The sequence below is a fragment of the Phalacrocorax carbo genome, chromosome 1 (assembly GCF_963921805.1).
Source record: "Phalacrocorax carbo chromosome 1, bPhaCar2.1, whole genome shotgun sequence".
NCBI lineage: Eukaryota > Metazoa > Chordata > Aves > Suliformes > Phalacrocoracidae > Phalacrocorax > Phalacrocorax carbo.
The window spans coordinates 133693539-133837717 of NC_087513.1; the positions used below are offsets into that span (position 1 = coordinate 133693539).

Below are 144179 nucleotides of genomic sequence, written 5' to 3' on the forward strand. Positions count from 1 at the left end.
AATTGTTGTTTCCAAATCCACACTAAATGTCTGCAGAGGCTCCTCTCCACCCCAGCGATGCTCTTACAGCAGCACCTTTCATCCACCCAACACACGATGGGCTTGAAAATCTTGTTACACACAATACAGGATGCAAAGAGGCGATGATACAGCAGAAGCAAAACTGTTTGATGTTTAAATTGCAGGCATCAAAGCCGTGAGAGGGCCCATGGTCAGCATTAAGGCATTTCTGAAATAAGTGGGACAAGAAGCTGGGTGTAATCAATCTATTCACTGGCCATTATTTGACTATGAGTAAACTTGGCTCGTTCCTCCTCAGGAAGGATAGGAAATGCAGAGAAACAGTAGCTTTAGCTGGTGCTGAAACCTTCACGTTAGAGTATAGAAACCATAGTTAAGAGAACAAATAAATCAAAGCAACTGCAGAATTAAGGTTTTGTGCATACCTGCAACTAAAAAAACCACACACTAAGCATGGTTTTCTTTAGAGCATCATGTATCAAAGCAGGCATCAAAACTTTATTCTTCTGATTTTGTATATAACCCTTAACTCGGTGTATTTTTCTTCTCTTTCCCTACTTTGTCAGGACCACTTACACTGAGAAAAAGTAAACTTTCTGCCCATGTAGTTTTGGATTAAGCATACCTCCCAAGTGTATCTGGAGAGGTTTGTCATAGCTTTGCGAATCCCTGAATTAGCAAAGGAAAATGTTCCCCTATCTGTGCTGTAATGAAAACCAGGCTTTTATGGAATGAAGCAAGTGATTCATTCTTCAAGATAATTTCTACAGAGCGCTGTCTCATTAAAAAAGATAGAGTGACAAACTAATGATAGTTATTTTGGTTGCTCCTCCTCTCGCAATGGTATCTAGATAAAAGTAACAGCTGAAAAGTACATTGCGATTTTAAAAATATATTTAGGCACACTAATAGATGTGGTTTTGCAGTTATATATATACACGCATGGCCTTCATGTATATATAGAGCCAATATTGGGCTAGGCTGAGAAGAAAATGAAGCCATGCACGTCCTCTGATGTTCTATAGGAATTGCTATTTTCTGAAATAATTAACTTCAATATAATACAAAGAAAATATCACAAGAAATTAATTCACTGTTACTTGCCATTTTGTTTAAAAAGCTGGAATGCTGATCTAAAAAACCCTTAATGTTTAAAACAAAGGAAGAAAAAAAATTGAAAATGAGTTGTTTGGGACAAAAATCTAGTGTGGATAACATCATTTAAGGCTAGGCTACTATGCAGTTGTTGTTATAGAGGCCAGCACTTACTGACCAGGCCACGCAATAATTTTTTTTCTAAACTTCTGCCAAATGGAAGCCCAGACCATTATCAGTGTGGTTCTTGACACCGTAATTGTGCCACTAGACTCTAGATAGAGCGCACGGACCAAGGGCCCAACGCGGCTGCTGTTGCTGGGCCGTGCACTGGTAAGTAACCAGACACACTTCGTTCCCTTTTATGTAACAGCTATTTGCAGAGGGAACGTCAACAATATGCGAGTGGCCAAGAGTTCAAGGATGCATCTCACAGTCAGGTGATATGTTCCTGTACAGAGGGTTATTCTTTTAATGCGTGAGGTTAAAATTGACATCCTGCACTTCAAACCTAACTCCACCAAACAAACACTAAGATAACCAAACAGCACAGAGGAAAAAAATACTTTTATGACCCAACTGAAGCGACAAACTAAAGAAATTAAAAGTTTACTGAAACAATTCAGGAAACTGAAAGCTTTGGTTAACTTTTAGAGAACAGCTGTAAATGATCAAATAAAAATGCAGGGGACCATTTTACTGTATTTTTTTTTATTTATTCCAGGATTTTACGATCTTTCCTCTTTCTCCTCCTCCACAGAAATTACTAGATCAAAAAATTCCATGCACATGTTAACTAAGAGCAACTGTACTAGTAAAGTAAGAGTTGAAGAGGATGCTTCGGCATGCAGAATAACCGGAGATCTTGGTATCTCAGAAGAGAGCTGCATCACTCTTCTAAACAGACCCAAGTGGTTCGTGGGCGATCTTTTCCCTGTTACTCAGGGAATTGATTCATTTAGCTGCTTCTAAGAAAACTTGCTAACACTCTTTTTGTGTGTTTGTTTTCTTTTCCTCAATGTTTTAACAACTGCATTTTCTGTTACATTGTCTTCACAGGCTGGTATTATTTAGATCCATTCTCAGTTTCTTTTGGCTTTGTCCTCGAGTTCCTACTGTTGTTGTTTTGCTGGACTCCAGCATCTGCACCATGTCAGTGCTTGGAATGATGTTGTTAAGAAAATGCCAGCATACTTGCTTCGAAAGTATATTATTAAGACACATTTGGGCTACAAAGGCCTAAAAAATTCACCGTGAGCACAATGAGGTCTACCTATGTTCTTCTCGTGTCACAAGTGGAAAGCAGACACCTTCCCTCTTACAAAAAACTCTTAAGAGACTTGTAGCACTAACCTAAATGAAAGGCACCGGATTACTCAAAACTTATTTCAGCTTTCCAGGTTAAAATCAGATATGCAGATTTGAAAATATTAATATGATTTTTGATAAGAGACTTTAAATATCAGAGCCCAAGTCAGATTAAGCCTTGCTACTTTATGGCCTTTAAAAATGCAGATTTAAATAGCTTTTTTTTTCCTGCTTTTTATCAGACTTGGAGGTTTTATATGTAGAAGCCATGATGGAGTTTATAACCATTCTATAGACTATCCTTACATGAAAAGAAAGATGAGGCTTGATGTACAAACCCCATGCAAATAAGCCCATCATATATCTGAAAAGACTAGGAACAATCAGGCTGTTTAAGGAAGTGGACGTTTGGAACAGTGATTTTGAGCTCTGAGTCATCCGGGGAAGACTTGCCACTATCAGAATAGAACTACCCCTCTTTTTAGATGTCACGTCAAACTGTACAGTAGACAGATCCTAATGTCTCCAGCTTAAATCTGTGAGCAGTTGTGTTTGTCAAGAGTAAACACTAAGCTTTCAATAGTCTGATTTTTATGAGCGTAACAGATTTAACTTTTGTGGCCTTTAATTAATCCCAGATAGAAAAAGCTTCGGAAGTGCCTCTTCTTTACCGTGATTTATCTTGCATCTGTTAACTAAAAGTGGAAAGCAGTATAAAAATACAAATCGTGCTTAAGATGATTTGTAGTTGAGAAACTGTATGATAGTAAAGGAGCTGCTTTGCAAAGTCAAATGTATGCAGGTTTAAAACAATTAATTTTCCAAGATGAGAAATACAGGAGGGTTTTCTGTCCAAGTTTCTAACAGAGACAACTTTAAATAGTACTTTCTTACAGTTAACAGCAGTTAAAACTACTTAGCTCTCTTCAATTCCCACGGGATGAATACTGACTGAATAATTACAGCTATAATCTTTCCAGTCTCTTTACAAAAAGTTTTCTGCAGAATTGTGTCATTAAGGCAGAGCTCACTGTATGCAACATGCCTATAATTCAATTGTGCTTAACGGCCCCTACCTACTTCATCTTACACTTTTCCCTTCGTATTTGGAATTTCATGAATGTTTTGTCATCTGTTTCATAAACTTCTCTGACAAACAGAAGATCAATTTTTCATTTATCTACATAAGATACTGACTTAATGGTAGAACTACAGGAAACATCCAGATACCTAAGAATAATAATAATAAAAAAATCTTTTCAAGGAAACTATTTTTAAATTTAAATTCCATGTCTTAAGAACTGTGACGAAGTATATTTTTGAAATCTGTATAAGTGTGAAACGTTTGCCCCTCACTCTCCCCTCCATCCAAACAAATGAGCCAATTTTATACATATCTACAGTGTTTAATAAAGATGTCCAAACCAGCTGAAGTTTTTACATAAATATTTCAGCACTTAAAAAGAAACATTTAATTTGCTCTCACTCAGACAGCAAAATTAAATGGAAACATAAGAGCCTTCTGAAGAAAGAATGCATTAAACCATTTCTCTGTGGGGAAGCACAGTACCTTAATATGATGATTTAATAAACAGTTTAATTCAAGCAGTTAATAACTCTGTTCTTATTTAAATGCTTCAATGTTTGCCAGTTAATCATATCTGATCGATAATTAATCAGTACTGCTTTTGGAGTCTGAATTAGTATTTTTTTATAACAAGATTATTGAAGTTACTGGACAGGGTTTTCTATAAAGTTTTTGGCTACATACATTAAGGAAATTAAATACACATGAAAGCTACTAGGTACAAGTACCTTAAAAATAGTACACATTTACAGATTATACAGGGATCAGAGTGCAAATGTAATGAGTTATTTTCAAAGACTAAGTTACTTACAACATCCATTTTTACATCCCAAACAGAAGGCTATAGACAAACAAATTGAGATTCTTAGATTTAGAAATCTTTGCAGAGCTTCTTGACCACCTAAAAATACCTCAAACTGTTGCTTCCTGTAATAACATTATCACTTCTAATTATGACACATAACCTGTAGTGCCTGTCTTTTTTTTTCCTCTTTTGAAGAATGTAGAAGTTCAGAAACTGCTCATATAAAGAACAGAAATAATGGTTGTATCCCCATATGGAATTATAATGATTTCAGATTCTTTTATGTCTTTTGAAGATCTTTCGTAAGCAAAATATGAAAGCGGAAGTCCATGTCAGTCCTCAGAGAAAGGTTAGGGTTATAGTGACTCTGTGAAAATGCTTAATTTTCTTCTTGCAGCATTTCTTCTATTTCTTTATCCCAGTTTTCATCACGCTTTTCCGATTCCGTTACCACCTCATATTCTTGAAGCTCTTGCTGTAATTCCTTTTCCCAATCAGCAGTTTCTTCTACAAGAGACAAATGATGTGTAGGAATTAAATTGATTAGATAGCATGTTGCTTATTTATATAAAACCAGATGAATCTGCACTGAATCTCTCTTACAGCCCCCAAATTTACCGACAATTCTCCTTAAAAACTAAAGAAACTTGAAGATCAGAAATTTAATCTTCTTGTTGACCACAGATAGGAAATAATTAATATACAAATATTCCTATGTGCATACTATAGTGAAGATATAAAAAGCAAAGACACAGCTTAGTCATAACAAGCATCCTTTTGCAAGCTCATTTCCTACCGTCTTTCAGTCTATTATCAACTGAATCTACCTTTGTACTTTTAGATCTCAAAAAAAAAAGTTGTTCGTAAATTTGTTGAATATACTGTTATGGAAAAAATCAATATCAAATACTGTAAATAATTAAAACAAGAGGCAGGTATTCTCCTCACTGACACTGGTAGCTAGGCAAGCTCATTTAATCAGGGTTAAAGGTAATCATATTTCAGACTTCAGGGCAAAAAATGAGTCAGAAGGCATTCCTGTGTTGTTAATCTGTGTTTTAATTAGCTCTACCTATCATATGCGAGAGTATGGGGGAGGAGATGGGTGTTTGAAGTGTTACATGTTGGTTAGTACTTCAGCCTAGATATGAAGGTACGTAATTCCATAGTCCAAGTCAGTAAGGCCAGCTGAGATTTCTCTGAACCAATTAGACATTAATGACTTATTGAAACACTTTCATCAAAAAGCTGGAAGTAAGGAACCGATGTTACTTTTAAGAATTCCTCAGCTTGGCTATGTATTGGAAAAAATAACAATTTCAGAAAACAAAGATTCAGCAACATCCAAAATGTGTTATAAGATGAATTCTGAAAATTGTATTATGATAAGCATCTATGTGTCTTTCAGTAAATAGTTCACTGATACTAGTTCTTCTGAATTAAGTATAAGCCCTGCTTTATTTCTTCTCATCGTTCTCAAAGCCATTTGTTAAATTTTAACTGTTCCAAATGCTTGTAAATTTTTTCCAGCAGAGGCACCTGCAAGCTCACAGTCTGGCATCACAAGAAGAAAACATAGCCTGACTTCCAAATACTGTACTTCACCTACAAGGATGTCAATTAAAGAAAGAAAAACTCATACACAAGGACCTATGAAAGAGAAGGCAGGGACAGGAGGAGGTAGACAGAAAAAAATGCTCACTGTAACTTTCATAAAAGAGCCACCTATAAATTGTTAGGTCATTTGGATTTAAATTCCTCACTACTAACATTCTGTATAAGAAGTAGTTCGACTGTGGTAAGTTATCATTAATTTCTGCAGTATTTCATTGTGGGTCATGTCATACGCTTTGAAAAAGTCATAAATCTACTTTCCTAAGTTGAATTATCATTTTTTAAAAACATCAACCTATATTAGAATTACTGTATTTAAGACACAGAAGGTAATAGTAGCTTTACCTTCTACTACTGAAGTCTCTTCTCTCTTTTTGTCTAGCACCAGTTGTTCCATTTCTTTTCTTAGGTCTTCCTGATTCAGATTACAGGCATCAAAAGCATCACTCACAAATTCTGATACACCCGGACTTGTGGAAATCTCTTCCTCATCCTGCAGTAAGATAGTTTTGTATAAGTTTATCAAAAAAGGGGAAAAAAGCCTGTCACCAATACATACTTCCACTCATGTGGCTGACTCCCTTTTAGATGGAGTCAGTGAAAAATAAACCAAATGCATTACTCTGACAACTATTTTTCTTTAGAAGTATTTTTGTACAGACAAAAATGTTAGATAGTTATACTGAAAATGATCTGCTTTTCATCCTAGGCTCCTTTTTGTATTTTCTTAACAACTTTAATTCTGGTTTTGTCATCTTCAGAAACAATAATAAACTCGTAAGGAGTTTAGAACAGTGCCTGAAACGAATATTAAATTTTGTCCACAATTCAGTAACAGTTTTCTACACACAAATAAGATTAAGAGAGGATTGTTCTTTGGAAATCCTTCTAGCTTAATCTAGCCCACTGCATATTACTGGCAAGTAAACGTGCAGCTCTGCTTCTGCCAAGAGTGTTCTCTGGCACTGATTTTACAATCCAGAAATGAACAAGGGTCACTCTGTGTCTAAGTTAAAGTTTTTTGCGGTATCAAGCAAAACTCTTCTTGCCATTGCAATAAAATAATGTTGCTATTGCAACACATCATTTAGATTTCCAATACTTAAGCCTGACAGCTGCTGGACAGTTGGACAGACATGGCACACAAATATATTTTTATGAAGGTGTCCTTCGTGTCTAAATACAACGCAAACCTTTACTCCTAACATTTTGGAAATGTCACTCTTCAGAGTAAAAACATGTTTTATTGTAATGTGCAGGATACTAATGCAAGTATTTTTCAGGTAAACGACTGTTTTTTCTACTGAAAATGAGTTTAAAGTGTACGCACTAAAAATTAATATCACAGCAGAACAGCAGGACTGTCAGATATACTATTATGGCTTTATAGCACAACTTACTCAAAAGGATGCATAATTAATTATTAAGCACATACTAAATAGCAGATAAAATATAACAGCAATTTTACCTCTTGAGATTTTATTTGAGGCTTTATTGTAACAGGCGGTGTTTTTGGCCGTACTGTTTCTATCGAGGGGGGGGAAAAAAAAGGTAGATTACATTTAGTATATGAAGATCTAATTTAATCTGCATAGCTATTAAATGTACAAGGAAATACTGTATTTTAAGTTTTAAGGAATCCAGGTGGCTATAGGCTGAATTCAGCCATAGGTGAAGCATTTGCAACAACAAAACAAAAGAGAAACAATTTTCTATTCTTAATTAAGGCAAGTTTAGCAAACCATTTCCTCACGATGACTCCAAAGTTAAATCACAGGAACCCTTCTGCCCCTCAAAATGATCCAAAGAACTATGTAAATAAGATCAGTTTGGAATCTGAAAGAATGGCTTCTATAAAACCCTTACAGATTGTGCCATATGTCACAAGATCTTTAAAGTTAGAAAGGTGTAGATTTGGTCATGAACTCCAGTTACTGCCTACCACATATGGTTCCAATCTCCCCTGGTTGGGTGCTACTTCTGACATCGACATTAGCTAGCTCTTACAGATACCGGACTACATCTATACACGCACCCTTAAATGCATACAAGAAGAGTGCTCTGCAGCCTTACCTTGTTTCACACAGGCAAAGAAAGTCACTGAAAAACATAAGCCCTGGAAGCTGTTCCCAATTTCCTAAGAAAACTCACAGTGCATTCTCTATTTAGTAGCACAGTACTAGGAAGACTACTTTTTTTTTTTGTACAAGCAAGGACAGATCTTTTTTCTTGGCAGGTAAAGGAACACCCCAGCTTTTCCTCTTGTGCAGCGAGCAGGGTAGAAGAGTCACAATAGTAAGCCAGGTGGCTACATGAACAATTAACATACTGGGCAAGTTGTGGTAGCGATGGCATGCTTGCTTAGCAGTTCTATTTGTTTAAACATGCAAAGCAGCCCTGAGCTTGCAGCTCTGCTTACTGTGGTGTGCCCAGGTGGGCCCTTCCTGCTTACTCAGCAGTTTCTGAAAGAGGAATCAGGTTTAATTTTTAAAATTAAGATCAGCTCTAATTAAAATAATTCCTTAATTGGTAGCTATCACTGCTTATACAGCTCATCTACTTGATGCCCACTGCTCTGTCTCATCCTCCCTTTTCCTTCCCCTTCCCAGTCTTCAGAAGATCTGTTATTGCACCCAACACCACAGTCAAAGGGGCTCCAGCACTCCCTGCTCAGGGAGGCTGTAGAACATGGCACGAACTCTTCGCTGTTCAGCACCAAGTGCCCAAAGCACCGTGCAAGAAAGGTGCCTCAAGGTCCATCTGCTGCTGCCCTGCAGAAGCAGAACAGCAGTTCTGCACTGGGCCATGCACCAGTCTGATGTGACTAATGTACCACTAGCACTGTTCTGCATCTACTGGCCTGGCATCGCCTCTTCCACTGCTGATGTGCTCTCAGCCCCTGGGGTAACTTCATTCCCAAGTAAATAGTTATTAATACCTGGAGAAGGACTAGAACCTGGCATTTTGTTCTAGATCTTATGTAGTCTCTACACTAGAATGTGGAATGTCTTCCATTTGTCCCTTCTTTCTTCCTTTCACATCAACCATGCCAATGTAACTTTGTGAAAACAGCAGGTAGGGAGGAGACAGACAGAGATAAAAATGTAAGGCAATTAATTCTATTTTATAGACATAGCTTTAAGAAGAAACTCTGAACATTATGAAGAGTTACCAACAGGCAATTACTCCCAGTTTTAGCCTCCAATTAGGGAATCCAACCTTCAAAAATGTTATTTAAATCAAAAATAACACAGATGATTCAGAGCTTCCCAAATTATGCAATTTTAAAATCAAACAAAACATGTATTTACTACAGTCTGGTAAATGTATCTTTGCCACTATAGAACATACAGTCATTAAGACAGTAAATTTATCTGCATATCCTATACTGGTCTTCTGAATTGCATGAGATCCACAACAGGCCAAAAGACAGTGCCTTTTTTTTTTTTTAAAAATGAAGTCCTGTTTTGTTTTCAGTCACAACGGTAGTTTTACTAGAATAACTCTTTGGGTATTATCCAGCAACTTTGTCTTTGACTGGCAATTTCCAACGGTTTGGATGACTTGAAGATAACGGTTTTGTTGTTCAATAGGGCCAGTCGCCATCTCTCCTGTAGAGTTGACACACTTCAATTAAAAAACCCAGAGTTTGGCAAATGTGAGTACTGAACTGTTAAAAAAAAGGTTATGCTGCCCTAGGAACTTACAGTTTAAGGCTGCCCATTTAACTACATATTTAGCTTGCATACAGGAAACCTTCAGCACGGTAATTAATGACAGAGTAACTTCTATTTTACTAGCCAATCAGCCACAACAGTGTCAGCTTTCTTTTATTCTGAAATTGGGTTACTGAAGCAATGATATACAGAAATGGAAATAAAATAAAAAGCTTTGTGGAAAGGGGAAGCATACTGATAGTAAACAGACTTCACAGAGAATATGCTTATAAACAACAGTGAAGAAAAGATCTTTTGGCAGAATCTTTCTAATCTTTTCAAACACAACCTTTTCCTGTATACAAATGGCTAAATGCCGTGGCAAATGAAAGGATCCAGTACTCAAAGATCTATTGTGAAGCACTACAGAAAACAGAAGTCACTGTGCTTAATAGTCTATAATATAATCCTATCAGTTGGTGAAATAAAAAAAATCCAGAGGAACAGAAAACAAAAAAAAATTAAAAATAATCACAACAATAAAGAAATCCAAGAAAGAAAGAAAATTAGATATATGCATTTAGGTGCCAGTTAGGCACAAGTGTTTATGAAATCGTGACAATCCCAGCGATTTCCTGAGTTGATGGCACCTGCACAGGGTAACAGTAAACACAATTTGCTCATAGAAAATGATAAAAATGGGAGCTGAATATGGTGGAAGCGTAGAAACAGTATGACATGAACAGGTAACTGGGAAACGAGTCTAAATACAGTCTGCACTGAAGGGTAAGGACAAAAGCTTTCTGTTATGATGAGTTAGCATATGACATTTAAGAGTAGTTCTTTTACACAGGGGGAAAAAAAAAGTAAGTCTCAGCTTCCACAAAACTGATCAGTTGTTTCTCCATATAATCACATGTCCTCTATTTGCTCTTCTCTTTCTATGGAAAGAACATGCTTACAATACTACGAAAACAGTAGGAAGATCCACTATCATGTAATTCTCAACTTCATTTTTTAATCTGCACGTATTTTAAATTAAAGGTACAGAAAAAAACAGACAAGTTCTGTTCTCCTAAAGCAGTCCGCTGAGCTATACTGAGCAAAAGAATTACATCATTACAGTAAACACATAAATCATATTGGGCTATTTCTAGACTGCTTTTGTCAATCTTCCCAGGGAGGGAACCCTGGTCCCCACAGCCTGCTGGTGCGTGCTGGAAAGAGTTACTCTCCTCAAAAGCTAGCATGCCCTGGAGGGCACGTGGCCTGTGGTCACTTTGCAGAGGTTTGGCCTAGATCTCTTCTGTGTGCTACATAATATGCTCAAGTGAGGCCATGGGGGTTTTTAAGCTTACAAAGCCTGAAATAGCATGACTAGTGTTTCTATGATTGACAGTATGCTGTTCAACATGGGGCCATGCTGTCATGTTTCACTGTACATAGCCCATTGGGACTGCAGATAACTGTCCTGGAAGTCAGAATTACTGCCTCTAGATTCTAGAAGGACCTGTCCTGTCAGCATTGTTTGGATTTTGACTCAGAGAAAGCTACTTTGTTCATTCTAGATGAGGACCTTGCCTATAACAACACATGTTATGTGTATGTTATGAGAAACAGAATGAGACAAACTGAAAGCAGAGGCACAAGTACACACAAAAAAAACTTGAGGAAACTACTACAGTCCGTTTTGAAAGGGTATCTTCTATGCAAGATGCAAGCCTGGCTCTGTAATTCCCCTTGTAACCTCCCCTCCACCCCAAGGTTCAGCTGCCTGTGTCCAAGGAGCTGAGGCCCAGCTGAGTAACCTTAGCTCAAGGCTGTGCAGAAAATAAACTACTTGTGCAAAAGAGCTGTGAGGAAGTCTGTAAAAAGATAAGAAAGGTGAAATTAGAAACTGAGGTAGGATTAGACAAATAGGATCATTAGCAGCGCAAGGACTCAAAAGGAAAAATACCAATTTGGAAAGATATATCCAAAAAGGGGGGGGAAAGTCATCTTGGCAGTGATAAGTTGGTTGTCAGTCAGGCCATCAGTGTCAACAGGCCATCAGCATTAGTGGATTTTGTGCATCATGACAATTTATTGATGTTGGGATAGAAGAATCTGTTCCAAGGTGCAGCAAAGTCTTTCTCCTTCTGACTAATGCCTACACAGCCTGCTGAGATTCTTCAGGTATCTTACTGGGATGGTGAGTGTACCTAGCTTAAGCTAAGATTTAATGAGCCACTAGTTATCTTTTGTGTCTTAGCCAGTAACTGCTTTATACTGTCAGCTGTGCATATTCCTGCTTGCAGAATTTGTTTGCATGCAAAGATACCCAATGGTTCATAAGAGTGTCAGTAAGAATAATCTGTATAAACTGATCAGTGTAACTGAAGACGCCTATGTTGAAGTGGCTTTTTCATCTCATCGCTGAATCCCAGGTAGCCTCCTGGTCCCCATCTTCCTCTGTTTCTATAATACACTCTGTGCCTTTCCACATCCTGCATGTGTCTCTGCTTCCACCACCAGAGTAATTCTGCCCCTGCATCACAGACCTTTTTGACCTGAAGCCTAAGCAAAAGCCAAGAGCAAGCCATGTGCCAGCTGGCCGGGTTGCCCAGTACCTGTTGTCTTATCAGGTGAACTAAAGCTACCTCCTACTTACTTTGGACAAGACAAAAAAGCACACCAGAGACCACTAGTGGTCTTGAGCCATTGTAAGCCAAGTACAAAATTTAATTCCTTGATATTTTCACTCTTCCGACAAAGTTGGCTGAAATTGGAAAACAGCTTAAAAGCACTAGGAGCTCCCTCTTTCCCCATCTGGACAAACAGAGCAAGTATGATGAGATAAGCTCTGATTTCATAGGAAGTCCAGGATAAAAATTCTACATCACTCGATGTATATAGTCAGTATGCATGACATGAACTTAATGAGATGTGCTAAAAACAAATCCTTTCCATACCTTTCAGTTGACTATCCTCTTCTCTGCCTTTGTTCTCTTCTTTTCCTGCTGCTTGCTGTTGAGCTGCAAGGGCAGTGAGTTGTGCAGACTGTTTAATTAGGGACACCCTATAGAAGTAATTTCTCCAGAACACCTCCTCCTTTATGCTAGAGAGAATGAACAGATTTTGCTTACTACATTTGGAAATATGGTTCCTTTTAACATCTAGCAATGAAATAAAATTAAATATGCAGAGGGAAGGGGTAAGCATAGCTGCCTTCTAAGTAAAAACTTAGAAATTTGTGATATTAACACACTTTTAAAAATCCATCATTGTAGAAGTTCTTGATCTCTTACAAAACAGTTATAATGGACTTAAACATATAAAATAAAAGTAGTAATTTTGAAAAAGCTTAACAGCATGCAGCAATACATAACTTGGGACAATATTATGCTGTTCCATCTCTCTTGCCAAGTTATGTAAACAAAGCCAATAAGCCAAATATGTTCCCCTCACTCACTCTCTAAAACCAACATTCTGTTATTTTCAAACTACATTAATCTATATCTGCCCTAGACCTCAGGTGGAACTGGAACATCTTTGATCTACAGGCAGAAGCCATTCCCAGCGTGCTGGTTTTGGCTGGGATAATGAATTTTCTTCACAGGAGCTAGTACGGGGCCGTGTTTTGGATTTGTGCTGATAACTGTTGATAACGCAGGGATGTTTTCATTACTGCTGAGCAGTGCTTTCACAGAGCCAAGGCCTTTTCTGCTCCTCACCCCACCCCACCAGCAAGTGGGCTGGGGGTGCACAAGGAGCTGGGAAGGGACACAGCCGGGACAGCTGACCCCAACTGACCAAAGGGATATCCCACACCATATGGCATCATGCTCAGCATATAAAGCTGGGGGAAAAAGAAGGAAGGGTGGGGGGTCTTTGGAGTGATGGTGTTTGTCTTCCCAAGTAACTGTTACATATGATGGAGCCCTGCTTTCCTAGAGGTGGCTGAGCACCTGCCTGCTGATGGGAAGCAGTGAAAGAATACCTTGTTTTGCTTTGCCTGTGTGTGTGGCTTTTGCTTTACCTATTAAATTGTCATTATATCAACCCATGGATTTTCTCACTTTTACTGTTCATATCCTCTCCCCCATCCCACCAGTTTGGGAGTGAGCAAGCAGCTGTGTGGTGCTTAGATGCCAGCTGGGCTTAAACAACACCACATAGTTTGCAACAGTGCTATTTCACTATATATCACACCTTTCAGCACATCTGCAGGACATTCAGTAACTAGAAACTGCCTTCTCAGAAACTACCAGCGCCGATAAGCAGGAGGCTATCCCATTTCTTAGGTAACATTTCCCTCTGATAATCCGCGTGCAAGAAAAGACCCAACTTTATCCCAGAGGGAAAAGAAACCAGAAATGGCAAGGCCCGTGGGAAGGCATGTGTGTAGGTCAAGACAGAAAGAAAGAATAGTGTGAAGTTACCTTCCTGCCCATTCAGGGAAACAGTGACTACTGGGACTAAGAATAGAAAAAAACTATTAAGCAATGGGGTAGGGTAGGCAAGGATAGCATGACCAGGGGCTGAAGACAGAGCATCAGAGACAGATCTGATGAAGACCTAGAATATGGGCAGAGCTTTAGGACTGACAACAAAGAACAGCGAGGAAGGGGGTAAATAAAATAAGGAGCTGGGAAGGCTTATAAAAGGAGGAGATTTAAGATAGAAAAGCGCACAAAGAAAGATGTCTTCTTTCCTGTTTCCATTCGCAGACAAGAGACTAATGTTGGGAACTCCTAATTAACAAGAATGTTGACCTATGAAACAAACTTAAGGAGCAGAGTCTGGAACTGAGCAAGGAAGGAGAACAGCACTGGAATAAAGCTGGGATCAGGAAGCCATACTGGAGCAGGCCTTAGCTGCTAGGACAAAGACCTTATGGATCTTTTAGTTAGGTCCACTAGAAGGAAGGCAGTCACAACACAGCTTTTCCCATTGCCTATTCAAACCAGTTTTTTGCTTGCATTGCTGCTGTTTTTGATGCATTTTTTTTTACCATTTCTCCTTGGGGCTTCTGACTATAACAACCTTTTTGGTGTGTCAGTTACACCAACAGGTCTGAACATTTTTGTTGCTGCATTTACCTTTGGGAAAAAGATTGTCAATTAATTTAGCACACTGGACTTGGAAAAATTTAAGGCCTCTCCCATACTTAAGTCATTTAGAACTAATAAGGACCTGTTGTCTACCAGATCTACTTCTGTTCTTTCCTCTAACTGCTAAACCACAATGCACGTGCAATATTCCATGCATTAGCAATCAGCAGATGTAAAATACATACAGAAGTACATAAAGAATTGAAGGAAGTAAAAAGAAAATGCAGTAATTTGCAGATATTTACAGACACATTAAAAGTACAACCATACATAGTTACCAGCAGAAATTACTTACTGTTTGGGAACGAGATCAAACCTCATCCTATTGAGAAGTTCATCTTCTTGTAACATCACCATTGCAACAGGGTACATTTGATCAAAGTCAAAATTAAACTGCACACCTGCTGGAGGATCCCTCAGAAAATTTCGTTTATCCTTTGAAGAACATATTTATAGTCATTAACTGATATCAGAAAAAGGATATCACATTTCACACACAAGACCAGCAAAGCAATCCCACTTCCCACATAATTCTACCATACCAAAGCTGTAAAGCCTTTACAGAAATCAAAAACTTATATTGGGGATCTACTTCAGCTCAAGTTGATACTGAAAGAACTATTTACTCTTGCACATGATCAGTGCAGTGACAGACACATTAAAAGAAGTATATTGAAAATATGTATTTAATAATGGCAGCCAAAATTACTTTGAAAATAAAAGGAAGTTTTAACTTCAACAGAAAAATTTCAAATCTTACAGGAAACTAAATACTTACTGCCGATAAGGCCAGTATTTGTTGTTGAATTGTCTCTTCTTCATTGCTGTCTACCCAGGGAGGCACTGCTGCTTCTGTTATTGAAAGGAGGAAAATAATTGCATGTGTATTAAAGTTTTTTTTTCCTAAAGTAACATAACAGCACAAAAATAAGCACTCTTACATCAGTAAGCCAATTCATTTTTTTTTTTTCCCTAAACTAAGCTCATGGCATAAGAGAGAAACTCTAGGAATGGATCTTTGCTTATCAGAGGTAAAAAACCAGAATTAAATAGTTGCTGATTCCAGTTACTGTAGAACTAAAACTGTGGGGATTTCTTTGCAGTCTGTTCAGTCAAAACTTGGTGCCTCTTAAGTTTAGTTACTGAAGTAGTGCTGTGTAACTGGTTAAGCTGCCTGCAAATAGAAATTTCTAGATTCACTTTAAACACGTAAACTTTGTCTAAAGTAAGTTTTCAAAGTCATTTATTATTGTATTAATTTTCTAACACTCAGAAAACACCAATTCTTCAACAGTGGAGAAAAATAAGTTATAAATTTGTTATAAATTGCAACATTATACACTGAATAAGCATACTCAAGTGAGTTCAGCTGATTTATATATTTATACAGATACTTCCAAGGTAGTTCTGTAGGCTGTACACAGAGAAAAAACTATTGTAGATGTATAGAAATCTATTAATCTCTTCATTGTCAGTACAAATTCAGCCTACAGAGACATTATGATGCCTCTGTAACAGCTAAATAATTCTTGTGCACTTAAAGCTAACAATGCTTATTTGCGTATACGCCTGACATCAGCAAGACCTTTCACCCACATGGATTCACATGTGATGCTAACGCTCCTTTCAGTTAGGCCATCTGTTGCTCCTTCTTTTGTCAATCTAGGTACATATTTTCATGAAACTTGTAGAAATACAGTAACAGATGCCAAAGTTTACTAACAGAGACAAAAAGACAGAAATACAGACCACACGATCACATAATCAGTCTTGCAAGAAGAAACCAGTCTGACATGCTAACTACAGACAGTATGAAAAATTTTATCATGATCCATTTAAAACCAGCTCATTTGCAAGATTAACAACAGAGCCACTAATGATTTAAACTGTCAGAAATTATTACATTCAGGTAACACCTTAAAATAGATACAAGCCAATGATGAAATACAATGTAGAAAAAAATGTGCTTATTTTAAACTCTCAAATAGATTAACTGATGTCAATAGTACATGGGCGGATAACTCAAAGGTTTTAGATCACAGATAATTATAAAGCAAAGGACTTACGGGAAACATTAAAGGCATAATTGCTCTTTTGCTAAGCAAAGCAACTCCTACAGCGAAACTACTTAAATACTATAGTGCAAACCCTAACCACATTTTCATTTTATTATGAAAATGTGACATAATTGCTAAACCTCAAAAGAAAGGTAATCAGCATGCCTGTTTTCAATACACAGGCTTGAGATTCAAAGCAGTAAGAGATCAGCTTTGCTAGCACAGTGTTCTTTGAGTTAATTTCATAGAGCTGAATTTAGTTAAAAAGGCAAATCTAAACCAACTAGATAATGTAACACTAACCTCACTTAAAAATGTCAACATATATTGTGGAATCGGAAGATACGTTCCACCACAATGTGTTTCATTAAACAGAGTTTTGATATATTAGGTTTAGATATAGCTCCGTTATCCAGCTTCTAGCAAGTTTTAACTTATGTAAGGTTACACATTATCAAAAAAAGCGCATATATTACCTGATTTTTTTGTTTGCTGCTCTTGGACAAATTTTTTCTGTTCCTTCTGAAAATCTCCAATAATTGTCTAAAACAAAAATTGGGGAACCACAGTAAAAAAATTAATTCCTGTTGTTTCATGTTCACTCTGAAAGTACTTTCAAATACACTGCAGTATCATATTCTTATATCCCTGCTGACCCTTTTTGTAAGTTGATAAAGGTGTTTCACTTACGTCATACATTCCCCTTTGTTGAAACATTTGATTTTGCCTTTAAAAGTTTAAACTACTGTGTACGTTTTCAAAATTATATTTATAGTTTTATGAAGTTCAGGGGACAAAAAAGGAAAATCCTAGCCGACGATTTGAACATCAGCACACTATGCATATACACTTAGTGCCTTACCATATCAAATACAGACAACATAGGCTAACTGTTTAGAACTATTTAAGCACATTTTTAAAGCATCAAACACTTAAAGATACCTCTGGCCTTACAGTAATTTTCAAGAGTTGCCTAAGAAATATATCCATTGCAATAAATGGGGCTGGGAAAATTAAGTATGATTTTCAGAATGTCTGCCTGGCTGAAATAAAATAATTTCTCCATTTATGTTGTTGACAAATTTTCATCAAAAAGATATGTTCAGACATATCCTGTAATGAATTTAAAATTAAAAAATGGAGACTGTCTCAGAAGTCGGTATGCTATAATCTAGAAGTAACAATGCAAATTATGTTCTGTAGTTGAAAGCAGAGGCAAAACACCATGAAAATAGAAATGAATACTTAAACCACTCACAGAATATAAATTTTAACCAGCGAGATCTATGGCGTAACAATTTGCCAAAAAGCATGCAAATCTTCAAGCTAAATGCTGATAAATTCCTATAAATTTTTTTTCCTTCAACAACCCCGCATTTCAGTTTAAGATTACCATCAGTGAGAGCACTACTATAGTGCCTGTTATACAAATAGATCATTGTGGTTCCTCCTAGTTTTAAGTTATATGAATCTTTGGTATTTATAGAATAAAATCAAAAGCTTTACAATGATATAGCTATAATCTGTTTTTCACCTATGTAAACTTACTAGTCAAACAGGGAATTTGTATTACTCTAAGGCATTCACAGAAAAAAGAAAATGGTATTTCAGGCATAAAATATGCTGTAGGCACCCAGCTACAGTTTCTTAGGAACATTACTATTTGTGTATTAAATTACCAAATAACCTTCTTACTTGATTTTTCCGTTTTGATGGGGATCAAAATTATGTTAGACTCTAATATACTGTAGTAGGAAATACAACTCTGCTATTATATATAAACAATTGTCACTAAAAAGTCAATGAAATCTGGAGACAAGACTCAATCATAACAGAAATTTAGAAGTGTCTTTTGATGATTAATTTGGAAGACAACATGAAAACCAATTATATCAAGAAACTGAATTTCACTGTATTAAAACAAAACAACAAAAACCAAAAGGAAACAGTTTAGTTCCCCTGAAGGGGTGTTTCAGAGACCGGAACAGGAGGAGGGGTCTCGCTGCATCTCCCATGTCTGACACTCCTGGATGCACAGCCCCTCTACAGCTGGGTTGTTTTTGGCCTGTTCTCTTTCACTTCCCTTTCCAAGCTACCTGTGCTAAAAAACACAGAACACCACATCGCACTTATTGCTGCCTTTTTTTTTTCCTTTTTCCTTTCTGCCAAGTTCATTACTTAAAGGACTGGAAGAACAACTGCTGGCAGAAGTTAAGCAACTGGAGTTGGCAGCCAGGAACTAGGACAGCAAGAAGTTAAGTGGCAGGGTCAGCAGGGGGAAAGTACAAGACAATAGTAAGCTGCTTCATTAACTCTCTGGGTCTTATGAAACCATACCTGTATCACTCTAGGGTGTTAGTATACAATATGCACAAAGCAGACCTAATTCTGAATCTTGCTTCAGAGATGCATGGCTATAGCATTTCTCTTTCCACCTAAACAAACTGGGGAAAAAACCACCCAACTCACACATCTCCCAGACATCCCCCAACTGCCTGTCTCTAGTAACATTTCCAACCTTTCCTCCTGTGTCAGCACTTCTTTGTTTGGTCTTTCTCCAGCATATCTACATCCTGAAGGAATGGAACAGAGGTGCAGTACTGAGTAAAGCAGAGTGATCATTTTTTGGTGTGTCTACCCTGAGTAAGGATTTCAGTCACATAATTTACCATGATGGGAGATCTGTGCTCTTGAAATAAGCAATTCCTAAAGCCAGCTTAAAGAAATGTTATCACATGCCAGATTTGCTACATGTTACAACAACAGTAAGCAATCAGATCTTTCAGATCAAGTATCTAGAAATAAAATACCTTATCAATAATGCTGTCGATTTTTCCTTCTTCTACAGACTTCTTTATCGTATGTGCTGTTTCGGCAACGGATTCAGATATCTTTTTTGTAGCAGCAGTGGCAAAATTGAAGAGGTAACCTTTCACAGACAAGAAGAGAAAGCTGAAAACAGATCTCTCCACATCCGGTTCTCTCACTAGATTTTTCTTTCTTTGTAGACATTTGGATACCTACTTGAAATCTTCTTTCAAATTAATTTAACCCAGCTTCTGGCCTACAAAGAACTCCTAGGATCTTATTTATCTTTTTCTGGTTCATATTCTTTAGTGATGATGATCAAACTGTATGTTTCATCACAACTTTCTGTAAATCAAAAGTTCGTGCATGAACCTTGTTCACTAAATCAAACACACCTAATGGTCCTTGAAATATTGCTTTCCAATGAATTTTCTGAAGCAATGTGTCTTTCCTAATTTCATTTATGTATTTAGGAGACGTTAAGCAATAAAGTAACTACCAAACATATTAAAGTAGAATCATACTTTAAGAAAATCAACATGCACCATAAAGTCTCATGAAGTAAGGCAGCAAAGGCATAAAAAATTTTAGGCAAGTAACATGTGAGATACTTTCAAAAACCTTAAAATAGACGTTTGCTTTCAATGTTTGCCCATTTCTGTTTTGCATTGTCTTCCTCTTTTTTTGCTCCACAAGAAACACTATGGCCCTGCTTGCTTATTTTTCTGAGTATGTTCAATGTCAGAACAGCAGTAACAGATATTTTCAAAGACCGGCATTTTTTATATTAGCAGTGCTGAAGTGAAGAAAGGTGGCAGGGAAAAAACTACATCGCATGGAGAGTTGCCTTGTATTGTTTGTTTTTGATTAAGGAGAACAAACTTGCAAGCAGCAAGAAATCTTCAGAAACATTAAATATTAGTTTACTCACAAAGGATTTTAAAACTGGTATTTACTTCTCAGATAACGACATGATGTCACAAGCACTTTATTACATTTGAACAGGTGTATTAGGACTGTAATATCACAGTTACAGTATAAACAATGATACAATGTCAGTAAGCACCACAGTATAATAATAACAACAGTATAATAATTGCAGAGGGATCTAGACAGATTGGAGCATTGGGCAATCATCAATGGGATGAAATTTAACAAGAACAAATGACAGAATCTGCACCTGGGACAGAGTAATGCCAGGCATAAGTATAAACTGGGATAGGAGTGGCTGGAGTCAGGCAGTTAGTCTAAATGACCATTGTAGGTCCTTTCCAACTGAACTGTTCTACTCTAATTCTAGGGTTAGAAGTAGCAATGGTGGATCTAAACTGCACAGTACCTTCCAAAAATCTGTTTCAGGCATTAGAAAGAATGCAAAGCACATGGCATGGCAAGAATATTTTAGTTATTCCAGAAAATAAACTTTGGCTTTTATACAGGGTATTTTCAAAAAACCCCAGCACTTCTGTTTCAAACAAACAAAACCTCACCTTCCTTCTCAAGGTGTCGCAAAAATTCCAGTTTCCTTATAGGTTAGAAATGTAAGAAATAACCCTACCATGCAAAAAAAGTGAACTGTTTTAACACACAGTTGTTAGCCACTGGTAGAATGAGTTACTTTGGAACATTCATGTCACCATTTGGAAAGCTAACTGTTCTCTGTGGTTTATAAAACATTCTCTCTAATGATATCAGCAAATCACAGTGACAAATGCAGAGGTCCAGCCAGCTGACAGAGTTAGAACTGTTATGACTAAAACTTGTTGCTTTAGGGGAGTCAGAAAGACTTCAAGAAGCTCCTAAACAAATTTATGATGACGACATTTGACCTTAGACGAAGCAGATGTACAGAACCATAAAGATAAGGAACTGCAGAGCAAAACACTAAACCAGAACACACTATCCCTCAAGGACAGTATATACGTGATCTCAGAACTGAGTTTGTGCGAAAGCAAAAGTTAACTAGCGGACACAGTGACGAAGAGTACATCCTTCATCCAGAGACCCCTTGCGACCACCCAGAGACACCAACAGGCATAAGCAAAAGAACATTTGTATATGATAATGAGTCTCAAAAAACTAAGGAATATGCAACTAACCCCTTACAGGCATGCACACTAGGAGTGATCCCCTGTGCGTCCAGCGCAGCAATAAAGAATACCTGCTTAATAGTTGTTCAGACTATTGAGTCCTGACTTCAGCTTTTCACAACATCACAGCCCTCAAAGCAAGCTGGTTTTTCATATGTAACTTCCATTTATAAGCCACAGAATAGTGGCAACCAAACTTCCTTCAAGTACTTGCTAGTGTCTTTCATATCTGTTATCAGGCTTTACAACCTATCACATGCTTCATATTGTATAAAAAAAAAGAATATCTTCCTCACTTTAGATATAGACATATATACTGTCCCTCTGATGACAGTAGAGGAAGCAGCAGCCTACTGAACTGTTTCCTCCCTACCAGCTTACATTGGTCATTTTATGTATCCCTGGAAACCTTCTCATATGCAATTGTTTCAGGTCCAAAAGGTGCCCAAACATTTGCTGTCCAGCAACATTTTGGTATTGTTGGGCGAAGTGGTTTTGGCTGGTCCTGGAAGCAGTCTGAAGAACTAAATACTTTCGATATTCTTCTGAACAGAGATACAAAACTTCAGGCTCAGAAAAATAGAATCAGTGGTGGAAAAGCAACACTTCCACCTTCAAATGACCAAGGTCTCCCTCCCTCTTACAGATCTATGCCTGTATTAAGAATATGTATCTAGCAATATTCCTATTATTAGTTCACATTGACAAATTCTCCTAACCTTTATAGTGATGCGATAATGAACAAAAATAATGCATGTAAGGCTTCAGTTTTACCAATAAAATTCTTCACGTGCTAGGGGAGTCTTTCCACACAGCCACCCCGGTGGTTAATCATACAGATGTTTCCAGCTAATCATGTTTAAAACAGTGACATCCAAATCCTTAGAAAAAAGCCTTTCCACCACAATCTTCTCTGGTGTCACAGACAATGAATCTGTGAATCACTAAACCAAATTCTTACTTCCAGAGCAAATTATATCTGTAGCAGTCAACACTTATTCTTCCCCTCAAAATTCAAAGCCTTTTTCCTTCCTGAACAGAGTAACTACCAGATTAGGATCAATTTACAACCAGACAAGCTTTTGCCCAAACTACACAGATAATCTGCTGCAGCTCAGATAGCCCAAGGCAAAGCACAGTAAAGAACCATCTCAGACTCATCTTTCAGATTATGTTGATCCAGCATTTCAGAGCACCAGGAAAAAAACATTTTAGCAATGAGCATGGAGCTGTACTTTGGATTAATTTTACCTGATATTCTACTATAATAAAGTTGAAATCTTACCTATAGCAAATTACAGCCTTGCCTCATTACAGGCGAGTTCAACAACAAAAAAATCAAACCCCATTACTTTCGTATGAAAAAGATCACAGAAATCCCACATCAATTCATTAAGAACATTATTCTATATGTATACATCACTTCTCCCACGGTGAGAACAGAACAGCTACTTAAAGAAATGCTGTTCATTTAGTAACAATTCTTGAAAAGATGATAACCAAAAGGAACATTTGCAGCCTTTTACTCAGTTCATATTTTTTTTAAGTATCCAAGTTTTTTTTGTTTTTTTTTTTTTTTTTTAATCTCCAGTAAGGCAACATCCTTTAACAGTGCACAGAATTTTTAGCAACTTAATCAAATATTCCTCATTGTCAATAGCTGCTATTTAAAAAAGAATCTCAGAAATGCAGAAAAATTAAGATTAAATTAAAGAATTAGGTTGTTTCCAACCTTCCGGCTTTAGCAATTACATAGAATTGTTTCAGAGCTGTAGAAGAGACTGGAGAAGCTACATGCAAAACTACACAGTAGTGACACACGCCATATGCTGCGGTTAACAAACAACATTTAAGAGATGCAAAACAAAGGTATGTGAAAACATAAAAAAGCGTCGGGAAGAATGACTTTTAACACTTCTTCAGTGAGATCATTTTCCATACTAGCTAAACGACCTGAATTACCATTTACATCTGGAAAGATACGATTCAGAGCTGCTTTGTTTTAAGAATATCCTGCTCACCTCAAAATTGTGTTCCCGATTTTGCATCACTACGTAATCTACACTGGAGTTGTAGCTAACTAGATGAAAAGTTCTTTTACATTTACTAAACTGAAAATGAACGCACCTAACGCATTTTAAAACCTATCTTTAACTGTTTAGCTCCACTAAAGCTTTGGTTTGTGTGCCATTGACAAGCACCGGTAACTTCTCCAGCCCCTAAACACGCATTAAACTGGTCTGCCTTCACTTCTCCAGTCACCGGCCTGCTCTCGCCGCACTACGCGACTTTTGCTGCTAAGAACTACTGTTTGTTTTTTTTTTTCCTGAAGCAGACCCACAGCAGCACTCCCCGCGTGAAAATGCCTGGGCAGGGCACACGGCCCCCACAAGCGAAACTATTCTTTTGCTCGGCCCTTCCTTTCACAGGAAGGCCGCCAGCAACGATAAGGCGGGGGGGGAGCCCCACAGCCCTCCGCCGGGCCCAGGGTATGGCGGCAGAGCCGCCGGGGCCGTGGGAGGGCGGGACACTCACTGCCGAGTCCCTTGGCCTGGCTGAGGAGCGCCTCCGAGTCCGCCTGCGGCTCCACCCGCTCCGGGCTCTGCACGGCCGGCTCCGCGCCCGCCGCCGCCGCCTCCTCCTCCTCCTCCTCCGCGGAGCCGCTCCTCTCCTCGGCCGGCAGCAGCTTCTCCTCGCCCGCCCGCTCCAGCCCCAACCAGCTGCCCAGGCCACGCAACATGGCGCGAGACCGGCAGCGGCAACGGCCGCACTCGGCCGTTAACGGGCGCTCCCAGCGCCGAGGGGCAGACTACTCTCTACGCGGAAGCCCAGGCTGCCTGCCTACTTCCGCATACGCCACTTCCGCCTGCCGCGCCGCCGCAGGGGGTGGGGAGTAGGGCGGGTCGGCGCAGCCGGCGCACGAGGTGGGGAGCACGCGGCTGGCGGGAGGCGCGGGCAGGCGCAGGACCCCGTCCCCTTTCCCCCGTCCCGTCTTGTCCCGCGGGACCGCCGCCGGGCCCCCGCTCCGCCCCGCCCCGCCCCGCGTGGGAGGCCCTTGGGGGGCGGCCCCCGGCGCCGTGCCCGTGGGGTTACCGGGCGCACCTCCATCTTCGCCCCTCGGGCTGCCGGTTGGAGTAGCCGCCTTTAAAGGCACAAAAGGCGGCGCGGGGCGGTAAGTCACGGGAGGAGGCAGCCCCGCCGCCCTCGCCCTCCTCCTCCTCCTCCTCCTCCTCCTCCGCTCCTCGGACGGCCCTTCCCGCCCCGCACCTGGGCCGCGCCGTGGCCCCCGGCTGCTGGGGCGGGGCAGGGGGAGCCCCTCGCTGGGCCGGGCTGGGATTGCTTGTCACTGTAGCGCAGCGCGTTTGGGGTCGGGGCGCTCCGAAATCCCTGCTGAAGAGAGCAAGCTCCGGTGGGAGATCCCTGTTCCCCGCTGCTTGTGCCGGTTGCCACTTGCCAGCAAAATGTTTGCTTCCAGGATTCTCTCTTCGCTTTCCCTCCCCTATTTCCTTCTCCTTTTACGAGTGACTTCCCAATCCACCTGGAGTTCCCTGTTCCTATTGCGAGTTAAACGTTCCGTTTCCTTAAGATGCTGGGAGATCTCTGTTCCTGCTAAAATCACAGCGAGCTTTTCATTTTGGTTCCTGTGAGCAAGGTGATAGTGTTTAAGGGTTTTGAAGTGGCACGAGTTCAAGATTTATACCTGTTGAATTAATTTCTCCCTCCCTCCTTTCTTTTTCTGGAAGTAGCTTTGAAAATGGCTTAGATGATTACGAAATGTTAATGTTGATGGCTACATTATTATGATTTATGAAGGAAGAGTCTGAAACAGAGGAGGTAGGCTCCAAATCTGAAAATCTGTGCTATTGAAAAAACGCTATGTGATAAAACTAAATAGTAGGGAAAAGTTAATTCCTGATGATCCTTTTGATCCTCCTGATTTAAGTACTTTTGATGGTTGTGTCCTTCCTTTTGTCTATATTGACAAGGAAATAATAGTTTATTAATTCCTGCTATCAGTCATAAGAGCAGTGATAACAAGCGCTATTACATTCTTATATTCTAGCCCCCTGAAGATCCAGATCTTATTTATGTTACTTCAGTATAGTAAGAGGAAGAGCTACAATGTTTGTCCAGTAACTACTGCTTACTGCCAGCCTTTGAAGAACCATACTGCTCTGATTTATCCCGGCCGCTGTTATATCATGTGCGGTTGCATGTTGTTTTGAACAAATTTGGTACTTAAGTAAGTAAAGATTTTGTTGGCCCTAGAATCTTTGCTGTGTGGGAAGCCATGCTGTCATTGTTCAAAAAGCATTCCAGTGATTCGCCTCCACCACTGCCTGAATGTAATGTGAATGCAGTTACGGATGAAGTGCACACAACATCATCCTGTTTCAGATGGGCTGGAGAAATGGTGGCAAAATCTATGCTTGTGTGAAAAACCAGGTGAAGTGGGAGAATTGCAGGGACCAGGCCAACAGCAGTTGGTCAGAACAGCAGATTACAGCAACAAGAAGGGTGATGAAGAATTTTTAATTGGGATAGTAATTATCAGAATTTTTAGGGGGTGGGAGTGTCTCCTTATCATCTGTTTTAATAGTTCTGGATCCCTTACCATTCACACTCATACACAGTGCAAGGTGGCATAGATATACTGACATCATTTTTCCTGCCCCCCACCCATCTGATGATTTGCCTAGTATGTTATTCGCATCTCTTGGTTCATAGCAGGTCCTTTTTTTTTTTTCAGTTTTAATTATCCAAGCTTCTTATAAATCAGGAGAAGAAGTTTCTGTGTGTGAACAGCCATTGTTGCTTAAACTAGTAGTATCGTAGAGCAGTGTGAAATATGATGTTGTATCTGATCAAGGCTTCAGCACCATAATATCTGTTAACTATCATGTTTACGTCTTCAGGATATAGCGTTTGTGAGTACTCACAGTTGCAGTTCCTTCTTGCGAAGAATCATGTATTTCACAGTCTAGACAGTGAAGCAGAGACTCTGACAAGTTGGCCGTGTTGAAGGCCACATGCCTTAGCTCCCAGAGAATGGCAACCCTGGATGGAGTAGCTGAATTCATGGTGCTAATGTGTGTCATAACATCAAATGTTTCTCTAAATCTGAAAGTTAAAGTTGATACAGATACAACGTTGGTTTTTAGAACTGTGTCAACTCTTACTCTGCATCATAGTCCAGAGATGCTAGGTGATTCTTTTTCTGGTTGTTTCTCACACACCTGGAGGTGCTTCTCACCTGGAGAGGGAGAATGGGTAGGCAGGTGAAGAAAAGACTCCAGGCTTTTGAGCAGTAACATACTGTAGTATAAATATGGACATTTTTTGTTCAGTTTTTATTTTCTGGTCTCATGTTCTACTGCTCTGTAGGATTTTGTAAGACTTCTGGTGCAATACTTGACGCACTGTGAGTTGGAGAAGCGAAAGCTGCTGAAGAATGGAGCAGATGGTATAACGTTTTGATTTTAATAGATATTTGAAGCTACAGTCATGATTTTTGAAGGTAAAGCTACTGGATGGAGAATGTGAGTGTTCTGGCTAAGGTAGCAATGAACAATCTTTGAGCTAACTTCTCAAAACACATGTGAAATGATTAACTTCTTTAATTTAGAAAGAATCCAGGATGCAATTCATCATGCCTAACATGTGGTTCTAAAAGTTAGACGGCTTTTCCTGTCACAGGAGAGGAATAGGCTGGATGAACTGTGCCTCTCTGTGGCACCTCCACAGGGCAACGAATCAAAATGCTATTTGTTTTTCCCCTGACTGTGGAATGTACTTAGGCACTCAGCTTACGCATTGGTGTATAAGCTGGGAGAGATGAATTCTACTCCCAGATTCCAAAATGGTGATTTTGTTTTCTTTTTCTGAAGGTCGTTTCAGCTTAGATTTTTTGCATACTGAGGCTGTGTTCTTCCCCGGCATGAATTTGCACTCATTAGATGTACATCTTTGTCATTTTAGATTTCCAGCTCGAGATCAGCGTGCTTGTGCTGTGTTTCCGATGAAGTACATCCTGGTAACCGGTGGTGTCATCTCAGGCATTGGCAAAGGGATCATTGCGAGCAGCATTGGCACCATACTGAAATCATGTGGTCTGCGTGTCACTGCAATCAAAATTGATCCTTACATAAACATAGATGCTGGAACCTTTTCACCATATGAACATGGTATGAAGAGCTGTGCTGTTCCCTGTTGCATAAGTATTTGTATTCACAATAATGTGGTGGGTGTTTTGGTGTTCGTGGTTTGGTTTTTGTTTTTAATTACATTAGTATGGTGGTTATTAGTCATTCTATAATCTATTTAGCAATGCAAGTTTGTTCCTTACTTTGTTTTTCTCAGGGGCATTGTCAGCCCTAAGTAAAAGGAGGAGAAGCCTGTTTGGTGAATTTACTTTTATGAGTAGATGCTTCCTTCCTATGAAGTATCACTTTGTTGGGAAAATCGCAGCTCTAGGCCTTGTTCAGTCAATGCTATCTTCAGTTCAACTTGATTAAAAAGAAAAAATGGAATAGTACTGTAAAACTTCTTTGAAATTTAACTCCTTGATGGTTACTTGTGAATGCTGTTACCTGCATGTCAGTTGTCAGTGCCTCTAGTGTCTCAGTCTTCCTAAGAGTTAGATTAAGTTCCCATTTTAGACAATGAGGATCTAGTCAAAACCATCAGTGAAGCTGAGAGAGCCAACTAGTGGTATCATTTTAAAGTAGATGCTTGCTTTGGTTGGTTAGTTCTCTAAGCTATGTTGGTTGTATTGACTACATTGCTGACGAGCTACAAGACAATCTGACATGCATTTATAATTTTGAATGTTCCTTCAGCTGTCTTGTTACTTGCACGTTTATTGAAAACAATGGTTTTCAAAGTTCCAAAGTACCTTCAGCCAATAGACACTTCTAATTCTTTTTATTTGGTGGATTTTGTCTGCTTACTTTTAGTCTAGACCAAAATTTTTGGAACTGGAGATAAATGCATTTATCTCCTGAACTGAAAAAAGGCTACTTGGCTTTTTAAGTGGAGGAAGACCACTGCACATCAGACCTCTCTCCAAAAGCTGAATTTAACTAATCCATTAGGCCTGCACTTTCAGAAGCACTTCTGGTGCTACTTAGGCAGTTGACTGGAGAAGTTATGTCTTTACCTTTGGTGGTAAGATTCCTGTGATGACTTGAGATTGTGAGGATGTGTTTCTCCCCTGGAGCAGGTGCAGGGGAGAGGCGATACTGTGCCATGTAATTCCCACATGATTTTTTTCCCCCCTCCACGCCCCACTCTGTTTGCCTAAGAGTTTCTTACTGCTTGTGAAGAAACGGTGGCTTCCTGGGTAGTAGGTAGAAATTCACACAAGCGAGAATGGCAAGGCTCTTCTGTTAACATTTTGGCAGAAATCTGATTGAGTCAAAGGATTTTAATTTGGTGACTTCCAGTTAACTGAAGAAGTTTTTTTTAATAATGTATTTTTTTTTAATTCTTCCAAGGCCTGCTTATGAGAAATGTCACTTCCACTCTGTGTCTGTTGGCTTAAGTGATAATTTAGTACAGAGGAGGTACTCAGTGCCTCACAGGATCAGGCATAAATCTTCCACTCTGCTCTACACACTGCGATGTTTTTGTTAAACTGTTCACTGAAGTGTTGTATCTTGGTGGGATATGTATTTCCATAGTCCATGCTATACCTTCAGGGGGATTGCTTCTTTTTTTTCTCTTGTGCATTAGTCCCATAATTTGTTTAGCTGTTGATTCATTGGGTGGTGGCAAAATATTTTATGGTTTTTCTGAAGAGCTTTCCAGCTTTACCTCAAGATCTAGCAACTTTAATTCCTTCAGAAGTTGATTAGATTCAGAATTTAGAGCCCCTTTAGAGGTCTGAGAAAAGTCTGAACCTGAAGGATATTTTAATTAGATTTTTCAGGGTCAGAAATAACCCCTGCTGTGGACATAGTGAACCAAATATACAAGATGAAACAACTGAATAAGAAACAGTGATCATGTGTGAAGAAGCATTTATGTTCATTATAACTTTAATCCTGATCCAAGCTTTAATCATTCACATCCAAACAACAAGAATTTATAGTGAAACACTTTGAACATGTGTAATAATTCGTACTTATAAAAGCACAGTTTTTGGCTGCCACGTGTAAATGAATGTTTTATTTGTTGATGATTTATGATTTCTAGAGATTGGTTTCCTCCTTTCCTCCAAACAAAGATTGTAGCATGCTGTTGGAATGCTGGTTAAATATTTAAGTCACTTAAATATTTTGGCAATATGACTTAAATTTATTTGCAAAACTATATGTGACTGAGGGATAGGCTTTTGATGTAAAAGTAATGACTGATATTCAGTCAGGCAGAATGAAAACACAGACTGAGTTGCAGCATGTGCTTTAGCGATGTGCCATTGTGGTATGTCATTTTAAAAAAAAAGTCTTCAATTTTAAGATAAGTTTGTAGTATTCCTACTGTCTGTTTAATAATTTCTGATTATTTTACTGCTTTTCTGTCTGTTTTCACTTTCTGTTTTCAGGGGAAGTTTTTGTATTGAATGATGGTGGAGAAGTTGACTTAGATTTGGGAAATTATGAGAGATTTTTGGACATCAATCTCTATAAAGATAACAACATCACCACTGGAAAGATATATCAACATGTCATTAATAAAGAACGACATGGTGATTACTTGGGAAAAACCGTTCAAGGTGATATTTTTAATTCTGTGGGATACCAGTCCATTCAGTCTTTACAAAAGAGTGAACAGCTAGAAGAAGCTGCTCTTTGCTGCATCATCTTATTCCTTTCTCCTTCCCGAGCGATAGGGGTATATTCTTGTAATGTTGGGCTTCTGGGTTCAAGGGAAGGAGGAATAGGAAAAGGAGCTAGTAGTTTCCTTTTGACTTTCTGCTCATTTTGCCCCTTTTGCATGCAAAAACCGCTGTATTGCCCTAAAGTAAGATATGCTTGCCTTCTCTGGCTTTGTCTTGTAGTTGTTCCGCACATCACTGATGCAGTTCAGGAATGGGTAATGAATCAGGCAAAAGTTCCAGTGGATGATGACAGAGAAGAGCCACAAATTTGCGTAATTGAGGCAAGTATGGAACCTTTTCGGATATATATCCCCAGTGAAGACAAAGAACTAGCTTGCTTTCTCTTTGCTACTTACTGTAAAAAGGTTAGACTAAAGTTTTATGGAGAGCAGCAATACAAAGACACATTTTATATTCTTTGGTTTGTTCTGAGGTTGCTAGGCGTGGTCTTGTCCCTACAGCTTCTGTTTACTGGAATGAATCCCTTCTAGAATACTGCTGAAACTGAGCTGCTTAAAAGTGTATTAATTTATAAAATTAAAGCAGCCAGTTACTGTAACGTGAAGTATTTATTCCAAGATACAGACATTTGACTGAAGCTTTATACTCTTAATAGTATTGAGAAAATATATATATATACCTGAAATCTGCTATGGTCAGTAGGAGAGCCTAATAACATTCTACCTTTCCATATGGCTTTAAATGCCGTCTTTTTGCTCGTAGTCATGTTTAAAGGAATATATTTAAACACCGTATAAGTTAGTTTCCCACTTTCTGGTGTTGTTTTGAAGATCTTTGGAGGCAACTTTATTAATCACTTAACCTGCTGATGTTCTGCACAACGGAAATAATGAGTTTTACCCATCCTTAGTAGGACATTGAGACAACTGGAGGAAAGGCAGTCAGTAATTTCTAGTATTACTTTTACAGTGGAAAATACAGAAAAAGGTTATACCTGAGATTTTGACAGAAGAGTATGTCATAGATTTAATTCCAGAAACAACCACCATAATCAGTAGTGTGATTAAACTTTGTGACCCAGGTCACAGAATTGCTCAGTATTTCTTTTGCAGAAGAATCTGTCTTGATTAAAATATACTTATTAGTATAGCTAGATATCTTTTTTGTGATGTGCACAGTAAGTGTCAAACATTTCATTTAAAACAAATGTAAAAATAGTAAATACAGAAGTTGCAGAAGAATATTAATAAGTGATGGGCTTGTCAGTTCTTTAACTTGAAAGTTAATTTTCTGTTTCCTCCATGTATGGGTTTTTTTTGTTATAGCTCCAGCCTGATAAAAATAGTTTTCTTCAGGACTTTAAGGATAATTGTAATGTTTTCCCATGGCAAAATCCTGAAGGAGTTAGACTGAATATGTGCATCACATACAAATGTAGTTGTCAGAAGTTTTTCTGGTACTGCGTGAACAAATATGCAGTTCTGTCAAAAGCCGCTTGGTGGCATGGAAAGATCATTCTAAAAGACAACTACTTCATAAGACTTATGTACTAAACGCTGCTTTGTTCAGTGCTTAGTCTACTATAGCTCTTTGTGTCTTTGAAAGACATCTGATTTCTGTCTTTAAAGATAAGTTTTATCATGGACTTAGTCTTGGGTTTTGGTTTGGTAATAAATATTTAAAGTCTTTTATAATGTGAAATATTATTTCATGTTGTCCATATGGCATTTATTGATGTTGGAAAGCTGTGATAATATTGCTAAAAGTATGTATCTTGCTGGTCACAACTGTTCATTAATCTGTCAGACAGGAAAATAAAGTTTTTCTGTACAGAAACCTTCGCGTCAGCTTAACTAGTGATTACTTTTTCACCACTTTGAAGGCAGGGTGAAAGCGTGTATTATTCAGTAGTACCACGCATCTTCCCATGCGAAGCTTATGTGTTTGGTGTAAAGTGAATGTAACAAAACTGGAAAATTGTTAAATCGTTTTATGTTTCCCACAGGAAACGAAATGAGCAGAGTAGATGATAATTCGGCAAATTTCAAATGTCCTTTTTTTTTTTTTTTTAAAGATTTCAGAAAACTTACTGAGTATGTAAGAGGTAGACTTTTTTTTTTTTCTTCTGTTTTTGTTTTGTGACACTCTGACATATCCAAGCTTTCTTTTTCAGCTGGGTGGAACCATTGGAGATATTGAAGGAATGCCATTTGTTGAAGCATTTAGACAGTTTCAGTTCAAAGCAAAAAGAGAGAACTTCTGTAATATCCATGTTAGTCTAGTACCACAGGTAAGTTTATTAATAAAATAGATTTTACTCTGTATTGGACTTTATTTGTTTACTTTTCCCATTAACCCTTTCGTGCTAGGGGGTTTTAGAGGTGGAAATGTGAAACCAAGCCACGCTGGGGTAAATAAAGGCCTTGATAATTACTTCATTGATACAATAATCTGTTTTAATGTTCTAAGTTACAAATAAAAACCCCTTTTCAATACTGAGTTATCTAGAAGGCTAAATATAGTTGTGCTTTACACTGGAAGCTGCTGGTACGTTATGAATCCAGTAAGAAAGGCACTCAGACTCTCTAAGGTATCACTTAAAATTCTATTTGTTAGAGCTAATACTATAAAGAGAGAACAGTATAAATGACCTTACGTCCCTCTAGATGGTGGGAATCCCGGCTGGTGTAGCACTGAAAGGCCCTGATGTGCAGCATGCTGGGCAGACCACATCCGTAGGAGAGATTCTTCCCTTTTGGTCATTTGAGCTAATAGATAGTTTTCTTAGAAGGAAACAACTGTATAATTTTACTGTCAGACAGAAAGGATGTTCTCAGGAGAACTCCTTGCCTCATCCCCACATAAATGCAAGACCAGGCAGGTGATGTAATTGCGGGTGCTGAGTGGGAGCTGCCTGCAGGCTCCTCTGTTATGACAAGCTGGGTGAGTTTGTCCTGCGGGCAAGGGATTTGTGTGGCACAGGCCTGGGCTTCCTCAGGTGAACCCTCATGTGGATCACTAACTCACTCCTTGATGTACAGTGATCTTCCAGTCAAGACCGCTACAACTTTTGTAGAGGGCTACAAATATTTTTCCATGCAAACTCTAAATTTTACTTCACAAATAGGTTTTATTATTATTTTAAGAGGTAAGTATTCACTGGGGAGATTCTGGTAAGCAAAGGTTGGTAATGATTGCACCTTGTACAGATAAAAAGAGAATTATTAACCACTGCAGCTGTGGATTAGAGGATTGATCAGCAATTGGTAGGGTTAATTCTGTGTATCTGAGAACAGAATTGTTTACTATATCTGATTATTTCCAAGGACACTCATTGAAAGCTTTATGCAATGTTGGACATTCTCCATTTATTAGCAAAATTCAACTTTTTGGAATATTATTCTTCTTCTACCTGAGTGAATTATATTGAAATTTCTTTCTGAAAGAAAAAAATAAACCTGACCTGAATTAGGGCCATGCGGTTTCATCACAAAATTTCTTATATAAGTAATAACAGTGGTACCGTTTCTGTTTCTGGCATATTGTGGCTCTGTTTGGATATGTTTACTTCCTGAAAGTATTATTACTTGCAATGACTTTTCTCTTTTAACCTGTATCTGCTCTGTTAGTAGATGTTAGTTGCTATATGAGCTTTCAAAATATGTCTTTCCAGCCTAATGCCACTGGTGAACAGAAGACAAAACCAACACAGAACAGTGTTCGAGCACTGAGGGGTCTAGGCTTGTCTCCAGACCTGGTGAGTCATTAAATACAGAGTTTTATTTATAGGTCATCCTGAAGTGTCCTTGTATATATAAACTGTGTTCGAGGAATAAGCCTTAGTGTCCCACGAGAGACAAGAATTTTAGAAGTGCAACATATATGCTACAGGAAATCAAATTACTCAAATTCACTCTTAAGTTAACTTAGTTCAACTAACTCCTTGCAATATCTTGGGACTGTAGTTGTGTTCCTCTTCTAAAGGGATCTTTGCAGAAAAATCATTTTGTACTGCTAAAAATAAATAGTTCGCTTTGTGGTAAGACCTAGAATGCTTCTGGCTTCTGACATTGTCTCACAAATTTCTTCTTATGCATGATTAAGAATAAGTAATCCTACCTTTGAAGTACAGCCTTAAAAATATTCCTCTTTGGAAATACAAAATGTAGGTGAATCTTCAAAGTAAGGTTCCTCAGTTTCTTTCATAGACTCAAAGAATTATTTGGGTTGGAAGGGACTTTCAAAGGCCATCCAGTCCAACCCCCCTGCAGTGAACAGGGACATCTTCAACTAGATCAGGTTGCTCAGAGCCCCGTCCAACCTGACTGAATGTTTCTAGGGATGGGGCATCTGCCAACACTCTGGGCAACCCATTCCAGACCACCCTCATTGTAAAAATATTTTTCCTTATATCTAGTATGAATCTACCCTCTTTTTGTTTAAAGCCATTACCCCTTGTCCTGTTGCAACAGACCCTGCTAAAAAGTTTGTCCCCATCTTTCTTATAATCCCCCTTTAAGTACCAAAAGGCCACAATAAGGTCTCCCCACAGCTGCCTTTTCTCCAGGCTCAACAATTCCAACTCTCAGCCTGCCTTCATAAGAGAGGTGCTCCATCCCTCTGAACATTTTTGTGGCCCTCCTCTGGACCCACTCCAACAGCTCCACGTCTTTCTTGTGTTGAGGGCTCCAGAGCTGGATGCAGCACTCCAGGTTGGGTCTCACCAAAGCAGAGCAGAGGGGCAGCATCACCTCCCTCGACTTGCTGGCCACGATGCTTTTGATGCAAGCCGGGACACAGCTGGCTTTCTGGGCTGCAAGTGCACATTGTTGGCTCATGCCCAGCTTTTCATCCACCAGTACCCTTAATTTCCCTCTCTCTAGGGCTGCTCTCAATCCCTTCTGGCACCGCAGAGTGTAGTGAACCTAAAGACAGCAACTTTCACCTCGTGCCAGTTTGCAAATTATATCAAATGCTCAACTCCTTCCATTCTTTCTTGTCATGGTTTAGCCCCAATCAGCAACTGAGCACCACACAGCTACTCGCTCGCTCCCCCCCGGTGGGACGGGAGAGAGAATCAGAAGAGTAAAAGTGAGGCAACTCATGGCTTGAGATAAAGACAGTTTAAGTAAAGCAAAAGCTGCACGTGCAAGCAAAGCAAAACAAGGAATTGACTCACTCTTCCCATCAGCAGGCAGGTGCTCGGCCATCTCCAGGAAAGCAGGGCTCCACCACGAATAACGATTACTTAGGAAGACAAACACCATCACTCCAAAGACCCCCCACCCTTCCTTCTTCTTTCCCCAGCTTTACATGCTGAGCATGACGCCATATGGTGTGGGATATCCTTTGCCCAGTTTGGGTCAGCTGTCCCAGCTGTGTCCCCTCCCAGCTCCTTGTGCACCTGGCAGAGCATGGGAAGCTGGAAAAGTCCTTGACTAGTGTAGGCACTCCTTAGCAACAGCTAACACAACTCCATATTATCACCACTGTTTCTAGCACAAATCCAGAACATAGCTCCATACCAGCTACTGAAGAAAATTAACTCTATCCCAGCTGAAACCAGGGCAGTGCTCTAGTAATGCGTATGTGCTTATTCCCTGGATAGTGTTTGCCTCCCTGGCACTTTTCCTTGGGAGCAGAGTAGAGACATAAGTAGATTGCAGCTCCCTGTTGTGATACCTTGTCTGTCATTGGAAATGTTAATCTGCTTGGGCAAGTGTTGATAGCACTGAAGCCAGGACAGCACAGCTTCAAATGCCAGTACAACCCCAGTTCAAACCCATGCTCCTATCCTCCTGACCTGCAGCTGGTGCAGCTGAACACACACTCCGTTTTGGGAACAGAAAAGGACAATTTTGCTCTTTTGTGTGAGGCTGCTTGTTAAGTCAAAGGATATTTTCTGTACTTGATTCTGGAAGTTGTTGAGCACTTTCCATTCCCATATAGTCCACTGGGAGAAAAAGCCTTCTAGCCCTTCTCAGAAATGAGGGAGTAGTGAGAATAGTCACTGCTTCTGTGTAGTATTTATATCCTCAAAAAGGAACAATGATTCTTAAAAAGATAGTCCCACAACTAAATTTTGTGTTGCGCTTCTACTTTTTTGAACTCTTGCATTTTACATTTATCAAAAAGCATTTTCATAAATACAAAACTAATGGCTTTATAAATAGGATATGTGAAAGATGTGTTAGGTAGCTTCAAATTGTTGTGACATGGTAACTGTAATCTTGTGGAGGGAAAGACTTTTATTAATGCAGAGCTGCTCTATATTCCAAGCTTCAGGGCCTAAATTTCAAAATCCCTCTCGAGGTGCTAATTGCATATGGAAAGTTACATGTGATTTTTGAAGGCCTTTAAGATAATTGCCAGTGTCTGACTTCCCACCCCCCAAATTGATTTTTAAAAGCCTGTTAAGTGTGTGTAATAAAAGGAAAACAGGCTAATCTGGTCCCTTTCTCACATCCTGAGTTTTTGCCTGGGGCAGTTCTGGGACTGTCAGAAGCCTGGTACTTTTTCTTTTCTTTTCTTTTTTAAACTGCTGCCGTCGACCACTAAAGCATAGAGAGGTTACACTCTGAGGAAAGCCTCTTGGCACTGATGTAAAGTTGCTTGGGCACTGCTTCAAGAAAATCTTTAAATAGTTGCTCTCTTGGGCAGGGGCCCAAGGCCAAGACATCACATGGGGAAGCTCCTAGAAGAGCACTCAGGAGGGCTTCCTTTATAAGCTGTGCTGCCAGTCTGCCTGAGCTGAGCTTGGCTAGACCTGCTTAATACCTGCTGCCTTGCTGTCTGGTCCCAGGCTTCCCCAAGGTGGCATGCGGGGCCAGTCTCAGCTGTGCATGTACGGGAACCTTTGTTCTCTGTGAGATGTTCTAAGCGCGTAATGAATACACTGTATCTGCAGATTTAATGGGCTTTTGAAAATGAAAATGGCATTTTGAAAACTGATTATATGCTTGTCAGTGCTGCCCTGTTCAATTGAATTGTTCCTCATCTTCTTTGTATTATGTTTCTTTGAGAGGCATCTCCTCCACTGTTACTGTAGGTTTGTATTTTCATGCTGATTCTGATGGTTTTGATTTCTGTGACTCAGTTAACTTTAAATTTGTCTCAGCAAGATGGATGATATATTTCAAAGTGGATCTAATTGTGTGCTCATCCTATCAAGGTTTATGAATTACGCCTTCAAACAGTACCCAATTTTTAAGTTGTGCTTAATTGAATAGAATGTACAAATTGTTTCATAATTCTTTTTTGATTATTAGAATGTGCACTAATTTTTCTTTATACTTGACATTGTTTTTTCTGTTTCTAGAATTTCTTGGAAGGGTAGGGGAAGTTAATTGGACTTCATCAATATCTGTGTAGCTAAGCTGCATTCAAGCAAGGTGATCAAAGATCAGCTATGAGTTTCTGAACAAAGAAGGGCTTAATGCATTAAGTAGTTGAATTTGCTAGAAAGATGGGGAAAATAATGACTTAATCTTTTAACAGGATCCTGCTACTTTCTGTTATACTTCAAGTATTCAAAACAACTTAAGGTAGTCGACTAAGTAATCAATAGGCACATTGAGAGAGCAGTTCTGCATTTTGAGTTAGTTGCCTGAAGCTATATAATGCAAAAAAAAAGCCCTCACAGTGAACACCAAAATACATGCCTGTTTTCTTTGTTGGTAAAAATTGTTAGTATTTTCTAAAATTCCCAAGTTTTACATGCATCAGCAAAATGATAGCAGAATAATTGCATCAGGAAAAAACCCACAAAATTATGAAACAGTTTTCTTATCTTCAGCCTCCTTTTTATTATGATATGCAAATTAAGAATTACAAAAAGGTGCTGAAGTATTGAAATAGTAGAAAACATGCATATAAGCTAAGTATTATTGATCTAAAGTTAGCTGATAAGATCATAATATTTCTTTTGATTCATTATATTATTCGTACGTAGAGAGCTGTAAGACTTTAGGTGAGGGGTATTACAACAGTAGCTACAAGGAGAAATGAGGAAGCAGTATTACAGAGAATGCCAAAGAAAGATTAATAAAAGTGGGTCAGTATGGGCAGGTGACTGATTTGCTTCTACCTTGCTAGCAGGTATTTGTGAGCTATGATATATTCTAGAACTCCAAAAGAGGGGAAGAGATTAAAAAATGCACATTTGTTTGTGCTATGCTTGCAAGGGAGGTTAATTTCTTCATGAACAGTATTGAGGATCTTTTATTGGTTTGCCTAGTAATTATTTAAGATTTTTTGCTTCTGACAGATTGTCTGCAGAAGTGCAAAACCTATAGAAATGGCAGTGAAGGAAAAGATTTCCATGTTTTGCCACGTGGAGCCTGAACAGGTCAGTACTGAAATATTTTGTTCATCATTACTTAAACATGTGGCAAAGCATACCAATATTTCTGTGCATTTCTGGTTTCAACTTCAGACTGTTCCATTAATATGTAATTGTTTTTTAAAATTTTTATCTTGCTGTCATGTACACTATAACACTTTAAAAATATTGGGAGTTTATATGTTAGATTTTTTGTCAAACAGTCATTAACAATTTAAGAGCATGTTGTGTAAAAAGTTAATAAAAGGAATAGATTTTTGAGTGCATGGTTAATTGCTATATGTAGTGAAAACTGTGCACTTCCAAGCTATGGTTGGTTATTGCCCATAAATCATCTTAGGTGGTTATAGTAATGGATGAACAAAGTGTGGTTAAAGCTAGGGGTTTTGCTTATGTCCATACATCATCATAGCCATGTGAACACTCTTACTGTGATAATATGTGATAGGCTATTCATGCCCTTTAACATGCTTAGAACATGTACTGTGTAGTTGTGTCCTTTTATAATTCATGTATGATTTTGGCCATAACAATTTCTGTAGTTGATTCTATTCAAATATCAGTTTTGATAAATCAAAGGCTCTTTAATATTTTTTCAAATGAGAACGTGTTACCCTTCAGTGTAAGGGATCACATTAAAGGGATAGTAGATGCCAACAGTTATGCTGTATTTCAGATATGTACCAGTGTTGATCTCTCTCTCTGCAGGTATGTAGGTAAAAACTTTTATATTAAGATTCCAGATGAGGACACAGAGGGCAGTGTGGCCATTACCTCGTCATCTTGCTTTCATCTTACTCTCTGTGGAATGGTTTCTCAACAATAGATGTATATTATTATTATATGTATATTGTTAGTTACAGATAATAGCTATTTATAGCATGATTTTATAATATATAATAAATATAATTATACATTATTCCACATATAATGTGGAAAATTCTCAATAACTCAACACCCTTGAGCTAGCTTCTGGAAAATCCTTCAGAAACGCCTTTGTGGTTCCTCTCCAGCCAGAGAGGGACAAGTGGAAGTTTTATCAAACAAAAACGGTGTGTGCTTTTCTGACAGTATCGGTCCACGTGCAAGCATGTGCATACTCAGATTCTAACTGCAGTTATTATGCCGGTCTAATTGGACCGAGGGTCCCATGTGTAACTGAACCTTCTCTAAGAGCTCCCTGGCTGGGGCGGGAGCTGTCTTCATGGCACTCTTATTTTTTATTTTTTTTTAAAGTTCTGCCTATTAGGGTAGAAGCTCAATAGTTGTACCAGACACAGCTTTCATGAGAAGCTGAGTATATGATCCCAGACTGAGTGCTGTGCTGTTCTTGTGCTGTTCCGGCTAGCTCAGATGTCTAGCCACAGCGCTGCATTGTGTAATACCAGTGTGTCCCTGGTGGTTAGACTCAGTGGACTGAACTGGGATGCTGCCAGGCACCATACTGTGTTGCAGCCTTATTATTTTTTTTTATCTCCTTTTCGTAAGTGTATTCTTCAGAATTCTGCAAAGCTGTTCTTAAGTCCCCTGTGTGTCTTAAAATTAATGAATTTCTGGATTTCAGAAGACACTGGCCACAAGTCTATATACTCTCTAGAATCATCCTAGATTTCTTGTGTACTGAAGGATTAGATGCATCATCAGCCTTCTTCCTGGAGCTACGTGCAACGCCAGTAGAGAAGATGCTACAGTTTATTTGGTGTCTAGAACAGTGGTTTACAATCTCAAGGGGATCAATCTCTTCAGCCCACCTTCCCCATGTATTTGCTGTTGTTGAATCACAGATTAGATGAGGTTGGAAGGGAGGTTATCTGGTCCAACCCCCCTGCTCAAGCAGGGTGACCTGGAGCCAGTCTTGTGTAAGCCATGTGCAATGAACCTAACTGCCAGCAGCTTGGATGCAATTTATAAATGTGTTGTTAACTCAGTGGTCCATGAATGAACTATACTTGTTAATTAATAACATAGCCTAATTCACTAACAAAATTATTTCAGGAAACTTTATTGCAACCTATTTGGGTCTGTTTTGTTAAGTTCCATATGTGTTCTTTCTTTCCCAGTTAATATTCTTCAAGTTTGTGAGAGAGGGAGAAAGGTGTTAGCAAGCATGATTGCTTGTGGGGCCAGATGTTTGTATTCAAACGGATGCATTGATAAGCTTGACAAGCTATTTTTGTATGATGGTGTGATGAAAAAGTGAAACACATTTTTACCATTTGGGTAGCTTTTTCCTCATAGATTTTGTGGAACCTTAAATATTGGCTGTGCTGCCCTGCTCATTCAAAAGAAAAGTATTTAAAAATTAGAATGTACATAGAATGCAAAATGCATGTGGTATACAAAAAATAGAATGTATGTTTCCTATGAAAAATTTTTAGGTAAGTCTTTCATGTTATGCTTTTTTTTTGTTAGGTGATATTTATCCATGATGTTTCTTCCACTTACCGAGTACCAATCCTATTGGAAGAGCAAGGCATCATTAAGTATTTTAAACAGAGGTTAAATTTACCTATTGATGACCAGCCAAGTGATCTTCTAATGAAATGGAAGAAAATGGCTGACAGGTATTCGAACTCCTGCTGCTTTTACTAGAAGTGTTTTGATTCACGTTAGTCTTTTAACTGCTGTGAAGTCACCAAACTGGGCTGGATCAGTAGCATGCTGCTGCTGAATACTTGTGAGTGGTCTGGGTTTAAAAACATTGTCAGTATTGAGATTTTAGGAGATGTTTCGTGAAGTTAAAGAAAAAGCAAATACTGTTAAAATGATTTCATTGTAGAAATCGGTGTAATAACTGAAAAATTTGTTTTTGTCAGATATGAAAGGTTGCTGAAGGTGTGTTCCATAGCTCTCGTTGGCAAGTACACAAAACTAAGTGATTGCTATGCATCTGTTTTCAAGGCTCTGGAACACTCTGCGCTGGCAATTAATCACAAACTGGATTTAATGGTGAGGATATTTCTGGATTTTGCTTTCAGGAACTACTAGTTCCCATCATTTGAGGCAGTTTTAATTCATGTGGAAATTAGAAAATGAATCATGCAGATAAATACATACTGGTCAAGCATCTTATGTTTTTAAAGAAGTGTTTACAGATCTAATTATTTTATTGGAGCTAAACTTATCTGAAAGGAATGCTGCAAGTACTCAAAACAGGATCTGATGAAAAAGCAGACTTTACCTGCAAATTGTGTTTTCTATCAAGGGTAGGTTTCACTTGTTCTCATGAGACTGCTTATCATGTTAATGAGATTAGCTTAAAGACAGGAGAAAATAGGTAAACTGGAAAGCAGTTTAGTTTCTTTCTAAAATCCAGTGCCAGAAGCTGTTGCTCTTCATTTCAGTTATTATTCTGAGAGCTGTGCATTTTTTCTTCAGCGGGATTCTAATGATATTGTAATTGATCCATAAACTTAGTTTCTCCAAGACAGTAGTTCTTAGAATGAAGGACTATTTAGGGATCTAATTTGTCTCATTTTAGTGAGAATAGAAAGTTGAACTACACGGGGAAAAACTGTTATTGGGTTTCTCGCTGGTGGAACTATCAGTTTCCATTGCTGAATTTTGTTGCTAGGGTTGGCAAGTCTGGGGCAGAGAAGCAGTGTGGAAGTGTGTATTATCACTTAATGGGTGCAGGGACGTTTTAGCAACTTGAAGTAGCAAAGCAGTAATAAATGGTTGCAGCATATCAGCAACACATGCCGCTTTAGAGTGATTCATTAAATGATATAAGATAGATTGATCAAAGTGGGCGGTTGCAGGCTGTGTGGCACTCAGTAGGTTTTGGTCTCTTGCCTGTGATCGAGGCAAGTTCACGTGTTTGTGCACTTTGGTAACTGCTGAAAATTGCTGACCCCTGTGACCTTTGATCCATTACTTTTTCATTATATAAAAAATAGAAGATATTAGAGTGAAAATTTCAGTGTGTCAAAAGCTATGCATGGGTAGCTTAGGTAATGCTTGTGCAAGGCTGTTTCCTCTCAGCTCTAGAAAGTTTCTCATTGGAACTAACCACTTTTTGATGAGGAAGGTAATTAATATCCAGGATGGTTTACCAGGTCGCTAAAGGCAGCAGGGGAAAGATACAGCCACCATTCTGTTGTCTCGGTCCATCTACCCCAGCAAGAAGCAATGGGAGCACCCAGAACAACCAGGGGTGCATATGTACTTCTTTAATGAAGCACAGAGTAATGATTACATGGGAGTCTTGTTTACAGTGATATTTCTAACATCATTTGGGAGAAGATGATAAGTTCCCTAAACCATGAAGACCGAGTATTGAAGAATTAATTTCTCATATCAGAAACCTGGTAACATACTTCTGTTTGCTTGAGAACACAGATTTCCAGGAATGTATCAGCTCAGGTGTTTCCTTCTCAGTGACTTGATAGAGAAGGGGACTAGCCCTGTACCAAAATAACCAATTATATTTTGTACCCTCCCATGACTGCTTGGTTCTGATGGACTGTTGATCAGATGGTGAAGTAGTTGCAGCAGCTTGTGATGATATATAATGTACTTTTCACTGTGGCTTACACTGTTGTGGGCTCCGAGATTACCCTGTTGTTTTCTCACAGTATCATCCTACCGCTTGTCAGGCACATCAGTCAGCTGCAAATCCTTCATCTTTTGCTTCTCATTGTTGATGTCATCCCAGAAACTTCTCAAGTAGGGGAGGCATGCAGAGATGCACAAACAAAAGCAAATCTAAACTATTTTTTTCTGTAGGACTTCTTTACTGAGAGAAGTGGGTTGATTAATTCTCTAGGGAGGGGGAAGAGGCCCTTCCTATCAAGAGAAAAGGAGAAAACCCAGAAACTGCTTATCTCAGTGTCCTACTCTTGTCTTCTGTAAGGTATGCTGAATGTTGAATAGCACAGAGACAGAGAACTGGTTGCTACCAATTTTGTAAAACAGCTAGGGAACAACTAAAGAAAACAATATAACTTCATGTTTAATAAGAGGAAATATTTTTCTACATATCAAGGAACTTACGCGTAGTGTTCACTGTTAAAACGTATGTCTGAAGTTATAAGGACTAAGCAGAATTCAAGTAAACTTTGTGTTTATGTGACTAGGAAGCCAATTGATAGGTATCATGGAAAATAAAATAACCAAACCAAATCAAAAAACAAAAAAACAACCAGAAAAACCCCAAACAAAACCACCCCCCCCAAAAAAAAAAAAAACAACAACCAAAACCCAACCAACAAACAAACCAAAAGAAACCACCAGAAACTCAGCTTAGGGAAGAAATCGCTTATGAGCTTATGTCTTAAGGCTTATTCTGTCCCCTTTCCCTCCAAGGGAAACCCTTGAAGGGAAAGGGGAGGAGGTATCATGGAGGGAAAAAATAAAATAAATGTATTTGTAGGAAACAGGTAAGCTTTCCTCCATGATAAGTTTTCTTCCATGATATACATACACATTTAGTTGGGAAGTACTCAGACCAGTTGGACATACACAAGTCTATGGGACCAGACAAAACGGGTCTCAGAGGGCTGAGGGGGCTGGTGTTGTTGTGAGGCCACTCTCCCATCAGCTTTGAAGTGTTACGGCAGTCGGGGGAAGTAACTGATGACTAGAAAAGGGCAAATGTCGCACCAATCTTCAAAAAAGGCAAAAGGCAGATCTGGTGAAATGACAGGTAGTGAGCCTCACCTCTTTCCCTGGGAAGATTATGGAGCAAATACTCCAAAGAGTTGTTTCTGTGTGCCTGAGAAACAAAAAAGTGCAAACAGCCAGAATTAATCCATGGAGATTTTCAGATCTTGACTGGAAAAGGCCCTGCTATAATGGCCCTGCTATAATTTGACCTGCTTTGAGCAGGGGGTTGGTCTAGAGACTTCCCAAGGCCCTTTCCGACCTACGCGATTCTGTCACTCTAAATAGCGTGTTATATGGGCAGCTGCACAGTGGGAAACTTGTATGATATGAAAAATAACTTCACTTACAGCAAAGAAGTGAAAGGCGCCACGTCTTCAAACGTGCGGTTAGCTTTGTATGCAGCTAGTCTTAAGTTAGGTGGAGCTTTTCCATTAACAAGCATGTGAATCGATGATTGCTGGAGCTCCAGTGCGGTGCTGAACTGTTAACAGACAAGGGCTCCTCCTGTACTTACCTGCATGTGCTAACCTCCTTTTTAGTGTTTTTGTCCAAAGGCTCTCCATATAATCCTGTGCTCTGAAGGAAATGCTTAATATTGTATGTGGCATCCAGCTCATAACCTAGCATCCACGTATCTGAACGATGAAATGCTGGTGCTGCTTGAAGTGCTAAATATGCTGGCTCAATGTGTTTGGCAAGGAAGCCACAATTAACTTCAGTAGTAATTAGTTTCTCTTTCCAACCTCCCAGCACGATAAAGTGTCCTTTTAGTTTATCCTGTAGTATCCGACTAGTATAGAATAACAACATTTATAAATAGTTATTTTTCTGTTGTATTTTTGATGCCTTCTGGAGTGTGGAAAATGTAGAAAATGTTTGCTAGAAGGCAATCCTATCTGGAAAGCTTTCAGCAATCTTCTTGTCAGTTTCATTTCTCCGCACACAAATGAGTTTTGTCATTTCAGATCATCTCCTGTTTATGGGGGATGGCCTCTACAGCAGGACGCTATTAGTTATGTTATTCTGAGAAAGAGACTGACAAAACCAAGAATCAAACTCTGATCTTTTGTGTCCCCAGTGCAGTGCGGTACAGTACATAGCTGTCTCATTCATTTGCTCTGTTGATACCTCAGGAGCCATGCTTACTGATGGCAGTAGAGATTCTAATGCAGTATTTCTAGTAGGACACACATAATGAATCTGCCTCCCTCTCTGCAGTTGATGCATTCAGGTCAGTCCCCCAGGAATGCCTTTCTCACAGGCTGGAAAATGCAGGTTTATCCAGTCTGTGATAAGGTTAGATCAACTGTTGCACCCAAAAGCCGGGAAAGTGAACACCCTGGCCACATCTCCTTTGGATGTCATGATAAGGGCAGCACCACCCCTTCACTGGTGCCCTGATTTCCATAGGAAGAAAATCTGGGTACACAGCTATGGAGCATTCTACCAAGTCTGCTTACCTGGGGGACTGGAGGCAGGCAGAGCTTTGGAGCTACATGCAAAGAAAAGGGCGTGGATTACTGGAACTAGAGCAAATACTGGCTCTTCAATGAAGCTGTTACAGGGTTATTGGGAAACTCACTTGAAATTCTTAATAGGTTTGTCTTAGTATTTTTTAAAAGTTGGTTATGTAGTGTGTGGTGTTCTTTTTGTGTAAGAAATCACTATTTCATTACATATTTTTCTTTTTCAGTACATAGATTCAACGGAACTTGAACGTTCTACTGAAGTGGAGAACTCTGTGAAATACCACCAGGCATGGCATAAACTGTGCAAAGCAGAGTAAGTGGCATTGGGTATTCTGTATCCCAAATGCAGACCATGTTATGTCATGTGATGAAAAATGCTTCAGTAAATAATTTCTCAGTCCATCCAAACTTCCATTACTTACATAAATGGGTAGATGTGACAAGCTTCAGATGTAGCAAATTATAGTATCAACCTATATCTTCAAACTCTGCTTTAATCTTTTTAGACAAGTTGCGGTTGTTTGGTTGGGGTTGGTTGGTTTTTGGTGTTTTTTTTTTGTTTGTTTGTTTGTTTGTTTGGGGTTTTTTTTTGATAGCTAGACTTTCTTTACAGTGCAGGTCAGTTGTAAAAGTTTTTTTCTTTGTCAACATGCATCGTACTGAAAGGTAGTTAGATAAAAGCTGGTGACACTGCAAATGTCTCTGTAAGGAATCATTGCCAGGACTTCAATTCGTAATTGTAAAGGGATGTTGTTTGTTGTCAAAATGCATTAATTTCTTCAGCATTACTTAGCAAATGTAAAATTTTGGTGTTAAGTGAATATGTAGCTAGTTTGTTTAAGCAATACGTATTTAAGCAGTAGGAATTTCACTGTGAAGCATGAAGTTTGTCAGATGAGAATTGGGGTGGGTAGATGAGACAGATCTCCAAATTTAGAGTTAAATTCTGTGTATTCTGAATGGTTATATAAAACATGCCTTTCCTGCGTTGTGCTTCATTTGTTATAACCTCAAAAGCCTTCAATTTGTATGGACTTCCATAGATGGCTTGATTCTACATGTTGATTGCTTTATATATGGTTGTCATTACAGTGGAATTCTGGTCCCAGGAGGGTTTGGAATTAGGGGAACAGAAGGCAAACTCCAAGCCATCTCCTGGGCAAGAACAAAGAAAAAACCTTTTCTTGGTAAGATCATTAGAGTCAGAAATTATTGTGTTTTGGAGGTGTACAGCAAGCTAATCAATAGCAAGCTAATTGATTTGATTAAAAAAATCCCAAACAAACCAACCCCAAAACCCTAAAACAACAAACACACACTAGGGAAGGATCCTGTCTTAGGGAAGTACGTGTGCTGTTGTGAATACATGCCTTGTAAATAATGCCCAGGGTCACAGTCATGTAATATATCTGCTGTATAACGACGGAAGAAAAAGACTACCCCTAGTCCAAAGGTTTTATTTGCTATATTCACATTTTATGTGGCGAGTCTTTGCTTCTCACTGCAGTTAAATCCCCATCATTATAGATATTAATCACGGTACAGAAAACATAGGTGCCTTTGGATACATTTGCTATCTTGAATAATTTTTGTTGATTTACTGATATATTTTTATTATGATAAAGTCTAAAGATGCAATCTGGCCTATAAGCTAAGTGCTGTTTGTGTAAGTGCCTCTGAGGCTTTGGTTCCTACTCCATATATCTTATGATTTTATAATTGACTACTATGACTAGTTGCTGAAGCAAAATTTGAATCTGGATATACACAGGCTTTCAGCTTCTGTTTGTCCTTATTTTTTTTCATTGGTAAAATAGATGGGAGGAAAAACTATTTTTGAAAGCGCTTAAAGCACATAATTATGCCACATGTATTTGCAGTGTGCTGAGTTTGAAGAGCAGCCATTTTTTGTTTAGCTTTTTGGTAAGTCTGCGTTTATAAACTGGGTACCAAGATTTCTAAGCAGTCAAGTTTAAGACAGAACAGCAAACGCTTTGTCAGTCCTGCTCTTTGTCCTGTTAAATTCTGGAGGTTTTGTTTTCCCTTCTAGGAGTTTGCCTGGGAATGCAGTTAGCAGTTGTGGAATTTGCAAGAAACTGTTTGAACTGGAAAGGTGAGCTCAGTACGTAGTGTGAAAATGGTTTGCCTAGAAGAGATTTTATTCTGTATGTGAAATGCATATCTGTTATTAGAACTATTATATAGACCCTATGATCATTAGGTACTTAGCTCTTGCAACACGATCATTTTCAGCTAAGCACGCTGTGCTACCTTTCCGTACAAGGGAATAGGAACTTTTATTATGCAGATTGCTGGAAACCTGCTTCTTGGCCTAAGGAGTGTAGGAGAAAGTGTGCTTACTGTTCACCTCTAGTCTCTTTCTAGAGCATGCAGGTGGTGAAGAGTAAAAAGTGAGAAGTGGTTTTCTCACTTGCTTTCATTAGTTGGAGTACCCAAACCATAGCCACTGCAGTAGTAGTATAAAGAGATTTAGGTCACCAGTGGATTTCTGCCTCTAAGAGCTGAGAGAAAAAGGTTTTGGGAAGTAGGAAAGGAAATGTGTGTGACTGTGGTCATACGCTTCCTGTGGTTGCTTCAAAAGTGGTGCAGTATGTGTTTCAACATACAAGACTGGAGCTTAACAAGTCCTAGAATTCCACAGAACTGTTATGATGAGTTTGTAGTGGATGTAGAACAATGGAAATGTACTGTGTTTGTTTTGAACTTCTGTTTCAGATGCAAATTCTACAGAATTTGACTCAGACACAAAAACCCCTGTTGTAAGTACTGATTTTTTTTTTTCCCCTGCATATGTTTTGTGAACATCTTCTCTTAAAAAGGGAGTTACCTTTGTGTAAATAAAGGTTTATCTATGCTTTTACATGATAGGATGCAAAATGGTGTCCACGGTCCCTATTCACTATTGTTTAAAAAGGTGTTTTCTTTTAATAGTCCCGTGCCTCCACCTCCTTGCTTCTGTGGTTTGCATTAGCTTTACTTTTGTAATTTTTTTAATAGTTTCTTTGGCTGTAGACTGATGCTGGGAGTAGACAATAATGGTTAGTTTGCCTTTACTAGAGAACAAAATATAAAGGGAAGCTGGAAAGTGTAGCACAAAGCTATTATCAAAATATAAATGTATATAAAAGGATAAGGATCATACGGAAAGCTGTCAAAAAAATTATTGTCTTTCCTTTATATAAATAGTATAAATAACCACTGTGCCCATCTTTCCTCATGCATCTCACAGTCCTTTTGAGGAAAATGTCAATGCTGTGGATATGACAGGGCTCTCTGTATTACATGGCAATGGTAGAATTTGAGAGTGGAGTTCTTCCAGGTATCTCCTAGTTCAAGAGAGTATGGTATCACATTGTCATAATAGTAAAAATCAAAAATGATCTGTAAGAGAGGGTTTTTAAGAAAATGAAAAAGAACAGAAAACTATGTGTGAGAAATGTAGTATCTTGGTGTAAGAAGTAAAAATCTGTTCTAGCAATAAATTGAGTGGGTTGCTCATTCTGTATCCATTTCCTTCAAAACAGTTTTGTTGGGATTTGTTAAGTAAATATTTTTTTTTCCACATCTGCTTAGTCTGAAACATGCAAATAGGAGGTTTTTAAAGCATTTGACCTGCTTGTCAAAGTCGTTTATCTGTATAGGAGAGATAATCTAGTCTGGACTTTTGAAGGTAAATTAGAGACCTTTGGAGTTTTGGTGTGAGACTTGCTGCTAAAACCTGGTGGCATTTGGAAATGTCCTCAGGTGAACAAGGTTAACTTTGCATTTGGCATCAAACTTGTGGATTTGCTATCGTAAGAGGTCTCTTCCTTCACCCTTCTTGAATGTATGCGAAGACATACTCTTTCTCTGGAGGGGTCAATTTCATAACAGCAGTACCTTGTAAAATGTGGAAGGTGTTTAAAACCTACTGTAAATTTTTGGGAAGCAAGAGGGATAGAACAGAAGACTGATTCTGGGGCATCTTTGTTTCTAGTGCTTTTTCGTGCCAGTTTTATTTAACTTCTCATGACTGCATTTCAGCTAGTCACCTCAGGTTACTTTTCAGGATGCAGTCAGGTCACTGGGAGGGGGTGAGTCACCCTTTGGAACTGCTGGTTTCTCTCCATTATTCTAAGGGTTGTTCACAGTTGCTGGCTCCGATGAAAGAGCTCCACACTTAGCTGAAGTCAGGAACATGGGTGCTTGTCTGCTGCAGCCCTACCGGCAGTTTCTTCTATTACAGAAGTTGTAGTGTGTGTTAGTACAATACATCTGGGAAAATAATTTATTCCACAAGTAATTAACTAAGTGATTTGCAGTTTGCATTCAAGGGCAAGTAAGGTATATATGTTAAAAAGAAAATAATGTGGGCATAAAATTAAGAAAATAACAAAGTGAATGTATGTGTCACAGAAGATTAATACAGTGTTTACAACTGAAGCAGTATGCTTACAGTATGTGTAATGACATTCTTTTGTTCGGAGCTACATTAAGGTTCTGAAATGGGTTATTACCGGTCATATTTCAGTTTCTTAATCTGATCTTTGACATCTCAGTTCTGGGCAAGAAATGGATCTAAATCATTCCAAGGGGGAAATTTGCACTATCAATAATTATAACTGCTAAATAATCTGTCTTAGCAGAGTCCTTCTTGTGCTAAAAACTGTTTAGATATTCTATATAATAAGAAATCAATAAAGAAGGTTGGAAGAGAAGCAGATTAGTAAAGCTTGTGAACTACTGAACTGGTGTAGATGTTTCATTAATCAAGAAAGTTAATTGGAAACACTGAATCAGCAGTGATAATATCTTGTGATGCCACTGTGTGGTTCAGCTGAGTGCTAACTTAGGACCAAAGCAGTGTACTTTTCTTTTGGTTCCTGTTCCTTTGGAAACTGAAGAGGGAGAAGAAAGGCACTGGTGAGGCAGTAGTTCTATTTTCTTTTTAAAAAAATAAGACAAATATGTAGTTTGGCAGGGGAACTCAGGGGCAACCATAAAATATGCACCTACTTACATCCCTTCTTTATTTGCTAAGCATTCAAATACTCAGAACTGTACTCACCAAAGCAGGTAGTTTCTTCTAAAGTACATAAAAAATATCTTGGTCTACCTTGCTTTCCTTTTGTCTGCATCTATGGAAATTGGAACCTTTTTTATTAGAAATAAAACCTGGGACTGTCGGTTAGGCTTCCAAGGGAAAAAGGTGGCTGAAATAATGGGAAGTGATATTACTGGCAACTGTCTCTCAATTAAAATAACACGATTATTGTACAGTAGAGAGCATTGTCTGCATTAGTGAAAAGGTCTGAGTATTGTAAAAGGTTTTTCTGTGATGGGGCAATTGTGACTTGTACATTTGTTATTGTTCAAAACGGAACAATTGAATGTGCAAATGCAGAGTTGCCTGCAATGCTGAATATCTGTATGATTTTAGCTGTTTATCTATTTCTACTGACTCTCATTACAACTATGTTGCTCAACCAGGATTCTGCAAAAGCACCCATGAGTAACTTTATATAGGAGGAAAACCCTGTATAACCCTGTATTCCTTGTTTTGGGGAATATTGATATTGATTATATTGGCGTGTAAGTGACTGCAAGTATTGTAGAGTTCAGATTTCAAATAACTTGGAAAAAATGGTAGTCTCTGCATACAAAAAGGAGGATAATGACTTAATAATGTAAAACAGGCAAAATTGTGTTTTCAAAATACTGTAGGGAAAAAATTACTGAAGCTGAATATCTGTGATGAAAACTTAAAGGAAATGAGACCTAGAATTTGAAAATATTAATGAGCTGTGATTTATAAGCTCTATTTGAAAGATTTGAAATTGTGATTAGATATCTTCATTTAGCCTTAAATTAAAAATGTGTACTCTGAAGAAAAAAATCCAGAAGACTGTGATGTGGTCTGGTGAATACAGATAACTGCCATATCATTTACACTATCAAAGTACCACCTTAAGGTTTTGGCTTCAGTTCCTCTTTAACACAGATTTGTTTTCAGTAGGGAAAATAAGGGATGTACACAAGCACTGATCACAGTCCCTCAACTTCTTGATCTCATCTTGGTTGATTATTTGCAGGTCATGTTCCCATTATATATTTTTAAGCTTTCTGCTTTACTTTCTAGACTTTTGGATAATAACGATAGGTAAATTGTTATTGTTCTTTACAGGAAGATAGCTGTTCAGAAAAGTAATGCATTTGCTTGAGAGTAGTGCTTAGCATGAGTTTTCTGTTGCAAATTATAATTTTTAAATTAACTCCTTTAAAGGGAAAGTGTATAGTCTGTGAACTGCTAATGAAATGGGTTCACTGTATGGCAGCAGAGTTATTTGTTTTGTTCCATATCCCCCATCTTCCTCTACTATTAAACTTAGATTTATTTTTTTGGATGAGCCTTTTAATTATGTTCTTTGTGAATTTTATTGCAACTGTATCTAATACTGTTCTAGAAAAAAAAAAGACTCCAGAAATAATTCTAGCACACACATTCTTTTTTATTATTTAAAAAAGCTGATTTTAATTGTGACTGTTCTTCATGATCTGTTGCATTGTGTAGGATCATGAAACTTCAGATATTGCACCAGGTAAAATAAATACATTTTCTATGAACTCCAGAAATTGTGCAGAAGTAGATTTTGCCAGTAGGTGACACTCTTACAACATGTTTGTTTCTTGATGCCCACTTTTCCTGTTCAGGTTGTCAGTAACCTGACTGAATTCAAAAATTTCTAAGGCTCTCGAAGAGGTGAAAATGGATGTAAGTCCCGCTCATGCAAAAGCACCTCTTAAAATTCTGTGATTTTACTTATGTGTGTAAAGTAGCTAATGTTGCTTAGTAAGGAAATGTGTGTGGGGTATATTTAGTTTTGAAATCAAAGTATATTTTAATGTAGAAATAGTGGCCCGGGAGCCTGTTATAACATTCATATCATGTTTATATATCATAATTTTTGAGGCTTCTATTTATGCATCACTGCTGTGGCATACTTTATTCCTCATTTCATGGAGGGGAGATTCAGGGATAGGAACCACTGTGGGTGGGATCTTGAATGCACTTGATAGGCCTTGCAATTGAGTCTTTAAGTCCTTGAGTAACGCTGAGATCTAACTGATGTATCAGGATAATGGGTGATGTTGGTATTAAAATTCATTCCAAAATTCCAGGTTCTCTAGTAGGATTAGTGCCTAATCCACTCAGTTACTTGTCTTTGAAGTTTCCATTCTTCTCATTTATCTTCTTTTTCACTAATGTAATTTTAAAGTAAGTAATAATGCCCATGAATTACTGGTGTGAAGATGCATACATCACAGGGAATCGTGCAATGAAAAGGTTAAAACTACATCGAATAAGTTTAATGAATGTTTTAATTGCAACAGCAATTGCTGTGTTCCTGTATATACTTACATATTCCCTTTTACAAGAGTCATAACAGAAAAAGTACATACTTACGTAAATATAATTTTAAATGAACATGTAACGTTACAGTCATCGTACTTAGCATTGTTACGTTGTTATTGAAAAGAAGTACTTTGTTTGAAAAATTTGAACTATTTACTGTATGGAAGTGCCGCCTTACGTGAATGATGAAACTGAACTGGGAGGAGTATTGGATAGTACACACTAGGGGACACTCCTCAAATGGAACGATACATCTTTCGTTTTGTGGGGTTTAGAAACCATTTGATTTGGATTGCTCTAGAGATCAAAATAATAGCTCAGGTAAAGCAGGGTTGTTAAACGACACTGTCAAATGTAGCGTGAAATAGAAACGGTAGTTCTGAACTAATTGTGAGGCAGCTTAGCTGGAAAGTCTGGCTAGCAAATGTGAGGAAACACAATGCAACACATCCTTTGTTATATGGCAAATCTTTATTCTGTATGTTTTAAAATTGTAACAAATCTGTGGGTTTAGGTGTATGTATCAAGCATGTGAACGCCAGGCTCTTCTCCTTCAAAGCAGTGCTACTCATTCTTGCAGATGCCTTACTGTCCTGTACCAGTTATCTTTTTTATAAGCATCACATACTCATCAAGGCTGATCCTTCCGTCATTATTTTTGTCCAACGATTTAATTATGTTTTCAAGTGAGAATGCATCCTGTTTTTATAGGAAAATAATTAAAAAAAAGAAGAAGAAATAAATAGATTGCCACGACTATTTTCCTATGAGGAATATTGCCGAGAAGTGATGCAGTCAATAACAGTGTTACTTGAAGGTGCTACTGGTGGTGTTGTATTTACCAGTTTTACTGGTTAAACTAGAAATACAGTGCCTGCTATGGCCTGCCAAAAATGTTAACGAAGATGTGATAAAGAAGATGTGATACCAAACAAAGATATGATTTGAGAAGTATCAAGTATTAGTCAGACAGGTTACTTCAGTCGTGTGGGTAAATTTGGAATTTAGGAAATTCAGCAGGTGGAATAGCTGCAGCAGGCACATTGCCACCAATAAAAATTAGTATGCATATCACCTACTGCTTGATTTAGATATTAATTTGGGCCCTGCACACACTATTTGAAAATGTGTCGCTATGATTAGGCTTCGGACCAGGACTTGAGAGTCTCTTTCCCTCCCCTTTTCCTCTCTTTACTGGGAATGCTGTATTTACTGTTGAAAAATTCTTGCTAACATATTAAATCTAGTTTAGATTATTAGCTCCTTTTATTTGTCAAGTCTGGTAATAGTGCACATAACATCCTGATGCAGTGAATATTCTGATAATATCCCTGATCAGACTATATAGTAGTAGTAATAATAATAATATAACAGCAGTTTTGATTTATAATTTAAAATTTTAAAATGTTTTTGGTCTTCATATTTTATGTCTATTCATGTTTTGTAATGACCTATCCTGCTTTTATGTTGATCTATTATGGTGCCATGTATTTCTGTAAACAGAGTAGATGCTTGAAAATGTCTGATTCCAGACAGAAAACATCAGTATTGCTTTTTATGAACACTTCCATTTCCACATATCTGGGAAAATGGGTATAGTGCTAAACGGTTTACAGCTAATGTAAAAAGCATTGCATTTCTGATTTTGCTATCACGTTTCCTATTAATTTTTGGCAATTCATTTCTGACATGTTTTTTAAGGGAATAAACCTTTGTGTTTTATTAGGTTTTTTTTTTAATTAGCCACTTCATGTTAATCAAGTGACTAAAATGGATTACTATAGTTCTCATAGTACTTAATTTTTTTATGGAGGTGCAACTTCTTTCAGGCCTTTAGCAAAAATGGCTTTTGTCAGCTATCCAAAACACAGTACTTAAGGATTTGTCTAGCAAAAGAATCTAAACTGAGTCCTAGTGAAGTTCTGGGAAGGCCTGGCAGAGAATATATATAAAATCAGAACCTAGATTTTTTTCTAGCTGCAGGAAGTGGGTATTTATCTCTCTAGCTCGGTGGCATCTCTTTTCTTTACTTGCATCTTTCTGGAATAGCATACTACCTTCTATCTTGTGATGGTGGGAACTTAGCCTAGATAGAAATTGGTTCATGTCTCTTACTTTTAAATTTGTGCCACTGATTTACTTGGTTTATAGGTTTTTCTATATATTTTCTAGATTCAAGATTTATTATTTAGATGGAAACAAAAATATTTTATAAGACTCAGATGCAGTATTCTAGGTGAAGTTAGGCTTACCTAAAAAAACCCTAACCAAATAACTTATTAGATTCTTGCATTTTATTTCATAGGGCTTTGTTATAAACCCCCTACTCAGATATCTGTTTGGAGCTACTGTTCATTATGGTGAATAAATATGTGTATGTAAAATAAGCTTACCCTTATTTAAGGATTATTTATTGAGTCAGTGAAACCATTTGGGCACAATAATCTGTTTCACAACATCATTGCCTGTATTTCCTTTTTCCTATCCATTTCACATGCTGGAGGAAGCACAGTGAATACAGTAAGAGTGAAACTTACCTTCAGGTACCGTGCAAATTCATTCTGAAGTAGGTTTTTCAGCCCACCAATTGACAGTGTATCGGTGCTACCCTCCAGTAAAGCATACTGGGTAAAATACTTCAGAATGTTATCTCCGAGTAAGTGTTCCATGTTTCTCAGATGTTGTCTTCAAGAGTAGCTGCAAACAAAACAGACAGTAAGAGTCCTGTGCATCAGAATTTTGAAATACATCTGACACCCTGGTCATTGGTTTACTAACCATGTGAAATGATTAATACTTAACCGAGATGAAAAGAGGTGGTTTTGGTTTTTTCTTTTTCCTGTAAAACTGGATCAATTCTCCCAAGAAAAAAAAAAATCTAAGTTAGGCTCAGAGATTTTGAAACACCCAAGATGTTTAGGTTATGCTTACCTCACTCAAAACCCAGAGCGTTCAAATGTTTCCAGCAGAAGTGAGAGTTTCAGACTGGGGCAACCTTTATAGTTGCTTGGATGCTCCACCCTAATTATGAAACTAGCATTTGTCATTGAGTCAGTGCACTAGTTTTATTGTGTTTTCAATAGTCAAAGGAATAGGATACTTTAGCAGTAGAAATAAGTAATATTTTTTTTTTAATCTCTGAAGTGCATCGGCATCATCATCCACCACTGCAATTGATGTAGGTTTATGTGGTCTTCGTAGGAGATCCTGGAGAGGTCTTCTCTCTTAAATTTGTGTATTTTACACTTCAAGATGTACCACGCCCAAAGAAGCTTGAAAAAGGCTCCTATGGGGATATGTGTAGCATTTGTTATTATAATAACTTTTTGAAAATGGTAAATATAAATTTGTTTTAAAAGATCCACATAAATAAAATATGAAGAAGGTACTTGCCCTTTGTGTGAGCTGATAATCACCTATGCCAAAGCAAGTTCTCCAAATTTTGTGCTATTTCTTAGCACAGGAGAGTGATTTCCTCTGGGATAAAATTCTGGTTGCTACTATTAAGAAACAAAACAATCCATGATATGAATGGAAGACGACTGAAGCATTCTAAATGGGAAAGGTGAATCTATGGTTCTGACAAACGGTTTCTTCTTGGGAACACCTTCATAACTGAGTATCGTGTTTTGCAGGTTCTGAAATCATGTTCCACTGATGGTCTGTGGGGCATTTTTCAGTGATATTCAGTCCATGGTTGATGCTTCATGACCCAGCACTGCTGGTTTTGCAACTGCTGGGTTGCTGGCTCTGGCTGTGGTTTCTACATGTGGTTTCTAATCTGCCTGATGTCTGCTGTTGCTGTTTTTTGGTGCTTAGCTCCAGGTTCATGTATTAGATCTTTCACCCTGTGCATCACTTATTAAGATTCAGTCATCTTTGCATCATTTATAAGTTGGAGCCTAGAGCTTTGTGGGTCTGCAGGAGATGGGTGGGTTGGAAGGGGTGTTTTTGGAACTGCAGGTACATGGGTCTAGGGTTCCATGACAGGTAAGTAGGAGGTTTCCTGGGAAGACTAGGCAAGCTTTGCTAGATGAATCATGTAGATACACACCTTGCATTAGCAGCCTGCTTGCACGTGCTTATACCCACTTCCCAAAGTGTCAGAGTATTAGAAGAGTCCTCCAGAGATCATATAATCCATTCTTCCCTTTGCCCTAGAGTGGAGCCACTGGTATTTATGTTGGATGCCTGCTTAACATATTCTTAAGTGCCTTAAATAACGGGGACTCCACAACCTCCTTATCTGGTCCATTCCTTGTGGTTCCTTATCTTACTATTGGACAGTATTACTAATGTCCACATGCCTTGCTGCACTTTAGCCCTTTGCTTCTCCTGTCTCCACAGATAGGGAGAACAGACCTATCATCTTCCTTCTCGAAATGACCTTTAACATATCAGAGAAGTCCCCTGTCCTCCTTTTTTTTTTGGCTCAGAAATCCATGCTAGTTTAGTCACCTGTTAGGAGTCCTGCTTCTTGGATCTACTAATCCTTTCTTGACTTATACCAGTTGGTTCCCATCCTGCTTGAGATGCCATGTCCAAAGATGTACAGCTTGCTCACCTCTCTGGGCGCTCATGGTGTTGCAGATTTAAATAGTGCCTGAAACACTTGGTTGATGAGGAAAACTGTATGTCATTTTGCAGGGAGGCGGTGGGCTACAGTAGGTCTTTAATAGTGGAAGACTATCAAGTTTCTTGACACTTTATTTCAAGTTTGTTGTGGGGAGGACAAATGCACTGATTTCAAATTCAGTGCAAAAGCTTGGCATTAGCTTGGGGGTCAAACTGGGGTCAGGCATCCCCCAGTCTTTGTCCAGTCCAACTGAGGAATGAAGCTGGAAACACACTTTCTCCTGTGTTTGCTTTTTGGCTCAATGGGAAGTTAGGACCTGCTGCTGTCATCACTAGCAGAACCTCTACTGCTGCTACGGTAGATGGTGGTAGCAGTGTAAGCAAGTCTGGGAGTCCTGGTCTAGAATGCATTGTATGGGTTAGGGCAAGTACCATACACCGAACTGGGGCATGAACTATGGTCATTCATGCAAATAAGATAATCATAAGTCCTTTTCTCTTCCTCTTCTTTCCACAAACAAAATGAAAAACAAACATCTGTCTCTTTCTCCTTCAATCCTGTTTTCTGCCTTTAGTAGATGGTGAAATTTTAGCAGTAGTGCATGACCAGGTGATCTGTGAGGGCTTCTGCTCCCCATCTGCTAATTCTTCCGGCGTACAGCTGTGTTAGCCTCACATGCTTACTGCTTTATCCCTTTTGGAAGTAGTGTCAGGAAGCTGGTGCGCCTGATGTGTGTGGTTGACATTACAGCGTTTACAAAACTTTTTTTAAAGTATTCAGATAACTTGCCTTTACTTGTACCAAAGGCACCTCCCTGTCTTGAAGATGTAGTAGTAAGATGCTTAGTAGTATGGAAGAACAACTGCATTTCGAGGGATCACAACTCAAGGAATTCAGCCCATTAGCCATGTTAATTTATTAAGGGCTCATTAAAGAGCACCACCTAATTGCAAAATAGCATAACCAGTTTTACTGAAACATCTTCCCGTAGAAGTGGGAGACCAATGTCTGGACATTTAGATGATCTGCTCAAGAGTTGCACAAGAGTTATGTGCCAAATCTGGGGATGAATCCAGTCTCCTCAAATCAGCTTTGTTCACAAGGTACTGTAATCTATCAGAGGCAAACTGAATGAGAGACTGGCAGAGTTGGGATTTGTAGTTTGACCTCCCAACTCTTGGTCCTCTTCTCTCTCATTTAAACTACAGTGCCCTCCTCCAATAATTTTTGTGGCATCTCTGAACTCTGTATTGGAATCAGCAACAGAACCCAATTTGACAGGCCGCAGGTCACTGTCTTTGCCAGAAGACCCCTTTGTAAGACTTAAGTGCTATTCTGAGGTAGGTACAGTTTGTCCAGCACAACTCAGCAATGGCAGAATGATATCCAGAGGTGAAGAATTCTGATCGCTGACCAGGAATTTGAACAAAAGTAGGGAAAGAAAATATATTACTGTTGCCATTATTAGATGATGTGTGACTAGCAGATAGCAGCATTTATCTATGCTGAAGAACAGCACTTGGTATCAAGCTTTGATGTCCGTGCAAGTGGACTCCCAGTGTAAAAGCAGCAGTCCAGATTTGGTTACACTGTTTTGCTGCTCTTTCTTGGATGTATGAATATATATCGTTCCTGTACTTTATGACTTAATTCAATTGGGTTTGCCCTGGGCTAGGGAAATCACGTTAGTAAGCACCGTATCCTTTTGGAATTGACATTTTTATTGTAGCTTAGATACAAAGCCATTAGCAAAAAAAGAACTAAGTTGATAATGTGTTGTAAGTCTGTTTAGGGATGCACATCACACACGTGTCCCTGTGATGATTGTGTGTCATTTTCTTTCAGTGATGGTGTCAGCAAAATTGGTATTTTACAACAGGCATAGATATTCAAAATTGGTTGTTGCTGTGTATTGCCCTAGTAAACTGGTTTGCTGGCATATTTGGAGCAAGCAATTCCAATCACATGGGGACAGTAAGAGAATACAAGCTGCAGGGATGACTGAGGTTTGGGCACCACTGCTAACGGGAGGAGTGGTGAAGCTTATGGTATCACGGTCACATGGTCTTCCCTGCACATTTAATGATGGATTAAGTGGGATGGTAAATCAGGTGCTATGTCTTTTGCCCCTGTCACATCCTTCCTGCAACGACTGATGGCTGAATGGCACGTGAATCTGTGCTCCTTGTTTACCTTGGTGTGCTAGACTATAAATTGGGTTGATCTACAAGTGGATTTCTATGCCATTCACTGACACTGTTGGAAGGGACAGGGCACCTTTCACAGGGGTGGGGTTTGTCACCTGAGGGCACCAACTATCTCTGTCATCCTGTTTAATCCTTTGCTGATGAGTTAACGCCCTAATCCTCCAGTATTTTTCCACCTTCTTTGGCGTATTTTATTGTAGCAGCACCACTGTTACTTGTATGTGAGTCCAACTGCTTTAAACTAGTTGAGGAATCTCTGTGAGACTTATGTTACAGCCTGACCATGGTATAGAAGTGTCTACTGTCAAGGTGAAGTTGGCTGTGATTGAGAACATACATTTGTGGATGTTGTGCATTTGTAAAGAAGAGCAGGAGGTGGTTTGTGCTTAGTATTCACTCATTTCTATCTGTATACTGGTTGTGCATAATTTTTAACTTCCAGGCACCAGTCACTAGATCAAAGCCCTGTGGTAATTTGGTTACTTTCTGGAGCAGAAGTAGAGGAAGATGGTGGGACAATTTAAGTAAACTGGGCTGGATTAGGGACTCTGTGGAACATATGATTCCTTATCCAGTTTGCAAAGAAATCTTGCACAGGTGTCAAATAAGTTTGATTTCTTATTGAGTAAAGAAGCAGAGCAGTATTTGTATAGAAGTAATGCTAGTATACATGTATCTATGCCTGTTGTAACATACCAATTCCCATGCTGCATCTGAAGATAAATATGGGATTTCTACAATAATAGATCAGTAGGAATACATTTTTAAAATAGTTGTACTTTAGATAACTTGCAAATAATAAAAGGAAACCGTGGAGATGCAGATGTCTGCTGCTACCACAATGTGTGTTCATTTTGCCTATAAGGGCTTTGGTGAGTTCTGCGGAGAACAGTCCTGCAACTGCAGTCATCTTCAGATGTTCTTGCACTGTCTGCATAAAGGAAAAGGCTTTAAAGTTGGCGTACTGATAGTCAGTATACTACGTGGGACCTTTTCTAGGTGTATGTTGGCAGATGTGGGAACTAACTCTCTAGTGCAAATCGGAGAGTTGTGACAGAACTTTTCAATGTTGCCAGTGCCATGGGTTCTTACTGTCAGGGTAGGAGGAGACAAAGGACAGACTGAGAGAGCAGGAACAAATTTTCTGGAAAAGATCAAATAATTATGGGTGAGAAGTTCAGCAAACTGCACTACAGCCATTGTAGAGAACCTGGCATTGCTCTGAGGTATGGAACTGTTAGATGGACGTTGAGGATGGGTTGTAGAATCCTTTATGTGTCACAGGTGATGCATTCCATATGTTAAAATTGCTGCTGTTTGTAAAACCTCCAGTGGTGACGTGTAAAAGGGTCATCTCATCTCACAAATTAAACTTGAACTATATGGGTTATCCTGACAAGAATTTCTTCCAGGCCCTCCCTTGCTATACTATGAGGCATTGAAGGTGTCTCCCTAAACAGGACTGGGTGCGGCTGCTACAGGGATGAATGATTTAACATGATGCGTTGTTTGTAGTCAGCTTTAAATTGGTGAATGTGTTATTCATTGTAGCTATATGTGTCAGCTTTTGCTGTCATATGTACACATCTGGCAGCCAAACTATTTATCAGTGAAACTCCCCGTGATGTTACATGAGGCAGTTTTGAGGGAGAATTTATTTCAAGAAGGTTTTATCCTTCCACTTTCTGAACCCTAGCTCATGCAGCAGTGCAATAAGGTCGTTATGGCCACAGCTGAAATTTATAGTTAGTGTAATTGCTAAAACCCTAAAACTTTTTGTTTCTTCCTAAACTTGGATTTATTTTTTGGAATTCTTAACAGTGCTCAAAAATGCGTAAATCTCCATTCCAGCAAAGCACATATAGATTTGCGGAGGAGTGATGATGAGGGAGGAGAGGAGTTTTGGGTAGGGTGAATAAGTATAAGTAAAGTAATGCCATACAAGGGACCCTAGCAAGTTTGTTATTTCTGTGGTGAGATTAAGCCTTCTCTCAGCTGTCCTCTGCCCTTGGAGATGCCTGGGTTCTCTAGATGTCTCAGCTGTATCTAAGGAACCTTCTTCATCCATAAAAAGAAATCAAGGAGGAAAGAGAGAATCGAGTTCTGTAGTTTGTTTTCAAAGCGTTGTTGCTCTTAACAATCCAAACCTGATGGACTGTTCAGAAGGGGTCTAGATGTGCATCTAATAAAACACATAATGTAGGAATTACTTTGCACCAAGATCCCTAAATCCCAAAGTGTGAAAATATGAGTAAGAAACTCATTTGCCCAACTTTCCTCTTGCCTAGAAGGACCTATAGTCTGTTTTCATACAAGTCCAGGACTACTGTCTGTCAATGTAATAACCCAGCACAATCCTACTAGTGAGTCGGAAATTACACATCTGGTTGTCTTGATCCTGAAAAAGCCTAATCCATTATGTATTCTTACAATTTATTTAATATTATTTGATAGAAAGGGGCCTGATATAATGTGAGTTAGTGATGCTTTCTTCTGAAGCAAGCCTACAGTTTGAGATGGTGTGGTGATGTGATAGGATACTCTTGATTTTCTTTGTGTGCATGTGGGGAAGATGGGGAATCCTGGTTTCTGGCTTCTCTGTCTAAAACAATTTTGCTTTTTAAATTAAACAGCAGGAGCTGGGAGAGTGAGTATTCTGGATTTTTGACGACATGGCCAGTGTGCACTCTTGCGTACATGTCTTTGTATGCTGGGTAGGGACAGTGGGCCCTCAGCAGAGTTACAATGCTCAGGCCCCTAGAAATCAGGCACAGAGGTCTTACATCAGAATTGCACTGCAATGTCCCCATAGGCCACTGTGACTGCCGCAGCTGTGCTGGCCTGGCACCGAAGTACACTGGAATTATTGAGGCAGTGCCACAATACTGAGTAAGGGTACCTGTGCGAGGAAATGACCACCTGCTTTCCTTCAGGAACAGGTAAGTTTGGGGAAAACAGCAGCAACCATGAGAGGTGCTCTTAGGGAGAAAGAAATGGAGGTCATTTTGCAAGGCTACTTTGTTAGCTACCTCTGAATCTCTGTTCAATTTCTTCACCTTCAACACCCTGTAAGAACAACTAGATCAACCTTGCTGGCTTGGTCAGACTCAGCAGCACAAAATGCGGAGGCAGAGAAATAAATAGCATAGTGGTAAGAACCTTGGAGTTCTCTCTTTGATTCAGAGAAAGAGGTACTTACATGTACTGCTTGAGCTCCAATACTTGCTAATTCTCAGTCAGAAGTCTGCAAGTGAGCTATGCCATGTAAAATCAGATTATTAGTGGTATTCTGGGGTATGTTCGTTATCAATGTGAACCATAACAGAAGTGATATTATGAAGTAACGGCTTTACCTTCGGCATACAAATCCCTCATCTATTAGCACTTTGTGTTCATTTGTAGATATAATAGATATTTGCTAAATTCTTTCCAAAGGAAGACTCAAAATGTTCTTTAAATGACCATTAACAACTTTGTGATGTGAGAATTTGGCACAATGGAATGAAAAGGCTGCTAGAGAAGTTGTCATCCCCCGTCCCCACCTCTTCTTTTGACCAAGTCACCCTGGGACATGAGGGAAAAACAAAGATTAAATCAGAGGGAACTAATCAGGCTTATGAGAAGAGTAGCCATTGTCTAACTAACAGTATAGAGCAGTCAGCTGCCGAAATACTTTATATGTGATTATGGCCTGTTGAAAGAACCTATTGCTACTTAAACAAAATTGTAGTCAAGAAAGGATAGTGCTTGGGTACCTAGATTAATTTTATATTTTCTAATAACCTAATGTGATTACTAAATCAAAGCCAAACTATAATAAATTCAGTAAGTAACATCAGTAGTAGTTTGGAAGTTCTCAGTTTACGCAAATGTATCAAATGAGCAGCTTATAAACAGCTGTAAAACAAAACTTCAAAGAAATAGATTTGCATTTTGTTATAAACTGAAATTAACACGTTACCCATGTCAGTCAGAACTCATTTCTCAGTTATGCTAGTGAGGAACCCGACTATCAATTAAGTTGAATTTAAGATTCAACCTTAGAGCCAGTTTCATTTATTTTAGGTTAGTGACTAGTCATGCTGTGCCACAGAAAGGCTTTGCTTTTCCTTCTTTCCTGTAATACACAGAGGTTCACAGCTAAGCTGTAACAAATTACAGCTTTAACAAGCTGCTTAGGATTCAGAACCAGGATTGGAGAGAATTTGATAAGAAAGTTTTAAGTGTCTTTCACTTGTAAGGGTGTGCACCAAGTGCCATGGGGAGCTCGGCCTTCAGGCTAGAATCAGTTTGGAACAGACCTGTATAACCCCAAGATACCTGTTGAGCTGGTTTTGGCATGCTATGTGGCCTTTGTATGTCAGAACTGCCAAAGCATCAAAAAAGGAGAAACACTAGTTTTCCTCTGAGACATTACTAAAGCTGATTTTTCCCATCACTTCTGTACGCTCACCTTCTATTGTCCATCACATCGTAGCATTAAAATGCCCAAATATCTAACTATGAAGAACCTAGAATTATACATTTGAAAATAATGAAAAAATATTATTAATTATATTGGTGATTATTGCACTGCAGCTAAAAGATAATATAGGTTTAATCAGCTGTGGCTTCTATTGGGATTATCATTTGGCCTGGCTAATTACAGAGAGCCTGCATAGGGATCAGAGATGTAACTTGCCGTGAAACTGTTAACTTTGGTCCTCACTGATGAGAAGGAAGCCCAACAGTCGCCCAAAAGCCTGGCAAAAGTACGAAAGCCTTAGTGTTGCTCAATCTGTAGACTGAAAAATAAGTTTTGACAAATCACAGCAGACATGCTGTGTCTACAAACAACACAAATTGGCAACCATTGCTTTTCTGAATGGCTTGATTTTGTGCAAAACTTTTTTGTCTTGTAGCAGAAAAATATTCTAAACCTTCTCAAAATAATCCATTTTAAGTAGAGGTAATTAGAGTTCTTGCAAGGTTTGTGTTGTCTTGCTGTTCCTCTTGCTGTGCATGCGGAATTGTAAGTGATGGTATTCAGAAATTATATGAATTCTGTAATACCAAATAAATGACTGTTTTTGAAATCCAGTATCATTAGCAACATCATGTGAGTAATATATTTATATTAGCACTTTCTCGCCCAAGTTAACTGCTTTTTACCTGTGTTTTCTAAGCTGGAACTCAAGTGACAAGACACAATAATTTCTGTCTTCTTGGGACACTAGAGAGCCAGTACTTAAGCAAAAAAAAAGGGAAAAATTTCCAAAAATTCTTTTGTCAGTGAATTTATTTAATTTCTTCTTTATTCTACCACATCCTTGCAAACTCAGCAAAACCTGAAGTTCAAGTGACAAGTAGCACTGTGAGGACCTTTATTTGAGATAAATATTTGAGATTTAATTAAAAGGAAAGAACCCTACTTTCCTCTTAGAACCCAGACTGAACTGATGAAATGTATTTGTGAACTGAGCACTATGGCTGTATCACAGGTAGGCAATGCATTTGGTATCGTCCAGTCCATTTTATGGTATCACCTTTACTTCAGAAAAGCACACTGTGTTGGTCCACAGCTCCATCTAGACCAAAAGCCCATTTGGCCCATCACCTGTCTCCATTGTCATCTGTGAGTAATTATCTGTGGAAAATGGGGGAAGGGACACAAATTGCTCTTGGGGACATTCCAATTGGACACCAGAGGAAAATTTTTCACAGTGATAACAGTCACGATTGGAATAATCTCCCTGAGGAACTGGTTGACTTGGCCACGTTGGACACCTTCAAGAGTCGTCTGGACAGGGTGCTGGGCCATCTTGTCTAGACTGCGCTCTTCCTAGAAAGGTTGGACTAGATGATCCCTGAGGTCCCTTCCAACCTGGGATTCTGTGATTCTGTGCAAAATATAGTAGAGCTGGTGTACAGTGATGCTTTCCTAGTATATTTTCTCATTTCCTACAACTTACACCTTGGATATTTTCAAGCCAGAGAAGACTGGAAGTCCTAAAATGCACAGTATAAGCTGTGGCCAGCACAGACATCAGAAGTGTTACAATGATCTCTGTTGTGGTCTTTCTTCCTCTTGCTGATGATGTGGATAGCTTTTGACTGAGTGTTGAACCGACATCTTCATTGAACTATCTATTGTAGTCTCAAGGTCCTGTTCCCAAGGGGCTGTGATCAGCTCAAAGCCTGTAACTGTGATGTGAAATTAAGCTTGTTTATCTCCTGTGCATGGCTTTATATTTGATTCTGCTGGATTTCACCTGACATTTCAGTCTTTGATTACTAAGTTTCAGAATGTCCTTTTGTGATTCTTTGTAGTAAGCCCTCATCTTTATTACCCTCAGTAAATTAGGAGCCATCAGGCTGTCACCTACTGTTCATCCTTTTTTCTTTTTATCAAATAAGTTGAATGTACTATTCCTAGAGCCTTGCTCAACTATGCTAGTGACTCTCCTCCACTGTGGAAAAATTGCATTTTCTTCTACCCTTGTACTTTATCTTTTAACTGTATTTTGTGTGTGTTAATCCCATAGCTGCTTAGTTTTTTATAAGTCTTTGATGACATCCTTACATGCCTTTCTAATATCTGTTAGAAATCAAAGCAGACTTTGATTATCAGCCAAATCTCCCTTATCCATGTACTTTTCCTCTGGAGAACTTAAGTAGCTAGGTGACAGGCAGACAACTTCCCTTTACAAAATCTTTGGCAATGTCCCAACCTGTTATGGCTGCCCAGGTGCCCCCTACTTCTACATTTTTGTTAAAGGTTCTGCTAGGTTGCCTGGCACAGACATCAGGTGTTTCAGGCTATAGGTCTCTGTATCTCCTTTGAAGCATTTGCCACTTCAGAGTCTTTGGGCGACAAGGCTGATGAGATGTTATTCACCAGTTACTAAGATCGGCTATTTCACCCTTCAGTTGCTTCAAAAGTGAGTGAGTACTGTCCATTTCTAGTGATTTCTTGCTGTCTATTTGTTTTGTAACCACTTCTTTTAACACTTAAATTTGAAATGGGCATATCGGAGTCTCCCATGGAGGAGGCTTTTTAGCTTGGGAGTGTCTTTCAAACTCCTTGATAGTGCACACAAGCAAAATGCTCATTTTTTTAATGCCATGGTCATAGCTTTGAGTATGAGTTTTATTATACTTTTTTAATCCTGATAATTGATTAGCTTTACAATTCCAGATTTTTCTCCTTAAATGAAAATGAATTAAAACTAACTTACTCTTATTGATGTCTTTTACAAGTTTCTTGAATATTTTGGGGCTGGGGGCAGAATGATTTGGTATTTATACATATAACTTAAAAGTATTTGTGTTTATCTTCATTTGGACATAGATTTAGTTCTTGTGAAAGATGCCTTCCTGCTTTTAATAACCTCCCACTTTTTTCCTTCTTAAGGTTTTCTTCATGAGAAGGATTTTTCTAAGTAGAATTGCATGTTACCTGTATACTGCAGTTCATATGTTGAAAACTACATGAAATCACCTTCAATATTATGAATGCCATTTCCATAGAAGTTTCTCCTACCTGGTAACTGACCAAGTCACATTAAGACACTGGCCTTGTTAGAAGCTCACCTGGGAATGTGTGAGTTTCTGTATTGTTAGCTGCCTTGTTTCTAAAGTGCAGGAACAAGATTAGGTGTCACAGAAGTCCTGGTTCTGCTAGGTTAAACAAATCACTTAATCTGCCTTATTTTTCTCATACCAAATGGAGGTAATAAAACACACTTGCCTTCGTGAAGTGGCTTGGTAACTTCAAAGAAAAGGTCTGTGCAGCAGCTGAGGACTGTACACCCTTTTTGTAACAGTGTTGTAGTCATCCAGGAACAAGAACTGGAATTGAATGTGTGCCTAAGAGTGCATGGGCAAGAAAAACCTGAGGAATTCAAATTGGTTGCCTCGCTGTATTGGAGGGTGTATTTAATGAGATATGAATGGTCTGTTCATTATGTTCTGAACTATGTAATTTTAATGAGAATAAGGAAAAACTATTAGCCAAAGCTTTATTTTTAATAAAGTCTGCTGTCCTATCAGATTATCTGTTGGAGGTGAGGTAGAAGAATAATACAAAGGTTCCCTTAAAAGGAACACTTTTTTTATTAAATGAGGTTTTCTGTTTGCTTAATTCTGTATTTATTTGCTTCCCATCCTTGACTTGTATGTGATGATAAGATATTCCACACTGTGAGGTTAGACACTGAACAAGAGAACTGCATTTCCAATGGATTTGATGATGATTCACTATAGACCTGTGCTTTTAAACTACAACTTGTTTCTCCTGCTCTTTGATTCTTCATTCTGCCTTTGGAGACATAAACTATTAGAGGTGCAGGTGAAGAACAAAAATTATTTTTGTATGGGCACCATTAAATAGCCGCTTAGTTTGCCTTTGCAAGGTTGTGGCTGTTCTGTATTGCTTTGTATGAGAGCTAGCTGCTGCGCTAGCCTCATGTTGTGTGATACTGTGCCAGCTGGTGACACAGCCTAGAACTTCTGCTGTGTGGCAATATCTTTTGCTGGTTGCTTGGTAAACATTTGTAGCATTTGAGTGGATCACTGCATTATCTGTTGAATTGATCTGTACCCGGCCACCCACACTTTTCACAGAGGATGTCTGAATTATGCTGGGTGTGTTCACCTGATGTCATGCTAATTAAATGCCTACTTGATTTGTGGTGTTTTAAAGGTGATGTTATTCTATAGATGTTAGTTTCTTAGAAACAATATTGATAAAATATTTCCTGTAGGCTTTCACCATCATGTTGCTAGGTAAGAAGTGATCTGAAGATCCATTTCTCCTCCTCTCTGGCCTTTTTGCTAATGGTTCTCCACATGCATGCACACATCCCTTCTGCTTTTCTCTTCTTACTTTCTCCTATGAATCTCTTCCTATCTGATTATATTTTAAAAGTGTGTACCACATTCATCTGTAAAACGGAATATGTAGATTTGCAGTTCTGGTTTTATGATCTGTTAGCAAACAGGAACTGCATAGGTATGTCTGTACTGTCATGTTAACTCTGGACCTCACAGTTGTATCCAAGTATACTGGTGTTGTTCACTGGTGCCTTGTTGGGGAGGAAGTGATTAATATTTGAGCTCTGCCTATGTAGGAGGCATGGATGCAACTGGTCAGGCCACTTACCTTTCTAAACGCTGTCTGAACTTGATCCCGATACCTATATAAACACAATTAAGGAAAGCCATTTCCAAAGGAGTCTTGTCATTTGATGTTGAAGGGGATAGATTTAGTGTGCTGGGGGAGGATCACAACATCTGCAGAATTAAATTAAGATCTGGACAGTGATGTTTGTCAGGTTTTTGGAGGAGGCAGAACAAAGACAGCAAGACAGGAAGGATCCTGCTCAGAAGGAAGACATCGTGGTTTCTGCTTAAAATAAGAAAGATCTGGATTGTAGGTTATAAATCTTCTACCAGAGTTGTTCTAGGCAAGATGATCTTCGGACAGCTGAAGCTTTTCTGAGTGGAAGCAGGAAACTATTATATGTAGTATAGAGCATGTGACTCAAAGCATCCCTGAAATGGCTGGCAGAGGTAATTAAGTTAATTAATCTCTGCTATGATATTTTTTTATATAAATATCTCTCTCATTCCTTTTGGTTTTCTGAAGCTGATGAGATATGTACTGTTGTTGGATAGATGGTAATAAAAATGCCAAAGTACTTTCTTTGCAAGATAATCTAACTGGTTAAAGTTGGATTGTTGTAATCATCTCCCTACGCTTTCTTATTATTTTTGTTCTAATACAGTTTACAGCATTCTTAAGAAATTCTAGAATTAAAAGTCGGTGCCTTGATTACCATTATATGATATCCAGCACTTGCTTTAGTTCTTCCAGTTCTCCAGCTGGAACGAGAAATGTTATGATACATGTGTGGGAGGGAAGATAATGACCCATGGAAGTAATCTCCATTACTGCTGTTGACTTCTTGGGGGAAAGAAAATCCCATTACTCATTGCTTAAGAGCTTTCCAGAGGACTAGATGTCCATTCTGTATGCCTAATGAGAGATCCAGTGTTCAGATTGGTCTCTGTAATTTACAAAAAGTTTTACAGGCATGAAAGACCAGATAGGCCAAGGTACTTTTGTCTTGGGCATACCATGGAAGACTAGTAGTAGTAGTAGTAGTAGTAGTAAAAATTAGTGATTGTGCCTGAAGCTTTCTGTCTAGAAAGTCTCTGTTATATTTCTGTTCTGCTATTAGTCCACAAGATTATCGTTACTAGAATATCTCAGATTAGTAAATTAAGTGGGAGGACCACTAAGTAATGGGGTGGCCACCTTCAGTTCTATAGGTCCTTTCATTTTGTATGCTGTTGTTATGGGCAACAGAATGTTACCAAGTAGTAGAGGTGAGGGAACTGGCATGACATTTAAAAAGGAGTTAAACCAAACCAAAAGCTTCCAAAGAGAGGAGGGCAATACAAAAATGCATATAAAATATTCCAAGATCTCTACATAGTAGACATCAATTCTGTTAAAACAGTAAAAGTGATCCTGCTTGCCTTCCGAAAGCAGTTACTTTAGCTTGCACAGTATTGTTCCTGGTTGTGATCCTTTGCAAGATGCCATTTCAAAATGCAAAAACAAAGAAAAGAAGGGGATGGAAGGTAGGAAGAAGCATGACTACTCCAGCCTTCATTATCTACGTTTCTTCATTATCTATATCTATCTTCATTTTACAAAGTTACAGCTTAAATAGAAAAGAAGAGTTGAAAAGAAATAAACTTGCTCATCAGAACAAATTGCTTCAATTAAAGGTTACAGTGGTTGGCATGAGCTGGTTGTTTTGTGTGGTTCTGCAGAGTGGACTCAGCTGAACTGCCTCTTATTTGAATTAGATTGGCACAAGATTTTGGCACTGTGAGTAGAGTAGCATTTACTTTCACAACTGTCTGCAGCTGTCGACAACTTCAGTGGGATTTTTTTTTTTTGCAAAGATAGACAACCTGCAGAATACCTGTAGAAGTTTAACATGTTTGCTCAGCAGTGTCTTTGAAACACTTCAAGATATTTTCTTACTACTTTGCCTTTACTTGGGATCTTGGATCGTATTGTGGTTTTTGTTCTTAGAAGTTAAGAGTTAAATATTAAGGAACTTTTTCTGAGTAAGTGTATTATTTTTCCTTCTATTCAGCTGATTTTCATAAAATGCTCACCTATCAGAGATACTAATTTAGCTCAGCTAGGAGGGAATTCTCTTTTTCATGTACAAATGTCAGGTTTTAAATTCTGATGTCTGTTTCAAAAGGTGATCAATCAATCATTAAAGCTTATGGTCTGCCACTGATCTTTGGACATGGTGTGAAGCATGATATCCTAAGAGAGTGGTACTAGGCTGCTTCCTACATATCTAGCACAGAAATCCTTAAGGAGCTAGAATCCTTTATTTCTGTTTCATTCATTTACTCCAGATTCTAAAAAAGGCATTTTCTTGTGCCAGTATTACACAGTGTGATAGTATATTTTTTCCTTCAGTTTAAAACCTCAATTTAATGATATATTAATCAAATGTACAGTAGCTAAAGCTAGTTGGTGAAATAATTTTAAACTGCATGGAATTGTTAATCTCAGTCAAGCATGTGTTGTTAGATAATGTAAAAATGATTTCTCAGGATAAATCAGACAGAATAAAGCCACTTGTCTTAAAACAGAAGTTAAGCCACAAAAAATACAGATATGTTTAGGTTTGTATTTTAATAACTGACATGGATTTCAAGCTCTAGATAGTGTTTGCGCTTTCTTTATTCTGGGAGAAGAGCTCTTTCAATTTCAAAGTACAGTATTGTACCATTACCATACCTTTTTTTCTCTTCAAATACCTATCCTTTTGATAGGATGCTTTTCCATCTCCAATAAATGAAATAATCCACAGTTGTATTTTATTTCCATGGCAGCAACTGCTATATTTTAGTGTGTGCACACACGAGTTCAATAAATTTGTGGCAAATGTGCCTCCGTACCTGTATTGGCAGGCCTGAAAAAGGGGGAGGGCTTACAAAAAAACAATTAGAAACAAATGGCTGTGGCTTGCTGTTCTGATTCGCATTGGAAAGGGATTACTGAAAAGAAAACTTTCAACTGATCCAGGACCTTTCCAGGGATTTCTTCTTGGTTCTGAAGTTAGCTGGGAAGTTTTATCCCACACCAGGGATCTCTGCAGGGAGATCTGGGTAGGCTGGAAGGGTGGGCTAACAAGAGCCTTATGAAGTTCAACAAGGACAAGTGCAAGGTCTTACACCCAGGAAAACATAATCTGGGAGCGCAGCACAGACTGGGATCCACCTGGCTGGAGAGCAGCTCTGTCAAAAGGGACCTGGGGGTCCTGGTGGACAGAAAGCTCAACATGAGCGAACAGTGTGCTGCTGTGGCCAAAAAGGCCAACAGGATGCTGGGTTGCATCAAAAAGGGCATCGCCAGCAGAGATGGAGAAGTCATTATCCCGCTCTACTCAGCGCTTGTCAGGCCACCCCTGGAGTACTGTGTCCAGTTCTGGTCCCCGCTATACAAAAGAGATGTGGACGGGCTGGAAGGGGTCCAGAGAAGGGCCACCAAGATGATCAGAGGACTGGGGAGCTGCCATATGAGGATAGGCTGGGAGAGCTGGGTTTGTTCAGCCTTGAGAAAAGGAGGCTTAGAGGGGACTTCAGGGGCAGCTACAAAGAAGATGGAGGTTCCCTTTTTACAAGGAGTCCCACGGAGAGGACAAGGGGGAATGGACACAGGTTGCTCTTGGGGAGATTCCGATTGGACACCAGAGGGAAATTTTTCACATTGAGGACAGTCACCCATTGGAATAATCTCCCCAGGGAAGTGGTTGACTCGGCCACATGGGACACTTTCAAGATTTGTCTGGACAGGGTGCTGGGCCATCTTGTCTAGACTGCGCTCTTCCTAGAAAGGTTGGACTAGATGATCCCTGAGGTCCCTTCCAACCTGGGATTCTGTGATCTCTACTAAGGACAATCTCACGTCTCCTTGGCTAGTTGCATAGCTTAGCTAGTAGGGCTTGTCTGTGGCCAGTGTTCCATGGCAGCTGCCTGTATCATATAATAATTCTGAGTCAGAGACCATCAAGCATACTACTGTTTAAACAATCTCGGGCTGTAAGTGTTTGATTATCCCTGTCTCATCTTTGTGGCCAGGGTGTTTGGCGAAGAGAGCAGCAGGCTCTGTCTCCCTTTCTAGGTTCTTCCCTCTGCTTTTTAGAATGCTCACAGACGCAGACTTGATTTATGCCTTCCTCCTTCAGATACATCTTATGTGGATTTAAGTGAGTTTGGTAAGGGCAAAATTTCACCTACTAGCCATTTCAGTTGGAGAAGTCAAAGGCAGTGACAGAGTTCCGATTTTTTAATAGATATATGTGGTAGGAAGGGAAGGATATTTCTGAAATTAAATTAGTGAGTATTTGGTCATTAATTGTAATGCGAACTGGACCAGTGCAAAGCCCAAGAACACTTTTCCACTTTCTTTTAGTTATTCAAGTCTGTGGCAAATCCTGCACTTCCTGGCCTGGCATGACTGGCACTCCAGTGTATGTCTACAGCCAGCACTGTCTGACCCTGTTCCTTTCGCTAACACTAGCAGTCTGAAAATTTCTTCTTGATTAAGTCTTTAAGCTCACTCTAGGTCATGTGGTTGGAATAAGTAGAATGAGTTCTAAAATGCTGTTAAGCAATATCTATATGGGCTTGGCATATCAACATCTCCATTAACTTTTTCAGTTCACTGCACTATGCTTATGAGTGAGTAAGCACTGTTTGAAAAAAGTTACACCCTTTATGACTTTTTCTGAAGAAAATCTTACAAAACATTCTGTACCAGTATTTCTGCTTATTCACGCAGAATCCTTAGAGAGTTTTTAGGCTTTAATTAAATAAATGCTCTAGGGCAATTATTTAATTCAATATAGGAAACAAGGAATTTCTGGAGAAGAGGATTGCCCAAACTGGAAAATGGTTGACAGTAACATGCTATTTGTTGGAATATCGGGATACTGTACTGTAGTTCAGTAAAGAGAGTAGAGGACAGGATTTTTCAAGCTGGTTACTCATATCACTGTGTAGCTGCGTGAATCAGCTATTGATGATTTCTGCTTTGATCTTATTTGCGATGGTGGTCATCTTTTTGAAAACAAATATTACTTCAGTCAGAGTAATAGAGCACCGAGTAGTCTGAAATCTGCAAGTGGCTTTATGGCAGCTAGTTCCATCCTAGAGGGCTGAGTGCTTTAGGCAGGTGGGCAATGATTTGCTAGGAACTCGGGTATCTTTAGGGGACAAGGGAGTAAGGGATTCTGGCAGATATGTGATCCCTGCACTTTCCTTCAGTAACTGAAAATGTTAAAACCCTGGTTTCGAATGAACAGGGGAAGAGTGTCTTTTTACTTTACTTGCCAAGTTGGAAGCTGTCAGTATCACTCTTAGTGTTGTACCTGTCAATTTTTTCTTTGAAATGTTTGTACTGTTGTTTCTAAAATGTTAGTGTAAAGATCCCATTTGTAGGTGGCTGCGTCTGTTTACTCATGAACTCGTGACTGAAACAGATCAGATCAAATCTAGCAAGTACTGACTAATACTGCAGAGAAATTATGGAAGTGTCAATAAAAGAATGGGTTCCTCTAGTTTGGGTTGAGTCCTTGTCAGTTTGTCTTGCTGGTTTTGCTGTGTTCAGCAGGGATTAATATTCATCAGTACCTGGCACTGTATTCCCTGCTCCTGGCAGCTTTCCCTTTGCACCCCTCTTCTGTGCTGAGTGTCTGAGAGCCTCTTTTCAGTGTTCACTTCATCTTTAGGGTCGGGGCTTCTCCTGATGCTTTGATCAGCACTTACATGTATAGCAATTTCTTTCAGCAGTGACAAATCATTTGCTTGCCAGGCAAGGGAAGACTAAAAAGGCAAAAAAACTAAAAACCTGCTTCCAAAGCTGACTTACCAATGAGTTGTTCAAATCAAGTAATGCTCCCCTCCCTCCCTGCCTGCCTTTTTTACCCCTCCTCCCAAGGTAACCAAGGTAGATATATTTCTCAAAGTGGTGTTGCAGGACATGAGATAAAACTTAATGGTCCTGGGGTGATCACTAAAATTATAACTGTTGGGTTTTCAGGGCCTCCTTCTCTATGCTGAGTGTCTGGGCTTGAGAGGTTTTCTCATTAGCTTTTAATGTTTCCTAACAACAATGAAACGATTCAAGCAGCAGATTTCTGAAAGAAGACTGGAGTTCATGGGTAGTTAAAGTCACTATTCATCAATAGCATGATTTAGATAAGACTTTTTTTATATCTAGAATGTGCTTTGTGTTATGTCAGAGCGATTAATTATTTACTTCGTGTTGGCTGTCTGGTGGGCAATACGTGATCTCTGTAAAATCCCCGTAGTGTTGGCAGTTTTCAGAGATTTGGGCAAGAAAAACCTAATTAATGCCTTATTGCTTCTTGCACCCTCCCTAGTGATGATGCTTTGTTGCTTGTGTGGCTGTTGTTCTGTGCTGTTCTCTGCTCTTCAAAGAACTAATGCATAGTAAGAGCTGATTTGTTCTGTGGCAGGAAGCATAAGCTCTTCGAAGAATCTATACAGTTGCACAGTTGTTCATAATAACCACCACTTGAAGGTTCTTCATCTTTTATCTGATCAAATAAATTCTGTAAAATATGACAAAATTTTCCATAATATAGGTTGCTTTTCTGATGCTTTTTACTGTCCTTGGGCTGTAGGGCAGCAGTGCCACTTTGTTTTCAAAAGCTTCTTGCACAGACTGTTGCAGAGAAAACTATGCAATATATAAACGTTGAGGGTTGTGCTGTCGTAGTTGCTGAAGCTGATCTGAGCCGCAGAGAATATCAAAAAGGAAGATCCAGAGTCAGACTAGTTCTGAGGTATTACTTCATGAGTATCTCCTTTCCTCACCTGACTATAAAAATTAATATTCGAGGCCTTTTCTATTTTCTTACTGTCATAAAGCTAAAAACCGTGGGGAAGATGGAGAGCTGGTTTATATGCACATATCAATAGCAAAACATGAGCGCACACACACACACACACAGAGTAAGCTGCTTGATATTGAAACTCAATACAGCTGTCATATTGGCAGAAATTCTGCCACGGGTAGAAATAAGATTCAACAGTTGATTCATGCAATGTTTCTTAAAAGACACCTCAGTTAAGACTTAGCAGTGAAAGTTTTAAGGGTTGGATCCTCTTCTGAATATGTGCCCCTGACCATGCCAATGTAGCTGTTGAGACAAGGAAGCAGGCCTTTTAGAAGACAAAGATTAACTGGGGGAAAATGCCCTAATCTTCCCTGCAAGGCCATTTCTCCAGTGGAATTTTTGTTGGGCTTGCAGCCCCATGTCAGGTTGTGACCCAAAGGGTGGCAGAAGCCCTTGGCCAAGCAGATGAAGCTGTGCTTTCCCAGCCTGGCTTCGTTCCAGGCTATTATCTAGAGCTTGAGTGGAACTCATGAGTGGTCTTTCTTGTTTGCCTACTGAAAGAAGGAAGAACTGAGAGTCTGGCCATAACCTGTTTGAACTGATATGCTCTGTTTAATGAACAGGAGACCATATGTTTGCTTTTGAGGCTTCCTGGAGAACACATTTAAGCACAGTAAATTAGTGAAATCTGCTATGGACTTCATTTGGAGCCAGTGTTTCAACTGGGGAGCTTAAGAGCTGAGTGGTGTCCTTCAGGAAGTTACTGTCCCACTCATTGTGTCCCCATGCTTTCTTCTATTTATGGCATTATGCTCAAAATGTTTTGATAGAGAGAATATCTTAGTACAACAAATACTGAATGCTAAAAGGTGAAAATAGTGAAATCTAATTTTTGGGTGGGGAGAGGGAACACCAAGCACCTGGGTATTACCATGATTCAGTTAGCAAAGTTAGACCAAAACATCCTGCTCCGAGTTTTTGGGAAGAAAAATCTAAAGCTGAGATTAGGGGACGGTATTTAGGTGCTTGATACACTTTTGCGAATGAAGGAAATCTCTGATGTTGACTTCAGCATCCAAACTTAAAAAAAACAAACAACCAAACAAGAAAACTCCTCATTGTTTTTCTTGTCAACTGCAAATATTCATTAAACAGCTGTTAAAGTAAAATTTCTGTAAGTGGAGGAGAAGCATGTACTCCAACTTGATAGCTACTTGATAGCTACTTGTTACCACTTCATCTTTGTTTGACAAGAGTCAGGAGCACTTTAGGGTTATCTGTAGTATGGGTGTAGGCAAATAACACCCCATGGAAAACTTGTGTTTGATTTCAGAGGGTCAATGTTTGACATATACACACAGTCTGTTGTATACATTCTAGCTACTTCTGACAGCCTGTGGGGTTTTTTGTGGTCACTACTTCAGAAAAAAAGTGAAAATAAATGGAAGAAAAATAACATAAAGTCGGACAATCTTTTTTGAAGTAATAAGGATAATGTAATAATTACTTTTTTGAAGTAATAAGGATTCGATTAATGATTTTTTTTTTTTTTAGTTTTTTTTTTGTGGTTTTATTAGCTGAATGTGCTGCATAGTCCTCACCTTCATGATTTGGGAGGTAGTTGGGGGATTTGGAATATCCCACTGTTTTGATCACAACTTCTGCTTGTGACATTTTATAATGAGTATATAGCTTATAAATAACATTTTGAAGGTATAAGGTTATACAGAGATAATTGCACAGCTGAAATGCATTGGCACAAGGCCAAAGGCTAAGCACTTTCCACCATCCCTTCTAAATTGAATAACTTCACTTTATGAAGTGAATCGTCAGAAATTGTTTTCATTACTCCCAGAGGGCAAATTAAGGTTAATAAAAATCCAATTCCAGATTACCCGCATGTGTGAATATTTGTATTTTTAGAACCTTTCTTTGTCAATTTCATTCCTCATTGACTGTGTGTATGTGAATACAAGCAGGTAGGTCGTAGTTTAAGCTCATGTGTTTCTACAGTTTTGAACTGTTTTGCCCTTGTGAGACAGTCTTCCTTTAAACATGATTGTGAGTCCCAGTAGGATTTTTCAAACGGAGCAAAACTAGACACACTCCTTCCACTAAGCCATTGCTTCTCACATCCCTTCAGTCCCACCATCCTGGATTCCACTTGACCCACATAGCAGCCATTTGACCCATCCGATTCAGTCCTCAAAACCAGTATCTGTATATCCATTTCTTTACATTTTTGTTAAATAGCATGTTCTTCATACAGGGTAACACAGTATTTTGTGGATTCTTAGGCGATCTGAGAGACCCTTTAGTAAAGGTGAATTAGGGGGAAGGTTTTTCATTTTCTCCCTGTGATAAATTAGTTACGTATATAATCTGAAATAGCACACACATGTTGGAGTCATCTCTTGTACTACTCCACTTTTATGACATTATAGTCTTGTTACAAGTGCCCTCTTCTTTTCTCTTCACTCTGCTGCTCCATGCCCTCTTCTTCTTCCAACTTCCCAAAAGAGAGGACTTCCACTGTCTCAGCAAGACAGCTGTTTCTGCCTCTTAGCATCAGGAAGAATTTTGTATATAAAGAACAATGTAAGAAAGGGCCGAATGTACAGTAATATTTACCCAGGATAATCTTCCAGCCTCTATCACTGTGTGGTTCAGGGTGTTGCTTTTTCAGAGATGGTGTCTTTATCACTCTTTTCATGGGTTTTTTAAATCTATGAATTTATCAGTTTTTAAAAATCTTATATAACACCAAGAATAGGTTTTGACAGAATTATGCTATTGCTAACATTTTTGTATCTTATTTTTTAAAAAGAAAGGCTTTTTTCCACCCCCAAAATTAAATTAAGGAATTAATAAATTGCTTTTGTTGTTCTTAACATTAAATGAAAACGTTTCACACCAGCTAGTTAATATCCTCAGTCTATTACAGTCCCAATACCGCAAACAAAGCATTAGGAAAACCAAGGAGAAGTCATAACTGGGAATGCTTGGAGGAAAAAGAAATCATGTTACCTTTTATAAATCTATGCAGCCTATTACACAATTGTTGCATATTTTTTTTCTTTGTTGGATGAAACAGTGTTTAAATAATTTTTCTCTACAGGTTATTGACATGCCAGAACACAATCCTGGAGATATGGGTGGAACAATGAGACTGGGGAAGAGGAGGACTGTTTTCAAAACACAAAATTCTGTTTTAAGTAAGTTACATTTCTGGTCTTATGACTTGCCTTATGAATAGAAACTCTGTAACATGGCAAAGCGAAAATGCCAAAGCGCATTCTGTTAAAGGACTGCAACCTCAAGCAAGCAGTTGGGCGACAGCTTCCCCAAGCTCATTCACTCTGATCCTGTTCCCATATTAATTTACCCAGGGTCAGAATGTAAAGAAAGAAATGAGAGACATCTGGAAGTGCCAGTGAAAAGGTCAGATAGGGCCCAATGCTTTAAATAAACAATAAGAAGTCTGTTGAGATAATTGAAATGCATTTTATAGTAGTTTAGTTTATTATTTTCTTGGGAAGATCAGTGTATTGAACTAGGGCTTCTTGTTCTACCCTGAAGCCTTTTGCTAGAACTAACACAAACTTCTACCCATCATGCTCTTGCCAGGCCTAAACATTCCTCGTCACTCCCTCGAGTTGCCAGTGGGCCTCAGCCTTAATCGTCATCTGGCCTCCCTGCCTTAGTCCTCACCTTGTCTTGACAATGTTTGCTAGTTTGTATCCTAATTGTAGCCAAACCCTGCTTAGCTCCAGTCTCTGATCCAGCACTGCCCTAGGCCTAGCCCAGCCCTGGAAACAGTCTTGTGTTGGGAAAGCAAATTTGTTTCAGGAAAGGAAAATGATTTGCTGTAACAGGATGCCTCAAAAGGCAAAATAAAAGCAACCAGAACATAGAACAAATAATTCAGTTTGATCTACGTGCATTTTAAAATTGAAGTAATACTTGTCTCCTATTAATCAGCCTATTGCACACTCGTAATATGTGATGCTGAAAATGTGTAAAAAGTGGTTTCTTATCCATCAACAAATATGGGCATATTTCTTGTATTGCCCTGCCCCTGACATTGATCTGAGCTATTACCATATTTAGTTATGCTGAACTTACTTCTGAGCTTTTAAAAATGACATCTACTTCAGCAGGAGACCAAAGTGTAATACATATGCACATTTAGTGAAAAAATCTGCCTTTATAGACAATGCCTGTGCTAGTCATCTGGCTGACCTGGGTGATATTTTGCCTAGGTGTGATATAGATATGCATAACACAATGACCAAGTTGTGGCCTAAACACTTCTTGGAAAGGTTAATAGAAATTAACATGTGTTTTAACTCTTGACAAGTATTATGAGCTGTTCAGGTGACCATATTTATCAAAGACTATAGAAAGCTCTGGTAGTTTACTCAGGAAATCTGATTCCTGTTTCTAATGCTTTACAGCTTGAATAGAAATAATGGTTTTGAAAAGGTGGTTCCTTCAAATTAACACATACACCACTTTTTGTAAAATTGCAGTACTATCATTCCACAATTTTTGGAGACCGTGGCACTCTAATTCTTGAACCAACCCCTAAGCAAGACAGTAATCCTAATGACAGTAGGATAAACTGAGAGCAGAGTTTGAGCTGTGAGAGATATGATTAAATCCTGGTTTACTGCGTAACTCTAACTTACTCCTTCTTGCTCTGGAATGTAGACTGTTCCAGATTAGGCTCAGAGGACTGCAAGAGTCATTTGGGTAATGAGATCAGGAAAACAAAGGAAAACCATATTCTCTGTTTGTCATTGGAGGTATTATGCCAGCTGCTGTGCATAGTCTATTAAAATGGAACAGATTCTACTAAAAGGCTTCTTTCACTGCACCTTTTGCATACAACTGTTGTAAAACCCTGAAGGGATTTTATGTTGCTTGTTCATTCAAACATTATGGGTTTTACAATTTAAATTATTTTAAGCATGGCCTTCATGTTCTGGTTTACCTAAGCTATTTCTGGTCAAGGAATGTTGAATATGAATCCTGAATAAACCCAGGTAACAGTAAATTAAAAGAAACTAGTCATCACTCAGAAAAACAGAAAGATGGAGTGAGATGAATAGTGTTCTGTTATGGTTTACATGTGAATTTTTTTTGAGATTTAAATTACAAGAAATAGTTGTAGCAACTATTAAACCAATACATTACCATTAATTTATTTTTTGTTGTCTATTCAGGGAAACTTTATGGTGATGAAACATTTGTAGAGGAGCGACACAGGCATCGATATGAGGTAAGCACTGCCAATGTACTTCATGCTCAAAAGTTAAAGCTTAAGCAAATTGTGTTTCTCTTGGTAGGCACGATTCTCCTTAAAACCAATGGGAGATTTCTTACATAAACATAACTTTAATAATGGTTAGATAGTATAATTTAGATCAAAAGAAACCTCCGTAAGTCTTCTGATCCAGCTCCCCATTTGGAGCTGAGCCAACTTCAAAATCAGATCAGGCTGCTCAGGATTTTGTCCCATCTAGTTTTGAATCTCTCTGAAGAGAGAGATTCCACAACATCTTTTGACAAATCTATTCCAGTGCTTAACCACTTTGTTGTGAACCCTTTTTTCCCTTATATCTAATAGGAAATGTCTTTGGACGGTTTGTGTTTTATCTCTCAGTCTTGTGCTATGCATCTCTGAGCAGAGTCGGGCTTAGTTGTCTTTATACCATCCCATTAGATAGCTGAAGTCAGCAATGAGATCCACTCTGCCTTCTCCAGGCTGAACAAATCTAGCTCATCCAGTTTCTCCTCCTATGTTGCATGTGGTCCAGCCCCCTAAGGTCCTGATTGGACCTCCTATGGACTTATATTTTGTCAATCTATTTCTTGTACTGAGGGGCCTGAAACTAGGCATAGCATTGCAGCCATGTTCTTGCAAGTGTTCAGTAGAGGGAAATAATGTAGTGTATTGTTTCTGTGGTAGAGAAGGTGCAGCGTCTTACCAAAATGGTCTTGGAGAGTGATGTCAGAGATTACCTGACTAGACTCTTTGTGAAGTATTTGAAAGGTAAAGGCTTATAATCCTTAAATGCATTGCTCCTTAGCTGATTTGGCTTATTTAAAGACTTAGATTATCTTCAGGTAGCACGCATTCTTTCATAGTCTAAATGTAGGGAGACTTCAGGCATCTACAACTTGGAGGCTAATTCAGATCTCTTGCTTCCTACCATCCAACTCTGTAGGCCCCTGGTGTAGGTCCGCTCCTCTGTTTGAGAACATCTGTGCAAAGGTGTCTGTGTACATTCAAAATACTGTCATTCAAGGAGGTGGGCAAGAGCTGGACTCCTAGAGTTACCTCTGAGACAGTTCAGAAGGGACCTGACTTCATCAGCATCTCCAGAGGAGCCTGAGCTATGAGATGTGTGCATGCTACAAACTGATTCAGACAGAGTTAAATTTCCTTAAAAAGCTAGGAGCAGCATGTGATGGTGGTAAGCGTGCTCAGAGTTTGAATATTAACTGAGTGGTTAGAACATCACCAAGGAAATGAGAGAGCTCACTGCAGAGCTCCTTAGTTTGAAGGAGGAGCTGAACCACAGCTTGTGTCATAACCACTGAAAAGCAGTGTTCAAAGAGGAGGTCAGTCTTTATACCTACTGCGGCGGGCTGTTTAAAAAATGAGGAATGCAAGCTGCTCAGAATCAGGAGGACAGCAAGCAGAAATGGCCCTGGCTTATACTTTTGAATGTTATGTAGTAAGTTTTAAAATTACTGATTTATCTCTTACTAAATAAGCATGCCCATTTTTACAGGTTTATACCAGAGAGTTCTTAAAGCAAGAAAGCAAAAGTTCCCAACTCTTTTCTCAATTCTTTTCATTCTTGTATGCATACTAAAAACATTACAATTCACTACTACTGTTTGTTAAATCACAAAAGAAGTAGAACTACAATTATTATTACTTCCAATATTTCAGGTGAACCCGGAATTGACTCACTGCTTTGAAGAGAAAGGTTTGAAATTTGTTGGCCATGATACGGAAGGGAACAGAATGGAAATTATTGAACTGGAGAGTGAGTGCCTTACTTGTCTGTAGTATTTTCTGCATCTATTCAAACCATGTAAAGTGTAGGTTGTTAAGTGGCATGTAGGCACAATACTTAGCTGTCATAACAGCCAAGATCATGTTGAGGGCTACTGCTGGCTCCACCTGTGTATTACAATGGTTGAAGATTGGAGGATGTTAGGAGAAGTCTTACACTTCTCAAGGATTGTGCATGTATTTGATTATCAGGGAGAGACATGCTCTTTTTCCAAAAGGTCATTAATTCTAGCTCAGTGGGATTTGGCTATGTAGAATCATAGAGTGATTTGGGAGGTCATCTAATCCAACCCTCTGCTTCGAGACAGGGCTGCCTTCAAATATAGATCAGGTTATTGAAAGCTGTATAAATCAAGTGTTGTGTACCTGCAAGTATACTATTGGTTGGACTTCAAACCACTCGCCACTGCTCTTTGAACCCAGCAGTCTAGCCATTTTCCAACACACTTTATAGTCTACCCATAGATTACGTAGTACATAGCTCACAACTTGGATGCTAGAAAATCATATCAAAGGCCTTGTTAAAGTCAGGATAAAGGAAGGCTACTGCTCTCCCTGCATCCAAAGACTGACCGTTCCCAAACTTGTCGTGCCAAGTTGTCTTCCTGTCCTTCATGTGTCTGGAAATGCCTTGGAGGAGGATTTGTTTCATAATCTTGTCATAAACTGAGGTTAGGTTGACTGTCCTGTAGTTCCTTGGATCCTCCTTCTTGTCTTTCTTGAAAAAGGGCAAGGTGTCTGCCTTTTTCCAGTCATCAGGGATCTCGCATGATCGCCTCGGCCTTTTAGAGGTAAAAAACAGCTTCACAGTGACATTGGCCTGCTCCCATAGCACCCTCAAATATTCTTAGTCAGGTCCCAATAACTAACTAACTAACTATCTTAACTAAATGTTCAGTTTGCTTGAGTATATGAAATACATGTAATACATGCAATATAGCCAAAGTATAAAACATCACTGGAATATATTACCTAGACAGGCTGTGAAATCTCCATCCTTGTAGACAGAGACCTTCAAAACTTGACTAGACAAAGCTGTCAGCAACCTGATTTAACTTTGAACTTGACCCTGCTTCGACCAGGAGGTGGGACTATAGTCCTCCCAAGGTGCCTTCCAATCAGTTTGTGTCTCTTTCAGTTACCCGCTGTTTAGAATTGTAGAAAAAAAAAGTATGAAAAACAAATAGAAAGGAAGCTCCTTTCTTTCACAGAAGTGATTCAGGTAGATGAGAGTTTGATACTGTGGAAGTCTGGTAGATTTGGACTACGTTACCAAGTAAGACTTGACGTCTTTTCTAAAAGGTTCTGAAATGAAAGGGAGCTACACTGCATGTTTGCTGAATGTGGCACAGAGTAGTTCTTGGAAACCATCCCTTTGATTTTTGCTTGATTCTTTGATTAACTCCTTGCTGTTAAGTCACTGTTGGCTAGATGAGTATCAGGCACCTGAAGATGCAGGCTACCTTCTAAGATTTTTTTTTCTTTTCTTATGTGGCCCCTAATTGCCATTGGTTAAGGTAAACTCCATGCACAGCAACATAAAATTATCATAAGAATACATTATCATCCTATGGAGTGCTATTTGTGACATGACGCTCCTGGGAATTCATTTTATATACTCCATGGTGTGTTGAAGAACAGTGCTGTAACATTGAACCAGGGTTTGAATGTAGACACCTATTTACAGTGTCAAGTAACTGCACTATAGAGAGTAATCTGAGAGCAAAGGATACATATGAATTCATAAACTACTAATTGTCATGGTGTTCTTTGCTTAGTTTGTTCCTGACAGATTACCTCAGTTATGCGTGCTAGTGTTGGGAGGCTATTTTGTCTGCCTTGCATGAAGCAACTTCTATAGAGAGCATCATGAAATAAATCAGGCAGAATTTTTAAATTGCATGTTACCGTGAAAAGAATAAAAGCAGCAGTAAAACCTGGAACTATATCACAATGGGCAGCAAGGAGACTCTGATTACTGAAGAAAACAGTCGTCATAGGGAGGAGGGTGGGGTGGAGTGGAAGCACAGAAATAACAGTACACTAGATAGCTTAGGCAAATCTTTTAAGCAAAATATCCCCACAGGAAATATTTGGTGATTTGTCATTGTGGTGTTTACAGCTTTAAAGAGCTAGATAGCATCGCAGAGAGACAAAAGTTACAGGATAAATTTAGGATCCAGGTTCTCTTTAAGACATAACAGCAGAGAGAGAGCAGTGTACTAGACCATATAGTTTATCTTCATAGATTCGCACTGCAGCGAAATTCCTTGAATATTTGGGATTATTTTGGAAATCGTTGAACCGGAAGAGATCTGTGGTTAATTTTGTCCAGTGTCCTGGCACTAGAAGTGATTAATGTTAGCTCCTTTAAAACAATATTCAGAGGAGGAACAGGTGCGCAGCAGTGAAGAGTACGAAACCATTTTTCCTTACTTATCCTTTTGAAGAAGACAGAAGGGAAGCAGAAGCAGTAGTAAAGAGGTGCTTTGCTTGGGAAAAGGAGAGCTAAAGATTTAAGAGAAGGTGAAGCAGCATGGCTTGTTTAGTTTAGCAGGTGGAGTTGAATGACAGTGATACTGTCATCCTTAATCACACAGGCCAAAGAGCAGGAAAGAAGAGCATCATAAAAAATGGATATAAGTTGGCTGTAACAAAGGTGGCCTGTGATTTAGGAAGAGGTTTCTAAGCAAAAGAAGAGAGTATCAGAAGAGCTTTCTAGTGGGAGCGAGCTTTCTAGTGGGAGCAAGAAAGCCAAGGGGGTGTTATGGTAGAGCCTTGACCTTTGTGCATGAGACTACGTGATGTAGCTGCATTCAATAACAGGAGACTGGACTTAATGTCCCAGGAGATCCCTTCCAGGACTAATTATTTGAAGCTTGTTTTTTCCAGTTTTCTTTCTTTGTTGCTTTCATATCCGTCTCTTGTTGTGTAAATAGTTGCTGTATGGTAATGCTTGGTCATTTAGGAACTGTTTTGTTTTTCAGTCAGATATGTATGGGTGAATGTTCTGAGTATGCACACATAATTATATATTGGAAACCAAAATACCATGAAAATAACATGATAAATGTAAACTTTGTGGTTGTTCCCCCCCTCCCCATGCACTTACATGTCAGTACAGGTTTATTATTCAGCTTTTAATTACATCATTGTGCATGTTAAAGTTGAATCACAGGATGATTTTTCCTTAATTTGCCATACTAACCCTCTGCCTCTGTTGTCAGTTGCTTTTTGTGGAAAAAGTTAAGGTTCCTGCTGTCTCACCCTTCAGTTCACACATGCTGATTTGGCTTCTAGACCAGTGTGTGCAATCTTCAACAAACTTTTTTTCCTAGCACTTGTTCTACTATCTTCTACCTATATCTTATAATTTTCTTTGATACCTATCTTGTAGATCACCCATATTTTGTGGGAGTTCAGTTCCACCCAGAGTTTTCCTCAAGACCTATGAAACCTTCTCCTCCATACCTTGGACTGTTGCTTGCAGCAACTGGGACACTCAATGCATACCTGCAACGTGGATGTAAATTGTCTCCAAGGTAATCTTACTTACTTACTTGCCTGCAGTTTGACAGTCATGTTTTTGGAGGGACTATCCTGTCCTTCAATTCGGAAGTCCAGAAGAGGAAAAGGAGTTCTTCGTGTAGTGATTTACTTGTTGCTGTGCATGCCTGACATAAATCCTGGTGTAAAAGCATCTGTAAGCAATAAGCACAGTTCCTGATTTTCTCCTTTTCAGAGGCTAACAGGGCTAAAGCCAGATCCATACATTATAACCGAAAGAAGTAAAAAACCTTTAGTAAATTAACCTGAAGTTAGTGGCCTCCTGTGTTAACTTCCATTAAGGGTAGTCTCACAGGGAAAGAGATTTGCTAGAGGATCAAGCAATGAAGTGAAATTCTTACCTAGATGTATTTCAATGAAGATAGTAACAGAAAAGAAAATTATTTTATTTTGCAGTAAATAAATAATTAATACCGTCTGGCAGACAGGCCTGAAACATAACAGTTGGGATATCTTTAGACATATGGAAGAGTTTGGATCTAGATCAAAACTGCATGGTTCAGCCAAACTAAAATCTTTTGTCCCAGTTCCCTTGGACACAGAATTTTTGGTTTATTGACTGTAGCAATAGTTTTTATGCAGTGTTAGCTTATTCTTGTTTATGTCAATGATATTAATAATAGTTACAATTTCATTACAGTAACAATAATAAAGAAGTCAGAGGGAAGCCTAGGGTACCATAACAACAATTTTTGAAAAATTATTTTTAAAAAAATCACAGAATGACTGAATAATAACACAGAACACGTTCAACTCTGGCTTACTGGCTTTTCATCTAAACAAAGCACCAATCTCACTATTTTGTGGGGCAGGGTTTTTCTGAGTGTTGCTTTCTATTAAAATGAGTTCCTCTTCTTAAGTGAGAAATAGAAAATTTATTCAGGTTTCAGTAGTAATGGAAAATAGCCAAGCCCCAGATGAGATCGATTTATTTTGGTACCCTGCTCAATATGGGTATCGGTTGCTTTTCATAAACGCACTTCATCTTTGCTCACCCTGGCCAGTTGTGCAATGATGTACATTCAGAGAGAATTTGTCTTAGCCTGTCATTGTATTAGCTGTCATAACATTATCTACCTTTAGAATTTGCGCCAGTGCATCACACAGGTCAAATTTTTGTGGTGCTTGGCAGGAGGGAGCCTTCAAGCTCAGTGATCTTTTCCTCTTGTGGGCACTCTTTGCCTCACAGTTCACCTTGTTTCCCAGGTCCCAGGATCCTTTCTCTTACTGCTTCCTCCCATAAATACACCTATTCATTTCTCTGAGATGAAGAAAAATTACTTTTTTTTGAAAGAGTAATCTGCATGTGTCCTCCTAATTCAAACTGAAATCCCCTAGCATTATAGCAAATATATTTTCTAGCCTTGACTTTAAGTTTCAGCAATTACTGAATGTGCCGCACTTACACTTATTTGAATTAATCAATAGAGAAGTATGCCCAACTCTTTTTGTTCATGTTCATGCAGTAAACTCCAAACAACACTTAAACATTTAGCAGAGACAAATGTTCAACCCCAAAACTTTATGTATAAGAATACAAATGTTATCATTTACCTAGTTACATAGCAGTCAAGGAAACCCCTCTCTCTAGAGAAAGAGCATTGGAATAGGGAAACATTTTGAGGCTAGAAGAGGAGCATTTTGCAGGGAAGAATGTTCAGGAGGGAATTTCGGTGCTAATTACAGCACACCCAGTCATATTAACATATCCACCTGCTGAGTGGAAAGGATTTCCGATTTAAACCTTTAAACCCCAGAATGCTAGTGATTGCATTGAGCAGTAAAGCTAAGACATGTCATAACAAGACTGAAACAAACCTGAGGAGAGGATTTTTTGCACACCTCATCCAGTACTGCCTACACAAATTGTAGTCATGCTGTTGACTAGAGCAAAGATGTAACCTGAAAGAGAACTTGTGGAGGCCAGCAAGCTCAGCAGATTACCTAAACTAGGCTATTAAAAACACTAAAAAAGAGTTAATGATGAAGTCCTGAGACAAAAGGAAATACATATTTCAGCAGGAGATTCTTAACAGCAAATGATTACCCCAGAACATTTAGCAGCCCCATAGTTAGGATGCAATTTTAGAACATCTGACACCTGGACAGAAGCCTTAGCTTCTAAGCAAAGCAAACAGTGAATTTAAGGATGCATCATACCTCCCAGGAGAGTGCCCTAAATAAATAGAAGTGAATAAACCTCCTCTTAAATTTTGGTGAGGCCTAGTGGTAGACAGTCTGAGAATGCTTACACATGGGCATGAGCATACCTACTTTGAGACTGGAATGCATCCTCTAAGGTAAACTTTGTTCCCAGGAGCTTTGGTGCGTACAGAGACAGTCAAGAACTGTGCAAAGGATTGGAGTAACTCAGTGATGAGTTATTACGTAGTTGCCTGAAGTGGTAGTTGGGCATCTAAGTTGCCTTTGTGGTTTCAGCCTCTAATGCATTATATCATGAGTCCCTAACCATCAGACAAAGCCATGCACTTAATTTCCTTGTGAATGCTCTTAAATCATGACCTTTTCCAGGTCTTCCCATGGCAATACTGAAGTCACCATTTCATATGGAGCTGAGGAACGTGAGAGGCTGCCAGCTAACATGTTTCATTTTAAAGGACAGAGAAAACCAGAAACCACAGGAGACTCTCTCAGGAAGCATACAATACCCACAAATACACTTCTTTTTTAAGAGAAACCAGAGGTTTTAATAGAAAACTAGTGGATGAAGAGGGGAACTTCACGTGTAATGTTGGCTTTTACTGAGTCTTACAGAGTTTCATTTGGAAAAAGTAATGAAAACTGGCTTATCTTTGGGAAGGGTGTCATATGGATTGCAAAATCGCTGATATACAATAAAGCCATAGTGCTGGGGTTTTTTTTTCCCCATAACAAGTTTAGCATCAGCAGGCTTTATTTCTTCTTTCCCCATAACCAGCATCTTTACACTGTGGCCTACTCTCGCAGGCCATTAATATTAATGGTATTTTCAAATAATGTCATTTAAAAAAGAGCTAAAAGCACTATTCAGAACAAAGAAATAACATTAAAAAATATAGGGAATTTAGAAACCTGTGCTGAAAATAATGAAATCATGTGTTTATTTGGAGGAAGAGGGTAACAAGCTAAAGATAAATAATTTAAACCTAAATGTCCAGCAGGTAGGACATAGAAACGTAGGAAGTGAGAGGTGTTCCTAGGTGAGAAAGTGTGGGCAGCTAGGACTACTGCCAAAATAAATTTTTGCAAGTCATTAGTGAATATGCTAATGTGAGGCACCAATCCAATGCCATCTGGTCACAGAGTACTCTATTAAGTTCTGGGCAGGTTATTAATAAAAGATGACTTATGAGTTGCATTCAGAGAAGAGGAACAAAAGTCGCCAAAGGACAGAAGGAGTGGTGCATAAAGAAAAAAACTTTAGAAGACTTGCCCATAAGGTGCTTCCTGCACTAATGTGGTCCAGCTATCTCCTAAATCAGCTGTGTAGGGAGGTTTGGGCCTGTGTGACATGTTCTGGTGTACAAGGCACAAAGAAGGTATGGGCAGGGCTATCCCTCATGTCCCCTGTATGTTGTCCCCAACGAGGAACATATCTGGCGCCACATCATATTTCTGCCATTGGCCAAATCCAGACATTTCAGAGGAAAGTGAAGGAAATCTTGTGGTTTGAAGACTGTCAAGAGAGCAGGAAGAGAGGGGCTGCTCCACAAAAGAAGATAATCCAGGAGTCAGGGGTAGTAACTGTACAGGGTACAGGGGTGGTGTCCTCACCAGCAAGAGTCAGTACCACAGTTGCCAAAGAAGGAAAGTGGACTGGCTCCAGCGACAGTTGCCATGTCCTACTGACAGTCAGTGCAGAAGTGCAAGGTGATGAGTTAGGTCTGAGGTCAGTCCAGTAAGTCCAGTCAACAAGTAACTAGGGAGCCGGGTACAGGCATGCCTGCAGCATAGCTCAGGCAGGGATTGGGAGCCAAGGCATCTGGGCCCATTGGTGGAGGCCCCAGGTGAGGGTGGTCAGGGCAGCTGAGATGCATTGGTACCCCCAGAGCTCTTACACAAAACTACAGAAAAAGTTTTAAAGGAAATTTCTTCTCAGCCAGAGTGGTACTTAGTGATGAACTTAGTAATGGTTAGTCATGGCGGTTACTTTGTCATTTTAATGTTAGATGTTTACTGTGAAGGCACTTCTGAGCTAGTCACCTCAAGTCTTCTTCTGTAGTTGCTAAGTGAATATGCACTTTAAAGGAGCCAAATAGCTCACGATAACGGGTGAGTCAGAAGCATTATACCCTACAAGTGCCTGTTTCCCTCCATTGGTTGTAAGAAGCTGGTGGTAACTATCTCAGATGAAGACATGTAAAGCTGAATTAATTGCATCCCATGCATGAGACTTAGCTGAGAGTTTTTAGAACACCCAGGTGTGTTCTGGCGTCTTGGTTGTGATTTTTGTAATGCTGGGTCCTAGTACAACCATTATCCTAGGTCCAGTTATGTGAGTGCAGATGTCTGGCAGGTTGGAACTGGGGAGCCTTAGGTATTTGCTGAGGGATTCTTTAATGAAATGATGCTTCATGGAAGCGTAGGATCATATAATGATGGTGATCATAATAAATTATATATGATAATTTTTATGATCATAGAATCATAAAAATACGCACGGAGAAATATGGGTGACTGCAATTATAAGCATTGCACAATCAAATATGCATTTATTTTAAATAATGTTTTAATGACTATAATAATTTTAATCATTTAGCTTTTGGGGGGGGAATAAATAATAATGATTGACAGATTTCTTTTTGCTAGGTTCTTGAAAGCTATAACACTTATTTGTTTTAAACAGCCATGTCCTGTACTAAAAGTAATTACATTTATCTTCAATTTCCATTGAGGAAGAAATGCAGTTAGCGTGGCTCCTGCCTTTGCAGGGAATAGTAATACTGGAACAATTGTTTACATTGCTTACATTTCTGGAAAGGGACTTTTTTGTCAATTATATGTTTAAAAAGGGTGAAAAAAGCCCCTCTGAAAGTGTGTTAAATACTTAGTTTCTAAAGAACGTTGATCTGGATTTTCCAAATGAAACAAAACATTCAAGGATGCCTATTTTACAGTTACCTGTGTTTCTTAATAAAAACCTTGAAAGCAGACATTTTGGTGCTTTTGAACGGCTGTTTGAGAAATATAGGTTGAAAATTGATTTTGAGTCTTAATTCTAGTGATTTTTGCTGCTGAGGTGACGCATTCCAGCTTCATGCCGTGTGGCCCCAGCGATTGGCTGCCTTCCATCCCATACCAATAGGCAATCTTCTCATCTTGCCTCCTTTCATGCCTTAGACTGATGCACAGCAGAGGTATGATGATACCTCTGTCAGTAGAGCAGAGAGATCTGAAACAGGCATGAATTTGGTAATAATGGAACACATGCAGGGGGATCCTCTTTTTATTGCTTACACCTTGAGAGAATGGGGATCTGAGGAAGTAAAACTTTAAAGGTAACTTTAAAACAAAACAAAACCCTGTAATATATTTTCTGAACAGAGGATATTTTCCGTGTTCCAGTTGGGAAATATGTTGCAGTTCACTGCAAAGTGAAGTGCCAGGTAGGTACTGGTTGATATTTCACTTCGCAGTGAATGTATTTCCATTAACTACAGGCAGCTTAGGGGTAAGGATCAAAGCGACCAAAATTCTCCATCTTGAAGACTGAAGTGACTGACTAGATGCAGTGACACTCTGAGTTGTGTTCTGTTTTTCTCTTGGCCACATCTTTATACTCCAGATCCCATGAAAAAAAAAAAAAAGGATGGAATAGAACTGCTGTGATGACCTTAGATCTGCTGACTGGCGCCTTTTTGTTGGAGTCCACTGCTGTGGAAATGGTTACAAACAAGATGAAGAGGGTGTCAGGATCCTGCCCAAGATAATTACTAATTAATTTGTACGCACACTGAGAGAAAACTTGCTGAAGGAAATGTAAGCAAATTTTTTCAGTTGAGGGCTCAGTGTGAAAAATAATTTCTTAAAGGATAAGCTGGGCTTTTTTGATTTCCCACCACTTTTATAGCCAGCAATTTTAAGTCAGATTAAATAATATCAGCAACTGTGAGCACAAAATATCCATTTGGTTTTTTTTGTTTAATACCTGTATAGCAACTCGGTGTAATTTGGAAGGAAGTACACATTTATTCCTAAGAGAGGTAATGACTCATTTGTGGTTAATACCACCTGGAGTTTTTCCTTCCAATTACTTATCAGTTGAACACAGTTCATATCACAGTAAATCCTACAAACTGGACATCAGCACTGGTGGTTTCAAGCTATAGCACCCAGGTGCAAATACACCAAGATTCATGAGTCCCTGTTTGCTTTCAAGTCCACTGGCAGCTTAGTTCTCGAAGAAGTTCAGGTTTCCTTGGAGCCCAAGTTGTTCTTGTTAACATGATGCCACAGCTTCTGGGGGTGCTTAGAGATATCATTCCAGGAGCTGAAACTGTGAGACTGACAGTTTTCCGAGTCTGAAGCCCAAGGGCTAACCCTTACCTGGGCATTTCCCCTAGCATGCTTGCCACTGTGGCCTGCCCGTTTGAAACAAAACTGACTTACACCCAGCAGGACAACCCTACAGTAGGGGAGACCATGAGGTGCTACTGCAAAACAGTCAAGAATGTGATGACAAGAGCCCTGCTCTGGGATGTGGAGTCAAACCTTGTACTGAATTGGGCAGTGTGGGAACAGGAACAAAATTGTCATCGGCCAAGTAAGTGTTTTAGCCCCTGGGCTAGTGGCTAGCCACGTGACCCTCAGCTTCTGCAAGCTGGAAACACGCCTGAGAAGTTAGGGTGGTAAGTCAATGAAATGAGGGAAGCAGCCAGCAAACGCCTCTAACAGCTATGTCATCGAGTGGGGGAGGACTGATGATGGGAGTACTGGGTGGGGATCAGCACCTAGCTGTCTTCAAGAGATGGTGCCAGGCAGTTCTCCACTCACTTCATTGGGCCCTGAGCATTTTTACTTAAGCATCTGTCTCCCATACTGTGTTGTATATGGAGCTCTGGCATATGGCTTTGGGCTGTGATTGCCACTGGGCAGCAGAGCCCGTTAAAAAAAAAAAAAAGAAAACGTTCTCTGAAGACTTTGGGCTTCAACCAGGGCTATCATGAGATTACACAGCTCTCTGCAATCACAATTTTACCCTCTTGTTCTGTGGACAATTTTTGCTATTTTGCTGTGATGTGAAAATGCAAAACTGTTTTAATAATACTGAATTTTTATTCCATGTTTCCATGGGTACTTTCAGAAAGAAGTAAGTACAATGTCGATGATGTTGTGTTTGTCTGTGTGCATCTGGCATGCTTGATCATACTGTTAACAACACTTTCCTCACTTGAACTGTGTTAATTTTTTGCCAGCTGGTGAAATGATCAAATGGAGCATTTCTTGCGAGCCTGATGTGACACTCTCTTTGTAAGAACCACATCAACAACATGTGTGTCACGTGAAGAAAGGGCAGAATGCTGTAGGCAATGCCTTAATGTTAAAATACTCAGAATATCTGCTCTGTCTTATACAGAATTTGCTCCAGTGATTTGCTGCAAGTGCGGGAAGCTTTCCTAACAGTCAGAGGTAGAAATTAAATGAGATGACTGTTGGTGCCACTCCTCCTGTCCCACTCTATTAAAATGGCTGGTTTTACCTAGTTGTTGTTGTTGGGGTTTTTTAATTTGCAAAGAAGAGAGAGTGAAATTCAGGCTACAAAGCAGTGCTCAGTAACAAGCACCAGTATAACTGAGTGCAGTTTGTTCACTGTTCCACATTGCAGCCTAGATCAAAGATCTCCAGCTGCGGGGTTACATAGTTCCCCTTGGAACGTTACACAGCAGGCAGTCACTGCCGATCAACTGATAAGGCTGTGTCTAGGTGGGTCATGGGCTGATTATGTGCTTGATGTCTCAGTGGGAGATCATGCCCGGAGGTGGGGAGCGTGACGTGACTGAGGTCCTGTTGGCTTCAGGATGAAGGTGTATGTGATAAGAGTGAGATGTGACAAGACAGGTGTGCAGTGGCTGGAGTGGAGCTGGTACCCAAGGCTGCCACACAAACAAGGTCTGAGATCCCCACCTGTAATGTGTTAACCATAACCTGCCCTCTGAAGTATCGCAGAACTGACCATAATTATTGCTGCTCAAATGTACTTGTCAGTTCCCTGGGCTCCTTTCGCTTGTTTCAGATCTTGGGAAATTCAAGAATCTGAAAAAAAGACTGTAGAAGTGAAGCGTAGTAGGGGGAGGTTGAGGCTGGAGGCTCTTCTGAAGAGGTGCAATGTGTGCGCTTAGAGTTAAGATAAACCTGGAGACCCAACAGACATCACAGCTGACTGAAAATGTGGTTTGTGGGCACTTCTATCTCTCAGTCGCTGTGGTGATTCCTGTCCTTCACTGTTTACTTGTTCTGGCCACTTATAAAGCGATCACTTGCATGGCAGTTTGTTCTGTGAAAACCCAGGTACCTCTCTCAGGAAACAGCAGAAGGGGATAAAACCTCAGGAAAACTGTCAGGATATTGCTTGGTGCAATGCAAATTATTTATGTTCTGATTGGAAGAGCAAGAATTGTAATTTAAGTATAAGTTGAAGCACTCTGAGTAAATAAAGTTAAAGTTGTCTTATCTTTTTCTTTGGTCAAAACAATAATTTTCTTTATCATAAAAGAAAAAATCCTTTTAGTCTTGCTCTGAATACCTGTTATTCTCCGTGTTGTAATCATGGTCACAGGCACGCAGCACCAGCAAACTGTGGAATGAATGTACAGGAGCCACGCAAAAACAAATTGAACATACTGTTCAGGTAGAATATTTTTTCTCATCAGGTCTTAGACTCCAAACTTAAGGCCATTCCTGTAGAGGAAGGCTTTCTAAAATACCAAAATTGAGCATGAGCTTAAAGTAGTTTTCTGGAAATGGATTGCATTTGGGGGAAGTGTTGGTGATACACATCATCTGGGTTGGAGGGTTTGAAATAAAATATTTCTTTTAGATCCTTCTGACTGTGTTTTGCTTTTAACAGTGACAGCTACAGTGACCTCAGTGATGACAGCTCTCCGGAAAAAGAGTTTCCTAATTCAGAAACAAGCTGAAATGATTCTGTGAGAACACAGAAATGGATGAGGCTATAGAGGTAAACTGAATTGTTTTCCTACTGCTTTATGACGTTTATTTCTTCTAGACTTAAAACAGGAGTCAAAGTTATCTTGATTCTCCCTTTTGTTTCAAATCCATCTAAGAGCTTATGTGTTCCTCCTTGCGTGCAGCACTTAATTGTTTTCGTCTTCTGCTGCTTAACTCTGCAGCTGTGATATTAAAGTCTGCTAAGTGTTTTGGGTACAGCTTATATGTGGGATGCTGTAGAAAATCAAGTTATGTTAGTGTTTGAAGATACAATGAAAATACCTTTAAAAATTATGGGGTTTTTTTTGTTGTTTTTTTTTTTTGTTGTTGTTACTTCAGTTTGCAAGTTTGGATCACTGAGTACGCCATGTTGACATGGCTTTTTATTTTGCATGAATATTCACATTAATTGCATTTGATGCATTGATACAATGAAGACATCCCAAGATAAATACTTGGATTTAATCTGCAGAGTTATAGAGATACAAGCAGGTTTTATAAAATTGTAGCTTTGTTCGCCATAGGCTTTGCCAAAGAGATGTTGGATGGTTGTTTTTTCATCTGTAAACATGGTAGCCATAGATTTCCTTTCAGTTTGGAGGTTATATTTTCTGTGAGATACTTGATCTCTGCAGGCTCTGGGTTTGAATCTTGGTCTTACTTTATTTTCCCTACACAGATTCATCAGAGTTGTGGCTGGTATGGTAGTCTGATACACGTGTACATTCACGCTTTTCAGTGTTTCTGAGCACTCCTGTAAGCAGGACACAACTTTCCCCTCTGATTTTATTCCTCTCACGTGGTGTAGTCACTAAGCAGCTGTGCCAATGAGACCATTAAGGCTGCATATGAATGATGCATTTGTGTGTGATGGTCTCCTGATTAAAATACTGGCATGAGATGTTAAAAATTGGAGTTTAGTCCTTAGCTGCAGCATGGGTTTCTTCTGTGATTTCTATTTATTTATTTTTCCCTTTCATGTACCACATGTTAAAGATAATAGTACAGCCCCAGATCATGAAGTGGAGAACAGAATGCTAAATGGTTTCATGACCCGATGTGTGCAGATACAGTACTGATGCACGTGACCAAAAAATAAGCAGACAAAATGTTCCTTTTCACTCTTGCCTGGATCCTTCCCACCTTCCAAACGTCGCTGTGGTTCTGTTTCTTGAGACCGACACATAGTGCAGGAGAGTCCCTTTAGCTTTGACCTTGCTTTCCTCAGTGGAATTTATGAATGGTAATTTTCTATTTACCATTGCAGATGTGGCTTTTTTCAGTGCTTGGGTGAATCTACTTTTGTGATGCTTTTGAGTAGTTATCAGTAGTTAAGCTGGTTTTGTTTGAATATGTCACTAATTGATACCAATTGTATTCCACAGAACTACTCTAGAAAGGATTAAAGAACTAATTCCAGATATAAAAGAAGGATAGAAGCACTGGCTCATTTGTTTTTATCTCAGGGTTAATTCTACCCGTTAATCAGAGTTAAATACACATGTAGACTATATTTAGCTTTGTGGTTTTGCTGTATGCTGTTTGACCTAGACAGTGCATCTACTCGTAATATTTACCATAGGACTACTTTGAAGTCAGCCTATGGATTTGAAAGAAACTGACATAAGCATGAAATAAACTGAGTTACAGAAGAAATATTCTTAATAATTAAAATTTTTCCATTTATTCTTCCTCTCCCTCTTTGTATGTTACAGAAAGTTGGGAAGAGGACAATATTGAATAGAAGAAAGTAGAAGAGAAAGCAGCTTATGGTCCTCATAGTGTCTCCTCCTATACTGTTTTCAATAATTCTCTTTACAGATGACAATTTCACTGTCCTGTAGCAAAAACTGTTCTGTATAAATGCTGTTTCTCTTTAAAAATGACAAAATGGTTGTGCACCTTAGCTGTTAATCTTTATTGACCTTGTCCCATATTTCAGAATGATCTCAGGTGAATATGTATTAATTCACTAGCTCACAACTGTTCTTGATTTGAAGGAAGATTTGATTGTTTTCAGTTCGCCTTAGAACAGGAAGATAAAATGCATTAGTTCCTGTGAAAGAGCGGGAATGCACTAAACAATTTAAGGGAAAATTGGCTTATCCATGAGCAGTAGAGAACTGTTTCAGGTTGGTTTCCCTGTTAAGCTTGTTGTATATATGTATTTTTTTTACTGTTTTGCTGTTCAATATGTACAAATAAGAAATTGTTGCTGTATTTCAGCTCTTTGTGATTGCAGTCATTGATGTTGGGTACACATCTTTTCACTTTGCTTTTATAAGCGATTTCACTTTAGAAAAGTTCAAGTTTATTTGCTCTGTTTCTCCTGAAAGTCTGATAATACTGAACATAATTCTGACCTACAATATTACAGAAGTGATATTAGAAGGTGTTTTTGTATTTGTGTTTTGCAAGAGAGAAAGTAAATACACTCATATATGAAAATGTAATTTGGACACCTGCACGAAAGTTGTAGAAGAACCAGTCGTAAACCTGGAGCGTTATCTGGCCTCTAGCCATGCAACACTCAGTTAATTTCAATCAGTGACTATAAGGGTGAATGAAGGTTCACCCTTGCTTTCTTCATCCAGTGACCACTCCATGGTCATGACACTCACTCTCCAGTAGAATAGAATGATGTATTTTAATTTAGAAATCACAAGTTATTCCACCGCATGACAATTGCTGGCAGCCCTGCAAAGCCAGGACTGCAGCCTGAATCGCTGAGATGGAAGGAGAAGGCGAGAGGTGCTGTACCATGGTTAAGGCTGGGTCTTATTAACAATGTGGTGTCATCAGGCCTGTCACAGAAGCTGGACCTGAGCTCTGTAACTGATGGGATCCAAATGCCTGGGGCATGCTTTCCTATAAAGAAGACCTCTAAATTTTGAGCTTTGCATTTCAATTTGGCTTTGGGCAAAGTGACTTTTTTAATTAATCAAAAGGTAAATATCTATACAAAAATAGAAAGCACCATGTCCCTTATTACAGCTTTGTAAAGCAGTAAGTTTTGAGAGCTTTGCATTGCTTTAGAAAATCTTAGGTGACACAGCCAATTTATCTCTTCACTAAAAGAAGCTTTAATGGTAGTGAAATATAAAATGTATTCTTATGGCAGTGTTTTTCTAAAGTGGTTTGCAAATGCGTGCCTTAGATACAGCAGGAGTTGACAGAATTGGTGTCACTGTATGTCTTCCCCAGTGGAAGACACTGGCCACTGGTTTGTGAAAGGTGAAGCATTTCCCAAGATTGTCTGTAACGTGCGAGTGTATTTTCAAATATATTAAATTGTGTTTAGCTACTGTGTTAAAGAATCGTGGTACCAATTGTGAACTGTGGTGTCAAGGAGGGAATTTTTCATTTAGACATGTCCCAGTTGTTTTGTCTGTGAGAAGCTGTGATTTATCCAAAAAAACTGAGGGGACAGAAAGACATACAACCTGGAGCGAAGCACCTTGATCTCCCAGCGCCTTTACCAATCCTGTTCCTGCTAACTGTGCTACACAAAGCAGTATCCTGAAGACAAACACATCACTGCCACATGGGATGCATCTCCTGTCTGAGTCGACAGAGGCAGCAACATGCCATTTCCAAAATGGAAGAAGGCAAACAAGCCTTTTCCAGCCAAATCCTGGGCTGCATTAGGAGTGTTGCCCGCAGGTCGAGGGAGGTGATCCTTCCCCTCTGTTCAGTCCTGGTAAGACACACCTTGAGTGCTGTGTCTGGTTCTGGGCTGCCCAGTACAAGAGAGACATGGGCATACTGGAGGGAGTCCAGTGAAGGGCCACTAAGGTGATGAAAGGACTGGAGCATCCCTCCTGTGAGGAAGGGCTGAGAGTGTGCTGGTTTTGGCTGGGGTAGAGTTAATTTTCTGCATAGCAGCTAGTATGGGGCTGTGTTATGGTGCTGAAAAAAAGTGCTGAAAAGTCGGGTGTTTTCGTTACTGCCGAGCAGTGCTTACACAGAGCCAAGGCCTTTTCTGCTCCTCACCCCACCAGTGAGTGGGCTGGGGGTGCACAAGGAGCTGGGAGGGGGCACGGCCGGGACAGCTGACCCCAACTGACCAAAGGGATATCCCACACCATATGGCGTCATGCTCAGCATATAAACCTGGGGGAAGAAGGAGGAAAGGGGAGACATTTGGAGTGATGGTGTTTGTCTTCCCAAGTAACTGTTACACGTGATGGAGCCCTGCTTTCCTGGAGATGGCTGAGCACCTGCCTGCCAGAGCTGGGACTGTACAGCCTAGAGAAGAGAAGGCTTGATGGGGGAGGGAGGAAATCTCATACATGTGTATAAATACCTGAAGGGAGGGTGCAAAGAGGACAGAGCCAGGCTTTTCTCAGAGGTGCCCAGTGACAGGACCAGAGGTAATGGGGACAAACGGAAACAGGAGGCTCCGTCTGACCATCAGGAAACACTTCTTCCACTGTGGGGATGATTGTGCACTAGCACAGCTTGCCCATGGAAGTTCTAGAGTCTCCATCCTTGAAGATACTCAAAAGCTGCCTGGATAAAGATCCTGGGCAACCAGCTCTAGGTGGCCCTGCTTGAGCAGCAGGAGTGCACCAGATGACCTACAGAGGTCCTTTCCAACCTCAACCAGTCTGTGAAATGAAGCATGATTGTCACAAGCAACCTACAGTTAGGCTTCTCTTGCTAAAGAGAGGAGGATGTGAGAAAGCCAAACCTTACACACGCAGTCCAAAGACTGAGGAAGTAATTCCTAAGCACAGATAGCAGGCAACGTTTGAAAGTTGACTCTTACCCTTCTGAAGCAAAATGTTTGTGAAGCATGCTTTTGCATTATTTGAGACCTCTCATCCTGTTCGAGTAAGGACCTCAGACTTCCATTTTTATGTTTATACCCAATACAATACAGCAATCTAGCAGAGAACAGTATTTTGTTAGTGCTGTGGCAGGACAAGACAGTCAGCCTATTAATACAGAAATACACTCCAAATTGTAACAAAGCGAGATGGCTTATATGTTTTTCATTTGCATGTGAATAACGGAATTTGGATTCTTGTAAGGGATAACAATGAGATAAAGCAGTTTGGTGCTTTCATTCCAAAATAGGGTCTATAATGAAGGAGATGTAGAAAGAAAGATATATTTACTTTCAGGGCATTGATCTGCATCTGTATGTTTTGTGATCATGTCTTGATAGACTTGGATCAATTCTTCCTCCTTGAGAAGCATGAACTGTTGAGCAGGTAGCCTAATGTACTAAACTGTCTAGGTCAGTACCACTGATTAAAACTCCTCTTTAACATATACTTGGAGCACAGCAAGATCTGAAATCTGTATTTTCCATCGTACACTGGCTCAGTTGACTGTTGCTTAGGCTCAAGGGCTGTATTTGTAAAAGTAAATTAGGGCAGGGACAGTAGCCTCTTGAGCCCAACTGCAGTGCCTCAGATTGCTTCTGTACAACTAAACTTTCATGGATATACTGGAGTGAGTCCAGTAAAGGAATATGGAGATGGAGCATCCATCCTATGATGAAAGGCTGAGAGAGCTGGTGTTGTTTAGCCTGGAGAAGAGAAGCTCGAGGGTGATCGTATCAATGTTTACAAATACCTGATCCAAAGGGAATAAAGACAGAGCCAGACTTTTCTCAGTGGTGCCCAGTGACAGAAGAGACAATGGGCAGGAATTGAAACACAGGAAATTCTACTTAAAGATATGAGAGAATTTTTTTATGGTGCAGGTGGTTGAATGCTGGAACAGGTTGTCCAGGGAAGTGATGGAGTCTCCATCACTGGAGACGCTCAGAACCCAATTGGGCACAGCCCTGAACAACTTGCTGTAGCTGGCCCTGCTCTGAGCCAGGGTTTGGACTGGACAATTTCCAGAGGTCCCCACCAACCTCAACTATTCTGTGATTCTGTGAAACTCACCTCCAAAGAAGGGGGCCACATTCAGGCTGCCTGCTGGGAGAGGTCCCTAATGCATGCTAACTCTCAGAAGGATGCCTAGGGGACAGTGCTAGATACCCTGCGACAAAGCTGTACTGTATTTTGCCAGAGTGGATAATTGTGTACGTGTTCCTGGGCATGTTCTGTGAGCCTGAGGATATGCTAGTTTACTAGCCTAGACATAGCTAAACTGCTCTGTCTGGGAAAACTTGACTGAAGATCTGGTGGATGTGGGTGTTGGGGGCTGAAGATCTGTTGGGTGTTGGGAAGATCTGTTGAGTGTGTTGGAGAACAACACTTAAAATCTATGCCTACCTCATCCAGAAAGTGGTTCTGTGCTGGTAACACCAGCTACGCTCAGGCTTTCCTTCACAGAAAGTTTAGTAGCTTGGTTGAGTTGGACCAGAGGCTGTGCTTGTTTGTAAACAAGGGGAACGGCATCCAAGTTTGGATGTGACTGTGGGGTAGGTATTGCACTTAACTAATGCTGTGGAGAGAGCTGTATCTGAATATCTCTAGTCAAGTATTGCATCTCAGCAGCATAGGTTCCTGTTTCACTGTAGTGTAGTAGTGTAGGACATGTGAAGTCCTTTAAGCATCTGCTCAACATACTTTAACATGTACTACCTTGAAGCTGAGGTTTCTTTCGTAGTTTATTTAGCAACTTGGAGAGATAACCTTCACATGCTAATGTAATGCCTGCAGAGGTTGAATCTAATGGATATGCATATATCTAATAGATATGCATATAGCTAAGTTTTCCTGAGATACTGAGGGGGATTTGCTTCTCCAACCAGACTGTTCCTCATTAGGGAGTACTTGTGGAAGGGTGGGCCAGACCCTACACTAGCTCACCGTTTTTCAGAAGCCACTGAATTGATGCCGTATTCATATCACACAGTGTGACTTTGTTGATTACAGGGTGGTACCAAAGAGGACTTACTGTCACCTGGGATTCATGGCACCCGGGCATAGTTCTCCTGAATTCTTCTGCAGGCATCTAAGCCCTAGCTTGCAAGGAAGATGCTGGAGGTTTTAAGCAACAGCTTGAACGTAGAGGCTGAGTTCTCTGCAAGAACCTGTGTAAGCAGGAATTGCAGCCCCAAGCTAAAGGAAGTCTTCAGGAAAGAAAAGGCAGATTGGTAATGACCACAAGGGTGGGGGCCTGCTGCCCAAAAGGGTGTGGAGGAGGTTAAGGGAGGATCAACTCCTAAGGGCAACAAGTGACTTACCAACCTGAGCTAACCTCCTCATGGGAGGGAGCTATGTTACAGTTACCATAGCAATGCAAATGAAAGCTTCTCCCCAAACTCTTTGTGTATCTTGATGACAATAGGGAGCATAATTACAACATATAGGACTTCTGAGTCAGCTTGGCTACAGCTGGCAGTGAAGCCAGATCAGCACAGAAGTGAACAGGGGCTGTGGAAACCTGTGGGACTGGCTGAAGTTCATTTCCCCCATCTGCACTGTTTGCATATGTGAGGTGACTAAAATTTGCTGAGAAAGGGAGTAAGGTGGATCAAGGAGGGATTCAGAATAACATTGCCCTCGGGAGAGCATGTGGCCTCCTCCAGCATTCTGGGGAAACTCACTGCAACGTGACAGAGAAGCAAAGAAACAAGCAGTATAATCCTTTCTGTACCTAGCACTGACTAAACACCTCATCCTTGCACACAAGAACGAGGAGGCTCCTTCACTTGGACATCTGTGTGAGAGTCATCATATATTTCTGTGCCTCAGCATTTTATCCCACCGTCCTTAGATTTTCCCTGCTAGCATAGTGAATTGGTAGCTGTTAGCTCTGTGGTAATTTACAGACAAACTCTTCCTCTTACCAGTTCACCCTGCCTCCACTGTTGACATGATCAGTGCTTTCTTCAAGGACTTCACTAATTTTCCCAAGTTGTATTTTTGATGGCAATGAACTTAGTGTCTCAGATACTTCTCCCTGTATCAGGTTGTCAGTACTGTCTGGATTTTTCAGGTGTTCAACTGTATCTGAATTGTTAACTACCATGTGCTGACAGGGTGAAATGAATTAAGGACTCATCTAAAATCAGGATGTGAAAAGAATCTGTGTGTTTTCTACTATGTAGGAGCTTCATATTTCTGTAATTTCCCTAAAATGACTCAGAATATTTGCATAAGCATCTATTAAATATCCAAAGAAAATGTCTATGTTGCCTCAGTTGGAAGTTCATTCTAAATAGCAATTCCAGAAATGTTGATTTTCCAGTCTCTGCTTGATTCCCTTGCTTTATTCCATAAGGTGAGTTGTTTCTGGGGTTTTTATTGCGCGTTTTGGTTTGGTTTGGTTTTCTAACTATGCATTTTTTTAATGTGAATTAAGTTTTCAAGGAGCACAAAGGTGGACTGGTTCTGTTGTTCTTTATTTGTGTACAAGTGAGTCATCTTCAGTACTGTCTGGTTCCTTGCTCCTTAAAATTCCTCATGGATTGCAGGACCTACCATCCTGGTCTGACCTAACTGACCTGCTGCTAGAATAATGTCTGTTAAACTGCCTTTCATCTTGTAAAAACTGTGTACTTTAATCTTCACACTTTGATGGTTTGTTTGTATATGAAATATTTTCTTTGCTTGTAACATCCTAGTTCAGTTGAGGAAATTGGTTGCCTTATTGGACTCCTGGTAACTTGCTCTCACAGGTTTGGATCAGAGCCTAGAAAACCAGCTTTGCCTGAAGTGTAGACAATATTCTGTATTTCAGGAGTGCCCCTGGAAAGGTGAGTCTATCCTTTGTACCTCTGTGGGCTCTCTGTTAATAATTGAAGAAACTTAGCAGTTGGAAGCTGCTTGTGAAGTTAACAGTAGCATAGTTTGGATAACCTAAGAACTGTCTCAAGTCTGGGATTAAAGCTAATCCAAAACTCCATCTATTTGAAGGAATGGTTAGGATAGTCTGCTCTGAGCTTCTCCATAACATAACCTCACCCAAATACAGCTTCAATAAACTCCTGATTTCACAGAGTCAATCTGAGAAATAAAAATATGACCTCAGGTGTCTTTCAGTTTGAATATCACTTTTGCTACCTTTAGAACATTGTCTAAGTCTAAATTAGCAATTTGGAGAAATGCGGTTTTGAAGCAAACCCTCTCCATTTCCGATGTGTGATTGGTTTCCCACAGCAGTTGTGCACCAGACCTCAGTTCCTTTTGAAGGAAATAAAACTGAAGATCCAGTCTAAATGCTGGCGTGATTCAGTTCTGAACCCACCCGGGGTAGCACACTGCTGTCGGTGCCTCCAAAGTGCATCTAATGAGTGTGTGCCAATGGAAGGCTCTCAAACCATTAAGTGTTCCCATGACACCCCAAAATGGTTCCTATCCAATATGGGTGTTGTGTTCACCTTCTTATGGGCCATTTTTTTGCTGAAAGCTTCCTCAGACTTCAACACAGACATCCTGCTCTGAGTTGCTGGGGCTGTATTCCCACGTGAGGCCAGAAGCCAGGCAGCACAGTGCTCAAGTCACCCTGGGTGGCCTGATCTAGGTCTGCTTTGAGCTTGGTAAGTGTCCCACTTGAGTGGTGGGACATCACGCAAATGTAGCGCCACAGTCCTTGTTTTAAGGTAAATGAACCGTGCTCATCTAAGCACCTGCACAGTATCAGTTTAGCTAAATGTCGATGTGTGTATGTGAGCTACTCACCATAGGCTCCTTTTATGATAAGCAGAAAAAACAGGTGCTGTTCAGCCATCCTTAGCAGACCAGATGAATCACTCATGGGTATTTCTTCTTTCTTATTATTAATCTTAAAGGAGACCGTGGCCCAAATGGCTTAGATATGTCTGTTTGGTCAGATGTTCCTATTCCTGATGTGTAGGTGCTGAAGTGGGGATTAGTCACTAACATCAGCTCATTGTTTCTAACCAACTAGATTTAATTGGCTCCCTTGTTTTGGGGGGCTCAGATAAGCACACTCACCCCTGGGTAGCCTAAGCTTCCCCGAAGTACAACATTCATCCTTCCCATGGACTGCAAAACCATCTTCGTGTTAGTCAAGGCCTCAAATTTAGCAACTCTCTTGTGTAAGCCCAGCCAGGGCCTTGTACCAGTGTCTACCCAGTGTAGGTGCTCAGATAAACATTCTCTGAGTGCCCTTTCTGGGCCCAGCTCCATGCAAGATGCAGCAACAGCATCTGCTGTCATGTGTTATCATGTAGCATGCCTCCCTCCCTTGCTGAATAATAATCCATTTCCCAGAGGACTCCCCCCAGTTGTAGGAGACATGGCCAATTTCCTCCTCAGTTTCAGAGGCAGCCAGGCCCCCTCTGCTTTTGGGGGCTGCCCACTCAACAAGGTTAAAATCAGTTCTCAGTGTCAATGTTCGTTGCTGCCATAACAACGTTAGGGCAATCTGCAAAAAACCCCACCGGTCCTGTGTTGGAGAAACAGCAAGCATGTGATTCTGTAGGTGAGGCAACAGGAGGTTCCTTGAGAGGGAGAGAGGCAGGGAGAGCACCTGAGCCCAGGTCTTTAGACTGTGTATGTATTTTAAGTAGTTGTTGAACAAAAGACAGAAACAGGCATTGGCAAAGTATCCAGACACAGGACTCCATTTGCTAAACCAGTACCATAATACATAGGTTAAAGAACCCCTCTTGCTTTCTCTTTTTGGCCAAATAAATCTTGAACCCTGTTCTCTGGGGTGGCACGGATTCAGCAGGAAGAAATGACAGCACCTCTTTTTTCTCTCTAATGTCTGGAACTTGCTGCATCACTGCTTTGTCCATCCAGTTATTATCCCTGCTGGTTCATAAGAGCCAGTGCCAGCTTCAGCTTCTGCTAGTGCCAGCCTCAGGCTGGAGAATGCTTATTATCTTTTCCTCTGCTGGATGTGCTACTCATTCATCTCATTCATCGGTCCTACGCAGGATTTTAATTTAGTTTATTCCAAAAAGGTTAGAAGGAAGCTTGTAAACAGAAAAGAAAACTGTTCTCAGCATAGTTCCAGTGCAAGCACTACCTGGAAGAGCTTGAACTCCTGTTAACATACCTGCCTAATAATATGCCTTGGTTGAGTCTCAAGGTCTGCGAAGTCGAACAGGCATCCAAAAATTTGAACAGTCAAAACCTTAACTTCTAAGGCTTGTGGCTGGCTAATGTACTTTCCCTGTGTTTAGTCCTGGCAGCATAATGTGACATCTTTTACAAAGTTTGGTCAGTGCCAGTTTATAGCTGAGTATGAAGCGGGTTCCCAATTTAGAGTTATTTCTGTTTGCGCTATCTTACTGCTAACATCATTGTTACTGCCGGGCTTGTGTGTACAGACGTACAAGGATACTGCTCTTGGGAGCATCTTCTTTCAGTTTACACAAGCTTTAAGAAAGAAAGATTTGACCAGCATTTCTCTCCAACTAATTGACGATACAAAGCTCTCCTGGCTACATGAGGTTAGATAGCAGCACAGTATTGTGACCAGGAGAGAATCAGACCTCCTGAGGGGCACGAATTATGAGGTTTGCTACTTGCATAACTAAGTGAATTAGGGATGAGATTATACATGTAATGATCTGCTTTTTACTCAGGGTAACGCAGCTCTGAGTCCCTGGGGAACAAAGACATGACTGCTTGTTAAATTGAGGAGTGTGAAGAAGTAGTCCTGGGACTGTTTTAGTTGAGACTTCTGACAGAAGGCTTACTAGGGCAGGTTAATCACGTGAAGTTTATGTGCTTTTATATTTAATGTTGCAGTGATGCAATTGTAAAAGTTTAACAAAAAGTGTATGCCTACCTTAAAAGGTGACTATCTAAAGTAAAATTCTAGGTACAAAATAAACTGTGTCAGTGTCAGTTCTTTGAAACTGCTTTTTATAAGATGATATCTTCAACATATTCTGGTAATCTCATTGTGTCAGGCAGAGGAATATGCAAGTGTGAAAGGGGTAAAAGACTTACTCAGTCTGCTTGCTTACCTGCTTGCTTTGTTCTTTAACAGTAATGAGCCTTAATTTCCAAGGGTGCTAATTTATGTCATTTTTGTTACTACTGTACAGCTTTATAAAAATTCTGGTAATACTTACTGCAGGGTTCAGCAGCATGAACCTGATAAAAGTCAGGTGTCTACTGCTGTCTAAACTAATACCCTGTGCTTTCCCAGCTCTTTGACATGTCGGTTAACAGTTTGACTCTGAAGTTAAAGAGGAGAAACAAACTTGAAGGCAGAAGTAACAATGTTCATGCAATTAAAAGATTTACCTAGAAGAGTTTTGAAAAGGTTTTGAGTCACCTGAAGAAGAGCTTGTGTAGCTGAAATTTAGCTTGTTTTTTTCCAACAATATAACTTGATCTAATAAAAATACTACTTCTCCCCACAAATCATACCTCACTTTACCCCCAGTTCATCATTGCTGTCACAACAATCCTGTAACAATTTAGCACTATTTTTCCACTGTATTTCTCTCTCTCCACTCTAGGGTGGTCTGTGATGCTCTGTTACCTTGTTTTTATTTGTTAAGGAAGTAAATATTTTTAAGTAAGTTTTTAGGTATTTCAGTATAAAAACCATAAATGGATCTATCATCAGTTTCTCATTTATGTTTCTAGGAGACTCCCTTAATAAGCTAAACATTTGTACTTGTTATCCCTCTGGCAGTTGAAAATTGCAGTTTTTCAGCCAGAAAATGATTTGACTTATAATTGTCACAACATAATCACTCAAGATGAATCCTTAATTAATGGATTGCTGAGTGTCTGCCAGTAAATGTTGTCCGTAATTATTTTGGACAGTATGGAAGTTTTGTGTTGGGGACAACAAGGTGAAGTGATCCTTTATACTGAAAGGCAAACATATTTTTCATGTCTGAAACTGAGAAATTTTGCCTGGTAAGAAAACCAGACTTTTTTGATGTTGCTTAGGTTGGATTTTAAGAACTGCATTGGTGATGTGAAGTCCAACACTATGGGTGCTTTTCTTCATCCTGAGACTTGCCATGCTCTTCTTCGTCTATTGACTCACAAAAGAACAAAAGAGGACACCCTACATATTCTCCTGGGCTAGCTTTTATGATCATTAAAAATAGCCCAATATTAGAGAAAGCATTCTTTTACTTTGTGTTCTTCCCCATGGAGTTTTCAGATATTTGACTTAGGGGGTCTTTACTTCCCAAAAGATTGCATTGTAACATAGCTTATTGTGCCACCTTTTTCTTATTTTATCTCATGTCATGCACTTCAGGTATCTCAGCTCTCACCATCACTGAATAAATGAGATTCCTGAGGAGGATTTTAAAGGAAGAAGCCTTTGTGTTTGGACAAATAAACATCACTTCTGGCAAAGTATTCTTGCTGGATTTTCTCACACCTCATTGCAGATTTTTGACCAGCTCAGTGGGAGGCCTTATTTATATGTTGTTTCTAATTTCTCTTACCCAGGGGCTTTTAGCCGTAATTCCTTCTAAAATGAGTTTAAGGTCCTTTTTGATGAATCAGCAACTGGATGTCTGGTATGCTTTGTTCCATGTTTCTCAGATGGACCCCATCTCTTCTCAGTTTTATTGCTGTGTAAAACTGCAACCTGCAGTGAAGAAAATGATACCTTTTTGTCCATACTATCTGTGACACCGAGAATTCATTCCCAATATTACTGGATGTCCTGGTCCTTACTGCCATGACTATGCAGTTTCTGTGAGATCTTATTTAAAGGTAGCTTTGGTATCTCTGACCTGTGTTGTAGTTTGTATGATAGATATATGATCATATCTGATCATACCTGGTTTAGGATCTGGAGCAGATGCCTTCTTGCTAGAGCCCAGAAGTGAAGATTGAGAAGTGGGATTTCATTCCTCACAGCATGACCTTAGGTGAATGAATTTCTTAGTGTATGCCTCAGTTTACCCAGCTGGATGTCTTTTGGAAAGCATTGTGGATGAAAAATGCTATGTAAGTATTTGGTGAGATGAAAAATTAATTTAAGAATTATTATGGTTTCATACATAATGACCTAAGCTAAAGTATATTTTAGATAACAATTTCGGAGTCAGGTATGGCTCTCCCGGATTCAAATGAGAATTTATCACTTCAAATACCAAAAGAAGATCATTCATCTCTATGTAACTTGCACTAATGTGCCCAAAGGCAACATTTGGAGCTCTCCTTTCAGCTAAGCTGAAAATGGTAGGGGAAATTTATGTTACAGTGGCATTAAGAACTTAATTGCTTTATAGCTAAATTACCACAAAGGATCGTCTACTGCTGGCCTACAATTAAAGATTTGTGCATTACAGTGAATATGAAAATAAAAGTCCAACTTTGGAGAATGATCTTTATTCTGTCTGTTTAATAATACAGAATTGAAGCACTACCATAGGATAACCATTTACTTGCCTGAATGAATAGCTATTCAGTAATGAGTTTGTTTATTAAGAATTCAGTTCCAGAACATAATGCAGAATTTCCCCTCACCTCATGAAATGAAATTTTGCTATTTTCTTCCTAGTTTTAATTTCTTCTACTAAATAATAATAATAAAAAAATCATTTTACAAGTAAGCTTTTTAAAAATTATGTGTGCTAGCCATATTCTTTGTAGGGAAATTTCTTTTAGGGGGAACCTGGAGCTTTCTTGCTTTGACATAGTCTGACTGTCTTTACTACCAACGTTTTTTTCTATGCCGTTTATTTGTAGGAGACTCTGGTCTGAAAGTAAAATATATGCTGCTCCTCTTTTAGATGCTGTTTTCTTTAGTCATCTAGTGATGGGCAATATCATAGTGACACATCCTTCTGGATTTCCCTTTGATTTCAGCTGCTACCTCTAAGCCATATATTTTGGCTTCAGATTACTTCCCACAGCCAAGGAGACTAGAATCTCATTCTGACTTAATTGAAATAAAAGTGCCATGGAAATTGCGAAAAGTCATTTCCTAGATGTAAAATCCTAGCCTTGTTGAATGCAAATACTGGATAAACCTAATCCACGTTTGCCTTGGTCTGCTTCTGGTGTAATCATCATTAAATACAGTGTCTATACTCAATGTCTTCCATATGTAACCGATGGGGATTCTGCCGTGGTAAAGGTCCCCCTGTCCCCTCCAGTCCACTAAGCTTAGAAAGCTGAGAACTACCTGTTTCCAACCAGACATATTTCGCATGTTAAGATCTGATGGTTGGCTACAGGTCCTCCCTGGGACATGGCTAAGCCTTTTTAGAGGGTGACCTGAAAAGCAAGGCCTTACAAGCTAGTATGGCTTATTAGCACAATACAGTATTATCTAATCAGATATTTATATGGAAGAATAAAGCAAGAATAAAAGTTGCATATATATAATTTTTCTTGCAGTAAGTACCAGGAAAAGCAAAGGAAGAGCAGGAAGGTATAACCTGGGAGAATACCTCACTGGTATATTTTCTTCTGCTGCTTAAGCAGAACTGTCTAAGAAACATTGCAACAGCTGAGGTACTATTTTTGTTTGTCCCAAGTGTTCTAAGCAGCTGTGGAAGATGTGTATTTTGGAGCAAGGTGTGCCCTCTTTGGGCATTCTCGTTGCCATCAGAGATGCAGGGGTAAGCTCCAGAGACTGTGACTCCTGGCCAGAAGAGTTCCTGCTGCTACTTGGCTTGGTAGCAGTGCAGGTCAGCACAGCCTGCACCTAGCTGATGCATTTGCCTGGCTCCCTGGTGCTTTTTGTCAGTAATAACTACCATTTACCTAGTTATTTCTAGCCTGTTTCCATGAAGTTTGGAGGAGCTTAATATTTCTGACACCTGTGTTTCTTCATTGTACCTGATTGCAAGTTTCCGAAAAGTTACGAGAAGCTCACTGACAAACTGAGTAAGAGATGGGTTAAAAATGGTGCAGTCACAGAACTCTCTTTTTCTTATGAAACAGGCCAAAATTTATTTTTATAATCGTATTTTTTTAGCATTCCAAATCTCTTATTAGGATCACAGCCTTATGGTATGTTGATGTGACAAAGCTCTTACCATAAAGAGCTTATAATCTGTTCTAACAAGATATACAACAGAGACAAACAATTCTAAAGTGTTTAATATATCACTTTAGAAACAATTATGTTTTCAGAATTGGAGTCCAGAAGCTGCCTGCTGTCATGTATGCATATAGTCATTTCCATTTAGCGCAGATTTAAAAATCCAAATATTTAATTTGGTTGTGTGTAACGTATTTGGGGGAATGGGACATTAAAAAAAATCTGCAAGTGCTATGTCTACCCTATGTAAAACTATATCCCAAAGTCCAAATTACACTGTAATGTTGCTTAACAATGCAATGAGCTGTAAAATAGACAATTTTTATGCAGCTGAGCCCTCAAGCTTATTCTTACTTGTAAGGCACTGCTTTCTTGCTGTGGAAACAAACAAGTGAATAATATACATTGCTTTCTTTAATGTTCGTTATGCCACTATCATTTTTGACCAGGGAGGACAATGAGATAATCTAAATGATCACTTGTTTTCTTCCCTAATAGGAAAGATAATGAATGGCTTTGTTTTGATGGCTTTATTGCCTGCAAGATAATGAAATATCCCAGCATGGATTTCATTAGACTTTCTCTAGTCTCACTATGATACACCCATTAAGAGGCCAGATCTCCTCTTTGATGTAAATGGAACCAGATATTTCAAAGAGTTGAGCACACTGTGAAAATCTGGGCACAGGTGTCACCAAAACAGTTGCTGGCTCTTCAGATCAAGGCTGGCTTTGGCCACGAGAGACACAGAAGCACTAATGCAGCTTATCAAAGTGAAATGGTTCATGATGCCACAGGTATGAGGCTATGAGAGCTTTGGCATTTAAACTTTCTCATTATTCGCAGGGTTGAGGGTTGGAGAGCGTGTGCTGCTTAATATCCAAATACTCACGCTGGTTTCATTTGCTGGCTTCCAGGGGTGGTGAAGAGCACAGGGCTGTCTCCTCGCCAGCAAGCCAGTCCAGCGGAGAGAGTCAGCATCAGGATAGCTGCAAGGAAGGACTTCTTAAGGTGTCAACTGGGAAGCAGTTTAATAACCCGGGGTTCAAAAAGAGAAGGTTGTAATGTCCTTCAAATGGTCAAATTGTCTGTATTCTCATCCCAAGGCTGAAAGGAGGAGGCTAGGACTGGAGGGAACAGAGAAATTTCAGCCCCCTGTGCTATTTTTCTGCTAAAACGTCATGTCCTTCTGGTTATGAACAGCTGCACATTTTATTTCTACAAGGATGACAATAAATGCTTGTTGGAATGGAACCAGAAAGACACATTGTATGAAAACAAGAATGTTATCTGTTTGATCCTTACATGAATAGAAGGTTGGGGCTGGAAGTAGGAGAGGCCAGAGGTTAAGGTTATGCACTGACTTTAAAAAATTGGCAACTTGTTGTGTTTCTCTTTTTTGGCAATTGTTCACTGGGAAAAAAGCCTAATACAGTTCTGAGGTTTAATGTGTGCCTTTTGGATGCAAGGGAGCAGGAATCACAGAAGGCCACACAGAGGTAAGTTGCAGCAACTAAAATAAAATGGAATTAAGGTTGAGGAGAATTTGAGCACCAGAAAATATCAAGGTAATGGGCTGCACCATATCCAGCATTTTACTGTTTTTTTGTTTTCTTCTTGTCATCTCTGAAGTAGGTAATTGCCAGCTCTTACCCGTGATTATTTTCTTTTATCAAAGTATTATAACAATGTCCCAAATAAAATATTGGCAGCAATTCTCTAGTGAATTAGTGCAGTGGAAGAAGAGTTATTAATACTTAAAACTTCTTGCCGTAGTCTCCTTAGGGAGGCCCATACCCTCTCTAAAGCCAGATGTGCCTGCCAAGGGAAGAGGATCATAGGTGCAATGCCTACTCGGGGTTTTACCTCCTGAGTTTCCTTCTTCATGGAACAGCTTATGTGGGGGATTCTTGGCCAGACTTGACCACTGCACTGCTGACAGCATTAAATGCTGCAATTTGAGACGAAGAGAGGAAAGTGGGTTTCTGGTTTTCTCTCCTCATACTTGCCTGAAATGGTATTAGTCCTCTGCTGTGGCTGGAACCACAGCGACAGCTTTCTGAGGGTGGCTGGGGAACAGTCCTTGCACCGTGGTTTTCCCACAAAACATGAGTCAGTTCAAAAGCTGCCCTGAAAAAATCAGGATAGCTGGTATGTGGCATAGACTGAAACAAGATTTCAGGTTTTCAACCTATTTTGTGAAGAAAGAATTTGAATCCTAACTGTTAAGAGTGTTTCCGGTTGTTTCATAGCTCCTTTCCCACCAGTGTGGATAGGGAAGCTGAAGGGAGATGGCCTAATACTTACATGGCCACCCTGACTGTCTCTGTGACTGCTATAGACTGGTAACAGTCGCATCAGCGGCTGTCCGATGAAGTAAAAAGGCAGAAATGCCAGACTAGACTGCTGACTGATCTCATCAATCATGACTCTGCATGTCTGATTCAGTATTGTACAATGACACCTGCTTGTTAAGAATACTGAAGTCAAGTTATTTTGAAATGAAATTTGGAGAGGGATTTGCCCATCCATTTTTTGCCTGGGAAAAAATAAATCTGTTTAAATGGGGAGGAGAAACCAAAAATTATTTTGCTCTGCACCAGTAGCTGACATGAGGTGCTAACCACATGTTGTCTCTGTATATGCTATCCCAAAGTCAGTCTGAGTTCCCCCTTTTTCATGCAGGTTCAGCTTTTGGTAGCACTGCGGAAGGTTGAACAGAAATTGTCAAACTTGTTTTAACTGCGAAAATCAGCACACACCGATCAGATAAATATGCTGAACCCAGTTTCATCCTGGCTATCCCTGATAATAGGATTGTCAAAATATTTGAGATTTCGATGGCTGATGACACATTCAGATGCTTTCCCTGTGTCTGGCCTTTTTTGTCAAAACCATGCAGATTTATTTCTTTTTTACAACGTGTGACCTAATGCGTATTTGAATTGCCTTTGTTTTTCCTTCATGCATTTTCAGAATTCAGATTCAAAGGAGAGGAGAAACAGGGAATAGGCCAGCCTTCTCCCATGACAGACAGACAGTATAGGGAACCCTAATATGACTGAAGATTGGATTGGACGTTACTTTGCTCATCTACAAAGGTGTTTGTATGCCACCCTGCCAACACCTCCAACCCAAACGTCTGTCAGCTGCTGAAATACAGCAGCATCTGGGTTGTCCTCACTTTTCTTTTTTTCCATATTATGTGGGCTAAATTGTGGCAGCAAACAGATGCTCTGGGACATAAACTTTGTGCTAAGCATTTGCACAACATAAGTTTAGGTTGGAGGCAGATGATTCCTGCTGGAATAACTCTGATGATTTCAGAGGTAATTGCTCCCCCAGCTGGAGGAAACATGAGGTCTCTTTGTCCGCCTCAGGGCAAAGTAAGCCAGGGTAGGTGAAACTGCCTTCTAGTGAATACTAAATCAACCTAGCAGCTGGCACAGGACCGATTAAGAACTCTGGCAGTCGGTTCTCCTGATTCAGATGGAGAAGTGTTCACTTCCAGCAGGAAGCGATAATGTATGAACCGACAGTCATTTCTCCGGAGCATATCTGACCATGGTTTGATTAGGCTCTGAAGCCCCAACCCAAGGAAGTGAGTAGAAAGTTTTTGGAGGTTGGATTTCTCAGATCAGAAATTTAAAAAACCCAAGCCCAAATCCACAGCAAGTCAGATAATAAAATGTTCAGTTTTATTTCTTCCCTAGTGGCCTGAAAAGATGATTAGAACACATCATCAAAGTCTGCTCTGACAGCTACTCCCAAGCATATTGGACTTAAGCAGGTTAGGAGAGAATTTCCTTAGGCATCCTTGTGACAGAGTTATTGATGGCTCCGTTGTGTGGCTGGATAATGCTTGGTTACCTCTTGTGTTGTGAGCCAGGAATAGTCAGCACACCTGCCAGAAGAGCAAGAGGATTAATAACAACTAATGTGTTAGTTTTGCCATACCATCTTTTTAATATTTATTGATAAGAACTTTGATTTTATAAAAATATTCATGTTTTTTTCTGTCTCTCACAGCACTATTCTCTCCTGCCTGGTCATGTGCCAAATCCTCTGCTTCCTTCCTGTCCTCCTTCTTCCCCTTGTCCTGGCTTTCCTTATCGCACTGAGTCGGTACCTCTTGGACTGCAATGAAGTTTCTGTCTGGCTTGCACCTGGGGCAATTTCTCCCCATGGAGAGGATGCTGATATGTGCAATGGCCTCCACAAAGTATGGACGTGGGCCATTGCCTGGGTGCTTGTCTCAACGTGGTCCTCTTGTGACAGTCTCGTTTCTTCCTGCCCAAGGCCTAGGTCCTCGGAATCTGCTGTACCTGGCCAGCCTTTTCCTTTCTTGTTATATTGATTTGCATCCCCTTCCTTATTCAAAGTAGAACTGGTCCCTCCTTTGGGTTCCGTGGGTGCCACCAAAGGCCCAATTAAGTACAAATTCTGGAATGGCTGAGAGCAACTGTCCAAGGGAGTTTCCCACCGCTCCTGTATGTTGAGCAGTCCTCTGGGCTGTGTCAGCGAGGGACCTGGGCGCGGCACACTCAGGGAGGGCTGGACACCTGGGCATCACAGCTGTCAAACTCTCCAGAGTATCTGCGGAGTGTCTGAGGACTGTGAAGCTTAGCTGATCTTGGCTAGACCCTATGGGGAGGCACAAGTCTGGTGCCTGATGCTAGCTTCCACTTCCTACTGCATTTCAAATCCTTCCTCCAAAGCAAAGGGTAAGAGGGTGGAAAGAAAAGTCCTGGAAAGGTAACAAGGCCAAGCAGTATCCTATTCACTGTTTTCATTCTTGGACATGGTTGGACTTTTCTTGCTAATATTTTCCAGAAGGATCAGTCAAAATTAGATATCACATAAGGAAAATTTCAGTCCAAGCAGATGAAGTTTTGCAAGGAATAATTAGCTCAAAAGTGGGTCTTCTAATAGGAAATGTCCAGCCGCCTTCATAACAGGCAACACTACTAAATTCGCTATGACTAATCCTTGGTATTAATTTTGTTGGCTGGTTGTAGAAAGACAGTTTGCCTGACTCCTGTAATTTAATTCAGTTAATTAGAATAAATGACTATGCCATTTGCTGGGACCTATGCCTACTTGCCTGTTTTCTTTCTTTGTCCATAGCTTCACTTACGCTGCCCCAAGGACCATTAAACCATGGGATAAACTTCCCACAAACTGATATTGTCTTTTTACATCTGAACGCTATCTCTTTGCGGTATCTAAGCCAAATGTTTAAGTAACCACGTTGCATGATTTCCAAGACTCCCAGTGGGAACTGCTTGCAAAGATGTGTTTATTCTCTTTCAGGCACATACTACCCCTATCCAGTTAGGGTATTTTAGCCACAGTATTGCTAGTGCTGGTGCTCACACACTACTAGGCTCTCAGTTTAACAAGACAAACTAGCTGCAGTGGTTGTCTACAAGTACTTGGTGAGTCAAAGGCTTTGGAGATAAAATTTGGAACAAGGAGGAGTCTAGATTGTGTAACCTTGTCACACCGCATCTTAAGTCATTCACTGCCTGGACATGCCTCTGTTCTGATGCTGGGTTTAAGAGCTGTCAGTCAGTTTTAAAGCAGCAACAGCACAGATTTTATGCTCTTCTTCATTGCCTTGTTTTTCAGTTCTGGAGGCAGCAAGCTAAATTTGTTTCTGAGTATTGTAGATAATGCTGCACTAAGGGGCTTTTAGTGCAAGGGCAGAGATGGAAGGTCTTTCTCTCTCTTCCTCTCTCCAGGGTGGAAATTCAATCAAGGCGTCATTTTGCTCTATCTAGAAAATGGGAAACTTCCTGTGTTGCTCACAAAGGGTGATGCTGATTAGAAGAGAATTGGTACACTGAGTGCTTGGCTGGAACAGGAACAAAGGGCAGGTGACGAGCCTGGGATGTGTCTCCACAGCGAATATTGCTATTCAAGGTCATACAACCGAGCTCTCTTCTCCTGCTGCAGCTCTTCACCCCAGCATAATCTTTTCCCTCATCTCCCCCTCCTCCAGGGATTCAGGGGACCTCCTCTACACCCAACAGGAACGCTGCTCCTCTCTAAGGCAGGGCTGGGACAGGAGAACTGCCTTTAGGGGCAGGTGGAGAAAGCACAGCTCACCTTCTTCTCCTATTCTCTGCTGCTGAGCTCTAGGAGTTGCTTGTGGAGTCAGGAATTAAGAGGCTCTGCGGCCAGGTTGTGCAAAAGGCAGCTGGGCTGTGATGCACGGCAGGGTGTAATGCCTCTGTTCTGAACACTCTGCATTTTATTTATGCATACGTGTCTGAACAACGTTGGGACTGTTCGTGTTACATTTGTGTAACGCCATAATACATTCACGATGGCAGACTTCCCACTAGCAGGCTGAACCTGTTCCTGCCCCCACTCTGTCTGACGCAGAGTACTTCAAAGAGTAAGATGGGCTGGGAAATGCACTAAGTGTTCTCACAAAAACTGAGGTAAGACATGCTCAAGAAATGTTAACTCTTTGCTGGAGTTCATTTTATTAATGAAAATATAGCCCATGAGATCATTCTGGTCTCAACTTCACATATGGGCCTAACAGGTCTTTTGGCTCTATCCATATGGGCCTCAGACAAACCACATCTCCAACTTTCCTTAATGAAGATATTTTTAGAAGATTGTTTGATGTCAAAAGCAACCACCTGTCCTTGAAGCCTTCTGCATCAAACAGGATAATTAGTGACTAGCCATGAAAAACAAAGCAAGGACTAGAATGAACAGCACAATCTGAGAAGGAAAGGAGTGCTTTACAGAGCACTCATGGAAACCAAGATTAGTTTCCAACACCCTGTGGTGTGGTAAGAATCTGTTGTAACCAGCATTCAGAGAGCTGCCTGGATATTTCTGAGATGAAATCCAACTTCAGATACTGCTGGCTTCTCCTGGGCTCTGTGGATCCCCAGGGGACATTGGAGAGTGTGGTAGGTAGCTGCTATAGTATGGTGGGTGTAATCTGGCAAGACAAGGACCTTTGCAGGCAGAAGAAAACTCTCCACTGGCATGCAAAGATTACTGCATATGATACCATAATCCTTTTTGCACAGATGATGGTCCAAAAGAAGAGATGTGGCAGAAGCTTAGGCAAGCTTCAGCCCGGTTGGACTGATCCTCAGCCTGGAATATCAGAGCAGTCTAGAAAAACCAAAGAGTGGGAAAGGCTTGTCCTTATCACAGTTCCCACAAGGCTTGTGCTTTCTTTGCACCAGTTTGTCAGCCCTGTTGCTTTTGGAGCTTGGGTTTCGTTTGCCCTCTCCAGCAGGGGCACTGTCCTGCAGGGTTTATCAGGGCCAGGTTGGTGATAGTATCGAACAGTCCCAGATGAAGCAAGGTAGTGAGTCAGGTCAGGGGTCCAGCTGGCAGCAGCAGCAACCTGCTGTGATGTGAGCTTGAGGTTCATGAAGGAGGCAGGGCAAGGCAGAACTAAGGACATGACAATGACCAGGATGCTCAGTCAGTAGGGAATGTTGCAGGGGAAACAGACCTGTGGTGTAGCCCAGGCAGGGACAGGGGACAGGGAAGCTCCTGGTTTACATGTCTCAAATCTTAACACTTGGCTTTCTCTGAGGGGGTTTTACAGTGTACTGTTTTATAACAAACATTTGGTTTTGGTCAGATGCTGATAAGGTGAAATATGCATCAATACAGACTTAAAAAGTAGACTTGCTTTTCTGAAACTCTTCAGCACTACCATGAAGTCCATTATGAAATATTAAGAGTCTACTCAAATGATGCCATTCCGGGAATAGTACTGAAACATCTTGACAATCCAATTAACTTCCTCAAACCAAGGTCACCTCATTCTTTTTTTTGACATAGAATATTTGGTTTGATAAAGAATAAGGAACAAAATGAGCTGAAAGCAATGTTGAACACAGCATCTTGTATTTCCCATCGTCTACAAACGACATTCTCAAGACCTGTGCATATGCACTTTTTTCAGTGTAGGGGTCCAGGAAACAGCCCTGGAATGGTTTGAGTGTGATGGAGAGCATTGTGTGAGCAAATTCCTGTAACCCTGGCAACATCCAGCCTTAAAAACCTCCAGCTTCTTCCTTTGTCTGTCTTGTTTCTCTTAAATCTAACAATTAGGTCGAATTCTCTAGCTCTCTTGCCACACCAGACATAAGGGTAAAAATAAACGCTTCAGGTGACTATAAAGATGTTAGAAATAAGAATGGCAATGAGGAGGGCTTTTTCTACTAGTTTTACTAAAGCAAATGCACTACTGTAGTGTGTTTTGCAGAATTATTTCACATGCATCTTTTACTTTTTTTTTTCAGTGTTTATCTCTGTGCTTGATTGTGTAAATGCACCGGGTACATTCGTATTTGAGTATTTCTTCAAGTTAAAAACATGTTAAGAATTGCAGTATGAATGAGGAAACTACCTTCTCAGGTATAGAATGAAAAACCATGGTAATAACAGTGGGGCACAATTTTCCTGGATGCGGTTAGTGACAAGCTTCCTCACTAACTACCTACAAAAAATCCAACAGGACCATTAGCATCATATACGTGATTTTTGCAACACAGGCCTCCGAGCCTTATATTATGCATCAAGTCCATAACTTCTGAATTAGTTATGGTGTATTTTGAAAGACTCCCAGGCTGGTTGTTATTTTTCCTGGCTTCAGCCATCTGCAATGCTGATGACAACTTGCTACATTTGAGACACTGAGAGTCTCTTTAGAGTCTGTATAGAGAGACAGGTGCTTGTCAGGCTGATCAGCAAAAAAAGGAGGGGTAGATCAACAAAAAAATAACAGTTTGGAAATCAAGAAAAAATTATGACTGAAGTCAGAACTGCAGAAAATGGCACTCATTTAGTCTTTGTAATGCGCTTTAAAACAAATAAGAAAAGTTTATTCAGCAGTATAGGTGCTGAAATAGAAATATTATAGGCAATATTCATCCCAGAAATCTGAAGGAATAATTAAAGGCAAGGAACTAGGTGGGGAATGGGATAAAACACAACACAGATTTACAGTCTCCCAACAGTGGAGTGTGCCAGTGTAACCTAATACTTATCTCTCATGAGTCAACAAATTTTTGATACAAGGGAAGTGAAATAGCTCCAATCTGTCTGGACTTCAGTAAAATGTTTCCTCACTGGAAATGATTCATTAGTCTGGAGATTTGTGTGTCAGTTCGTATATAGTAACTAAGGAAATGTCCAATAAGCAGGCGGCAAGAGGCTTGCAGTGGAGGGGAACTAATCAACAGGAGGGAAGAGAAGACCTGAATTCCTTGCGGATTGGATGTGGGACTCTGAAATATCTTAAGAGTTTGGCAGAAAAAGTAGGAACGTGCCTGATGAACTCTTGATGGTAACAGCTGCGAGGTAGGAACTGTACAGGAACAACAGAGTGACCTCAGATGTTGACATAATAGAGAAATAATGAAATTGTAGAAGTCAAAATTGCAAGGCTGCCAAGTAGAAAAAATTCCTGCTGGAAGCTGGAATTCATCAGCTGGAAACAAAGAAGGAAGGAAAAAGCCCCTGTTGTACTGAGCAGCTGCAGGGTCAACAAGTTGAGATGCGACTGTGGGAAGGCCAACGAGGGACCTGTGGCTAGACCAGGCAGAGTATTTCCAGCAGAGACTGGAAAAGTCTTATTTACCTTTTATAAACTGCTGGTAAGTTCCCTCCCAAAACAATGTACACAGTTGTGAGGACCCTATGTTTCTGCAGAGGAGTAAGGACTGGGGCAAAAGGGAGAGGAGGATCAGAAGAAAGGAAAGCCCATTTTCTGGTGGTTAACCAAAGGACCTTGCTGCATTTAACTTATCAAAATTTGACACTGTCTCCCATAGCTAAGTCAAGCTAAGGAAGTGTGGGTTGGAAGAGTGGGCAGTGAGGTGGATTGAGAACTGGCTGAATGGCTGAACTCAGAGGGTTGTGATCAATGGAGCAGAGTCTGGTTGGAGGCCTGTCACTAGTGGTGTTCCCCAGGGGTCTGTGCTGGCTTGAGTCCTGTTTAAATATATTCATCAGTGACCTGGATGCAGGGACAGAGGGTACCCTCAGCAAGTTTGCAGATGACACCAAGCTGGGAGGAGTGGCTGATACTCCAGAAGGCTGTGCTGCCATCCAATGAGAGCTGGGCAGGCTGGAGAGCTGGGCCGAGGGGAACCTCATGAAATTCAACAAGAGCAAGTGCAAGGTCCTGCCCCGGGGGGGAACAACCCCAGGCACCAGTACAGGCTGGGGGCTGAACTACTGGAAAGCAGCTCTGTGGAGAAGGACCTGGGAGTGCTGGTGGGCAGCTGGCTGACCCTGAGCCAGCAATGTGCCCTTGTGGCCAAGAAGGCCAACAGTATCCTGGGCTGCATTAAAAGGAGTGTGGCCAGCAGGTTGAGAGAGGTTATCCTCCCCCGCTACTCTGCCCTAGTGAGATCACATTTGGAGTACGGTGTCCAGTTTTGGGATTCCCAGTTTAAGAAGGACATGGAACTGCTTGAGCAAGTCCAGCAGAGAGCTACCAAGATGATCATGGGACTGGAGCATCTCCCATCTGAGGAAAGGCTGAGAGACTTGGGTTTGTTCAGCCTGGAGAAGAGAAGACTGAGGGGTCAATCTTATCAGTACTTATAAATAGTTAGGAGTGGGTGTCAGGAGGATGGGACTAGGCTCTTTCCAGTGGTGCCCAATGACAGGACAAGGGGCAATGGGCACAAGTTGGATCACCGGAAGTTCCACCTAAACATGAGAAAAAACTTCTTTCCTGTGAGGGTGCCAGAGCAGTGGCACAGGCTGCCCAGGGAGGCTGTGGAGTCTCCATCCTTGAAGATGTTCAAAACCCCCCTGGATGCATTCCTGTGCCCCCTGCTCTAGGTGTGCCTGCTCAAGCAGGGGGGTTGGACAAAATGATCTCCAGAGGTCCTTTCCAATCCCAGCCAATCTGTGATTCTGTGAAATGCTGATACAAGAATGACTGACAATAAACATGGACAAGAATAATTTCAAAGTGGGAATGAACCCAATGTTCCTAACTAATAGCTGATTTCCAATCAGAATTTAAAAAATGTTATGTACCTGTGTCTTTATGAAAAAATGTGTATGACATGGCTGATAGATATGACAGAAGACTAGATATGATGATCCAAGAAGATCCTTCCAGTCTTCTTTTCTTAATCTTCTCCCATGGTCTTTTCCTCAGGAAAAGGAGAAGAATTTGGGTAAAAATCCAGCAAGTTCTCGTGTCTTTTGAATGGGTATGAAACGGCAATGGGAAAGGGGGACATAGTTAATGTCTAAGTATTGTTCTCATCAGATATCCAGTATGGTGCTTTATTCTGAAAAACTTTCTGATTAGAATACACCAGAACAGTGTGTACAAAATACAGGTTATCAGTAAAAAGTAGTAAGTAATGAAGAAAGGTTCTTGATAAACTTATGCAATCAATGTTCTTAATGTATTCAATATTACCAGTCTAAAAATCTAACTTGTAAACCATGGATGGGGCTGCACAGAGGTGTGTTATAATGAATAGACATACAGGGATATTCAGTGCAAGTACAGAATAGGAACAGGTTGTATAATAATGCAGCAATTATTTAGATAATCTTAACTAGAAGTCTTAAGTAAAGGGAGAGTCTATAAACGCCTGTTTACCTGAGTGACTCCTGTTTAGACATCATGTGATATTCTATATCAAACACAGGAAATCCAATATAGAGCATAGAGGGTTGATAAGGCCAAATGGTAAGAAGGATGGTGATGCTAACAGAAACTTTTGCCTATTGCAAAAGGTATGCTGAAAAAGGAGAGGTGCTGCAGGACACAGATGTCAGGTTTGTGTTTGACAAGATTATCCCTGAAATCCAGTTTGTTTATGAATCTGCTGCTTGTAATTTGAAAGGCCTCCTGTGAATATCTGTATAATTTACAAAGTGAGATATTGGCATGATGAAATGAAAGGAAAGGATGTTTTATTTATTGGGATTTACACATAGCACCAACTTCTCTTTGCTGTCTGGTGTTGCTGCAGTTTTCGGAGTCAACTGCATATTTTGCATCATTTTTTCCATGAGTTTGGAAACAAAACCAAAAGCTGCATTATAAAACTGTACATAATAACTTAAATAAATGCCCTTTTGTATTTTTTTCTTGCTTTTGTAAGTAGAAAATGTTGCTAAGTAGCTGATGCAATTATTTCATTCCTTTGTATCTCTGTAATAGCTTCTACTTGACTATCAGGGGGTCATTATGGTAAAGGTTTTTCATTTACAAGAAACAACAGAAGTATTGATGTTACTTCTGGGAATGATGATAAAATTGTTCCATTAGAGGGGTCGTATGTGCTGGTAATTATTTTCATATTTAGAAGCGGAAATGACAATCTGAAATCAGAATATCTCATTATGATAATGAATTTTAATTTCTGACAAATGAAGTATTCCCAATGAAACTACAGATGTTAGAACTACAGTGAATGACATGTGGTTTAAGATGCTTCAGTAACTGAAAGCCAGGAATTTTAAAACTGTGAAGACATGACAAGACTTCTTTAATTTCCTAGAGTAACCGTGTGAATCATTTTTTCCTAACATCCCACATTTTTACTAAGCGAAAAGAGATTCTGGTCTGAAGTCCATACTCAGGCCAAAAGCAAAGCTTGGCTTAACCTGAAACTGCAATTGTTTTTGAAACAAAGCTGAGCTGGAAACAAATCTAAGCTATTACAGTGCCGGCACCTTCTTGGCCGTTATCCATATATGAACATGAAGGAATAATACATTACCTATTTTAGGTGACTGAAATGAAGTTGACTGGAGTGGCAAGAGAAAAGCTGTCTCTCCATACAAAGGCTGGAGAAGAAGAACTTTCTTTGGTGGCACCTACAATCATGTTTACTGCCATAGCTTGCCAGGCCTGCAACCATCAGTGGTCTTCTGGAGAAAAGGCTGTGGACGCCACCCCAGATTTGGGCGAGAAGTGTCTCTGCAGGCCTCAGCAGTCAGGACTGATGAATTCTTGTCCTTTCCCTCATCAAGACACATGTGACATCCTGCACTTGAACCATCACACCCAATATTTTTTTGCTCCTGCCCAGGTTCAGAAAGTTCAATGTCTTAAGTTTTCCCAGCCCTGGTTTGTCCTGAGAGAGACAGAGTAAGCCAAAGCAGATCTATAGAGCTGAGGAATAAACACCCTCTGCTCTCTCATGGAGGAAAATACATCTTTATTGCCAGAAAGATGCCTAAGAATAAATAACAGAGAGCAAGTCAAAACAGTATGAAATGCAGTAAGAAAACTCTCAGGAAAATCAAGCGGGAGATGTTACTTTTGTGTCTGCATTCAAGACACACATTCAGAGAGGAATGCTCTTAAAGGCAGCTGCTTTCATTTGAAATAACCTAGGCTCGCTGACCCTTTCAGTGTCCTGCAAAAGACATCTGGTGAATGTCGCACACACAGAGATCAAATTCCTATTCTCACAACCAGAAAGAGGGGAAGGAGCTCTTGGCGGTGTTTGTGGCAGAGTCCATTTCTACTTCAAGTACTACTTTGTTGCTATGTTTGTGTTGCTGTTGTGCTCAGGAGTGCTTGCACAGTGTGCTGGTTTTGGCTGGGATAGAGTTAATTTTCTCCATAGTAGCTGATACGGGGCTGTGTTTTGGATTTGTGCTGAAAAAAGCGTTGATAAGTCAGGGGTGTTTTTGTTACTGCCGAGCAGTGCTTACACAGAGCCAAGGCCTTTCCTGCCCCTCACCCCACCCCACCAGTGAGTGGGCTGGGGGTGCACAAGGGGCTGGGAGGGGGCACAGCCGGGACAGCTGACCCCAACTGACCAAAGGGATATCCCACACCGTATGGCGTCATGCTCAGCATATAAACCTGGGGGAAGAAGGAAGGGGGGGACATTTGAAGTGATGGTGTTTGGCTTCCCAAGTAATTGTTATGCTTGATGAAGCCCTGCTTTCCTGAGCACCTGCCTGCTGACGGGAAGCAGTGAAAGAATTCCTTGTTTTGCTTTGCTTGCGTGTATGGCTTTTGCTTTAGCTATTAAACTGCCTTCATCTCAACCCATGGATTTTCTCACTTTTACCCTACTGATTCTCTCCCCCATCACACCAGAGGGAAGTGAGTAAGTGGTTTGTGTGGTGCTTAGTTGCTGGCAGGGGTTAAACCATGACACACAGAGCAGGATCCCAGCGTGCTGGGTGCTGGCCCAAGCCCATCATTGCCCCCCACTGGACAATATAATTAGCTGACAAGCTTCCATGGGTGGACATGGACAGATGGGCAGGGTGGTAGACAGCAGTTGCAGAAACAGAAACAGCAGGTGCCTTTGCTGTGTCAATGTTTCAGCAGCCACACAGCAAAAGGGGCCTTGTGGAGGAGTGTGAAGTAGGCAGCGAATGAAGGAGCTGAAGAAGGTTTTTGTAGAAACAATTATGTGCCAGCGCACCTAGAGGTGCTTGAAAAATTCCAAGAAAACAGCATAGCCTCGCTTCTGCAGGGAGACAGAAAATGAAACCTTCAGTGGAGCCAGCCCAGTTTCTATCAAGGCACAGCAGAAACTGGGAGAAAGTCATCAGCCTCCCTGCATGCTATCATGGCTCCTGCAATTAAATCTGGCTAGGAATGTCAAGGATAACAAGAAGAGCTTTTTCAAATACATCAGTAATAAAAGAGAGGCTGGGGAAACTGTGGGCCCGCTGCTGAACAAGGTGGGTGCCCTAGTGACACGGGATGCAGAGAAGGCAGGGTTACTGAATTCTGCCTTTGTTTCAGTGTTTACTGCTAAGGCTGGCCTTCAGGTGTCTCAGCCGCCAGAGGTGAGACAAAAATCTGGACAAAGGAAAACTTCCCCTTGGTTAAGGAAGATTTGGTTAGAGATCATTTAGGCAAACTGGATCCTCACAGTCAATGGGCCCCGATGGGATGCACCCACAAGTGCTGAAGGAGCTGGTGAATGTTGTTGCTGAGCCACTCTCCATCATCTTTGAAAGGTCGTGGAGGACAGGAGAGGTGCCCAAGGACTGGAGGGTAGCCCATGTCACTCCCATCTTCAAAAAGGGTGAGAAGGAGGACCTGGGAAACAATAGGCCAGTCAGCCTCACCTCCATCCCTGGAAAGGTGATGGAGCAGTTCATCCTGGAGGTCATCTCCAGGCATGTAGAGGACAAAAAGTTTATCAGAAATAATCAACGTGGATTCACCAAGGAGAGATCATGCTTGACCAACCTGATAGCCTTCTATGATGGCGTGACTGGCTGGGTCAACGAAGGGAGAGCAGTGGATGTTGTCTATCTTGACTTCAGTAAGGCATTCGACACTGTCTCCCGTAAAATACAAGATGATCTCCAGAGGTTCTTTCCAGTCCCAGCCAATCTGTGATTCTGAGACCTGGGACTCTGAAGGCACCAAGCAGGTGCTGTGCAGGAACAACAGACTCATGGATTTCCCTGTCATGTACCATCAGAGGAAAATTCCTCCTACATGAAATCCTATCAAAAATTTAAAGGCTGCAATTGCATCCCACCTTCCACCTAAGTTCATCTTTTTTATTCAGGCATCTGTTTTTCTAGACAGATAGTTAGGAAATAAAGCTGTATTTTAAACATAATTCAGTCTTTAGGTATGATCAGTGACAGAAACACGCAGTTTAAATAACCATTCCCTGTCATTGCTTCCTGAATGCTGCCAGTATTTGGGAAGCTACCAGCAGTGGTATAGAAGTATTTTCTCCAGTAGGAAAAGACTATTTCCAATCAGGAAACAGACTGCAAATCCAGCAAGCTGACAGATTTGGGAGAATACTTGCGAGTCTGTGTGTGTGTGCGTGCGCGTGCGTGTGTAGTCAAAAAGCAATCAGTGCATAAGGGAAAAAGACAGTACCTTGACCTTGCAGCAGTGTTCTGAAGGCTGTAAAGAACTTGGTATTTAATTATGCTTTGCCTGCACAAATGCTTTATCCTCATATAATCAAATAAACCATTTAATTTTTTCTTAAAACGTCTAGCCACTCTACCAGAAGTGCCATTTATTATGAAATATACTGTTTGCAGATGGAGTACAAACTATTTTTGAAAAACAGATCACAGTCAGTTGTGAGACTGTTGTCTGGCTGTGTCCCCCTTGTCTTCCTTACTCAGCAGACCACCTTCCTTCTCCTTCCTGCCTTTATTAGCTCTCTAAAAGGTAGACCAACTGCTTATTTGGAAAGTAGTTTTTGGTTTATTTTAATGTGGTTCAGCAGGGTTGGTGCCACGTGCCGACGGCTCTGCACAGCACGTTGGCTGTCATCATTGGGTTAGTCCACGATTGGCTGGTCTGCAGCAATACTCTACCTAATGCACAATGTCCATCTTTTGTGCTGTAAATCCAATACTTTCACCTCCTGAGCATGGACAGAAGCTACCACAGGAGCAGATAGGAGAGCCACTGGAATGCCATTTATTAAGAGCCTGCTTTCTCACTAGACCTTGTGCTAACACTTCTTCATCCATTCACAAGGTGATATTCCTTGACTGTTGTCCTTCAGGCATGCAGCTTTGATATTTGCCTTCTGCAAACCTACACTCTAACATGAACCTTTCCTTCTCTTGCTCACAACAAGCAAATACAAAAATACTGTGAAAAAAAAGTGAGGAAAAAAAGCACCACTCCTCTGGTGTTGCAGGCAACAGCATCATGCAGTTCTTTTCAGAAACACACCAGGCTCCAGTTTAAGCATGACTTTTTTTTGTCCCCACAACTCTAACAAGAAGGTTGTTTTAAAACCTCATTGCTTTGATGTCTTGAGGCCTTTATCAGACCCTGAATACATGGGTACATGCCATCAAGGATGTGATGATCTATATATATCCTGTGGTCAATTCATTCTCAAGTGTATACTGTGCAAATCTTATCATTCCCTGATTGTCTCCAGCTCAAGCTTCTTCTGTCATCTATTATTTCAGCTGAAAGCTTGTTAGGGGACAGACTATTGTTGCATTTATCAAAAGTACTATGTGTACCTCAGGAATTGAGTGAATAATGTGTTGCACTAGTAAAGACTGAATATGGACTTTGAAAGGTCAAGCAAAATGAAATAGAATTATTAACTAGCACAACTTATGAATAAAAATGAAGCAATTTTAGTAACTAAAGCTTAGTGAAACATGGGTGGTTATGTATTTACATAAGAAACACTGCAACAGAAAAGAAAGAAAATCAGGTGTATCAGATAGGGAGACTAATAGAGTAAATAGACACAGAAGGACTTTTAAAAAAGAGTAAACACTATATAAATGAATGTGGTGAGCTTATCTTGACTGGCTGCTGGATGCCCACCAAGCCCTTCCATCAACAGAACAGGGGGGGAAAATTTGAAGGAAACTCATGGGTTGAGATAAGGAAAGGGAGATCACTTACCAGTTGACGTCATGGGCAAAACAGACTCAACTCAGGGAAATTAATTTATTGCCAATTAATTGTAACAGACTAGGATAGTGAGAAATAAAACAAAAATAAAGCCACCTTCTTCCCCTCCAGAACCTTCTTCCCAGGCTCAGCTTCACTCCTCGCTCTACTGCCTCCTGAGTGGCACAGGGGTACTGGGAATAGGTGTTATGGCAGAGACAATGTGTGATGAACTGACACTCTTCCCTGGCTCCAGTGTAGGGTCCCTGCCATGAGATACAGGCTTTCACAAACTTCTCCAGCATGGGTCTTTTCCATGGTGTACAGTCCTTCAGGAACAGATTACTCCAGCGTGGGTCACCTGTGGCTTCCACAGGCCCACAGGTCCTGCTAAAACTCCTGCTTGGACATGGGGTCCTCTCCACAGGCTGGAGCTCCTGCCAGGAGACTTCTCCAGTGTGGGCTTTCCACAGGCTGCATCTTCCTTCAGGGCACATCCACCTGCCCTAGCATGGGGTCCTACATGGCCTGCAGGGTGGGTATCTGCTCCACTGTGGCCCTCCATGGGCTGCAGGGGACAGCCTGCTTCACAATGGTCTTCACCATGAGCTGCAGTGCAGATATCCACTCCAGTGCCTGGAGCACTTCCTCCTCCTCCTTCTTCACTGACCTCAGTGTCTGCAGGGCTGTTTTTCTCACACTTTCCCACTCCTCTCTCCCAGCTGCTGTGCAGTGTTTTCTACCTTTTCTTAAATATGTTAACACAGAGGCACCACCAACGTAGCTGATGGGCTCAGCTTTGGCCAGTGGCAGATCTGTCTTGGAGCTGTCTGGAACTGGCTCTGTCCAACATGGGGGCAGCTTCTGGTCCCTCCTCACAGGAGCCACCCCTGCAACCCACCTGCTGCCAAAACCTTGCCACATAAACCCAATACAATGAAATAGGAGAATAATTTGAAACAGCTAGTAAGAAAGGCATTGACTGATATTTTTCCCATTTGGGGATTTGATTTAGAAAACACTATTTTTTACAGTCACTGAGAACTCCTACCTCTAGTCGACAGTCTGTATGGACTCAGTATTTCTAAATGTCAGACTGAGTTTGAAAGCTGTGACCTGGTTCTACAGGCGTGTTAACTGTAATAAACAGCACACTTCCAGCACTGCAATAGAAAGGAGCACTGGCCCAGGGATTTCCTTATTGTTCTCCAATCTTCTCACTGGCCTTTTTAGAAATATCACATACCCATGCCAATTACTTCAGCTGCACAAATTTTGTTTTCGGTTTTTTTTCTGATTATATTTTAATGCTTGTTTTTATACTTTTATTAACTATTTGCTGTATCAGGATTCCTTACAAAGGTCATATTTGTTGAGAAGTGCTTGGGAAAACATATTGCAGGAATGCAATTTATGAAAGAAACGAATAAACCAGAATTAAATAAAGCAGTGACATTGTATAGCTGCAGCTTGCAGACCACAAGAGACAAAAAGGCATGGTGTACGTGAATACTAAACCATTCACCAACACTTTCAGTTATGAGAACCAGACAGGGTAAAAGCTGGGACATAGCTGGGCATGATGGAAACTTGTGAAATAACTGATTCTTGGGATTCTTTGGGAACTTTCCTCACCAAGGTTAGAGGAGGTAAAATTAACACAGGATTAAAAAAAAATCAGTAACACAATAATAATTAACTGAAGTTGCAAACTTGAGAAATGGCAGTTGAATCTGTATGCTTCTGTATGTGCAGCAGGGTAACAGCGGTGAATTAACCTGATTAGCTGTTCCTATTACTGCATCCAGTAGTACAGAGAATAAAATGAAATGCATTAGAAACACTTTATTTAACAATCAATGTTAGTTTGTATAGGAGGCTCTACAATAATTCCCTTCCTTCCAAACGCAAACCAATGGAAACCCTTTTTAGGACTACACAAAGAGCAGTAAGGGACAAAATGTCACACACCCTTGGTATTTGTGGACTATTTATTAGCAGTTAGTTATCTAGCCAATATTTTTTAAATGGAATCAAAATAGCTTTGAGTCTCTTCTCGGTCTTTGAAGAAGCCTCTTCACAGTCTTTTGACAGTGGGAATAAAGACTGAAATGATTTTGTTTTGAAATAGTTATGTTTTGAAAAGTGCTGAGGCTCTTTGAGTTCAGCATCACTGGAGCAGTAGCTGCTTGCCCCGTCTCCATGCATCAGGAGAAAGGAGTCTCTGTGACCTCCTGCTCCCAGGCTGCACTGGTCACATGTATAGAGCTACATTTTCATTGACTATTTCAGCACTCAAGCAAATCCATCTCTAACAATATACCTGCCAATGGTGTCTTGCCCTGATGTCAGTCACTCCTTTTACCCATTGAGCTGGAGCAGTTTTCTGTGTAAAAACTTATGTGATAATTTTAGAGAGCAGAAGACTACTTCTCTAGAGTTTGTCCATTGAAAAGAAATACATGTATTAAAGGCCTGGGCCTCCAAAGACAGAGGGGTTGAGAGGAATGCGTGTAGACTTTTATGGGCATCCGCTTGGTGACACTATCATCAGCTAGCCCTGGGAACCAGAAAGGTGACAATAATAAGAGCATATGTCTTTATTAGCCTGGTTTCCAAAGAAACTAAGCTCATTCTCCATTGCTGCACAGGTATGTCCACCATCAGCTCCCTTCTCAATAACTTTCAAAGTTGCAGTTTGGTTTCAACCGGATTTGACAGACTGCAGAAGGCCTCAAAGACACTGCATTTCCACTCATTTCCTTACCAAGGGAAAGATATTCCAGCCTGAGCTCAAATTGTTCTAGTTGCCAGATGATCTATGCAGAGATCGAAGGGATGGTCTGGCTGTCTTCAGTGCCTCCAGTGATTTGTGTTTCGTGGCTGACTTTCAGCTGCATGATGCACAGGGTCATTAGCAACTGAAGTGTCCTCCCCTCTGTCAACGGTTGGCTCCTAAGGAGATTATCTGACATTTACATGCAATAAAAGAAAAAACCCAAACAACCTGGCAGTTCTTCTCAAAATTCATATTTCTTTCTTATCAGAGGGTTATCTCATGTGTACTGACATGGTGAGTTCGTGCTGCAGCCTTCATGCAATTCAGCTACCCACAAGTCACAAATTGATTGGAAACTGGGCTCCACCACTTCTGGAACTACTTCTTGAACTTTTTTGTCAAAGTAACATCTTCTCTACAGCTGTTAGCAAGCGCACCGTTAATGTGTACTATCCATCACATCTATCCTCTCTCCCACCGCTGTTCTATGTGATGGACAGTTTGTCCATTCCAACCCAGCAGAAATGTTCCCGTCTTGCTCTTCTATGACACAATTTGCTCATGAAAGGGAAAAACAAACAAAAAAACCCGAACCAAAACCTGACAGCAGAATTCATTGCTATAATTTAGGGAGGTTTCAGCAAAATAAATGAGGTGCCATTACCAAGGGAACAGGGGCTGTTTTCTGCATAATTACTACTATTTATATAACCATCAGATCCAATGTATTATTTTCACACGCTCGAAGCAAGAACGAGGCTCCTTTGTGTTGGTGTGCATGCATAATACATTTCACTGTCTAGGCACACCCTGTAGGAAATGAATAGGGACCAGTTTAAAGTCACAGAGCAGCTGCCTATTGGCTTTCTCGAGAGTGAGGCGTGAAAATAAAGCAGGATGTGAACTAATAGGCTATTATTTTTATTATAATATCCCGTTGTTATTAATTGACAACAGCTGTGTGGCAAGTTGTGCGACACCTACTGCTGAAAGGAAACAGTTCCAAGTGAACTGAATGTATAGGATCTTAAAAGAGGCAGATACGGCATCGAGAGAAAAATTGCATCCCTGTCTGCTCCTGCAAGGGGCGTTAGTTTCTTGCTCAGCTGTTTACAGTATCAGTGCCTGTTCTTGTGTAATGCCAGTGCAGGTATTTTTACATTTAATTCTCTGTACTACATGATGCATATTGATACCCTCAGGGATGAACTGTCTGTAGACCCAAGGGTGAAATGTTCTAATACGCTTTGAATTAAGCAGACCAAGTTTTGTGGGCAGGGGTGTGTATGCATGTGTGTGCGTGCATATGTTGGCATATATTTTAACTCTTCAGAATAAATCTTGCTACAGATGAAAATTAAAACCTCTCTGATTTTTTTTGACTCTCACTGATATAGTTATCGCTCCCCCAAATCAAAGGCAAGTCATTGTCAGAGTTTGTTCCTATGCTGCTGACAAAATGTATTCACATTTCCAACACTGATATTAGTGCAAACGACTCCTAGATGTGCTGTTTTACTACTGGAAGTGAGGGAAGTGTAACATCATCTTAAAGATGGGTAATCACAGGAGGCTTTCTACTGACTTTTGGCTGTTAGGGGTCAGGGCAGGGAGAGAGCAAATACTGCTTGGAGGGGACAGAGTACGTGGAGACCACTGAAGCTTAATGAATGTGGATCTGAACCATGACATCATGAAATCAGCAGTTCCTGGTGACCTTAATGGATTTTTCTTGGGCTAATATAGAGCAATTGCTTTAAATGGCACTAGTCAGGCCGAAGTGAGCCAACAGGGCTAAGGTAGAGCTTTCTCTTCCCCTTAGTGCCCTCTTTGCTGTACCAAGAAGTGACCAACTCTTAAGTGTTGTGGAATGTCTTACATGATTTTTCCTCACCCCATTTGATTCAACTTGAATCTGTTTCTCTGTGAAAGGACTGCACCTGGCCTGTGTCACACCCAGCAGTGCGCCCTTGGCCTGGAAAAAGAAAATGCGCTTTTTTCTCTGTATGACTACTGACTTAAGTATATATATAAAAAAAACATTTTGCAGCTGTGAGGTAGAGTCTCTGTGTTGCTCTATAGTAGCTAAATTTCAGGCTCTGTAGGAGGCAAACTGGCAGAGGAATTGAAAAAGGGGGTTGCTGATGTTAGGAAAATGTTTCTAATGTGCTAGCTAAAGGTCTTTTCAGTACAACTTGAACCCACAGTCATGGCCTTGATTTCCACAAGAGATATCTTGCAGTGTAAAAAGAAATTCCACCCTATTTGCCCTTCTAGGCCACCCAGCAGTATATCTTTTATTCTCTGGCATGCTACGTACTAGCAAATGCAGTCCGGATTTGCCAATGGAAAAATACTTCCCTTTACAGTCTTGGCCAGTAATGTTGGAAATGTCTCAGGTGGGTTGCTTCTCTCTTCCTGCTCACAGAAATGGGGAAGATGGAGAATTTTGACTGGTGTTGAGGACAACCACCACTAGGCAAGCCCCTGAACTCTTCTGCCCACATGAAGCCCAGCATGCTAGCAACTCAGATCACCCCTGCCCTGTTCTGCTGCCCTGGGGCCAACACTGCAGGGAGCAGGAGCCAAGAGCTGGACCTGCAAATGCTCAGCCATTCCTTGGCTTCACTGGAGGGGCCAGGGGATGTGTACCCACTTCTACTGCTCGTTGAAGGGTGTGAGAGTCAGGAGGCATCAAAGCCCCCTCAGACAGCATCTCTACCCCCACCCACTTCTATTGCCACTGCAGCTACATCTGGTTTTCAAACTGTGGGGGAGATGGGGAGAGCTTGGGGAAATAGGAGAAAGGGGTATGAAGAGATTTTCTTCTGTTCTTTCCCATCTCTCTCCATTTGAGAATAAAAACGTGGGAGACTTCAGACCCTTTAAGAGTGCAAGAAAATGTCAGGGCCTTTAGGATTTTTTGAAAAGAAAGTTTGAAAAAAACATTAGGCATGAGGCTCAACAACGTATTCAATGAATGTAACAAAGCCCAACCCCTTTCTTACAAATGGAAAACAGAAATTACTTTTTGTCATGTTGCAAACTTCACTGCTGGGACAATGTAATTCACTGCAAGCTATTGAAAATCAGTGCCTGCAGAAACTGCACCATGTGAAAAGCTGGAAGTATGGAGGACTCGCAGGAGCTGCAGGCAGTGTGTAGTTGTCCAGACGGTGGACCAACCGATATACAGTGTTGATGGGCAATAAGTCACCACATGCTTTTATGACATCTCACTAAAATCCTCTTATGTCAGGCTGGAGTAGCGTGGTGCAGTCATTTGACTTAAAGGCATCTGCAACACTGGGGTCATCAATTACATATCAAGGCATTATATAAATCCCTTCCCTTTGGCTGCTTATAAATAAATGAATTATTTTGTATGAGGTGGTAGAATTTGATGATGAGTGGTATTTTGAAGACGTAGGAAATAAGTAAATTTCTGTATTTATTTAGAACAAATGATGTGTATTAAGATGTTTACTTTCCACTTGCCAGAAGAAACGAAAACCCAAAAAAAAGCACTTGGTAAAGAAAATAACTTCTTTATTTCTTCCTGTGGATTGTTTGGTTTGAGAAACCTGCATAATATGAGCTAATACGTATAGATACACACCTGTAAAATATCCATATCAGCTGTTTATGTAATTGAAGTTTCTGTGATTATGGATTTTTTGGGTGGTCCCTAAATAACCTTCATAGAAAATTATAATCTTTGAAAGGGATTTTTGAGCTAATTTATCTCTTTAAAAGAAAGACAAACTAACTATAGAATTGTGGGGAATAAGTTTTAAAATTACAGGGAAAATAAAATTCAACAGAAATTACCATAAACCATGCAGAATTTAACAGAGTGCAAAAAATATCCTCCAGGTCCCCTTTAGCTTCCTTCCAGTGAAAGGCCTATTTAATCAAGGTGATACCTGTCATCGTTGGGATGTTTCACATCTGGAAGATACCTTAGCAAGGCCATTGGCTCTCAAATGCTCTCATTCCTGCTTTTCTCTCCTCCCCTGGGGAACGGTGCTGGGCCAGGCTCCCTCCCCACCCGGAGCTGTGGGCAGTCCTCTCCCACAGACTGGCCCTGTTCCTCCCCACAGGTTTGTGATGTTTAAAGCAATATTCACTTTCCTAGGATCAAGTCTCTATAAAACAACCAAATGCCTTTTCTGACCCAAACTCCTCAAGCAGGGATTCCTGGCCATCCTTGCTGATGCAGAGTTGTGTTTCAGTGAGGCTGCCCTGAGCCCATCTCTCCTCACACTGCCAGCTCAGGAGGTGCTCCTCCACCATCCCGAGGCCCCTGCTCTCCTTCCCCTTGCTCCTCTGGCAGAGGACCCATGCCTGAGGGGCTTGGGGAGAGTGGGCCACGAACCACTGATGTGGGGCTGCGCTTGCTTGGTGGGGGTAGCTATGATGGTAACTTCACTGCCCAGTGTGGCTTGGTCTCAAATGCTGATCCGATTTCACAACAGTTCTGCTCCTTGGGTGCCCAAAGCAGCCCTCCTTGGGACTGCTGGTGTTTGCAGTCTGCATAACACATGCTGCTTTGTTTGTCTGCACTCCTCGCAACAGCGTCTCTAGAAGAAGTCCTGAGACTTCTGGATGAAACATAGCAGAGCTCTTGGTTAACTTCACCCATAAGAAATAAAACCCCATGGGTCACCCACAGGAGCAAGGTCCCTTTGTCCAGCATGTCTTTTCTGCCTTTAAAAAATTGTTCTGCTGTGCGGTTAGGGCAGATGAACAGGCAAACCTGTGGCAAGGCCAGCCTTTCCTCACGTTTTGTTTAGGAGTGGTCTTTACAAAAGGTGTTTAGAAAACCCACTTGCTTTCCTTTTCATGCTGTATGTAATCAAATCCATAAACATGCAGCAGTGCTTTGAGTTACAAAAATGGGCAGGAATGTCCCAGTAAGTAGAGCTAGCAAGGTAAGCGGAGTTTATTTTCAGCATGCATTTGTGTTTGGATTTTGGAAGTGTATATGAGACACAAAATTCTTCTGATAAAACTTGGAACACTGAACTAAGAAAAAGGTTATTTATGTCTGTGAAAAGGGATTTGGAAAACTGTATATACAGTGAATTGCTTAAGCACAGGATTCATATACTTGGAAAAAAACCCGGAACATATTTAAATTCATAGGTATTCAAGCCTTGCCTTTCATAGACATGCTCTATGAATTTAAGCCTCTAAACAGCAAAACTTCTTTTCTGAGCTGTGCACTAAACATTAACTCTTTCAGCATTGTAAAGACTTAGCATGTCTGCTGGGGCAGACCAAATTTCAATGTTGAAACCAGTGAAGTAGATTACAGACATCTTCACCTTGTTGTGAACATTTACGCTGTTGTGTTGCTGTATAGTCCAGAGAACATTTCTACTAAAACCACTGCTTTCTCCTTATTTCCAACTCAAGCTAAACTTACAATAAATTGCTTGAAGAGGAAACTAGTTTCCTGAAACTAAGGTTCTGCTTTGGTGGCTCACAAGGAGTTTGTGGAGCTCTGGTGAACAGAGAGCAAGGAGCAGGGAGCAGAGCCCTGGGCTCTCGCGGGACATGGCAGTGCTAAAAGGGAGGTGGCAGCTTGTTTTTAGCTGCGGTCCTGTGACTCCCAAGAGGCAGGTGGACTCCTCAAGGTCCTTACAGCCTCTGGCACTGTTGGACAGACTGAGTTTACCTTCAAAGCTAAAGTGTGGGGTTTGTTTTTTTTTTTCTTTTTGGAATTTATTAAATTAATGTGTATTCTTTCAATGTGGTAGCTTTTAACTGACTAAATGTTATTAGTGTCTGCAACCTCCATCAGGCTTGAGCTCAGCTGTGCTAGGTGCTGGGCACCCTCAGGAGCACAGAGACCTATGTCAGAGACCTTGCAAGTCTCTATTTTCCTTTCAAGCTTCGAGAGGAAGGAATATCACCTATTGAGGAATAAGTGCGTACTGACCCCTGAAGGTTTTCCTAGAAGACTGTTTGTTGGAGACACAGTCTGATGGGGTTTGATACCTGTTCGCACAATGACTGTTTTTATGGCTTCTAGTATCTAGTGTAACTAGTCAGTGGTATTTATGTAACTATAAATAGCTATGTAACAAGTGTCAGTAGGGAGTGAGGAGCACTCCAGCGTTGAAGAACCCTCAGTAGTAATTGTTCTGTGTTAATTTTCTTGGCAATCTTCTAGGAGAAAGCAACTTTGCCTTCTCTTGATTTGGTTACATTGTGCTCTATATGTATATGTATTTAATGCACATATATGTTAAAAAGAACTTAAGAAGAGAATGGCTTTGCAGTCAATGGGATGAGGTAAGTAATTACTGGGTTTGTTCCCTCAGAAACTCTAATTTCCGTGTATTTTGTGGTAGTCCCGACACAGCAAAAATAGAGGTTTGCCTGTAAAGACGGATGAAAGTGAACTGGACTCCCATCTAGAAATAAGAAGTAAGGAGAACAGGAGTCACATGTCATGCCTTAGGTATATTGTTCCAGTATATTATCTGATATTACAGTCCCTTTCTCTTGAAATACACTTGCCTTGCATTATTTTGATTTTTATATCTACATTTGTCTGTAACTGCAGAATAAAATCTGTATTTCATTTTCTATTGCTTCCCAGTCCTGCTTTAGAAGGACTTTTGCCCTCTGGTCTTTGGAGCGCAAAGGTGCTGGTCCTGGCAGATGAGCGGAGACAGACATTACGGCTCCTTCAGGAAAGCACTGCAGCTCTGAGAAACAGAAACCACTTTAGCACTGCTGCACTGCCCTGAATTTGCTGTAAAGACGTTTTTGCATTGAAGAGTAACTGCTCAGGTTTGTTGTAGATAATGAGTGCTGGTTACTTCAACCAACGCATCTGCACTTCAAAATATCAAGATAGTTATATGGGATACAACTGACAAGTCTTTATACCCCTTACCCTATTTTCTAGACACAAGAAATTTGTACCTGTTTCATATCACTTTTTAAATCAATTCTAGGCTCGCTGGTGTTTGTGTCATTTTGCACAGTCCACTCGTGTAACGTGGTCTCTCTGATTCAGAGTGTCCCCTCCCATTCTGTTCAATTTGTTCGTGTTCATGCCCCCTGTTGCCACAGCAGTTAAAAACAGACATATTGGGAGGGTGCCCTCAATAAAGAAACACCCTGCAGTAAGGGCTGGCTTTTGATCTGCTGTGTTTTACCAGTCAGTAATGGTTTTTGTTTTCACGCTGTGAACAGAAAACCGGTGCAGAGGGGAGGGCACAGGGTACTTCACGAAGGGTCGCTGAATCAAAATGACAGTGTTTTATCCTTGGGCATGGAGGGGCAACACAACCTCCCACAGCCCCACTGGTGTCTTGCTCGAGGCCAAGATTTCACCCAGGACACTGGGAAGCCTCTCTGTGCTAAAGGTCCCCATTTTCAGGGCTGGATTTCACAGGCGGGCATGCGGGGGTCTGCAGGGCATAGGCATCCCTGGCAGTGAATGTGAACACACACAGCTGAGTGCAAGCCTGCTTTTCCTGGGCTTGTTTCCACTGCTCTGAGCCTCTTCAGCCTCACCCTGAGCAAAGTGCTTACCCAGAGCAGAGCGTACCGAGCCCAAGACAACAGTCTTATAGCTCTCGCCTCTGATCTGCTCTCTATCCCTGTTACAGAGCATGTTTGGGCACAGTTATCCGGGGAGAAAACCTGCTGAACCGTGTGCTCGTGATGTGCCTCTACATCTTAAGGAACAATAAATATATAATGCCTGAAGTTTGGCGATAAAACACAGAACTGACTGAACCGGTAATGGAAATGCATAGTGGAAATGTGAAAGTTCAGTGAAATGATCAACTTTGCTGCACTTACCTCAGTGGTTAAACATCAGCTAGTACCTGGCTAGCTGCTCTGGGCAGCAGGCGCGGCACTAGTGACACACCAAACTGGTCTCAAGAGCCTTGTCTGCACCGACTGGCACAAGGAGAAAAAAGCAATGAAACTGAAATAAAATATAAACTCTGATCTGAATAGCTGAAAAGGGGAATAGTGGAGAGGTGGAACAAATTTTGAAGGTTCATTACTATTTAGCGATTATTTTTTTTTAAAGAAAGCATATTAACAGGGAACTGCAAGCACAAGAAGAGGCAGGGTCTCCAAAATAACACTCTGGTGGGTATTTGCTTGTGAGAATTTATCCATGGCAGCAACATCTGCAAGCAACTCTTCACAGAGCAGATGGAGACAGAGAAATACTTCAGGTGGTTGTTGCAATTATTTTTTCTTTTTTTTTTTTTGGTAACTTTGTTCCCCAATTCCATAAATAAATTACACTACCCTGTCTTCTGTGACAATAAATGTGATTTTGCTTTTCCCTTAAGACGGGTCTAGCAATTAACAGGGTTACAAGGTGAGCTGACGCTAGGGAATCCTGTGCCTACTAGAACAGCAAATGTGGCTGAAGGCTGGGCTGCAGTACTTGGGGAACGCGGGCTGGCTGTGGATCGCAGCAGCATCGTGGGGGCATGTTCTTCATGCCTCAGCCAGGGGACTGGTGATGTATGGAGACTCTGTCAAACTTTTGACACACTGGCTTTCCCAGGGTTCCCTCCAGGGCAAACCAAAATGCAAACGCCCCATGCTATGCTCAGGCCCGCAGTTGAGATGTAATTTTACACAGGCACATTGACGCCAAGACCTGGGGCAAGCTCTTGTCCCTGTTTAACTCACCGGGAATATTACTGTTGACTTCACTGAGGCCACTTTTTTTGCACCATGCTCACCCCCACCGTGTGTATATATATACATATGGAAGCGAGAATATGAAGACACTGAGCAGAGATGTATTAGTACGGGAGAGGCTTTTTTGCAGGGAAGCAGTTAGCATCTCTGCATGCAAGTTCTCATTGCATCAGCAGGGTGGCTGGTGGCTTTTCTTAGCTCTCCGAGTCACGCTGGAGGGTTTCAGTCATGCTGCTATTCTTGCATTCTGCAGATAACGTAGAAAGGCAAATCATATGAAAAAGAGAGCTCATTTTTTCACACGTAAGCATAAAAGGCCAGCTTAAAGGGGAAAGCCTGTATGTCTGAGTGCAGATCAGAAGAGCCTGCATTCAGTACTGGCTCAGTTGCAATAATTGTTAGCTACAGTTGTACCCTACTTATTTACTGAAGTGGCTTGCTAATGGGTGTATGCTTTGTATGTATAAAAACATCAGTAAATAACAGCCCTCTACGGGGCTCAACTGTATTTCCCTTTCCAGCCACATAGTTGTATCAATGTCAGTTTTCAATTAAAAGCTGTAATTTTATACATTTCAATTTGTGCATGTTAAGTATTTTTTACTATACAGATTATCAGAAACATTTTTGGGTTATCTGCTGAGAGAAATTATATGTTTTTCCTTCAATATAAAAGAACACATAACCACTAAGGAACACTGAGAAAAATTATCCCTCCCTGTTCCCCTCCCAATTTATATTGAGGTGCCTCAAAGGGTTGGTCAGTGGGACTTCCCATTATGTGTATAATGGGGTTTTTATTGCCTTTAGCCTGCCTGGAGGAATTCCCTGTGACTCAGTTTTATGAAGACAGGAGCAGAAAAGGGAAAACCCACGTGGTCCGTAACGTCCCTCTAACCCCTTTGGACAGGATCCACAAATCTATGCTACAGTCACTATTACCCAGCAACATAGGGCTTTCAGTTGGCTTTTTTGGGTGCCCAGTGACACCTAAACTAAAGGCTTTGTTGTCCTAAGCTGTCTCTAGTAGGGGTTATAACCTTCCAGTAACAAGGCCAGGTAAGGGATTTCCCTGGCTGCATGACCAGCTGGCGTGGACTGCCTCATGTCTGCATTGCTCCCACCATTAGGGCGGATTGGTGATGCCTAAGCTGTATGGCACTTGGCCCTGGGTTTCTGCTGGGCTCATGTGGATGCTGCTCTGCCCCAAAGCTGGGTTTACTATTCTGTGTGTTCTTTCACTTCCCGTGCCTAAGACAACAGGACAGCTGTGTTTTAGACCATCAAAGTGATGTTTCCATAGAGTGAGAAGGTAGATGCACGTCCTGAAGTGGAACATCTGTTTGAGGGAGCTATTCTATGACCTCCTGTGCTAAGCATGGGTGGTATCTTAAAGAGAATTAGTTGATGCAATCAAAAACATATCAAGAAATAAGGCAGATTATAGATGCTCAAAGATTCAGTGTGTAAACTTCCTTCCCGGCCGTTTGTATTTATCTGCATTGACAATCCTAGAGTCTGGAGGGTCTATCTTTTTTGTTAACTACAGAAGGAGATTAGGAAGGCTGTACATCCATCCTTACATAGTTACATAAATGACAAGGAAGCTGGTGGAAGCATACTTGGAAGAACAGTTGATAATGAGATGTTAATCTCATTACAAGTACAGAAGAGCAAGATCTCAGTTTTCCACTCAGTTCCTCCAGTAACACTTTCATGGAAGTCTGTTTTGGATTTGGCTATCATTCTTTGACATAATTAACTATACTTGGAGCTTATGGAATTGTTCATAAAATCAAAAGGTACTTGGAGCTTATGGAATTGTTCATAAAATCAAAAGGTACTTCGTCCAGAGAGTGACTCAAATGTGAACATGTAGGTTAAGTTAATATTGAACGCCTTTATTATTGCACAAGGACAGGAAATCATACTTCTTGCACCTGCAGATTCTCAGGAAGTGTAAATCTGTATAACATGAGGCAGCAGAAATCTGCCTGGCCTGCAAAAGCACAAGGATGTTTAACTGATACTAATTCATGTCTTGTAGGACTTTTTTTTCCCTCCAGACATGCAAGCAGACATATAGAGATTGACAGAGTTGCCTGAACATGGTGTAATTTTTGCTGCTTTTTATAGCTGAGTAATCTGTGTGGGACTGGAGAATATACAGCCATGGGAGGGCTGTACCCTTGTGGAGCAGCATCTGTCAGCTGGGGAGTTCTGTAGAACATTTCAAATGACACTAGATGCCTCTGAGTTGGTGGCTGAACTGTGGCCATTGTGTTAAAAAAAGATCCTTTTTATTTTTTTCCCCAAAAATTTAGCACCAGAGAATGAGATTCTTTTCAGTTCTGGTTTTTGGCCTTTTCCCATCCAGACCTTTATTTCTTCCAGAGTGAGGAGATTCCCTATGTTCCTCTTGGTAGTCTCTGGTGAATACACTGAGAACATAATGCCTTGTGTTTCTCAGCAGAGTTTCACTCTACCTCAGAAGAAAACAGGAAAAAATTGGTGGCCAGGGCCCCTGCAGACCTGCCAGCACTGGGAACATTGGCTGTATCTCCAGTGGTTCCCCAGCACAGGTCAGGGATGAATCCTTAGAACTTCCCTTGCTCTCTGTGGCCCAAGAATAGACACAGGATTCCTTAAATGCACCCTCTGATTCACATAAAATAATATGTTTCATAAAGCACCTCCCAGCTGTGGTGCCCTTCTCTTCCTTTCACCCAAGCAGACGAACTGGAGCATGCCAAAAGCTGGAAAGCAAAGTTAATAAGATGGATGACTCGAAGACATCACCTCTGAGGGGCAGGTTGAAAGAACTGCCTTTGTTTAATCTTAGGAGGACAGGATGGAGGTGGGGAACATCACAACAGATTTCTAAGTGAAAAAGATAACTGTGAAGAGCATAACAACTAATTGCCTTCTGTGTCCAGTTGTCTTCCACAGCTACCAGGAAGTAATTGGTTTAATTGCAGAAAAGAAGATGTAAGTCTGATTTGGGGAAAAATATCAACTTAAGATATATAACAAGAGATATGGGAGGCTTTGGAATACCCTTTGTCTGAAAATTTCAAGCAACTGGGCACTGATCTGACAGGTCTCTCTCCATCAGTGTGGGCAGGGACCAGATGGCATCTTGAATTTCTCTTTGTGGGTGATTCACAGAATCACAGAATCACAGAAGGGTAGGGGTTGGAAGGGACCACTGGAGATCATTTTGTCCAACCCCCCTGCTTGAGCAGGCACACCTAGAGCAGGGGGCACAGGAATGCATCCAGGGGGGTTTTGAACATCTTCAAGGATGGAGACTCCACAGCCTCCCTGGGCAGCCTGTGCCACTGCTCTGGCACCCTCACAGGAAAGAAGTTTTTTCTCATGTTTAGGTGGAACTTCCGGTGATCCAACTTGTGCCCATTGCCCCTTGTCCTGTCATTGGGCACCACTGGAAAGAGCCTAGTCCCATCCTCCTGACACCCACTCCTAACTATTTATAAGTACTGATAAGATTGACCCCTCAGTCTTCTCTTCTCCAGGCTGAACAAACCCAAGTCTCTCAGCCTTTCCTCAGATGGGAGATGCTCCAGTCCCATGATCATCTTGGTAGCTCTCTGCTGGACTTGCTCAAGCAGTTCCATGTCCTTCTTA

The 144179-nt window shown here is 40.2% G+C and overlaps 2 protein-coding genes across 8 annotated transcripts; one reads left to right on the top strand and one right to left on the bottom strand.

The window, feature by feature from the left end:
* Positions 1-3809: 3809 nt before the first annotated feature.
* On the bottom strand, positions 3810-24488 carry SYAP1 (synapse associated protein 1). Of its 2 annotated transcripts, XM_064474915.1 has the most exons (9): positions 24170-24485; positions 19547-19665; positions 17213-17279; positions 15458-15531; positions 14975-15114; positions 12538-12683; positions 7399-7457; positions 6276-6423; positions 3810-4823 (listed from the first exon to the last, which is right to left on the bottom strand). In XM_064474915.1, exons 1-9 carry the CDS (start codon positions 24372-24374, stop codon positions 4696-4698), a joined length of 1086 nt encoding a protein of 361 aa, XP_064330985.1. In that variant the 5' UTR covers positions 24375-24485; the 3' UTR covers positions 3810-4695. The 2 variants fall into 2 exon arrangements, with proteins under 2 accessions (XP_064330985.1, XP_064330993.1); XM_064474923.1 differs by lacking the exons at positions 6276-6423; positions 7399-7457 and having other exon boundaries at positions 24170-24488.
* A 19-nt stretch (positions 24489-24507) lies between these two features.
* CTPS2 (CTP synthase 2) lies at positions 24508-98033 on the top strand. 6 transcript variants are annotated; one of them, XM_064474890.1, is made up of 21 exons: positions 25680-25877; positions 27020-27152; positions 27614-27819; positions 30180-30350; positions 30636-30736; positions 32590-32706; positions 34090-34173; positions 38683-38763; positions 41170-41321; positions 41574-41706; positions 46058-46146; positions 46926-47020; positions 47884-47946; positions 48570-48613; positions 79099-79195; positions 81209-81264; positions 82948-83044; positions 86471-86615; positions 95417-95488; positions 95708-95818; positions 97524-98033. In XM_064474890.1, the coding sequence occupies exons 3-20, from the start codon at positions 27654-27656 to the stop codon at positions 95775-95777; spliced, it is 1833 nt and encodes a 610-aa protein (XP_064330960.1). In that variant the 5' UTR covers positions 25680-25877; positions 27020-27152; positions 27614-27653; the 3' UTR covers positions 95778-95818; positions 97524-98033. The 6 variants fall into 6 exon arrangements, 5 of the variants coding, with proteins under 5 accessions (XP_064330963.1, XP_064330960.1, XP_064330976.1 ...); XM_064474893.1 differs by lacking the exons at positions 25680-25877; positions 27020-27152 and adding an exon at positions 24508-24558; XM_064474883.1 differs by lacking the exon at positions 25680-25877 and having other exon boundaries at positions 27011-27152.
* The last annotated feature ends 46146 nt before the right edge of the window (positions 98034-144179 follow it).

Excerpts from the sequence above, each read along its gene's own strand:
- SYAP1 (XM_064474915.1), bottom strand. The coding sequence starts at position 24,374 with ATGTTGCGTGGCCTGGGCAGCTGGTTGGGGCTGGAGCGGGCGGGCGAG. Across the intron at positions 15,532-17,212 it reads GCAGCAAACAAAAAAATCAG|AAGCAGCAGTGCCTCCCTGG; the intron begins GTAATATATGCG and ends TTTCAATAACAG. Across the intron at positions 4,824-6,275 it reads AGAGACTTCAGTAGTAGAAG|AAGAAACTGCTGATTGGGAA; the intron begins GTAAAGCTACTA and ends TGTCTCTTGTAG.
- CTPS2 (XM_064474893.1), top strand. The coding sequence starts at position 27,654 with ATGAAGTACATCCTGGTAACCGGTGGTGTCATCTCAGGCATTGGCAAA. Across the intron at positions 41,322-41,573 it reads TGGAAGAAAATGGCTGACAG|ATATGAAAGGTTGCTGAAGG; the intron begins GTATTCGAACTC and ends TGTTTTTGTCAG. Across the intron at positions 47,021-47,883 it reads AAAGAAAAAACCTTTTCTTG|GAGTTTGCCTGGGAATGCAG; the intron begins GTAAGATCATTA and ends TTTCCCTTCTAG.